Here is a 133,669-nt window from a genome sequence, read left to right as displayed (position 1 = left end):
CAAAAAGGCCAACACAGTGCTAGGCTGAATTAACAGAGGGATAGAATCAAGATCACGTGAAGTATTAATACCACTCTTCAATGCCTTGGTAAGGCCACACTTGGAATACTGCATCCAGTTTGGGTCACCACGATGTAAAAAAGATGTTGAGACTCTAGAAAGAGTACAGAGAAGAGCAACAAAGATGATTAGGGGACTGGAGGCTAAAACATATAAGGAACGGTTGCTGGAATTGGGTATGTCTAGTTTAACGAAGAGAAGGACAAGGGGGCAACATGATAGCAGTATTCAATATCTCAGGGATGCCTAAAGAAGAGGGATTAAGCTATTTTCCAAAAGCACACTGAAGCAGACAAGAAGCAACGGGTAGGAAATAATCAAGGAGAGATAGCAACTAGAACTAAGGAGAAACTTCTGACAGTAGAGACACAATTAATCAGTGGAACAGCTTGCCTCCAGAAGGCCGTAAATGCTCCAACACTTGAGGTTTTTAAGAAGAGACTGGACAGCCATTTGTCCGAAATGGTGTAGGGTTTCCTGCCCGAGCAGGGGGTTGGACTAGATGACCTCCAAGGTCCCTTCCAACTTTACTACTACTATTATTATTATTATTATTATTATTATTATTTCCCAAGAGAAAAGGAAGAATCATAGGGCTGGAGGGAACTCGGGGGGCTTCTAGTCCAACCCACTGCTCAAGCCAGGAGACCCCACTGAAATGGCAGTCCAGTCCATTCTGGAAAACCTCCAGCGACGAAGCACCCACAACTCCAGGAGGGAAAATGTTCCATTGATTAATGATTCTCATTGCCAGAATATTTCTCCATACTTCTAGGCTGGATCTCTCTTTAACAAACTTCCATCCGTCCATCCATCCCTTCTTGTCCTGCCTTCTGGTGCTTTGGAAAATAAGTCAATCCCCTCTTCCTTGTGACAATCCCTCAAGCATAGGAAGATAGCTACAAAGCCTTCCCTCTGATAGGATGGATATACCTAGTTCCTTCAACTGTTCATTATACGATTTGGCCTCCAGACCCCCATCATCTTTGTTGCTCTTCTTTGCACTCTTCCAAGACCTCAGCCTCTTTCTCGTGTCATGGTAACCAGAACTGGACTCAGTAGGCCAAGAGTGCCCTCACTGATGCTGTGTATTATTATTCTCCTGATCTTGATGCTGCCCCTTTGTCATCCCTCTGAAGCAGCCTGTTAGGTTTTGTGCTCAGTTTCCACCACCTGAAGCTGCTTGGAAGAGTAACAACACCAAATAAAGTCCCCTAGAAGGGAATCCGCACAGGGGTTGTGTAGCGTCCTGTCAAAACAGTCGCTGCGTTTCTCTGGGCAAATGCCTGATGGAAAATGTTGGGAAATGTTTTGTTTCAGAGACAGAAAGATGGATTCCAAAATGATCTGCTCTTCCTATGCAGCAGGCTGATCTGGCCCTTTGGAAGGTGCTGGTCCTGCAATGTTTTGAGAGTAAGTTCAAGTAGTTTATTTTGTGAGTTGTTAGGAGTCCTTTTCTGGTAAGTTTAGATCCAGAAAACTGCCACCAGAATGGCATGAATGGAATGCCTCAGCTGCCATTGGGCCCTCCTTCTTCAGACTGGAATGTTTTGCAATCCCAAATTTTCCCACAAAACTTAATTTTCCCTAACAGCCCCCCCCCCTCTCTTCAAGCACTTACGGCTTCTCCATACCACAAGAGACTTTAACACTGCAACATCACAGATTTCATTTCTGATTTCACTTTTGTCTTGCGCTATGAAAAGAGGCCGACTTATTTGGGGAAAATCAAAGGCTTGTGGGCCAAGTGGTTGAAACCTGTGTGCATGCAAAGAAAAGCAGTTCAGCAAAAAAACAAAACAAATGGATAGGTAGGGTAGGGTAGGGTAGAGTAGAGTAGGGTAGGGTAGGGTAGGGTAGGGTAGGGTAGGGTAGGGTAGGGTAGGGTAGGGTGGGGTGGGGTGGGGTGGGATGGGATGGGATGGGATGGGATGGGATGGGATAGGATAGGATAGGATAGGGTAGGGTAGGATAGGATAGGATAGGATAGGATAGGATAGGATAGGATAGGATAGGATAGGATAGGATAGGATAGGATAGGATAGGATAGGATAGGGCAGGGCAGGATCTGGACCTGGAATAGAAATAATAGAAATAGAACTTCTTTATTGTCCAAGTGTGATTAGACACATAAGGAATTTGTCTCCGGTGAATAAGCTCCCAGTATACAAACAAACAACAAAGTGATGTCACAGAATCATAGTTACAGTACAATCATTAATCATAAGATACAACAGTAAGTGATAAATCATAGATACCAATAGGAGAAGGTCGTAGAAAAGACAAAAAGATGAGAAGATGAAAAGGATGATACAATTCAGCCCTACTATATGGGTAAATATCTTTAGGCCTCAGACAGGGCTGTGGGAGTTAGGGATTTAAGTAGAGTGATGGTACGGAGGAAAAAACTGCCTTTGTGTCTAGTTGTTTTGCCCTACAGCAGTGTCCAGAGGGAAGAAGTTGAAACATTTCATGCCCAGGATGTGAGGGGTCTGTAAAAAATGCAACAAAACCAGACCTACCCTATTACTTCTCCTGTGGCCTCTTGCAAACTCGTCCTTAATGCTAAAATTGACACCTGGCAGTTATGGGCCATTTTTGTCTGTCTTAAGCAGGAATTTCACTTTGCAAAAAGGCACCCGTGTGCACAGAGCAGAACTATGATCCGCTCTACCAAGACAAGGGAGAAATAAATCTGTCAGAAGGAAAAGAGGCTTAACAATGTGTCTCATTAGCAGAAGGTCTGGGCACTCTCGGCCGGCCAAAGTCATATTGTGCCATGGACATTGAATTGGACCCCGGACGAGAAGGGGAAGGGAGGAGGGTGGAGAATGAAAGGAGCCTCTGTTCTATGGGGATGACAGCGAACCCAGGAAGTTGTATGTGCTTGTTTATCGCTTCCTAGCAAAATGCCAGCTTTGTGATGGGGAAGCTGGCTGGGGCCATGGAGGAGCATCGAGTGACAAGGTGCTTTGCACCCAAAGATACTTGACAATCGTCTCCTAGTTTTCCAGATGATCAAAAGGCACTGCACCTCAAGGGTGGATACTTTTAATGTAATTTAATCAGAATAGAGCTGGAAGGGACCTTGGAGGTCTTCTATTACAACAAGCCCCCTGCTCAAGCAGGAGATCCTATACCATTTTTGACAAATGGTTATCCTGTCCCTTCTTAAAAGCCCCCAGTGATGGAGCACCCACAATTTCTAAAGGCAGATTGTTCCACTGGTTAATTGTTCTCACTGTCAGGAAGTTTCTCCTTAATTCCAGGTTGCTTCTCTCCTTGATTAGTTTCCACCCGTTGCTTCTTGTCCTGCCTTCAGGTGCTTTGGAGAATAGCTTGACCCTTTCTTCTTTGTGGCAGTCCCTCAACTATTGCAACATTGCTTTCATGTCACCCCTGGTCCTTCCCAAAGGTGCTTTTTCAGGAGACAACTGAACTTTCTGAAAAAGCACCTTTGGGACAATCCTGACCTGGATGACTGAGAATCTCCATAGACCCCCGTTCCTTCTTTTCATTAGACTAGACATATCCAATTCCTGCAAACGTTCTTCATATGTTTTCGCCTTCAGCCCCCCGAACATCTTTGTCGCTCTTCTTTGCGACTCTTTGCAACTTCTTTTTTATTTTGTGGTGACCAAAGCTGGATACAACACTTCTTATGATCTTGATTCTATCCCTCTGTTAATACAGTCTAGGACAGTGGTGGTGAACCTATGGCAGATGTGCCAGAGGCGGCACTCAGAGCCCTCTCTGTGGGCACGCGTGCCATGCCCCAGAGATGGCAACTATCCCTCTTCAACCAGCCGCCCGCTAACTCGCTGAGGTCCCATGTGGCCGGATGCATCCCAGCACCCATGCGCTCTCTGGCCTCTGTGTGCAGGGGCCGATGGTGTCAGGCAGCAGACACCCCGGCCCCTGCCTTGCCTTGCCCTGCGACAATGGCACCCCCGCCCTGCCTTGCCTCACCTTGCCTCACCCCACAGGACGAGCCTCCTGCCCATCGCCCTACCTCCCAGAGACCCCCTGGATCTCCCCCAACCCTGCCTGGCTCCCACAGGCATCCCTCCCCACAAGCAACATTGAGGTGACCAAGCTCACCTTGTCCACACCCAACCAATCTGCCATGACCACCACAGCCACGCTCACCCAGTGGGCCACGCCTACCCGCACCTGGCGATATATAAGTGGGTTTGGGGTTGCAGTTTGGGCACTCAGTCTCTAAAAGGTTCGCCATCACTGGTCTAGGATTGTCTTGTCTTGGTTAATTTGACAGCTGCAGCACACTGCTGGCTCACATTTAAGCAGATTGTCCACTAGGACTCCCAGATCCTTCTCGCAGTTGCTGCTGTTGAGCCAAGTTTCCAGATTCCAGATGACCAGACCGCACTGAGCCTCAAGAGTGGACAATGCAGTGGCCTTTCCTTGTTGACATCTCCTAGACTCCTAGAAAGAAAGAGATTGACAGTCTGTGGGTTGTTAGTGCCTACTGCTTGCCTAGGTACAAATTGGAATTCAGAATTGGAAGCTACATAGTATAAAGCAATTCGATTTTAGTGTTGTTTTTTGTGCATTTTACTTTTTCAGCTGCTTTGGGTGGCTAGCAACATTGAAAACTCACGTTGTGTTGTTTAAAAGTTGGAAAATCCCATTACAAAAAAGGCTTGTCTAATTAAAAACAAGCAGAATTGCCCAGGCATTCTGTCAGAAACGAAACCCCTTGCTAAACAAGTTATGTCTCTTTTGAGTCGAGGTCAAGCCTTGGTCACTGCATCGGCACAAAATGCTGTTTCCTTGACAGCGGACATGTTGTGTTCTTTCTGGAGGTTGTTCATGTTTTTCAGTCCAGCTGACAACACTCGACTTGTCTTTGAATCTCTCCCCCACCCTCCAAATACTAACCAAATCTGTCTTATTTAGGCGAAGTTAACTAGGCATGGCCTTCTGCTGGAGGATCTACACCCATTTCCTTATCCTTAAATCCAGACTAGATTTGTTGCAACAATAAGGACATAGAGGAGGGCCTTTCCATGAAAACCTTTCAAAGTGTGTGAATTCAGCCTATCCAGTGTTGCTAGTAACAGATAGCCTATGCCAGGGGTAGGCAACCTTGGCTCTTTTATGACTGGTGGACTTCAACTCCCAGAATTCCTGAGCCAGCCATGCTGAGGGGAAAGAGAGAGGTTTCCAAGCTGAGCCATGCTGGCTCGGGAATTCTGGGAGTTGAAGTCCACGAGTCATAAAAGAGCCAAGGTGGCCTGCCCCTGCCCTAGGCCTAGGCTGCTTTATGCCTCGTGGACTTCAACTCCCAGAATTCCTGAGCCAGCCATGCTGAGGGGAAAGAGAGAGGTTTCCAAGCTGAGCCATGCTGGCTCGGGAATTCTGGGAGTTGAAGTCCACGAGTCATAAAAGAGCCAAGGTTGCTTATCTCTGGCCTATACCCAGAGATACCTGTATCCACCTGGTTAACGTTTAACAGAATAACAGAAGGGACCTTGGAGGTCTTCCGTCTAGTCCAACCCCTTGCTCAAGCAGGAGACCCTATTCCAGTGATGGCAAACCTTTTAGAGACCGAGTGCCCCAAACCCACTTATTTATTGCAAAGTGCCAGGGCCACATCAGCATTGTGGTGCCCTCGGGGGGGGGGGGCAGGGAGGCGCCTCTGAGTGCCGCCTCTGGCATGCAAAAACCCGGGGTGCAAAAATGGGCCACCATGCTGCAAGGCACAAAACCAGCCACGCTGCACCACGTAAGAACGGGGCAGGGCTAGTATCATGCAGGCACTAGCCCCGCCCCATTTGCAGTGTGTGCGTGCTCACGGCCCCGTGTGCGCACGCACGCATGTAAAAGGCTTCCTCCTCCCTTTTCTTCCAGTCCACCAACTGACAATGATTGGCGACCTCTGCTCTACCACCTCTACGTAAGCTTGCTAGTCGGCCGCTTCACCTCCTTTGTGCTGGGTGGGGTTCCTGCTCTGGGGGTGGCCTGATGGACCTGCGGCTGGTGGCAGTGGCGCCAACAGAGAGGGTTCTTTTTTTTATCATAATTTTTTATTTTTCCAAACTCTCCCCCATACATATACCGTGATATTTATCAGATGTTAACATACATTTTTTTACATTCATATATAAGATACTTTTAATAAAATGAAATAAATACATACTTTTGGTGTTGCTCACCCATTTCCCCTTTCACTGTATCCACACTCCTTCTTCTCTACCTTCTTTCTCCCTTTCTTCTCTTCCCTACTTCCCTCTTCTTCCTCTCCTCTTCTCTTTCCTTCACCACTCTCCTCCCCTTGCTCCCCACTTCTCCTCTTCTCCTCCAACCTTCCTACTTTCTTCTCCCCTCCTTTACTCTTTTCTCTCTCCTCTCCTTTCTTCCCTCTCATCCCTCAACAGAGAGGGCTCTGGGTGCCGCCTCTGGCACACGTGCCATAGGTTCCCCACCACTGCCCTATACCATTTCAGACAAATGGTTGTCCAAGCATTTCTTAAAAATCTCCAGTGATGAAGCACCTACAACTTCTGAAGGCCAGACATTCCACTGGTTAATTGTTCCCACCATCAGGAAATTTCTCCTTCTAGATTTATTTCCATGTCCTTTTTAACATGTAAAAGGAGCTCCCTCTTCTGCCTTCAGTGATTCTGCTTGTGGCAAAAGGGGGAAAAAAGAAATAATTTGTCACAAGGTATTCAGTATAATAGGATATCTATGCAGTGCCACTCCAATAAAAAATGTTAAAGTTTTCAATTAAGGCAGAACCATGTTATTGAGCACATGTTCTTTGTCCTTCAGTTCATCCCTATGAACTTAGAAGTTATATTATGAATGCAGAAATTTTCTTAGCAGCAACTGTGCATAAGAAGCCAGACAAACATATTCTTCTGTCAAATTCCCTTTCTGAAAAATATTTCCGTTGCCATTGAAAAAAAAATAGATTTTTTTTCTCTCAGCCATATAAATCTCATTAAAAAAATAGACACAGACAAGGGGAGCTGCTGGTGGATTTGGCCCCTTTTCTGTCGATGCTCGTCAGAAATTCGGGAAGCTTAAGTGGAACTGACTACAACAGTTCATTTAGTGACCATTCAAAGTTACAACGTCATTGAAAAAAGTGACTTATGACCATTCTTCACGCTTATGACCGTTGTAGCATCCCCAGGGCCATGTGATCAACGGACTCATATCTATGACCTTTGCTGTGTCCCAGAGTCACGTGATCCCCTTTTGCGACCTTCTGACAAGCAAAGACAATGGGAAGCCAGATCCGCTTAACGACCGTGTTGCTGATTTCACAAATGCAGTGATTCACTGAACAACTGTGGCAAAAAGTTTGTACAATGGAGCAAAACTCACTTAAGATATGTCTCTCTTAGCAATAGAAATGTTGGGTTCAATTGAGTTCGTAAGTCGAGGACCCCCTGGATACAGAGAGAGGCTCTCCCAGACATACCTGCCCAGAACAACTCCGGTTTCTCTGGACGCAGCGCCTGGAGGCGGCTAGAGCTGGCCTGTGGAATCAGTTAGGAAGCATCCGTGTAGGGATGTCCATTGGGTATGGTCAAAAAAGCCAACATGGCCGGAGAAACGGTCAAAGTGCCACCTGATTGAATGGGAGCTCCGGTGCCACCATCATGGCCACTATCTTGACCAGTTTGACCATTTCTTTCAGACAACTAGAAGAGAGAACCATAGGATTGGAAGGGGAGGAGGAGGAGGAGGAGGAGGAGAAGAAGAAGAAGAGAAGGGGGAGAAAGAGAAAGAGAAGGAGAAGGAAGTGGAGAAGGAGAAGGAGGGGGAGGAGGAGAAGGAGAAAGAGAAAGAGAAAGAGAAAGAGAAGAAGGCGGAGAAGGAGACATAAGCATTAACTGTTGCAGCTCAAAGCAAAGTGGAGTTTGCACCCTTTATAATAAAACATTTATGGATGCAGAATTGTCTGGGAAAAGTCCAAAACCCTGGGAATTTAGAGGGGAGATCTGTCAAACTGGTTGGTAAACAAAATATGGGCTGCATTTCTGTCACACCTGCCTCACCAGGGCCCCATCAACTGGCAATGGAACTTTTCTGGACCTCTTTTCCACCTTGTCCTAGGCGGGGGAGCATTGAAGCCCCCCAGGGAGAATAAACCTCTTCTGAATTTCTTGGCCTTTGGGGCAAGATGAAAACTGTTTGTCTGCGGTTATCAATTTCGGAAGTGAGTTTTTATTGTTAACTGTGGGAAGTCAGATCAATATATGGTCAAGGTTTACTTTGTACTTTAGGAATGGAGCCTTGGGTTTCATTATACCTCTTCCGTTTTTTTTCTTCTTTTCCTTTTTTTCTGCTCCTTTTGTTTGCTAACATCCTATATTAGAGATATATTAGAAAGACAGATAGATAGATAGACAGACAGACAGATGTAGAGAGAGAAATACAGAGAGGTAGATAGCATAGATATATTGCCATTGATAGGGAAAAAAATGACATATTTCAACGTCCTTGGAATAAACTGTGATGTTGCCAGACATCCCCTGCTTCTCCCCCCCCCAGTTTTCCTCCCCCCCATTTTCTCCCTTCATCCCAAGTTTCCCCCCAGTTCTTTTCACTCTCCATCTTCCTTCTCATCTCCTATATAGAAGCGTAGTATATACTAGTATGCACCTCATCTCTTTTTCTCCTTTTTGACCTGGCAGGGTTTCTGAGGATCAAAACAATATTTCTGGCACTAAATTTGGAATGAATGCCAGAGATCTCTCTCTGAACTGTGAGCTGCTGCACACAAGCAACGTTGTTGACTGCAAAAAAAATTTGCCCATCTTCTCTAGTTCTGCATTTCCACTGCAATTAAAATGTCAAATATGTAAGGAATTGAGTTCACCCGCCCAAGAAAAAAAACATGCTGGCTGTAGCAAGAGACAAGAGACAAATGTGCTGTGCTGGAGAATCGCACTGCTAGGCATGTGTGTGTTTTGTGTGCATGTGTGTGTGTGTGCGTGCAAGCTCGCTCATTTAGCTCTGCAAATTCAAGGAATCACACACTTGTCATCCCACAACCCACATGCATATTTTCCCTGCACGTTAAAAATAGCGACGTGGGGCCCGGCTGTTTCTGCTGAGATGAAAACACACGTCTCTGTTCCTACAGACAGACGTGAAGGTTGGGTATTTCTCAACCAGCTCCCCTGCCTGACGGAACAGCCCAAGGCCTTACACCATCCTTCACCTTCTGACTCTGAGATTGGTTCCCCAAAACGTAATGACCACGAGAGTCAGCAACAGGTGTAATTCAGCTTTCCCCAAGTGCCATTTTGGCCGGGAAACAGGAGTTGGACTCAAATGTCTCTAGAGGGCAATGGGATGGACGTACATTACATCTATGCCCCTCCATGGAACTACGTTCATGTGGAGGGAAGCACAAAGTGGGGCACTCCAGGTTTGGGCCCAGTGCTCTTCAACATCTTCATAAATGGTCTACAAGGGGAACTCATGAAATTTGCGGACAAAATCCAATTGAGGGAATTGCCAACGTTTTCAACTCAGGATTCAGAAGGATCTTCATAGGCCTGAATGCTTGGCCGTATCCAATAACCTCCATCCAACCTCTCCAGGAGAAAACTGTTATCCCAGAGCTGGCCAAACAATTACAACCAGCTCCAATACTACCATTGCATCAGCTCTCGGTCAGACCTCCTACTCATTCCCACAACTTCTGAGAACCCTAAACACCTCCAACACCATCAGTCTCCTGTATCTTGCCTCATTACCCAGTTTCCCTGATGCTGTTTGGGCAGGAGGAGCAGGAGGAAAAGGAGGGGGGAGGGAGAAGGAGAGGGAGAGGGAGGGAGGAAGGAGGGGGAGAAGGAGAAGGAGAGAGAGAAGGAGAGGGAGGGAGGAAGGAGGAGGGGAGGAGAAGGAGAGAGAGAAGGAGAGGGAGGGAGGAAGGAGGAGGGGAGGAGAAGGAGAGAGAGAAGGAGAGGGAGGGAGGAAGGAGGAGGGGAGGAGAAGGAGAGAGAGAAGGAGAGGGAGGGAGGAAGGAGGGGGAGAAGGAGAGAGAGAAGGAGAGGGAGGGAGGAAGGAGGAGGGGAGGAGAAGGAGAGAGAGAAGGAGAGGGAGGGAGGAAGGAGGGGGAGAAGGAGAGAGAGAAGGAGAGGGAGGGAGGAAGGAGGAAGGGAGAAAGAGAAGGAAAAGGAGGGGAGAGGGAGGGGGAGGAGAATGAGAAGAAGACAGAAAAGGAGGAGAGAGAGGGAAGGAGAACGAGAAGGAGAAGGAGGGGAGGAAGAGGGGAGGAAAAGGAAAAGGAGGAGGAGGGGAGGAGGAAGAGTGGGAGAAGGAGAGGGGGAGAGAGAGAATGGGGAGGGGAAAGGGGAGGAGGGAAGGAGGGAGGAGGAGGAGAAGAAAGAGAGGGAGGAGGAGAAGGAGGAGAAAGAGAAAGAGAAATGCCCCATATCTCTGCAGGAGACAGCTTTGTTCCCCACTGGGAAATATAACAATCGGCAGGCAGCCATTCATCAGATGCACCACCTGCCAGTTCCAACCGTTGCGGAAGGAGCCCGCTGGGGGAGGCAGGGAGTGGGCGGCATCCGGCGTCTCATGCTCAGTCAGTCAGCTTTACTCAATTTCACAGTATTGATGAGAAACGGCCAAGGTTGATTCTCCCTGCCTGCATTATAAAGAGCCGGCATCTTCTTCTTCAACATCCAGAAGTGAAATTAATACAACCACAATGTACTCAGAAGCACACAGAAGATGGGACGGCCCCTCCCTCCCCTGCCCCCCCCAAGCAAGCAGTGGGGGGAAAGGTTTTAACGGAAAACGGCGCCGAGAGGACCAATTGCAATATTTGTGCCACACTGGTGGGCACAGCAGTTGGTGCCTGACTGGCAGAAGATCCGAGAGGACCTCTACCCCCAGTTCAACTCATCAAAGGGATATTCGTGAAAGTTTGGGCTTGTTTGTGCCCTCCGAAAGGACAGGTATTATGGGCGACAATCTCTCATGACCCCCCCCCCATTGTTGAAGTTTGCCTTGCACCTGGATTTGACCAGCCCCATGCAAGATGGACAACATTGAACCAAATTTGCACAGGCCCTGGGAGATGCACAGACGCCCTCCGTAAGTGGGGTAAAATACCATCACCAAATTGTGACTGCAGGGCTAAAGAACAAACTATCCAACTTATATGGGATAGTGCCAAAACAGAGCCTATACAGGTAGTCCTCGACTTACAACAGTTCACTTAGTGGCCATTCGAAATTACAACAGCACTGAAAAAAGGGACTTATGACCATTTTTATACTTATGACTGTTGCAGTATACCTAGTCCAGGGCTAGGCAACCTTGGCTCTTTTATGACTCATGGACTTCAACTCCCAGAATTCCTGAGCCAGGATGGCTCAGCTTGGAAACCTCTCCCTTTCCCCTCAGCACGGCTGGCTCAGGAATTCTGGGAGTTGAAGTCCATGAGTCATAAAAGAGCCAAGGTTGCCTACCCCTGCCCTAGGGTCATGTGATTTAAATTCAGACGCTTGGAAACTGGCTTGTACTTATGACAGTTGCAGCGTCCTGGGGTCACGTGATCCCCTTTTGCGACCTTCTGCCAAGCATAGTCAGTGGGGAAGCCTGACTCACTTAACAACCGCGTTACTAACTTAACAACTGCAGGGATTCCGTTAACAACGGTGGCCAGAAAATTCATAAAATGGGGCAAAAGTCACTTAACAAATTTCTCACTTAGCAACAAAAATGTTGGGCCCAGTTGTAATCGTACGTTGAGGACTACCTGTAATGCAGATTTTAATGGTTTCCTGACTGTGACAAAGGAAGCAAAAAATTACATCTGTAATCTGGACATGTATTTATAATACTTTAGATTTTAGATGTCATATTTTGTATTTTATATCCTTTCTTGGTCATGAAATGGGGTATGAATGTGCCATTCAACAATCTTGAGGGGTGCTGAGGAAGGGGCTGTATTGGGACCAGGGAGACCCAAATTCAGCCTGCACTGACCAAAGATGACATTAGCCAGTCTTGCTGAGCCCGTCGGATGCCATAGGGCAAGGCTTTTCAACCAGTGGTACGGGTACCACCTGTGGTACATTGGCACCTGACAGGTGGTACACGACCATCCTAGAAAAGTGGTAGCGGGGGAGGGGAATGAGCTGAACCGGTGGCAGCACCGCACAAGCCTGAGCGAGAGATGGCTGGAGTTGCAGGGCTGTCAGGGCTCAGTGGAAGCACCAGGATCAGCGCCAGGCTCCAGCTGGAGCTCGGCACTGATCCTGGTGCTTCTGCTGAGCCCTGAAGAAGCACCAATCAGCTGGAAAGCAGCACTGATCCTGGCGCTTCTGCTGAGCCCAGAAGAAGCGCCGATCAGCTGGAATGTTGCAGCATCTCCAGGGTCTTGTGATTTACATTCAGATGCTTGGCAACTGATTCATATTTATGACGGTCACAGTGTCCCAGGGTCATGTGAAGGGACCAAAACCTGCTGCAACCACTCAGCAGACGGGGGGGAATAAAAACCAAACACGACTACCCCGCTGCCAATCCTCAACAGAAATGCTCACAACAATGAAAATCTCAGACAGGAGGAAGACCGCCGCTGGGCGGGCAGGCAGGTGTCTTGTTCAGCTGTGGCTTGGGGGGCACTTTTTTCAGTGCCATTGTAACTTCGAACAATCACTAAGCAAACTGTTGTAAGTCGAGGACTACCTGTACTTCATCAGTTTTTTTTTTGTTTTTTTTTTTTGGTCATTAAGTTTTTGACACCTTGCTAGGTGACGTGGTACTCAGATGTTGCCATATCCTAAAAGTGGTACAATGGGTGAAAAGGTTGAAAAGCCCTGCCATAGGGATAAAATTAGCAGAGGCTCCCATGAATGACATCCTGCAGGGGGCAGCACTGGCCCAACTTTGACCTTCCAAGGTGAACAATCTGTAGTAAACTTGCCAGCAGGGGTCTCCACGGAGGGCGGGGGGAGAGGGGGCAGAAGCCCACTGAAAGGAGTCAGGCTTTGAACACACAGCCACAAAAGCCATCTTGACTTTTTCAACTCCCTCTGTTGACATCCATGACCCCGGAAGAGACCATGGCAGTCCTCTTCTGCAGTGGTGCCATTATAGCAAATAGCTATAATACAGTCTGGTTGCAGACTTCTCTAATGTGATCCCCTGGCCACAAACACCTCTTGTGCTACCACCCAGCTGCTTCTCCCAGGTGAGTATTTTTACATCTTAAAAAATAAAATAAAATGAGAATCTACCTTATTTCAGAGCAAGGCTTCATGGGGGTTTTAAAATCAAAAAGAAACTGGCCCACATATTTCAAACTGGGTAGGAAAAGAAGAGTATAAAAAGCATTCGTCAAACTAAGAATTCTGCAAATTGTAGGAAAACTGTGTTAGTCTATGATAGCCAAAAATCAGAGGGTATTTGGTACCAACTTTTCTGATAAACACATTTTAGAATTTGTTCATTGGAAAACTCTAGATTTCAAGGACATTGTGCTAAGCCAAAAGATTTTCCGTTTGCTTTGGGCTTACTCTATAATGCAGGCTACCAGGGTTGTTAAATTGAGGATTATGTTTTAGCATTATGTGCAACTCCACCATGGAGGCCTATCCAGCAAACCATATTAAAACAAACTGTGGCTGATGCAATGTATAAAATCAGAGCAAAATAAAATGTGCATCCTTTTGACCACAGGATGGCGGGGTTGAGATGCAGTCTGAAAACAAAACCTGGAAATAACCATCTTCCTGCTCAGAACAAAGGCTAGTTGCTTTGATGCTGGCCTCTGCCAAACGCTGTTGATACTTTTGCCCTCCAGGTATCCACAAAGACCTCTACATCATTATGAAGTGGCCAGATGAAAAAATAAGCATTAAAGTTGCCCTACTGGCCACAGGGGGTAAAATGTCTTGCAAAAGAAACTCCCAAATCCTTGAGTCAGCATTTGAGATACAGATTATCCTGTATGTGTAGTCTCTGACTTACAACAGTTCATAAAACATATAAGGAACAGTTGCTGGAACTGGGCATGTCTAGTCTAATGAAGAGAAGGACGAGGGGGGACATGATAGCAGTGTTCCAGTATCTCAGGGGCTGCCACAAAGAAGAGGGAAGCTATTCTCCAAAGCGCCTGAGGGCAGGACAAGAAGCAACGGATGGAAACTAATCAAGGAGAGAAGCAACCTGGAACTAAGGAGAAACTTCCTGACAATTAGAACAATTAACCAGTGGAACAACCTGCCTCCAAAAGCGGTGAATGCTCCAACACTGGAAGTTTTTAAGAAGAGGCTGGACAGCCATTTGTCTGAAATGGTATAGGGTTTCCTGCCTGAGCAGGGGGTTGGACTCAATGACCTCCAGGGTCCCTTCCAACTTCTTCTTCTTCATCATCATCATCATCATTATTTTTATTATTATTATTATTATTATTATTATTATTATTATTATTATTATTATTATTATTATATGCTGATACGAGTGCTGGAGTCTTTTTCTCTTCGGGGCTGGTTGACTGTCTCTTTTGCATAGTCTGTAAAGGTTGTTATGGTCTACGTGTCTCTTAATGGCTGATTTGTCAAAGTGCCAGCTTCTAGAAATTCCCTGGCATTTTTGGATTTGGCCTGGTCTAGGATTGTCACATTTCCCCAATTGAAACTATGTTTACATCCGTCTATGTGTTGTGAAATTAAAGAATTTTCGTCATGCCTTTTGACTGCCAGTTGGTGTTCATGGATATGTTCTGCCAGATTGAAACCTTAGCTAAAATGGGATTAAGATACAGCCCAGCTGTAAAAGCTGCCTGGCTAATTAACCTACTTAGTGGAAGCATGGCTGGTACTTTTGTGACTTTAGCACAGTGGTTCTTAACCTGTGGGTCGAACGGCCACTTCACGGGGGTCGCCAAACAAGGCTGTCTGCCATTTTTTTCTCCCTTTTCTTTGGCCACGCCCCTGGCACCCGGTGATGTATAAGTGGTTGGGGGTCACCACAACATGGGAAACTGTATTATGGGGTCGCGGCATTAGAAAGGTTGAGAACCACTGCTTTAGCATAACATGCAATGTGGGCTCCTGGGAGAGTGAACATCTCTGAAACTTGAAAAGTACTGTAATTCCACATTAGATGTCATCTGAACACCAATGAAGGCCTGTTAATAGGTGGAGATTCTGCTTAAAGCAACAACCCAGATTTATTTTTGTTATTTTGATTGTTGCGGCTGGCTGTTGTCTCCATTTTCTTGTTTTTTTCCTCTGTGCTTTAGAACTTTTCTAGCTTAGCTTCATCTTCTCCATTACATTATCATTAATTACTGCAGTTAGCTATTTTTTTTTCTTCTGTTGAAAAAAAATTAAAGCAATACTATACACACTGGATAAGCATTCTCATTATTCTGTGTGTGGTTTGCATTCACATAAGTTGTGGGGGAAAACACAGTGACCAAATCACAGGAGAGTGAACCCCCATGATCTCCATATGATAAAGAACAGAGGTATACATAGACAGGGATTCAGTGCTGGGATTCAAATATGTGTACAATCGGTTCTCTGTGTGGATGCCGCTTCCGGAAATCCATTCTGGGCCTGGACAACAACCAATTAGCTACCGGTTCTGCCAAAGTGGTGCGAACTGGCTGAATCCCACCACTGGACAGGGGCTAAAAAAAGTCAAAAAAGTGACTGTGATCAAAGCCCTTTTCCTATTTTGGAGGTGTTGCATGCGCTACCCAGGCAAAGAAAAGGCCCTTGTCTTGCTGAAAAATTTGAGCATCATGGTCTTAGTTGAAACACAACCCCCCAAAAAAGACACTGGATAGGGGATTCTGGGACTTGAAGCCCATACATCTTAAAGTTTCCAAGGTTGAAAAACAATGCTGCAGTAGTTCTTACTGTTCTTACTTCCTCTGTATGAGGGTAAATTCACAACACTAATCTCTTGTCAATCATTTTCCGGACCATCCTTGCAGTCACATATCTACCTAAGAGCCCTGGTGCTGCAGTGGTGAGAATGCAGAATTGCAGGCTAACTCTGCCCACTGCCAACAGTTCGATCCTGACCGGCTCAAGGTTGATCTCAGCCTTCCATCCTTCTGAGGTTGGTAAAATGAGGACCCAGATTGTTGGGGTCATAAAATCACTTAACATCTCACCCAGCAACATAAATCTTTGGCTCAATTGTGGTTGTAAGTCGAGGACTACCTGTACTGCTTGATCCAGGTGCCAAACTGAACGTGCTTTACACAGAACGTCTTTTCCTTAGCTCTAAACCTGGAAGAGCTTCCTTATTGGCAAATCCCAGTGACTTTTGGTGTTTTTGAAAAAAAACCCCAAGACTTGAACTGGTGACCTCCAGGAGAGGTGGTCAAATAATCAGACATGGACAGGAGACCACCAGGAAATGTCAAAGTTGTAGCCTAGACAGGGAAATTGGAGAAAGGTAATAACCAATCACATCTATATGCTGCCAAAGAATGGCATGGATCTGTTCACCTAAACCAGGGATAGGTAACCTTGGCTCTTTTATGACTTGTGGACTTCAGCTCCCAGAATTCCTGAGTCAGCATGGCTGGATCAGGAATTCTGGGTATTGAAGTCCACAAGTCATAAAAGAGCCAAGGTTGTCTAGCCCTGATTCCTAGGAATTCAGCTCAGTGTGAGACTTTGCTTTGAAGTAGCATAGATCCCTTGCATAATCCACTCTGAGCCTTAGCTTGCATGAGACCTCTGTGGGGGAACACATGTACCCAAGTCTGCATTGTGCATGTGCACACACACACATATACACACCATCAATTCTGGATAAAATGGACCTATGTAGTCACTAAGAGTTGATACCCGCTTGGTTGGCACGTAAATCAATCAATCCAAACAAACTTGCATTGATGTGCTGATCCATCGGCCTTTCTTGTGCATGTTTGCTTATCATGTGTAAGAAGATCAGCCTGTTATGATTCCGTGCCAGCCTGTGCTCCCAACAGCTGAGTCTGAGGAATCTGAGGAGGAGGTGGAGGAGGCATTTGAAGGGCCATCAGGGGCAGAGGGAGGCTCTGATGAATTACAGGACTCACGGTTTGATGCAGAGCCTGGGCCCTCCAGTCGTGTTCCGGATGAAACTCAGCTGTGTGAGGAGAATGAGTCAGACTCGGAGGACTCACACCTGATAGACTTGCTAATTGATGCTCGCACACGTCGTCAATTAGCGAGCGTAAATCAGCAACAGTCAATACGGCAACTCCAGGGTAAAAGGAGAAGGCACTGAGAGGCAACGCCTTGGGACCGCTGTATAAAAAGAGGAGGTGTGGGCGGTGCTGATTGCTGAAGGCAACCGTTTGCAAAGTGCTTCTTGGAATCCTGGTCTGTTTGTCTTGCTTATGACTTCTCTTCTGTTTGCATCGTGTTTCCTGTGGACTATTTCCTTCCTTTGGACTTGAGTTTTGCTGTTTGTGTTTTGGACTATTTGACAGGTTTGTCACCCATATTAAAAGGGGTTTGTTTTGTTTTAAAGTCTCCAGCCTATTGTATCAGCAGGGGTTTAGTCCTTGTGCCTTTAACAAGGACGGCAATAGGCTGGGATAGAACACAGCCGTCTCGGATGAATTTGGGTGGGAATTCCCAGATTCCAAAGCCTTGTTTATGATGCTTAGCAGAGGTATCCCCAGACCATGGTCAAAAAAGTCAAAATGGTGGCTGCAATGGGAGTCCTGCTTGTTTTCTATGTACTGTGGAATTTTGGTGGACATTTGTAGTTGCTATCGTAATGTTTGTTTGTTCTGGCTGCTGTGAGCCTGTATCTCATTAAATTGTATTTGTTATTAATGCTTTCTAAAAATATACCTAATATGAAAAGTCGTGGTTGCCTTTCATATTTAAATTGGAAAATTTAATTTTCTGCACTTTATGCCTTTGTTTTTTTTTTATGTCTCCACCGCATGTGATAAAACATTCCTTGTGTTTCACATCGTTTCAGGCATATGTTACTACACGGTTTGTGTCTCTTTGATATTACTGATGGGTTGTATAACATTGTTAAAACACTTTGTAACCATTTCCTTTAGTCCTCAATTTCCAACTGTTTGGCATTAAGACCTAGGTCAGGGGTAGGCACTCAGGAATTCTGGGAGTTGAAGTCCACGAGTCATAAAAGAGCCAAGGTTGCCTACCCCTGACCTAGCTGAAAAAGGGAACTTATGACCTGGATCTGAAGTTCTGATGGTAGCCCCCGACCCCCCAATTAGGGCACTCGGCAACTTGACCACATCCACAGTATCCCGCAGTTACATGCCTGCACTTTATGATGGTTTTGCCAAAAACTGGCACCTCTGTTTGCAGCAAAACCAGGCCGTAACAAACCATGGGTTCGTTTAACAACCACAGCTTTTGCTTAACAACTGTAGTGTTTCCACTTACGACATAGTAAAATTGGTCTTGCAAACGTTACAACTTATGACCATAATGGGCAAGCAGAGTCGTAACTTGAGGACTACCTGCAACTGAGTATAATTTTGGTAGATTTAGTCCATAATTCTTCCCATTGAACCACTGTACTACAAGAGGTCTCTCAAAGTCCAGATTTAACCTGTGCAACCCGGCACTCTTGGGATATCTTTCAGCCACAATCTCAGAGTTCTTGAATCCGATGAGTCAAAAACACCACAACGGTGTAAAAGAACCAACAGGTACATTTCTCTGAAATTTTGCATCCATTTTATATCATTTTCTGCTGGTTGTGTCTGGATCACATGACTGGGATGTTTTTGACCCACCTGAGGTTGTGGTCCTCAGTCCAAACACCCCTAAAAAGTGCCAGGTTGTAAAGGCTAAATCCGGCTTTGAAAGACACCTTGAAATATAGTGGTTCTCACCTATGGAGATTCTCAGTCATCCAGGTCCTGGTTATCCCAAAGGTGCTTTTTCAGGAGGCAACTGGACTTTTCTTCTGTTTTTCTTTGAAGACGTTTCGTTTCTCATCCAAGAAGCTTCTTCAGCTCTGACTGGATGGTGGGGAATGGAAGGGTTTATCCTCCTTGCAGACAAGTTGGTAATTTGCATTCTTTTATTCTCTTCCATTCCCAACCATAACAACAACAACAACAACAATAACAACAACAATAATAATAAAGTTGGAAGGGACCTTGGAGGTCATCAAGTCCAACCCTCTGCTCAGGCAGGAAACCCTATACCATTTCAGACAAATGGCTGTCCAGTCTCTTCTAAAAACTTCCAGTGTTGGAGCATTCACACCTCTGGAGGCAGGTTGTTCCACTGGTTAATTGTTCTGTCAGGAAGTTTCTCCTTAGTTCTAGGTTGCTTCTCTCCTTGGTTAGTTTCCATCCGTTGCTTCTTGTCCTGCCTTCAGGCGCCTTGGAGAATAGCTTGGCTCCCTCTTCTTTGGGGCAGCCCCTGAGATACTGGAACGCTGCTATCATGTCCCCCTCATCCTTCTCTTCATTAAACTAGACACACCCAATTCCAGCAGCCGTTCCTTATATGCTTTAGCCTCCAGTCCCCTAATCATCTTTGTTGCTCTTCTCTGTACTCTTTCTAGAGTCTCAACATCTTTTTTACATCGTGGTGACCAAAACTGGATGCAGTATTCCAAATGTGGCCTTGCCAAGGCATTGTAAAGTGGTATTAATACTTCACATGATCTTGATTCTATCTCTGTTAATGCAGCCTAGCACTGTGTTGGCCTTTTTAGCAGCTGCAGCACACGGCTGGCTCATATTTAAGTGATTGTCCACCAGGACTCCAAGGTCCTTCTCACAGTGCTGAAGAAGCTTCTTGGATGAGAAGCGAAATATCTTCAAAGAAAAAAAAGGAAGTCCAGTTGCCTCCTGGAAAAGCATCTTTGGGGTAACAGTGGTTCTTCCGTCAAACCCATATTGGCATCAACCCAATCAACCCTCATCCTGCAAACAGCTGCTCAGCCCGGAACAGCTTTGAGTCAAGCTTTCCTCACGGAAACGTCCAGGCTGTGATCTTGGCTGAGGCACAAAACCCCTTTTTCCTGGATGAAACAGCTTCTTTCGATTCCCGGTTTAGCCTATTGTCATTGCACTTCCTGTAGCTAGACTCCTCTTTGAGGACCAACCAGGACTTGGCCTTGTTTAGGTCTGAGCTGGCGCAACAAAAAAAGCGGATTTGGGTGTGTCACATCTTGTGTATTTGCTCGCTTAGGAATGTTTGTGTTGGTTTAAGTCACGGAGAAACAATTCCAGCGACTTCGCGGCCTCTGGACTCCAATTCCCAGAATTCCTCATAGCTGGCTGGGGAATTCTGGGAATTGAAATCCACAAGTCTGAGACTGAGTTAAGTTGAAACCATGCCAAGGAAGGGTGTGGGAGTTGGGCTTCAAACACTGAAGCACGTGGAGAAGCAGCCAGAACCAGATGGAGAGTAAGTGAACCATACGAAGAATCCCAAGGATGCTTTTTCAGGCGGCAACTGGACTTTCTTGTTTTTCTTTGAAGACGTTTCGCTTCTTCACCTTCTGGGATGAGAAGCAAAATGTCTTTAAAAAAAAAAAAGAAGAAGAAAGTCCAGCTGCCTCGTGAAAAAGCATCTTTGGGATAACTATGACCTGGATGACTGAGAATCTCCATAGACATATGAAGAATCTTTGCCTTCTTTCATAAGGTGACTAAATTAGGAGATTAGGGAACTACAAAAGGTCCTTATCTTACAATGAAATTGGGACCGGAACTTCCACTACTAAGCAATACAGTTAAGTAACTCGTGCCTGCTTTACAACATTTGGTCGTGGTTGTTAAACAAATCCAGCTTTCTCCATTGACTTGGCTTGTCCGAAGCTGGTTAGAAAGCTGGTTGCAGATGGTGATTGCATAATCCCAGCATATTGCAACTGTCATAAATATATACTGGTTGCCAAGTGCCTAAATTGCAATCCCATGACCACAGGGAGACTGTGATGGTCAGAAGTGTTTTTGGAGCGATTGGTTTAATATCCAGGTTGAAGACTTATAAGGGAAATTAAAATGAATTGTTAGATTATAGTTTTGATTGTCAGATGGAAATACATTTGTGATAATGGAAGATATTTTGCTAGTAAATGAAATAGAGTATATTTATGAACAAAGTAAGAAGGTAAATTTTGGAACAACATGTCTATTCTAGTTATGTTAACTATTTTATAATGAAATGAGGGAAATTAAGGTTATCCGAAACTTAAATATTGGTTTTAAAAGGCAAAATTGGAACATGGCAATTGGAATTAAGTAAACTTAAAAACAGGACTTGGATATGTATAAGTAAAATGCCATTGATAAATGTACTGATTGATTGAGCTTTAGTTAGAAATGTATTAATATTTAAGGGAACTAGAGAGGGAATCTTTATTGATGTAACCTGAGATACACATGAATGATTTTGTTATTGGACTATTGATTACCCTATCACCATGCTGCTTCCTAAGCACTTGGATGTAAAAATTTGAAAAATTTATAAAACTTGTTTTTTTTTTAAAAAAAAAGAAGCATGAAGACTAGTTGTCAGATTTTTCAGCATCATCGTAACTTCAAACAGTCATTAAATACATGAGCAAAAGTTGACTACCTGTACGCTATAACAACTGGGGGCAGATGTCATATTAATATTAATCCTGCAAGGTCATCATCCTCTTCCTTGAAAGCAGATGTCACACAATCCCCAAAGCCAAATCAAAAGACTCCATCATGGCTTTGCATGCATTGTAAACACAGCCAACAGGAGCTTACAGCTTAGAATAGAATAGAATATGGAATGGAATAGAATAGAATGCAGAATAGAATAGAATAGAATAGAATATGGAATGGAATAGAATAGAATGCAGAATAGAATAGAATAGAATAGAATAGAATGCAGAATAGAATAGAATAGAATAGAATGGAATAGAATAGAATATAATAGAATGCAGAATAGAATAGAATAGAATAGAATAGAATAGAATAGAATGGAATAGAATAGAATTCTTTATTGGCCAAGTGTGGTTGGACACACAAGGAATTTGTCTTCGGTGCAGAAGCGCTCAGTGTACATACAAGCAACAGATGATAAAGCATGATCATAATCATAAAATACAATCATCATAAATCATAAGCTACAACACTCACTGATAGTCATAGAATACCAAATAAGCAAACAATCATACTAGGATACTAAATAAAACAATATAAATTGTAAGATACAAGCAACCAAGTTATAGTCCTAAGAAGATAAGGAGATCGACAATAAGGAAGATGAGGAGAGTAACAGTAATACAGCTCTACTAGGGAGTTTGACAGTGTTGTGGGAATTAATTGTTTAGCAGAGTGATGGCATGGGGGGAAAACTACCCTTGTGTCAATTTCTGCTGATAAGCAAGGTAGTTGCGAATCCCTGCAGTTGTTAAGTTAGTAACACAGTTGTTAAGTGAAGCCGGCTTCCCCACTGACTTTGCTTGTCAGAAGATCACAAAAGGGGATCACGTGATCCCAGGATGTTGCAACCGTCATAAATAGGAACCAGTTGCAAGTGTCCAAATTTTGATCACATGACAATGGGGATGCTGCAACAGTTGTGTGAAAAATGTTCATAAGTCACTTTTTCAGCGCCATTGTAAATTTGAATGGTTACTCAATGAATGGCTGTAACTACCTGCATTCAACAATGGCTGAAATCAAGTATGAACAGATTCCACTGGATTTGGTTATGTCCCAAAGATCAATTCTGAAAAACAGCTTGACCTTCTGCTTGCCATCCATTGAGCCCTAGTGCCCTAGTGCCTATCGACTAGCGTCTATCTGAGCATGCTCCAACCACAGCAGGTATTGCTAGGCTCCACCCTTACCCTAAGGCTCCACCTCTGCTGGGACAATCCCAGCTGTTTGCACCTCTCCAAACCTATGGTTTTTTTTTTTTTAAAAAAAATGACATTTGATTATTCCAGATCTTCCCAACCCCATATATTCAGATTCCAATCATATTTTCAGCCATAGCAATGCTTGCTGGAGAAGCTTTCTCTTCCTTGCTCAAAAATATAGGGAGGGAGGGAAGGGGAAGGAAGAAAGGAAGATTGAAAGGGAAAGGAAGGAGATGGAGAAGGAAGGAGATTGAAGGGGGAAGGAAGGAAGGAAGGAAGGAAGGAAGGAAGGAAGGAAGGAGAGATTGAAGGGGAAGGGAAGGAGATGGAAAGAAGGAAGGAGATTGAAGGGGGAAGGAAGGAAGGAAGGAAGGAAGGAAGGAAGGAAGGAAGGAAGGAAGGAAGGAAGGAAGGAAGGAAGGAGAGATTGAAGGGGAAGGGAAGGAGATGGAAAGAAGGAAGGAAAGGAAGGATGGATTTGTGGAGAGTCATGTTTTCCCAGATGCTGATGAACTGCAACTCCCAGCATTCCCCACTCTTCCACGGTGCTTTTTAGAGCTGCTGGGGATGGTAGTCCAATAAGGTCTGGAGACACACATACACACACGCGCGCGCGCGCCCTAGCAGGGAAAATGGGCTGGGTAATTGCTGCACCTTTTACTTGGAGGCATTCTGCAGCTCCTGAAAATCAATTTAACCCATTTTCCCTGGTTGAGCAACGACTAATAAAACAAGCAACAGGCACCGGTAACAGAACAGCCCCAACTGTCCTCCTTTCCAGCGCAGATGACAGGAAGCGGGGCAAGGAAATCGCGTCTGCCTCTTCGACCCACGGAGGAGAAGCGGCAGAAAAGCGCGGCGTTTCGGCCTTGGCACACGCTCTTTCCCGCAGGGGCTGCCAAGGACGCACAAGCGGCTCCCCACAATCGTCCGGGGAGGGGAGGAAAGAGGCGCAGAGAGCCGCACGCCGGCCGGCCAGAAGCGGCTCCTCCGGTTCGCAGGACCGAGGCCTGGCGGAGAGCCAAGCGGCGGGCACCGCCGGAGCCTCCAACGCGGCGCGGAGCAGACGCGCCTCGGAGCCGCGGGCTGCCCTCTCGCGCCCACCAACCTGGAGCCCGCCATCCTCCTCCCGGCACGGAAACAAAGCGAGCCTCGGCTTCGCGGACACGCGTGTCCCTCCCTCCCTCCCCCCTCTCTCTCCGCTCCACGGTCCACTCGCGGGTCCTCTCGTGCACCCGCGTTGCTGACCTTGGAGTCGGTTTCCCGAATAAAAAGCGAAGCCAGGGTGCATTTGGGTGATTTGAATGGCTCCGGGTCATTCTACAGTCTAAACGGGGGGGGGGGAGAGAAAGTTAACCGTGGCCACGGAAGGGGAAGGGGCAGAGGAAGGGGGGACTCACCGTACACGCGTGGGGGCGTCCCCTTCCCTTCCCACCCGTTGGGGACCCCACGGGGACCCCACCCCCACCCCGCGCGTCTTGCAAGGAGAGCCCGCCGCCCCCCCGGCCGACCAGGGAAGGGGTCTCCCCCCCGCGTCCACGGAGCCCACGGGCGCCTCTCACCCTCTTCCAGCTGCCCCCCCCCCGGACCTGCCCGCCCCTCTCCAGCCTCCTCCCGAGCGCCATCGCAGCGGCGGGGTCGCGGGAGCTCCTTTCCCCGCCGCGCAGCCTTTCGCCCCCCTCCCGACCCTCCCCCGCCTCGTCGCAGGCGAGAGGGGCGCGGCCGGAGCCCCAGCGCCCGCTCGGTAGGCGCCGCTTCCCCTCCTCGCGGGCCGGCCGGCCGGCTGGCCTCCGACGCACGTGCGGGCATCGCCGCCGCCGCCCCGCCCTCTTCCCCGCCGCCTGGCCGCTTCCCAGGCCCGGAGCCCGGCGCGCCGGGAAGGAGCCGCTCCTGCCCGCCAGCCCCAGGGCCGCGCCGGGCGCCAGAGGGCCGAGGCGGCCTCCGGCGGCGAGGGAGGCGGGCCGGGCGGCGCGGGGGAGGCTCCGGCGCGGCGCGGAGGGCGGGCGGGCGGGGGCGGAGCGCGGCCGGGCAGCCGGGAGGCGTGGGGACCGGCTCGGCCGCCGCAGCTCAGCTCAGCCAGCAGCCCAGCGGCAGCGCCAGCAGCGGCCCAGACCCGGCTCGGCTCGGCTCGGCTCGGCCCAGCCGCCCGCGCAGCTGAGCCGGCCCCGGGCGGCGTCGGGGGCGCGCGCGATGGCGCTGCGGCGGCAGGAGCAGGCGCTGTCGGAGGAGAAGGGCGCCCTGGAGGCGGAGGAGCCGGCGGAGGAGGAGGAGGAGGAGGAGGGCGGCCGGGCAGGGTCGGGGGCCCGCGGGAGGCGGCCGGGGCCCGCGGCGGCCCCCGACTTCACGCCCCCCGACGGCGGCTTCGGCTGGGTGGTGGTGCTGGCCGCCACCTGGTGCCACGGCTCCATCTTCGGCATCCACAACTCCTTCGGGATGCTCTACGTCCTGCTGCAGGACGAGGTCGGCGGCACCGAGAAGGATCCCACGCTGGAGTTCCGCGCAGGTGAGGCTCTCGCCGCCGCCCCGTCGGGCTGGACCCTCCCGCCCCTTCGCGGCCCCGGGACAGCAGCAGGCGCGCCCCGCGCGGAGGAGAGCCGGGTCGGGTGCTCCGGTCGCGCAGCCCCTTCCCGGCTCCTTCCGACGGGCAGCGGCCGGGCGCGGCGTCGCTGATTTCCTGCCCGGTTGGCGCCCCGTCCCGTTCGGGCGGAAGGGCGCCCCGCCGCCCGGCTGCCGCGCCGGGCTGAACCCGACCGTGTCCTGGCCCTGAAAGGACCTCTCGAGTCTCTCCCGGGCCAGGCGCCCCAACGTCGGGCCAGGCAAGCCAAGGGGGACGGCGGGTCGAAGTCTGCGAAGCAGCCTGGAGGAAAAGCCGCCTTGCTCCGGCCGGGCCGGGCTGCTGCCTAAACCCACCCCACGCGGTTGCTCTAGGACTCCAGAGGTCCATCCTTTCCCCACCAGTGGGGGACTTCAGAAAGTCGGGGTGCATACGGGTCACCCCACATTGCTTGGGCTACACTGGGCTCCGTTCAAAGGGTGGGGGAGATCCCGTGGGAAGGGAACGTCGAGAAAGAATAAGTCCCCCCCTGAGTCTCCCTCTCCAATCTGGTCCCTGCTAAATTTCTTGGACCACAATTCCCATCATCCTATGAGGTGGCGTTGACTTGGGGTGGTGGACGTGGGTGGTTGTGGCTGTCTAGAGAAGAGGTCAGGTTGGGTCTGGCTGTCTCCAGGATTCCCTCTTGGCTTTTGACAGGGCCCAAAACTATACTGAATGGTTTTGGTTGATGATTTTGAAATGGGCCCTCTTGGAAATATAATTTCTGCTTAGAACTGTCTGCTTCCTTTTCACTCTGACTTGTTAGCCGAAGGCCGCTGCAACGTGGAGGGAGAACCTGGCTTAAAAATAGATAACAGAAAACCTCTTTTAATTGTGCTTTAGATTGTAGAAACTGGTTCAGCCTCTAGCCTACGCAGGGAATTATGAGGAGTCCTTGAGCATGGTGGTTTTCTTGCAGATGTTTCATTATCCAAACTTGGTAACATCATGAGTGCCAGTTGATTAACACTGATGATGTTACCTAGTTTGGGTAATGAAATGTCTGGAAGAAAACAACCAAGTTGAGAGCGTGTCAAGGACTCCTCATTTCAACCCTGAGCTACAAAGATTCTCCTTTACTAGTGAATTATGAATTAGAAGCCAACTGTGTTGGCCTTAAATTGCTGTGGTTTCTTGTGAGTTTAGTCCGTGGACTGAATCGGAATCTGTTGGTCAGTTGATGTGTCAGAAAGAGCATCAGGATCAGAGTAGTTGCCTTTGTACACAACTTCTTGTGAAAACATCAAAATAATTAGCTTGTTTGAGCCAAGCCAGTTCAGGCTAACCTGACCACAGGTGAGAGCAAACTCTGCATCTAGGCCTGGAGGTTGTCTCAGAATTTAATGGGGTTATGAAATCATATGCAACCTTGACTTGAAAGAAAATATTCAGAAAGTTGTGCTGTACAGTGTTATAGAATGACCGGAATCGGTGTACAATTCAAGCTACAGGGGAAAAAAAAATAAAGTTTGTAGCTACTATTGTTATACTAAACACATCCGCCCAAAGCATAGCACTGATATAAAATGGGTGATATACATTTATAGCAAATATAACAAAATTATTAATGTGATTGTTCTGAGATATTTTTTTAAAAATGGAGTTCAGAGGATATTGCAGTAAATAGTTGTGTCTTATTTTCAAGGTTGTGTTTGCCTTGTAGTGCGTTAAAATGGATTGCCTCGGACTTGGAGTTTTTGAACTATTTGCAGCTAATGGGAATTGTAGCCTAGCTGATTGGAGTCAAACCTGGAAGCTGGAGAAGCCAAAGTATTTTAGATTCTTTTCCTCCTTTAAAGGGAAATTACCTATGTGCAAACAAAAGATTTGGAACTGTGCCAACATTTCAAAACTGATCAAAATGGGACCAGATTACCTGGGCTTGGAGTGAATTGCTCCATGTTATGGGAAGATTTCTTCCTGTAAAATCACTCAAAATAATCTTAGGAGCACCAGTTGCTTCTTGCATAGGCCATAAATTAGTCAGGCAGCATTATTGTTTATATACAAAACACATTTCATTTTACTCTATTTTTTTCCCCTCTTGACAGGGGAATTCCCCCGCACAGATTGAGTTAGTTTCTATAAACTTCCAAGTCAAGGGAATCCCCTGTGCTGGGTTTAAAATTTTCAAACAATGCCTCAAAATACCTTCTTCCACTTGGAAGCTATTGCTTCCTTTCCGATATGCTGATCTTTGATTTAGTAACTTAAAACGGCTTCAAAGGGAAAGACAAACAACCACAGGTACTTCTCAACTTACAGCCATTCATGTTCAGAGTTACAGTGATGCTGAACAAAGTGACTTATGATCAGTCCTCGCAGTTATGACTGTCACAGGGTCTATGCAGTCACACGGTTGCCGTGTCCTGGGTCATGTGATGGCCATTTGTGATTTTTCCCAGTCGGCTTCTGACGAGCAAAGCCAGTGGGGGCCAGTGAGTGACCACTTGTGGCTCCTGCGTCTAGCAGGATCTCTGATCTTTTCTAAATCCTGCAGACTGAGAGCAGGAGAGTGGAAGCAGTGGGGCTGGGCCCTTCCCCATCTTCTCCCCCCCACCTTTCCTTTAAAAGGGAGGATGGATGACCTCTCAGGTCAAGTACAAGAGAGAAGGCAGGTGATGCTCTTTCAGCTGCCCTTTGGTGCCCTTGCTGAGCTTAGCCCAATCAAAACTCAGATTCTGTGTCCGGCTATCTTGTTCTTGTTTCCCCAACAATACATGTTTTGCATTTGTTTGCCATCTTGGGGGCTGGGGGGGGGAGGCTGCCTGCAAAGGGAGCAGTGGAACTCTTGAGTTCATATCAACAAGTTTGCTCCAACACACCTATCTTTGGCCTTAGTGCGGAGGTCCCCAACCCCCCCCCCCCGGCCTGTGCACCTGCACTGGGTCACAGCATGCCAGGAACCGGGCCGCTCAAACAGGTGAAGCTGCCTCCGTGGGATGCAGGCAGCACGCGAAACCAGGCCCCCTCTGGTCCACAGGAAAACTATCCACGGAACTGGTACCTGGTGCCCAAAAGATTGGGGGGGGGTTGCTATGTTAGAGATAGGGCTGGAAGCCAAAACATAGGAAGAACAGTTGCAGGAATTGGAAGTTGCAGTTGCGGTGAAAAGGAAAAACAGGGGAGACGTGATAGCAGTGTTCCAATATTTGAGAGGCTGTCACAAAGAAGAGTGGGGCAAATTATTCTCCAAAGCACCTGAAGGCAGGACAAGAAGCAACGGATGGAAACTAATCAAGGAGAGAAGTAAGCTAGAACAGGGGTCCCCAACCTCCGGTCTGTGGACCTCTACCGGGCCGCGACATGGCAGCATCTGGTCCATATAAACAAGCAAAGCCCCATCTGTGGGATGCAGGCAGCACACAAAACCACGCACTCTCTGGTCCACGGAAAAACTTCTCTCCACGGAACCGGTCCCTGGTGCCCAAAAGGTTGGGGACCTCTGAGCTAGAACGAAGGAGAAATTTCCTGGCAGTTAAAACGGTTAATCAGTGGAATGGCTTGCCTCCAGAAGTTGTGTGTTTCATCACTGGAGGTTTTCAAGAAGAGACTCGACAGCCATTTGTCTGAAATCGTATAGGCCGTGGTGGCGAACCTATGGCATGCGTGCCACAGGTGGCACTCAGAGCCCTCTCTGTGGGCACGCGTGCCGTCGCCCCAGTCCTAGGCCTTCAGCTGGGATTTATAAAACCTTCTTGCTTTAGGCCTCTGCCGCCGTGTGCAAAAAAAAAAAAAAAAGTTTCAATCAATCAGTCAATTTCAACTTCTCTGTGGGAAAAAAAAAAAGATCTTGCAAAGTTGGAATTGATTGATTGAACTTTTTAGTCCCACCCAGTCTGCCGTTACCACCGAAGCCACACCCACCCAATGGGCCATGCCCACCAGGCACCTGACTATACATAAGTGGGACTCCAACTTGGAAACAGCTGTAGAAATTGGTCGCCACTGTTGGGATGGGCCTAATAATCTTGCTTTTCCTTCACTTTTAGGATTAGGGGAAGTAAGGGTGAAGTCAGCCCTGCGTAGTTCTGAGCCCAACAAAGTTTGTCTGTAATTATATTTTGGTTCCTTGGCTACATTTTAAACAAAGCCAACCAGCTACTTGCAACAAAAGAGAGAAACTGAAGCAATTTTATCAAGAATACATACATGGGAAAAAGGGGCAGAGCTTTGATTATCAATTGTCAATCATGATCTTTTTGACCCCATCCTCACCTGCAGAAGTCTCTGGCACAGGTCTCCGTATCTAGCAGCTCTACTGAGTAGACCAGACCAAGAAATGTACTTCTCAGGGAGGCTAAAACTACTTTGATTGAGAGTGGCTACAATCACAGAATCTTGCAAAGCCGATTGTGCTGTACCTCCTCCCCCTTCTTATAAATTAGGAAAGTGTTTGTCTGAGTTGCTTCCAAATATTCTTTGTCTATCATGGATTTTTCACCAATGTTGTTCTGGTGATAGATCCTGCATTTCTCCATTACAGTAAGTTAATCTTTTCTTACTTTCTCTTATCCCCCCCCCCCAAAATAAAAAATATTTCCAAATATCAGCCCTTCAGGTAGGCAGGTAAGACACAGATGTGATTCCAGGAAAGCTGTCTCTTGTTGCAGAGTAGAATAACACAATCTTGAAAGCTTTCTAAATTTCTCTCTGCCTCATCTTATGCCAATAAAATCAAAGATTGTTATTTTGAGTTTCTTTTTCATGCTTCCTTCCGTCTCTGACTGTGTAAAACCTTCTCTAATTTTTTCTTTCTCCAAGGACAGCCCTAAATTCCTTTGCATTATCTCATCTTTGATTGTTTCCATAGGTGAGATTATGTTTAAGGGGTTATAATTTCTGTTAAATCCCATTTAAACTGATCTGCTAAATCACCTTTTCATTAAAAAAATAATAATCACCAATCACTGGGATATTTTTTAAGAATTCCCTTTTTTTGCATTGATGGGGATATAGATTTGGTAGGAGCTGTTACATTCTCACATTGGATTTTTGGCAAAGATGTTTCGGGATAACTTCTTGTATACTCAGCTGCAATTGCCACTGTGGCTTTTGAGATATGTTGAGACCAGAATTGTCAGCTGGCTAGGTGTATTGTGACGTTTGTTTGTTTTAACCATTCAGTCATGTCCGACTCTTGGTGAGTTTATAGCCACATGCTCTCCATGCTACTGTATCATGCACAGCTTTTTCCGGTTGTTGGATGTTCATCTTTGTATCAGCTTTGATGGTATGGAGCCAGCCAGCTCTTTGCCTGCCCCTACTTCTTGATCCAGTAACCATTCCTAGTGTCATTGCCTTCTCCAATGAATTTGCACACATGACATTGGCAAAGTAAATCAGATGTAGTCTTGTTATTTTGGCTTCTAGTGATGTGTCTGGTTTTGTATTGGTTTTATTGTGATGTATTAGTTGCACAATAATGTAGCACCTGAAAGCTCTGGCTATTCATTGAAGCTATCAATGAACTGAAGGACCTTAGAGATCTTCCAGTCCAACCCCCTGCTCAGGCAGGCAACCCTATGCCATTTCAGACAAATGGTTGTCCAATCTCTTCTTGAAAACTTCCAGATTTAGAGCAGCCATAACCTCTGGTGGTAGTTGTGAGGGCAGAATTGAGGATGCAAACTACTTCAAGCAATTCACTCTGAAAAACTGTCTGCCCTAAAACAGTTCAAAGAGATCCTACAGTTTAAATTATGTAAAATCTCCACGATACAAGGGAATGTACAGAGCAGCTGGAATGAAGAGGCAGTTGTTTGTTATCAAGGAAAGGTCCATGTAAGGCAGTGAAGGCTTTCAGGGCTAGATTGTAACCCATCAGGGAACAAATGCCATGGTTTAGGTAGGACCCTTCTATTGAGAAAGTCTTCTTAGGTTACAGCAAAGTGCATCCTTAGCGTGTGAAGATCTGCAGAGTCCTTGGGACTCTCTCTGAGCTTGGTTGTTTGCTTTCAGACATTTCATTAAGCTAGGTAATCTCATCACTGCCAATGGGTGTGAGGTTTGCTGTCTATTTGTACACACTAACTTGCCCTGTCAGTGTTCGTAGGATGCGGTTTTCTCCTTAGCAGTTCTTTGATTAGGATATTGTTTTCTGCTTGATTGTTTGTGGGAACTGATAATTTCCTTGACTGGGGTGCTGATCTCTTCCAGTGGCATTTGCCAATGGAAAAGAAATGGTTCAGGGTATGCAGTTGCTTGCCATTAGTTATATTTTATTAGGAGTATAAGCAAGCAATGAATAAATTGCAACGTAGTGGGTGGGGTGTGTTTGTGCAGAATCAGAAGTAAAAAATCAGGCTGTGCTTCGATTGAACCATGGTAGCCACCATCTTGACGTTTTTGACCACGCTGTGCAGACCCACACTTCCCTAACCTTTTCACTTGAGATGAAACAGGATGAGAAGCCAGAATTTGAAACAGGAGTTCAAAAATGGGCCGCAGAGATTTTACTCCATGAGTTGGGGGTGCTCCATCATTGCAAGGTTTCAAAAATAGACAGTTTGTCTGGGATGGTATAATATCTCCTGCCTGGGCAGGGGGCTGGACTAGAAGACCTCTGAAGTCCCTTTCTATTATTCTGTTATTCCATTCTATTCTGTTCTATTCAGTTTAACTTGAATGCCAGTTGTAGGGAAGTGACAGCCGGAAGGGGCTTTAGTCAGTCTCCTGCTTCTGGTCTCTCAGCCCCCCCCCCAACCAGGAACAAAATGCTGGATGTGCCTTTGTGGTGTTCTTATGTGCACCCACACTTTTTCCTAAAGTGCTCTGCCCGAAGCAACAGCAGTTCAAAGCCAACGAAGCAGAAAGAGCAAAAGAGCCGTAAGAGCTTTTGCTAACACTTCAGGTCCTCTGGTTGTCTGCCTGATTTTGTTTTTGTTTTTATGAAAATTTTAGTTTGTTCCAAGAAGATTAAAATACAAACCATCGAACTTTTTTTAAAAGAAAAAAAAAAAAAACACACACAACAAAAAAGACATTAACCCAAAAAAAGTGTCTTAAAAAAAGAAAAAGAAGCTTACACCTAACATCCTCTCTAGTTGAATGCTGATTAGTATAATATAGCAATGTTGATTTCCCTTGTGAAACAGACCAGAAGAATTTTAAATTGTTAAGCTACTAAATCTTCTTACAAATGGCTAGCCTGTCATCTAGAAGCTATGTTAATAACCAAGGGGTTAACAGAAAAAACCAGTAATATGAAATATTATGTAAAAATGCAGACACAATAAAAATTGTGAACAGTAATAAGAGAAAGACAAGACTGAAATTCCCAAAGACTCTGTTAACAAACTGTTATTGTAATCAGCTTGTGGAAAAGTAACCATGGCTTCCATCCCCAATCATCCCAAATAGTAACCCTAATCCAGGTTTATTTCTTTATAGCATCTCTTATCAATTGCTGATAGATTTGAGTACAGTGAGCCCAGTCTCCAAAGCCAATCAATCTCCCCCCCCCCCAAAAAAAACAGACAAAATTGTTCCTTAATTAGATGTATTAAATCTGTGTCCCACTTTCCATTGAACCCCTTAAAAAAAACATTGTGGACCCAGAAAGTTCTGTGTGTGATTTTGAAAGTGGAAAGAGGTTGCCTGAGATTTTTGCTGTTTGCTTGACTCTTGACTGACACACAGAGACATAGGCGTCTGCTCGCCCACATACTCATATTGCTATGGGTGTGCTTTTTAGAGCAGAAAGCCGGTCTCCAAGAAAAACTGGGTGTTCAGAGAGAGGGTGATAAAAGCATGTAGAGCTCAGTTTGGTCTTTCTAGATTTTTCCACTGATTGGGGGTGCAGAAAAGGCCCCCTCCCCAAGAGTTGATGGTGGAAGGAGTAGGGCAGTGGGAGGGGGCTAAGGCCAGCCAACCCGGGGGCTGGAGTTTGTACAGTTGGAACGTGGTAAAGTGAGGATGGCCGGGAGAGATGGGATGATTAGGAGACCGGAGTTTTTCCAAAATGATCTCAGTGGGTTTTTTTTGCACTTGCTTCACTGAACGAAAATGTCATTTTAATTGGGTTTGTCTATTCATGTGCATTGATTTATTCTAGCTCTCACGTATTTTTAATGGATGTCTTTTTCAGCTAGCCAGAGGTTTTTCACTTTGTAAGAAGAGGGAGGGAAAAAAATATGAGTTTTTAAGCTCTCAATTGGGTGAGAATTGCTAAGCCAATCTGGGCTGCTAAGGCTCCATGCTTAGCCCCCTCCTGGCTCACAAATACACACACATGCAAACACACAGAAATGTAAGCACAGGGCATCTGTGCTGAATAAATTACAATTGGCTGAGTTCACACAACCTACTGAGCCATTACTCAGGGCTTTAATGCCACAATAATATGCATGTGATTGCTTTTTTCCAAGCTGACATTGGGGAATGTGGGTGCAGTCACAAAATGGCTGCCATTGTTTACTTACAAAACCTATTTATCAGAAGGTGAGCCAGCCACCTGAGACGCTTTAGGGCGGCCATCATAATGGGATTTGGGGAGAAATTAAAAACTTTGCTATAAATAAATAAGAGCTCTGGGTGCCAGTGAATTGGTTCATAGCAAGTCAGTTTCCCGTTTATGTTTTTAATGAAAAGAATTCTTAAGGAAAGGTCAGGGGTGCAATGTGGAATCTCTCAGGCTCCAGAGGCAAATTTGCATCGGCATCACTTTGCTCTAAGATTAATACAGTTTTGTAACAGGGTTTCAGCAAGCCACCACCAATTGCCACCAGGAGCAAGTGGACTGTTGTTTAGAATTGTAGGTGCCTCACGTGATCCTGGCAAGATTTCTGTTTGCTTGCAGGAGGACAGATGAGATTCCAAAGAAGAATGTGCAAGGTGGTTGTCATCCCAGTCCTTTCTAAATCTTTGTTTTGGCATCACACCATCCCAGAAAGGTGATGCGTTGGCATTTAGAAAGGTTGTTGACCTGCGGATTGAAACGAGTGACAACAAAGACTAGGGAGGCCTAGCAAACAAACTTAGTCACTTAGCTGTGAAGCTCATTAGAGAGCTTCCTTCGTGAGGCTGGGGATCAGAAAGTGATGACTCAGAAAGTCATCTGTTCTGCCCTGAGCTCCTGAGAGGAAAATGGAGATTAAAATGTCAGATATCTACATTCATGATGTGGGAAGTGATATTGTAGGACGCTTGTATGTTTGAAGTCAATTGGTGGGTATGTTTTCGTTTGTACAGTTCATCCTCGACTTATGACAACACTTGAGCACAAAATTGTTAAGTGAGGCAGTTGTTAAATAAATTTTGGGACCTTTCTTGCCACAGTTGTTAAGTGAATCTCTGCAGTTGTTAAATTAGTAACATGGTTGTTACGTGAATCTGGCTCCCCCCTCCCATTGACTTTGCTTATCAGAAGGTTGCAGAAGGGGATCACGTGACCCCAGGATGCTGTAACCGTCGTAAATATGAGTCAGTTGTCAGTTTTGATCACGTGACCATGGGGATGCTGCAACGGTCGTAAGTCTGAAAAACGGTCCTAAGTCACTTTTTCCAGTGCCGTTGTAACTTCTGAATGGTCACTAAATTAACTGTTGTAAGCTAGAACTACTTCAAGTGTTTCCCTTCTTGGGTAACCCTAAAGGGGAGGTAGAGAGAGGCTGAACGTGGATTGGCTCCCATCAATGAAGTGTGACGGTTAAATGGGTGAGAACATCATTGGGTAGCAAGTGGATTGATGCTTATTCCTCGGAGGTCAAAAATGGGCAAACCACATTTTTGGGAAGGTAGGATAGATACCCCAGAGCATGAATTCGGAGTCTTACACATTCCATCTTGGTTCCTGGTGCCTCTTGGACACACGACCAACAGGCTGGGCAAGTAGGGTGTTCCTCTCTCAGGCCATCAGATGGCACCAGAAAGCTTCCATTATGGGATACTAGAGGTCCAGATCCTATTCTTTTTTACCCTTCCTGATTGGGCGAATCATCTCAGAGGTCTTTGGCCTGCTAATCCAGTTGTCCAGCTTTTTCATCCTTCCAAGGTTTTCACTTATTCAAATGTCCTAAAATCATGGTTAGTCCTTAACTTGCAATAGTTTGTTTAGTGAACGTTTGAAGTTACAACAGCACTGAAAAAAATGACGACTGTTTTTCACGTTTATGACCATTGCAGCATCGCCATAGTCACGTGAATAAAATTCAAAGGCTTGGCAACTGACTCGTATTTATGATGGTTTCAGTGTCCTGGGGGGGGGGTCACGGGATCCCCTCTTACAACCTTCTAGCAAGCAAAGTTAATGGGGAAGCTGGATTCACTTAACGACCGTGTTACTGACTTAATAACTGCAGTGATTCACTTAACAACTGTGGCACCAAAGGTAAATAACACAGGGCAAAACTCACAACTGTCTCGCTTACCAACATAAGTTTTGGGCTCAACTGCAGTCATGGGACTATCGTAGCAATCGTCTACACTTCATCCTTATCCCTTTCATAGATTCCCAGTCTCAATAGTCTTCTTCGCTCACTTAGCAACAGAAATTTTAGGCTCAACGGTGGTTGGAAGTCGATGACTCCCTGTAACGCCAGAGTAAAACAGGACCACTTGAGGTTCACGTAGGAAGGCCTGGAGGCTTGGATTATTTCAACATTTCCATGTTCGCTTAGGCGGTTCCTGCGATAAGAATCCAGAGAATCCTGTCCTGTCTGGGGCCTCTCCAGTTCAGCCAGTTTCCATCCCCCAATCCTTATTGCCCTAGGAGCAGCTGCCTTCCTTGCTGCTACAGATGGAAACACCAGGATTTATTTCCGACTTTATTTACGCTCGCTTTCTCACACCGGATATCCTTCAAGGCCGGTGAGGGGTGATGGGAGTTGTAGTCCAACCCCTCTGGGAAGGCCCAGGCTGGCAAAAGCAGGATTATGCATTGCTTTTGGAAGCCCTCTGGAGCAGGGGTGGGCGACTGTGGCCCTTTTACTAACCTGTGGACCTCAACTCCCAGAATTCCTGAGCCAGCCATAATGCAAGATGCTCCTTTCACCATTATATACAGCAGTGGTTCTCAACCTGTGGGTCGGGACCCCATTTGGGGTCGAACGACCATTTCACGGGGGTCGCCAAACAACGCAGTCTGCCATTTTCCCCCCCTTTTCCTTAGCTGTGCTACTCCCTTTTATTCTATTGGCTTTTGAAAGCCAATAGAATAGACTCTCTTGAATAGAGTCTAATTCTATTGCTTTCAAAAGCCAATAGGAATTGTCCAGGCTGTCTCTGCCCTGCTGAGCCCACCAAAAGTCCCATTCTGCAAACGGTGCTGCACCAGTTGAGTAGTCCTCGACTTACGACTGGTTGAGTAGTCCTCGATTTACGACCGGTTGGGGGGTCGTGGCATTAAAAAGGTTGAGAACCACTGATATACAGGTACTCTTACCGTTCAAAGTTACAATGGACATTCACCCCCCCCCCCAAGCTACATTCAACCCAGTTCCAAAGTTACAAGGTAGGACCCTCCCCACGGTCAGGGGTCTGCATCATGAGGGGTCAGCAACCGCCCTGATTTTATATCTGCTTGCCGCATCTTACAGTCATGTGATGGTGTTTATGGAAATTGGCGTTTACTTCCAGTTTCTGGAAAATAGTAAAATAGTAAATAGTAAAACGATGGATTTACTTAATGATCATAGCATTCATGTAACTAGCACCACCACCACCACCACAATAAAAGACATAAAATCAGGTCTAGTCACATCATGACTCGTGATACGACCATTGCAACTTACAATCATAATTAATAAAGTCAATTACAGTCATAAGTCAAAGCGGACCTGATAATATGATCCCTATCTATACCTGCATATAAAACTGCCCTAAACATTTGGAGAAAGCAAAAGACTCAGATCTGTACATTGGGGAAACCAAACAACCACTTCACAAACACCTGGCACAGCATAAGAGAACAAACCCATCAGGATAAGATCCAGCATTTAAAAGATAAAGGCCGCTCTTTCGAAACAGCAAAGTCCACACTTTGGACAAAGCGGACCGCTGGTTTGAAAGGGGTCCAAGAGGCCGTCTGTGTCAAAACTGAACCGCCCTCCCTCAACAGAGGGGGAGGGATACGACATCATCTATCTCCAGTCTACAACAGAGTCCTTTCAGCAGTTCCAAGAAGGCTCCCCACCCATTTGCACCACTCAGGTGACCCTGAGGACACAGACAAACTTCCAGATGGCCTCAAGGACTCTCTTAAAAGAATGCAAATGACCAGCTGCTGCAAAGAGTTGTAGTCTCCTTTGGAAGGACAACAAATCCTTCCATTCCCCATCATCCACTCAGAGCTGAAGAAGCTTCTTGGATGGGAAGCAAAACGTCTTCAAAGAAAAACAAAGTCCAGTTGCCTCGTGAAAAAGCATCTTTGGGCTATGACCTGGATGACTGAGAATCTCCATAGACAAGAGGCTCAGAGCAGGAATGCCAGGATACAAGCCCAGATGTTCTGCATGCCAGAAAGCCCTTACTTGGCTGTTACACAGCCTTTGGGATTACATCAGAGGCCATGGAGTTGTGCTGTGCAACGTCTCTGCTAAGCCCCGGGTACCATATTTGTAGGCACCTGCTTTGACACGAAAAGCACTGTCTCTTCTGCTTCCTGTCTCCATTCTCAGTTTATGTCCTTTTGCTTTAAAAAACCACCATGATAAGGAAGCTTTTATAGCAAAAGAAAGATACAGCTGTTACAGAATACAGAATAACAGATGTGGGAGGGATCTTGGAGGTCTTTTCAAGCAGGAGATCCTGTTCAATTCCAGACAAATGGCTGTCCAGTCTCTTCTTAAAAAGCTCCAGTGATGGGGCACCCACAACTTTAGGAGACAAACTCTTCCATTGATTAATTGTTCTCATTGTCAGGAAATTTCTTAGTTCTAGATTGGTAAGTTTCCATCTGTTAATTCTTCTCCTGCCTTCTGGTGCTTTGGAGAATAGGTTGACCCCCGCCTCTTTGTGACAGGCTGTCAAATATTGGAAGACTGCTATCATGTCACCCCTAGTCCTTCTTATCCTTAGATTAGTTAGAATTCTTGTAAAAAACAAAAGGACTCTTGCGAATTCCAGAGGGTTTCTAGCAGAGAGATTTATTGCGCAGGTTCAAAAGATATAGCAACAAGCAATTCTGAACCCCGACTTCAGTTTTATACTTTCTTTTCCTCAGGAACAAAGCAATACACATTGTAATACACTAGGTTCGTTTCTCACGGGTATACAATGGAGAGTTTGCTACGTACATTGTATCCAAGTACAATGCACATTAGGTTAGTCACATACTACTAACACAGCACTGTTCCAGGAATTATGCAGACACATCATTATTCTAGTGATTGTTCATCATTCCACATTCCGCATTCCTGCAACCATTCTTTATATGCTTTAACTTCCAGTCCCCTAATTGTTGCTTTTCTCTGCACTCTTTCTAGAATCTCAAAGGATATAGTCTATATAGTCTATCTTTTTTATATCATGGTGACCAAAACGGGAGATGTTCCTTTTCTTTGGGCCAAAAAGTTACAAGTTTTGTTGTCTTCCCATCTGGGAATTCTGGGAGTTGAAGTCCATCCCTCTTAAAGTTGCCAAAGTTGAGAAGCACTTTTCCAGGTTGATGCACAGTAGTAGTCTAGACCAGGGGTCTTCAAACTTGGCTCTTTTATGACTCGTGGACTTCAGCTCCCAGAATTCCTGAGCCAGCCATGCTGAGGGGAAAAGGAAAGGTTTCCAAGCTGAGCCATGCTGGCTCAGGAATTCTGGGAGTTGAAGTCCACGAGTCCTAAAAGAGCCAAGGTTTGCCTACCCCTGGCCTAGGCCACTTTCTGACTCGTGGACTTCAACTTCCAGAATTCCTGAGCCAGCATGGCTCAGCTTGGAAACCTCTCCCTTTCCCCTCAGCATGGCTGGCTCAGGAATTCTAGGAGTTGAAGTCCACAAGTCATAAAAGAGCCAAGGTGGCCTACCCCTGGTCTAGCCTCTCATTAATTAAAAAAAAAAGTTTGAACTAAATGAACAAAATCAAGTGAGGCTGAGACATGCCGCTAAGGTAGGACACTGTAGTACTGTATGCAGCGTTTTGAGCAGCACATTTTTTTCAGGATCAAAATGAGCTGACATCTAATTCTTTTTAGGCAGGGTGTCTCAAAAACCAGTCTTGTGCTTCCGAAACCTGGCTATATCACCCCAAATTGGGTAAAAGTGTTTTTTTGTTTGAGTAACGACACACAAGCTCATTACTCAATCAGAACAGGGATGTTTAAAGAAGGACATTCTAATAAGCAGTTTTGGATAAAGAAGGAAAAAAGGATAGGAAGCTCTTGAGTTGAGTGAAATATCTTTAGAGACTTCACATTTGACAGGCCAAGCATGGAAAAAGTTGTCAAAATGAGGCACTGTGATTTAGTCTTTGAATGCAGTTCATACGGTATATACTGGCTTTCTAGAGGTCAACTAAAATGCAGCCTTGGGATGTTTCTGTGTGAGATCCTTTGGCTCTGTGGTCAACACGGAGAAAACCCTAATGATACGGTGGGAAGGGAGGATGGCCATTTTGAAAGCCTAGATGAATAAAGGCCCACGGATCTCACCACCCAGATCGACCACAATTTCTTTCTGGGAAAATTGCGCTGCAGAAACGGTCTCTCTGAGAAACGTTCTTGCAGAGATCGGAAGAAGCTGTTCATCACTTTTCCCAGGCAAAATGTCCACAATTTGTTTTAATTTCAGCAATAACTTTAATCAGAACCCCTAATCTCCTGGTTGTTAAGTTTTATTCCATAAAGATTACGGGTAACCTTTAACTTATGATCACAATTGAGCCCCAAATTTCTGTCGATAAGTGAGACAGTTGTTAAGTGAGTTTTGCCCCATTTTAATATCTTTCTTGTCGCAGCTGTTAAGTGAATCACTGCAGTTGTTAAGTTAGTAACATGGTTGTTAAGTGAATCTGGCTTCCCCATTGACTTTGCTTGTCAGAAGGTCGCAAAAGGGAATCACATGTCCTCAGGACATTGTCATAAATATGAGTCAGTTGCCAAGCATCTGAATTTTGATCACATAATCATGGAGATGCCGGAACAGTGGTGTGGAAAATGGCCATAAATCACTTTTTTCAGTGCCGTTGTAACTTTGAATAGTCACTAAAAGAACTGTTGTAAGTTGAGGACTACCTGTACTTACGGAATAAGAGAGGGAAAAAAAATCTGGTCCCATGAAAGTTCACGGGGGGGGGGAGGTTGGAGGGACAAGCAAGGCTCAATTCATCTGCAACAAAATTATTTATAATCTTATTTCCTTCTACTTTGAAAAACAGGGTTTGCCTAGGTCAAGGGTAGGCAACCTTGGCTCTTTTATGACTCATGGACTTCAACTCCCAGAATTCCTGAGCCAGCTTGGCTCAGCTTGGAAACCTCTCCCTTTCCCCTCAGCGTGGCTGGCTCAGGAATTCTGGGAGTTGAAGTCCACGAGTCATAAAAGAGCCAAGGTTGCCTACCCCTGGCCTAGTGCATCCATAAAACCTTTTGGCTGATCAGACACTAGGCTGATCAGATAATTTGGCTTCAAGTCCTATCAGTCGCAAGTTCAGAGAATTATGGGCATTACGGTGCCAGTTTGTAGGAGCTCCTTTCTCGTCTGTTTCCTGAAGCTGGCACAGTAGTTATAGCAATGAACCAAATAAAACTGCAGGCCACTGGAATATACGAATCCACGTGAAGCTAACTTTGACCCCTCACTCCAGCAGAGTTATTGAAGAACTGTGATTTGGCCAGAACTGAGCCACAGTCTTTTTGGTTCAAAGTCTGAAAGGTCATGCCAAGTTATGAGATGGAGGTAGCATAGTTGTTGAGTCACTGAGTCAGGTCTGATTCTTCACAACCTCATGGACCACAGCAGATCACTCCCCCCGATCTCCACTGTCTAACTGAGCTTGCCCAAATTCATATTCATTGCATCAATGACTCTATCTAACCATCTCCTCCTTTGCTGTCCACTTAGCCTTTTGCCTTCCATCTTTCCCAACATCAGGGTCTCTTCTAATGAGTCTTCCCTTCTCATTAGGTGGCCAAAGTATTTGAGCTTGAACTTCGGTATCTGTCCTTCTCAAGAACAGACATGGTTGAGTTCCTTTAGGAATGCATGGCACAACATAGGAGAACAAACCCATCAGGACCAGATTCAGCCATCCATCTGCATTTAAAAGACAAAGGCCACTCTTTCGAAGACAGCAAAATCCACATTTTGGACAGAGAGGACCACTGGTTTGAAAGAGGAGTCAAAGAGGCCATCTGTATCAAAACTGAACTGCCCTCCCTCAACAGAGGGGGAGGGATACGACATCATCTATGTCCAGTCTACAACAGAATCCTTTCAGCAGTTCCAAGGAGGCTCCACACCCATTTGCACCACTCAGGTGACCCTGAGGACACAGACAAACCTCCAGGTGGCCTCAAGGACTCTCTTAAAAGGAGGCAAATGACCAGCTGTCTGCAAGGGGTATAAATCCTTCCATTCCCCACCATCCAATCAGAGCTGAAGAAGCTCCTTGGATGAGAAGTGAAACACCTTCAAAGAGAAAAAAAAGAAAGCCCAGTTGCCTTGTGAAAAACCACCTGGATGACTGAGAATCTCCATAGATATTTAGGAGGAGGTAGCATAGACAGAATAGCAAATCTTTCGCTCTCCAGCAATCTTAAGTAGTGCCCCTCTGGATCATCCAGGCCATCAAAGCTAAGAGCCATTGATCCAGTGATTAACATAAATGGTCCAACCCTTTGTGTAGCCAGCACCACATTTGGGGGTAATCTTTGATTAGTTGAGTTTATTTTGGGGGAGATGGTCAACCTCAGATCGGTTGGGGTATACAAGTTGTTGTTAGTTGTGAAGTCGTGTCTGATCCATCGCGACCCCACGGACAACGTTCTCCAGGCCGTCCTGTCCTCTGCCATCTTCTGGAGTCCATTGAAGCTCACGCCTCCTGCTTCAGTGACTCCATCCAGCCATCTCATTCTCTGTCGTTCCCTTCTTCTGTTGCCCTCAATCTTTCCCAACATTAGGCTCTTCTCCGTGAGTCCTTCCTTCTCATTAGGTGGCCAAAGTATTTGAGTTTCAACTTCAGGATCTGGCCTTCTAAAGAGCAGTCGGAGTTGATCTCTTCTAGGACTGACCGGTTTGAACGCCTTGCAGTCCAGGGGACTCGCAGGAGTCTTCTCCAGCACCATAGTTCAAAGGCCTCCATTCTTTTGCGGTCAGCCGTAAATATGAGGACCAGTCATCTCTTTTCAGTGCTGCTATAATTTTAAACGGTCACTAAACAAATTGTTATAAGCTGAGAACTACTTCAAGTAGTCCTCAGCTTATAACCATTTGTTTAGTGACCGTTTAAAGTTATAGCAGCTGTGAAAAGAGTGACTTATGACCGGTCCTCACATTTACAATCATTGTAGCATCCCCACAGTCACTTGATCAAAATTTGGGTGCTTGACCACCAGCATGTATTTATGGCCATTGTGGTGTCCCAGTGTCGTGTCATCTCCATTTGCAACCTTCCCAGACACCTTCTGACAAGCCAAGTCAATGGGAGAAATCAGATTCATTTAACGACCTCCTGATTCTTTTAACAACTGCAGAGATTTGCTTAACAACCATTGCCAAAACGGTTGTAAAATCGGGCCTTAACCACCACCTTCCTTAGTAACAAACTCTGGTCCAAATTTATCTGTGGAGATTCTCAGTCAGGGTTGTCACAAAGGTGCTTTTTTCTTCAAAAGGCAACTGGACTTTCTTTGTATGTGTGTGTGAGTGTTGTGTGTGGCCCAAATTGTGGCCATAAATTGATGACAACCGGTATCTGTGGAAAATAGCTAGCCTGTCTTGTAGACCATCCAGGGATGTGGAAGCATGTTGGAAGTTCCTGTGTTGAAGAGCTTCAGTCTGTGACCCTCAGAACACCTAAAGCCGTGGTTCTCAACCTGTGGGTCGGAACCCCATTTGGGGTCGAACGACCATTTCACGGGGGTCGCCAAACAACACAGTCCGCCATTTTTTCCCCCTTTTCCTTAGCTGGGCTATTCCCTTTTATTCTATTAGCTTTTGAAAGCCAATAGAATAGACTCTCTTGAATAGAGTCTAATTCTATTGGCTTTCAAAAGCCAATAGGAATTGTCCAGGCTGTCTCTGCTCTGCTGAGCCCGCCAAAAGTCCCATTCTGCAAACGGTGCTGCACCAGTTGAGTAGTCCTCGACTTACGACCGGTTGAGTGATCCTCGACTTACGACCGGTAGGGGGTCACGGCATTAAAAAGGTTGAGAACCACTGACCTAAAGAATGCAGGTGGCTGCCCTTTTCTTAAGGCTGTAGCATTCATTGGCAAGAGATTAATTAATTGCCCAATATTTAAGACCTCCTCACAGAGAAGAGGGGGATCAACCCATTCTCCAAAGCACCTGTGGGCAGGACAAGAAGTAACAGGTGGAAGGTGATTGAAGAGAGATCCAACCTAGAAGTAAGGAGACATTTCCTGACAGCGAGAACAATTAATCAGGAAGAGGTGGCCTCCTGGGGTTGTGGGTGCCCCCTCAATGGAGGTTTTCAAGAAAAGATTGGACAGCCATTTGTCTGTAATGGTCTGGGCTAGGGTCTCCTGCTTGAGCAGGGGGTTGGACTAGAGGACCTCCGAAGTCCCTTCCAACTCTTGTTATTCTGTTACTTCTGTAACTGTCTTCATTTACGTCCGTGTGTTTTAAATCATCGCCCAAAATCGTTTGCTTAAGACGAGCTTTCCAACCACAGACTCCACTTGAAATACCAAAGGATGTTTCGATTCTTCAAATGCCAACAGTTGCCAGACATTGTCCATCTTTTTCTTTTTTTTTCAAGCCCACCCAGAGTTGCCTTCCCATGAAATTATAGCTAAAGAATGAGAAAAATGCCACTGGAGTTTGGACGGGAAGAAAAAGGCGTAAGCAAACTGGGGTGGGTGGGTGGGGGGACTGAGATACACCCTTTGAGGTCAGGGTGAGCAGTTCCAGGTGGGGGCACATCCAAGAACAATATTAGCCTCTTTTGGAGAACTGGGATCGTGAAGCTTGCTCCCAACATTTTTGTATTAATGTTGATTTATTTACCGTCTTCATAGAGCTGCCCATCTCATTTCAATATCTTTATTTGCTTTTTCATCCAAGGCAGCTAACCAGAATGAAATGCAGAATAACTGAAGGATCAAAACAAATCCACTCAAAATGCAGGCATTTTAAATAAAGCCCAGATCAGCAAATGGTTTAGAAGTCCCAAACCTTTCGGCATCAACATATATATTTGATTATAACAGAAAGGGAAAGAGGTAGATTGCCAGAGGTTTGGGAGAAAACTCCAGGAGGTTCTCTCCCTTGCCTTCCCCAAACATTTCTCTCTCTCTCTCCCTCTGTCTCTCTCCCTCTCTCTCCAAGAAAAGAAGAGAAAACCTCTTCCAGGATGTTAAAAACTTGGGCATATATGGAAGATGATGCTATTTTATGTAACCAAGTTGTGTAGAGCTTTAGATATCTTCTTGGAATTTCCAGGAAGCAGAACAACAACTAGTAAAGTGTGCAATGTGCATTCTTGTAATAGTATGTGAGAACGACCTTGGGAAACGAGGCAAAGAGACGCTGTCAAGGCACCGGTCAGAGAAGAGTCACCCTTAGCCTGCAGCTGGATAGTGAAGATAGGGCCCTTGCAATCACGTGAACAAAATTTGGGCAGATTTGCCCTATGGCCAACCACAGGGAAGCTGTAGCACCCTCCTGCCTGTCTCCCTCCCTCCTGCCCTGCTGGGTTCTGGGCCCCTGCCTTGGGGCCACCCCACTGTGAGGTGCCCTGTGCTCTCCTAATGGCCCCCGCAATTGCTTAACAACCACATTGGGGAGAGCAGGGGTGGGAGTTATTAAGTAAGGCGGGCTTCATTACAATCGTAAGTTGAGGACTACCTATATTCCTTAGGAGAAGTCCTGGCTGCATTTTGGAAAGAAAGTCAAGATGGTTGCTGCAATCAAGGATTAAAGCATGCTCTCTTTTTACATATGTATATATAAAAAGGAGTAGGGTTTAAGCCTTGATTTTTTTTCCTAAACTGCCCCTGCTTATTTTGCTTAAACAAATTAACTACAAGAATAAATTGTTGCTCATTTTGAACAACTTACAACTCATTAACATCATATATTGACCTGTGCAGGATTTGCAGATCATTGCTATCTCTTAGAATTCTGGCTGGCACTAATATATAGTCCCCATTGAGGGAAATAGGTGGAAAGAAAGAAAGAAAGAGACAGAGACAGAGAAAAGAAAAAAGAAAAGAAAAGAAAAGAAAGAAGGAAAGAAAGAAAGAAAGAAGGAAGGAAGGAAGGAAAGAAAGAAAGAAAGAAAGAAAGAAAGAAAGAAAGAAAGAAACCCACTGACAACAACCCATTGGCTCATGCATCCCATAAAGTCATGCTATGTTTTTAACAAGCAAGGACAGCCAGGTTCACAGATAACAGAATGCCAAAACCTGTGGCTTACAAAACAGAACAGCTGGGTTTTTTATATGTTGTGTGGAGCCAGAAAGAAATTGCATTTTTACTTAAGGCAAAGCGTGAAGCAGCTGTTATATAAGCTAATGAAATACTGCTAAGAAGAAGGTAGCAGAGCTCTTAGTTCAACAGCAGTTAATTAATGCTGAACACCAAGACAGTGACATGATGTTGGGACAAACCTTTCATTAAATGCACTATAGAAATTTATGGTCTAGCTCAGCTGTCTCCTAGCAACTCTGCCTGATATAAACTAAGTTAAGTGTTTCTTGCCTCTTGGGTGTGCTGGAGCGTTGGCAGCAAAGTCAGGAACTTATATATATCAATATACTGTATGTATGTGTGTATATATATGTATATATACAGCATGTGTATATGTATGGGTATATATATACTTTTGAGAGCAGGCAACAGAATTTCATTTTTAATGTGCGCCAGTGTGTTCACAGCAGAAAAATGACAAAAGTTATCTATCTTAATATTTTATGATATTATAATATTTTATGATTTTTCCTTGCCACATTTGTTAGGTGTATCACTGAAGTTGTAAGTGAATCATACAGGCATTAACCGAATCCAGCTTTCCCCATTGACAACCATGTTACTAATTTAAGAACTGCCGTGATTCATTTAACCAATGCGGTGAGAAAAGTCGTAAAATGGGGCAAAACTCACTTAACAAATGTCTCAGTTTGCAACATAAATTCTAGGGTCAATTGTGGTCATAAGGCGAGGACTACCTGCAGCTTATTCTATCCTTTCCTCCTTAACAGCTCTTTCATACTAAGAGTAGTATGAAATGTTCCTGTCATTTATTGGCATCTTGTCCTCTATTCCTTGAGATGAGAAGGAGCTGGTGGGGCTCTTTCCTTTTGGGGTGGGTGGGCAATAACCCGCTGCTGAAACTGTTCCCTTTCTCAGCGTTGTGGTTTGCCTCCATCCGTGGAACAACAGACCAACATCTGGTCACAGCCGTGCCAACAGCGAGACCTTCTATGCTCACCCACCAAGTTTCCAGAGACAGAAAACAGCTCAAAGAGAGCAGAGATCCGGGTGTCTGGAAAGTGTGGGAGGATGGATAGGGACTCCAGTTGCATACCCCTTACCTTGAGTCAGCAAAGTCCTCCAGCCCTTGAACAGCAAACCGAACTCCTGTGGAAATTGTTGCATAATAATGTATAACATGAACTCCCGCCTGCCTTTTTTTGGCAAATGATGAAAGACTGAACCCGTTGCGATGTTCCTCGCTTTCAGCCAGCAATTATTCTCTGTCTTTTAGCAGAAAAAAAGAGAGAATCTATCTTATTTATCCAAGCCGAAAAGACTGTGATCCTCATGGCAAAAGATCAGTCAAGCAGAATGGAGCTGGAAGGGAACTTGGAGGTCTTCTAGTCCACAACCCCCTGCTCAAGTAGGAGACCCTAGACCCGTGGTGGCGAATCTATGCCATGCGTGCCACAGGTGGCACACAGAGCCCTCTCTGTAGGCACACGCATTGTCACCCCAGTCCTAGGCCTTCAGCCTGGTTTTATAAAACCTTTTCACTTTAGGCCTCCACTGCCGTGTGCAAAAAAAAAAAAAAAAAAAAAGGTTCAATCAATCAATCAATTTCAACTTCTCGCAGGAAAAGAAAGATCTAGCAAAGTTGGAATTGATTGATTGAATTTTTTAATTCCCACCCAGTTTGCCATTACCACCGCAGCCATGCCCACCCAATGGGCCACACCCACCCGGCACCCGACGATACATAAGTGGGTTTTGGGTTGCAGTTTGGGCACTCGGTCTCTAAAAGGTTCTCCATCACTGCCCTAGCCCATTTCAGACAAGTGACTGTCCAGTCTCTTCTTAAAATGCTCCAGTGATGAAGTACCCACAACCTCTGAAGGCAAAGTTGTTCCACTGGTTGATTGTCCTCACTGTTAGGAAGTTTCTCCTTAATTCCAAGTTGCTTCTCTCCTTGATCAGTTTCCATCCATTGTTTTTTTGTCTTGCCTTCTGGTGCTTTGAAAAATAAGTTGACCTCCTCTTCTTTATGACAGCCTCTCAAATATTGGAGCCCTGCTGAAAGGTTAAAGATAATGATCTAGATTTAGAAGTAAGACAATTATAACTATATATATGTGTAATGTTTAATTAATTAAGAGATATTTGTGTATAATAATACAATTTGATATGATAATAGTGTCTTTTTTTTAACTAAATTAGCTTATTGGAAGAAGAAATAAATAAGATTGGTGATAAAAAAGGGATGAGAGAGATTAAGAACTTGAATTTATTTGCAAGAGATATTTGAAGGGGTAATATGTTGATGTAAAACATTATTTGATTATGGTAATTGAAATTGATAAAGTTTTAATAAACAGATTTAGTAGTAATTGAAATTTAGGATAGAAATGAAATATATTAAATTTATTATGTTACTTGAGGGAAATAGAGAGATGATAGCAAATGTATTAAGTTGAGCTGTTATTCTATGATTTTATGTTGGGAATCTTTGTTTACCCAAACACCACGGTGTGTCTCAAACACTTCTTGTTAAAACTATAAAACCAATAAAATATATTTAAAACAAAAAATATTGGAGCACTGCTATCATGTCCCCCCTAGTCCTTCATTTCTCTAGACTGGCCATACCCATTTCCTGCAACCGTTCTTCATATGTTTTAGTCTCCAGGCCTTTAAATCATCTTAGTTGCTCTTCTTTGCACTTTTTCCAAACTCTCAACCTCTTTTTTTGTAATTGTGGTGACCAAAACTGGGTGCAGCATTTCAGGTGTGGCCCTACTAAGGCTTTATAAAGTAGTACTAATACTTCCTGTGATTTTGATTCTGTGCCTCTGTTTATACAATCAAGGACTGCATGAGCTTTTTTGGCTGGAAGGTGGAAGAAGGGTTGTAGCCCAGGACTCGGTTGGCCAACCGTGGAGAGCACAACCAAAGTGGAAATGAGGGCGGTCTGAGCAAACAAGAGCTGGCTATGTTCTCAGTGGAGCGTTTTGAAACTGGGTCCAGAAAGTCTGTGCTCTCTGCTTGCCTCGGCTTTAAGAAAACAACATCTGATCTTCAGCTGCGGCAGAGAAAGAGGTGAACTTCAGCCAGGTGTTCGGAAGATCGGTTTTCCTTTCAAGGATGAAGGCTTGGACAGGCAAGGTAGAAACAAAGGACTGGGTACAGATACTCCTCGATCTATGACTTCAACTGAGTCCAAAGTTGTAGTCTGTTGCTAAACAAGACAGTAGTTAAATTATTTTTGTCCCATTGTACAACCTTTCTTGCCACAGTTGATAAGGGTGAATTACTGCAGTTGTTAAGTTAGTAACAAGTGAACCCGGCTTCCCCCATGGCAGGGGTAGGCCACCTTGGCTCTCTCCCTAATGAGCCGAGGTGGCACAGCAGTTAGAGTGCAGTACTGCAGGCCACTTTAGCTGATTGTGTTCAGCAGGTCAGCGGTTCAAATCTCACCGGCTCAAGGTTGACTCAGCCTTCCATCCTTCCGGGGTAGGTAAAATGAGGACCCAGCTTGTTGGGGGCAATGTAAAATATATATATACATTGCTTACTGGTGTACACCGCTTAGAGAGTGCTTGCACTTAAAGCGGTATATAAGTCACATAAATAAATAAATAAATAAATAAATAAATAAATGACTTGTGGACTTCAACTCCCAGAATTCCTGAGCCAGCCATGCCGAGGGGAAAGGGAGAGGTTTCCAAGCTGAGTCAGGCTGGCTCAGGAATTCTGGGAGTTGAAGCCCACGAGTCATGAAGGGGGCCATAGTTCCCCCATGCTGGCTGAGGAATTCTGGGAGTTGAAGTCCACCAGTCATAAAAGAGCCAAGATTGCCTACCCCTGCCCCATGGACATCGCTTGTCAGAAGGTCGCAAAAGGGGATCATGTGACCCCGGGAACACCGTGACCGTCATCAATGTGAGCCAGTTACTGAGCGCCTGAATTATCATTACATCCCTATGGAGGTACTGCAACGGTCGTAAGGGTGAAAGAGGTCACGAGTCCCTTTTTTCAGTGGCGTGTCATTCAGACTATCATTAAGTGAACTGTCGTATGCCGAGGACTGGCTGAATTAGCCCTGTCCCACTTGCTCCAAAAGTGGCTCAACCAGGCCGAGGCAGATCTTTCCTCCCCTGTGACTGTCTCATCTCTCTAAGTCCTTCGTTGTACCAATATTAAAATAGCGTTTATCCTCTTGAGCTGGTAACATCCAAGAACAGCTGCAGGGTCCGCAGACTCTGCTTTGCCACCTGTTGCGTCTGAAGCAGGGTCCGTGACCAGGGGTCAGGCTGATGCTGGTAATCTTTCCTTCTGGCTGAAGGTCGGCTTCATCTCCTGGGGTCTTCCCAAAGAACTGGACGTGCCAAGACCCGGGCTGATCCTTCAGATTGGCTGTGAGTTTTAGCCCAGGGCTTTCATTGGCATTCCCTTGCCAGGTCTGCGATGGTTCAGTACAAGCACACATAGAACGCAGAATCACAGAGTTGGAAGGGGCTTTGGAGGTCATCTAGTCCAACCCCCTGCTCGAGCTGGAGAGTCTGTTCCATTTCAGACAAATGGGTGCAGTCTCTTCTTGAAAGCCTCCGCAACATCTATTTTATAAAGCCAGTTTGGAGTAGAGATTAATGCAGTGATGGCGAACCTTTTAGAGACCGAGTGCCCAAACTGCAACCCAAAACCCACTTATGTATTGTCGGGTGCCAGATGGGCATGGCCCATTGGGTGGGTGTGGCCCATTGGGTGGGTGTGGCCCATTGGGTGGGCGTGGCTGCGGTGGTACCGGCAGACTGGGTGGGACTAAAAAGTTCAATCAATCAATTCCAACTTTGCAAGATCTTTTTTTTTCCCCGTGAGAAGTTGAAATTGACGGATTGAACCTTTTTTTTTTTTCACACGGCTGCGGAGGCCTAAAGCGAAAAGGTTTTATAAAACCCAGCTGAAGGCCTAGGACTGGGGCGACGGCGCGCGTGCCCACAGAGAGGGCTCTGAGTGCCGCCTCTGACACCCGTGCCATAGGTTCGCCACCACTGGATTAATGCAAGAAGCTGGATAACCTGAGTTCTAGTCCTGCATTTGTGCACGAAGCCAGCTGGGTGGCCTTGGGCCAGTCACTCCCTCTCAGCCCTAGGAAGGAGGCAAGGGCAAACCCCTTCGGAAGACTTGCCAAGAAAATTGCAGGCAGTTGCCAGGAGTCAACACTGACTCACAGATGCTTCACACACACACACACACACACAAACACACACACACACACACACACACACACAAGACACACCAATGTCCCATTTTAGACCTTCCACAGAATGAAGAGTGGCTGGTAAATTTTAACTGTGGCCTATCAGAACTGTGGAGTAGCATAGACTACTTAGCCAGCAGTGCAAGGTGCCGCAAAATGTTTCTCAGCTTTGGAAACCTTCAGATATTATCTGGACTTCAACTCCCAGGATGCTCCAGCCAGAATTCTGCTAGCTGGGGCATTCTGGGAGTTGAAGTTCAGACATCTTAAAGTTGCTAAGGTTGAGAAATTTCTCTTTAGTTCCAGGTTGGTGGGATAACAGGACGGCGCACCTTTCTCACGGCCTCTTGGATAGAGCAGAGAGGAATCTGAAGGCTAAGAGGTGCTGCCTTTACAAAAAGAAAAAGGAAGGGAAGGGAAATCCTAAAAGTCCTGCTTCTGATGCTGATCTTTTGTTTTATTAAGATTTATTCAATTTCGTATGAAAGAATGGGTTAGGAGAAGGAGCATGAGAAGGATGCTTGTTCTCATTTGCAAGAATTTGCAGGAATTGGGTATGTCTGAAGGAAAGGAGGAAGGACTAGGGGTGACAAAGTAGCAGTCTTCAAATATTTGAGGGGCTGCCCCAAAGAAGAGAGAGTCAAGCTATTCTCCAAAGCACCTGAAGGCAGAACAAAAAGCGACGGATGGAAACTAATCAAGGAGAGAAGCAACCTGGAACTAAGGAGAAACTTCCTGACAGTGAGAACAATTCATCAGTGGAACAACTTGCCTTCAAAAGTTGTAGATGGTCCATCACTGGAGGATTTTTAGAAGAGACTGCACAGCCATTTGACTGAAGTGATATAGGATCTCCTGCTTGGACTATAAGGTCCCTTCCAACTCAGTTATTCTGTTAAAGACCCTCAAGATGACAAATAAAAGATGTTGAGACTTTGGGAAAAAATGCATAGAAGAGCAACTAAGATGATTAAAGGCCTGGAGACTAAAACATATGAAGAATGGTTGCAGGATTTGGGAATGGCTAGTCTAGAGAAAAGAAGGACTATTCTAGTATTTGAGAGGCTGCCACCAAGAAGAGGGGGTCAGATAATTCTCCAAAGCACCAAAGGGCGAGACAAGAAACAATGGTTGGAAACTGACCAAAGAAAAGTAACTTGAAATTAAGTAGAAACTTCCTAACAGTGAGGACAACGGACCAGTGGAATGGCTTGCCTTCAGAAATTGTGGTGGCCCACCACTGGAGGTTTTTAAGAAGAGACTGGACAACCACATGTCTGAAATGGTATAGAGCAGGGTCTCCAACCTTGGGAACTTTAAGACTTGTGGACTTCGACTCCCAGAATTCTGGGATGCTGGCTGGAGAATTCTGGGAGTTGAAGTCCACAAGTCTTAAAAAAGTTCCCAAGGTTGGAGACCCCTGGTATAGAGGTTGGACTAGAAGACCTCCAAGGTCCCTTCCAGCTCTGAATTTAACTGACTCCTGCAACAGACCCTTCCTCAATCCTACTCCCACACTGTGATTGGCCGATAAAGGGAAGCAAAGTTGAAGTGTGCGGGATGCGCATAAAGGTACTCATTGACTTACGACCACAATTAAACCTGGAATTTCAGTTGTCAAGTGTTATAGTTGTTAAGTGGGCCACCACATGACCTGACTTGATTTTACTATTTTGATGATGGTTATAAAGCCAGCCACCACGGTTGCTAAGCAAAGCAGGAGATTATTAATTGAATCAAGCATATCCAATAGGCGATTTTTGCCATTTTCTGCCAGAAAACAATAAAAAACATTGCAAATCACAGGGACACTCAACCAGTGGCAACTGTCAGCAGCTGTCACTTGATGCATGGATTGTAAGTAGCTTTTTTTGAAGTCCATTCTAATTTGGAATACAGTGGTCCTCGACTTATGAGCACAATTGAGCCCAACATTTATGTTGCTAAGTAAGAAATTTATTAAGGGAATTTTGCCCCATTTTACGACCTTTCTTGCCACAGTTATTAAGTGAATCAGTTATTAATCTGGTTGTTAAGCGAACCTGCCTTCTCCATTGACCTAGCCAGTCAGAAGGTCACAAAAGGGGATCCCGTGATTCCTCTGGACACTGCGACCCGTCATAAATACGAGTCAGTTGCCAAATATCTGAATTTTGATCATGTGACCATAGGGATGCTGCAAGGGTCGTAAATACGAGAAACGGTCATAAGTGTCACTTTTTTCAGTGACATCGTAACTTTGAACAGTCACTAAACAAACCGTTGTAAGTCGAGGACAACCTTTAGGCTCCATTGTGGTCGTAAATCAAGAACTATTTGATGCTTTCTTGTATCTTGGATTTTTTTTTTTCACCCTTGGGGTAGTGGGGGGTCTTGTTGTTTGGCTTCTTTTCCTCTTTGATGTGAAGTAGCAGTTGATTTTTTCCCCTACTTCCATTTAGCTGACCTGTTTGGGTTTTTGCAGGCGTGGAGCGAGTCACATGGTGGGCAAGATCCTCATCCTGTTGGGTGACATTTCCAGCCCTGCTCCTGTTGACCCCCCCCCTTTCTGTTTACTCTGACCCACCTCCCCTCCTTCCTGTCCAGGAGATGGAAAAGTCCCCTTTGCTCATCACCCCCTTTGTTTACAAATCAGGCTAGACAGGAGCTTTGATGTGTCAAGGGCAGATGGCCCGGAGGGAACACTGATCTGCACACAATGCACGTAGGACGCACCTGGACGACTGCCTGGCTGAGGGAAAATCCCTGGGAGCCTCCTAGATATGGCATAGATAGAGACAGAGATCAGTCAGTCAGAATAGAGCTGGAAGGGACCTTGGAGGTCTTCTAGTCCAACCCCCTGCTCTAGCAGAAGACCCTATACCAGTGATGGCGAACCTCTTAGAGACCAAGTGCCCAAACTGCAACCCAAAACCTACTTATTTATTGCAAAGTGCCTGGGCTGCATCAGCATTGTGGTGCCCTCGTGGGAGGGGTGTGGAGGGTGTGGCCCACTGGGTGGACGTGGCTGCAGTGGTCACAGCAGACGGGGTGAGCGTGGCCGGGGCCAGTCCCTTGCCATCTCCGGAGCATCCCTGAGAGGCCACCGCTGCTTGCTTGCTCACTTCCTGCCCTTCGCTTCCAAACGCCATGTGCCCGCTACTCTGGTGAACTCTACTGGGGCAACGGCATGCGTGCCCACAAGAGGGCTCTGAGTGCCGCCTTTGGCACGGGTGCCATAGGTTCGCCACCACTGCCCTATACAATTCTGGACAGATGGCTATCCAGTCTCTTCTTAAAAGCATCCAGTGATGGAGCACCCAACTTCTGAAGGCAAGTCGTTCCATTGGTTGATTGCTAGGAAATTTCTCTTTAGTTCCAGGTTGCTCCTCTCCTTGATTAGTTTCCATTCATCGTTTCTTGTCCTGTCCTCTTGTCTTCCGGTGCTTTGGAGAATAGGTTGACCCCCCTCTTCTTTGTGGCAACCCTTCAGATACCGGAATACTGCTATCATGTCCCCCCTAGTCCTTCTTTTCTCTAGACTGGCCATTCCCATTTCCTGCAACCGTTCTTCATATGTTTTAGTCTCCAGGCCTTTAATCATGTTACTTACTCCTCTTCACATTTTTTCTAGATGAATTTGTAGACCATACCCCAAAATCCAGGGCAATGATACTCTTGCTTTCTGTTGTGGGGAAGAAGGCAGTGGGCAGCCGTTCAGTGTGGTAACTGGATTCACACAATACAGGTAGTCCTTGACTTAACAGTTCATTTAGCGACCGTTCAAAGTTACAACAGCACTGAAAAATGCGACTTATGACCGTTTTTCACAGTTACAACCTTTGCTGCATCCCCATGGTCGCGTGATCAAAATTCAGAGGCTTGGCAACTGGTTCATACTTATGACCGTTGCTGCCTCCCAGGATCACGTGATCCCCTTTGGCGACCTTCTGACAAACAAAGTCAATGCGGAAGCCAGATTCACTAACTTATTACTAGCTGATCAACTGCAGTGACTCACTTAACAACTGTTGGCAAGAAAAGTCGTAAAATGGGGTAAAACTCACTTATCAAATGTCTCACTTAACCATGGACATTTTGGGCTCAACTGTGGTCTTAAGTTAAGGACTGCCTGTACACCGTCACAGATAGAAGCACCTCCTTGAGTCTCATCTGGCACACAGTTGAACATATCCAGATCCTTCTTTGCGTGGGAAAACCCTAACCCTAAATCAATCTGCTTCTTAGCAGAATCCTGGCGCTCAGGGGTCCCCAACCCCCAGTCCGTGGACTAGTACCTGGCTGCAGCATTGCCGGTAACTGGTCGGCACAAACAAGCAAAACCCCAACTGCGGGATGCAGGCAGCACACAAAGCCACACATTCTCCAATCCGCAGAAAAACTTTCTTCCATGGAACCGGTCCCCAGCGCCCAAAATGTTGGGGACCTCTGCTATAGCTGCACTGGGCCAGGAGCTGCAGGCCTGTCGATGCTCCGGCCTTGAGCAGAATCCTTGTGGCTGGCACATCCATTGACTGCAACCCAACTGGCAGAAGTCTCTGCTGCCTTTGCTCTGAGTTTGCTTCCCAGACATGAAAAAAAAGCTGTTCATTTGCTCTCCAGAGTGCTCAGAGAGTTGACTTTGACTTGCCACGGAGTCTTCTCTTCGGCCCAGCTGGTGGCAGCAGGTTGCAGGCAATCTCAGCAAGTTATTTAGGGTTAGGTCTGGATAATAGCTGGGCTGGAGACCCACAGGTGATCCCAAGTCTGCAGAAAGCAAGGCTGGAATGTAAGAAAAAAAACTCTTGGAAGAAGGGAATAGCAAACCATTTCCTCCTATCATGTAGAACACTGCATGGATGTGTCCATGAAATCTCTCTCTCCCCCTCCCTCCCTCTCCCTCTCATCCCCCTGTCTGTCTCATTAATTTGTGCAAAATGTTGATTTCTCTACAAGAGCCCAGGCTGCATCTTCTTTGATTGTGTTGGGGTTGTTTAAACTGTCCCAAAGAAACCTAGGATTCAGCATGGGATTGTCTGCCACGTAAGGTAAAAAGGTCAATGAATTTTAAAAAAATGGCGCTTGAAGACTAGTTGTATTCTGCCCATTCTCTATGCTTGGAGGGCTTTTTCCCATGGGTCGCCCTTGCCCTTGCCCTAAAGCAGGTGTAAATCTGGACGAGGATCAAGGCAGAAGCTTTGGCTGCCTTAAAAAAGAAGCACGCACATCTGCAGAGAGGTCAAAGAAGGCAAGATGGTGCTCATAAGTCACAATCATGGACACCATCTCTTTTTTTTTTTTAATCCTCCAAGGTGACGTCTTTGCATTGGGGTACTTGAATTCACTTAGCAAAATTTTGCACATTTCTCCTGTAAATAATGTTTCTGTGATCCTTGGAGATCAGAAAGGAAAGTTCCAAATGAAAAGAGTTTTATACCAGCCAGCCTGTTTGTTTTTCTGTACATTCCTTAGAAATGGCATCAAAGGTAAAAAACAACAACATAAAACTTGTTTGGATTGCCAAGGTTCCTCATTAGAACAGACTTGCTACCCCGACTAAGCAATTTTTAAATTGAGGAATATTTTTAAAGCAAGGTGATGTGGTTTGCACATTTCAGCCTTCAAAAATGAGGGTTACTGCCGAATAAATACATATGGGACTGCATTTGTGGGAGAAAACAATAACATCTTTTAACTTGTGGGTAAAGTCAATTTATATTGGATCCCCTCGTCAAATTTTTGTTGGCTTTTCTCCAGAATTGGAGAAAATCTAAGGGGCTGCCACATGGGGGGGGGGGCAGGACAAGAAGCAATGGATAGAAACTAACCAAGGAGAGAAGCAACTTAGAACTAAGGAGAAACTTCCTGACAGTGAGAACCATCAGTGAAACAACCTGCCTCCAGAAGTTGTGAATGCTCCAACACTGGAGGTTTTTAAGAAGGGATTGGACCACCATTTGTCTGAAATGGTATAGGGCTTCCTGGCTGAGCAGGGGGTTGGACTAGAAGACCTCCAAGGTCCCTTCTCTGTTACTCTGTTATTAACCCTTTTCAGGAACTTGTTTTTTTGCATTTTCCTAAATCTCTATTCCTGCCTTCCTAAATTGCACCTCCTGTTTTTCCCTCTTTTTAATCATTAGCATCAGACCTAATCAGCTTTAACGCACCAAGCAGATTAGAGGGGCCAGTTTTCCACTCCTGCCCCCAAATTTAATATTCCAGAATTCCTGCCTGCTGCTGTCGCAAATAAGGAGGGTCCAGTTGTTGGCTTACACCAGTGTTTCCCAAACTTGACAATTTTAAGGCATGTGGACTTCAAGTCCTCATGCCTTAAAATTGTCAAGTTTGGGAAACACTGGCTTACACTTTAACGGTGGTTCGAGAGCCTTCATTGAACTGCTCAGGAGAGAAGCTGGCATGCAAAGAGCCGGGAGAGATTGAGTTTCCTGTTGAATAACGAGGTCTAAACCTGCCTGAGGCGAATGTTCCCACCAAAGACAAAAGAGTTTGTTTTATACAAGTGGGGCATTTGGACGGGGGGGGGGGGGGGGCTGGGTGGATTGCAAAGGAAGACCAGCTTGATATTTCTACTGCAGTTTATTTCCCTTGCGTGTTTTCTCTGCCCGTCAGTAGAATTCCTGGGCTGTGTTTCCCGTCTCAGAAGCTAAATATCTCCTTTCTGCTGCCTGGAAGGTTGAAAGAAATGGGGAAGAATCTATGCAGCTAAGCCAAAACGCCAGCAAAAAAAAAAATAAAAATCCAATTTTTTAAAAGCAAGGAATATTGAGGAAGAAAATGTAGCATAGGTAGTCCTTGACTTATGAGCATAACTGAGGCAGAAGTTCATTACTAGGCAATGTGAGTCAGGCTCAATTCTCTAGTGTTTTTGCCACCGTTGTAAAGCAAAGCACTACAATTGTTAGTCCATAGTTGTTAAGAAATCTGTTTCCCCCCCCCCCGGGATTTTGCTTGCTGGAAGCTGGCAGAGAAATTCGCAAATGTAGTTCCCCGTGATGCTGTTATGCTGCAACCATCATAAATATATGCCGGCTGCCAAGTGCCCAGATGTTGATCGACACAGATGTTGACCTGTGGAGATGGGCTGATGGTCGTCTGAGGATCAGTCCCATTTTTCACCAGAATGGGACAACTCGCGGCCACCAACTCATCACTCTCCGTGGCGCGCTGTGGACAAATCGCCATGGCCACTCACCCTGGGACAATTCCACAATTCAATTTAATTAAAATAATTAGAAAAATACATTAATTTTTGTCATTCACATTTCATTTTGTCCCTCCTTTGGCATCCTCTCTTTAATGATTCTATTCCACCATTTTTTCAATATTAACTCTGAACCTAGAATTAAGGAGAAATTTCCTGACAGTGAGGACAATTAACCAGTGGAACAGCTTGCCACCAGGAATCGTGGGCACTCCATCACTGGAGGTTTTTAAGAAGAGACTGGACAGTCCCTTGTCTGAGATGGTACTATAGGTTCTCCTGCTTGAGCGGGGGGCTGGACTAGAAGACCTCCAAGGTCCCTTCCAGCTCTATTTTATTATTATTCTATTCTTATCCCACGGCAAGTTGTCCTAGAGTCCTAGACCCTTTTTCAGCACCATTGTAACTTTGAATAGTCACTGAACAAATGATTGTAAATCAAGGACTATTTGTAATCAGCAGTTTTATCCTATATATCTTTGGTGTTATCCAGCTGGAAATTGCCAGCATATTTTTAGTTGAGGACAGGGCTTTTTTTCTCATAGAACGCCCAGAACGGAGTTCCGGCACCTTTTTGGGATGGAACTTTGTAGGGTAGGCAAGGCGGGTTGTATGATGTGTGTGAGTTCCGGCACCTTTTTTTTTTTTTTTTTTTAGAAAAAAAAAGCACTGGTTGAGATTAACAGTGTTATATAGAGTAAGCGGAAATTGTCTTGGGTGTATTGTAAGGTTGCATGTAAACATAGGGTAAGGATCGAGAGTGGTGGGTTTCAAGAAATAGTTATCCAAGCAGTGATTCGTAGAAGGAAAGATTTTTTTTTCATCAATTTTGCTTCTAAGATTTGCAAGGTTTCAATGTTCTCATTCCAGATCTCATACGAATTCAACTGAATATCCTGAAATCTTGGAAAGTTTAGCAATCTAATCAAATGTCCATTTAGTTTTTGAAAAAAAAAGTATTTAATTTTTATTCAGGTTTAAAATTCCATGGACCTCATGCCAAACCCTGATGTACCACGTGAAATTAACCAAATGAACAATGTCCCTCCCACATTAGGGCCATTTAAAATTCACAAACAGCCACGGCATGATTTTCAGATGCGGAGTTGTTTGATTTTGTCCTTGTAGGATGCTCCTGTTGGGGATTTGGCAACATCAGAAGGTCTCCTCATTGACCACTCATGATTGAAGATGTTCCCCTAGTACCATGATGGCAAAACTTTGGCAAGCGTGGCACAGGTGGCACTCAGAGCCCTCTCTATGGGCACACGCACCGTTGCCCCAGTCCTAGGCCTTCAGCTGGGTTTTATAAAACCTTTTCGCTTTAGGCCTCCACCGCCGTGTGCAAAAAAAAAAGTTCAATCAATCAATCAATTTCAACTCGTAGGAAAAAAAAGATCTCGCAAAGTTGGAATTGATTGATTGAACTTTTTAGTTCCACCCAGTCTACCGTTACCACCGCAGCCATGCCCACTCAACGGGCCACACCCAGCCAATGGGCCACGCCCACTCAGCACCCGATGATACATAAGTGGGTTTTGGGTTGCTGTTTGGGCACTCGGTCTCTAAAAGGTTCTCCATCACTGCCCTAGTAGATGTTGTAGGCTGGATGTCTGTGGAGCTTCTCAATCATCCAAGTCATAGTTGTCTCAAAGATGCGTTCTTCTTCAAAAGGCAACTGGATTGTTTTTCTCTGAGGAGGAGGAAGAAAACATTTTGCTTCTCACCCAAGAAGCTTCATCAGTTCTGATGGTGGGAGGATGGAAGGACAGTTACTGACAGGAGATTGGATGGGGGGGGGGGAATGGAAGGATTGTATTTCTTTGCACTCATCTGGTCTGTAAAACGCAGGGATTGAGTATGTCTAGTCTAGAGAAAAGAAGGACTAGGGGTGACATGATAGCCGTGTTCCAATATTTGAGGGGCTGCCAGAAAGAAGAGGGGGGTCAACCTATTTTCCAAAGCACCAGAAGGCCAGACAGGAAACAATGGATGGAAACTAATCAAGGAGAGAAGCAACCTGGAATTAGGCAGAAACTTCCTAACAGAGCCATCAACGAGTGGAACGGCTTGCTTTCAGAAATTGTGGCTGCTCCATCACTGGAGGTTTTCAAAAAGAGACTGGACTGCCACCTGTCTGAAATGGTACAGGGTTTCCTGCTTGCGGAAGAGGTTGGACTAGGAGACCCCCTGGTCCCTTCCAGCTCTATTCTGATTGATTAAAAAGCAAAGGGTGTGTGAAAAAATTCCAGGCTGCATCCATAGAGAGTGATCTGTTTGCACATTAAGATGACCTTGTAAATGGGCTGAGGGTGGTGCAGAAAAACAATCTCTGCCCACAAGAGATTCAATAGCCAGCTGTTCCTAAACAATGGTAACAGAAGTGAGTTCATGCTTCTTTAGCTACGATTACATTCCATTGCTTAGCAAGACTTCCATTAATCATAGGATCATCTGGCTGTGTGCAACCATAGACCATGCTGGATTTCTGAGAGCTGCTTTTCCCCCTCCTAAAAAAAATGCAAGGAGGTGGGCTTAGAGGAGGCTGCCTTATTGAATTGGGATGAAACTGGTGGTCCCCGTGATCACATTTGGTTGCTTGGCAACTGGCCTGCATACACAGCTGTTTGCAGCATCCTGCAGTCACGTGACTGAGATTCAGGACATTTTTGGGAGGAAACCAGTGTTTACTTCTGGTTTCCAGCAAAAAAACATCCATTGTGGACATTGTGTTTGCTTAACGGTAATTTGCTTAACCACCGCCACAAAAATGTCATAAAATCGGGCCAGTCATGTGATAACTCACTTAACAGGCAGCACAACTTACAACCCATAATTTCAGGCACAATTATAGCTGTAAGTCGAGGGCCTACCTGTCCTTGGGTTGCTATCTTCCAGTCAAGTGTTTCTCCATAGGTGCTCAAGTCGACATTTTGAGGATAAGAATAGCTCTGCTAGATTTTCAGCCCTGATTTCATATCTTGACAATGAAAACTTCTAATTGTTGGTTTTAAGGATTTCAAAGTTGGGTGTCACCATGTGGATTGGGCGAAATAGATAGGAAAGAGCTAAAATAAATAAAAGTCTGAAAATTCACATGCAGCGTGAAAGGGCTTTATTAAGGAATTTTATTCCAAGGTTGCTGGTTGAAAAGGTCTTGGTTGAGGATGGGTTAGATCGGAGACTTTTGCAACATCCCTTGATGAGCTTGAAGTTATCTGTTAACACATATTTATTTAGCGTATGGCTTATCATAAATGGACTAGCAATATAAATTAACATTTATACCAGATTAGTAGAACCCAATTAAATATAAATGTGAAAAAGATCTATGTTCAAATGCCAATAGGGCAGGGGTAGGCAACCTTGGCTCTTTTATGACTCATGGACTTCAACTCCCAGAATTCCTGAGTCAGTCCCAGAATTCCTGAGTCAGCATAGTTGAAGTCCATGAGTCATAAAAGAGCCGAGGTTGCCTACCCCTGCACTAAGGGGAGGATGCTATGCCCCATTTATACAGAAAGTCCTGGCAGATGCCATGTGAGGTGCGAATCCTATTCAGCAACTGCTGGCAGCCAGATTGTTCTGTAGACTTTGCTGGCTTTCAATATACCTGACAACGAAAACAGAAACAAAAAAAGAAACGGTCCTTTTCAGGCCCAAAGGACAAAAGAGATCTACAGGGGGTCCTTGACATGATCACAATTGAGCCCAAATTTTCTGTTGCTAAGTGAGATATTTGTTAAGGGGGTTCTGCCCTATTTTACGACCTTCCTTGCCACAGTTGTGAAGTGAATCACTGCAGCTGTTAAACTAGTAACACAGTCGCTAAGTGAATCTGGCTTCCCCATTGACTTTGCTTGTCAGAAGGTCACAAAAGGGGATCAAAAAAGCTTCTTTCAACATGTAAAAAACAAGAAAAAAGTGAAGGAAATGATTGGTCCATTAGTGGGTGGAAGTGGCAAGAAGGTGACAAGCAACAGGGAGAAAGCAGAACTATTTAACTCATTTTTTGCATCTGTCTTTACACAAAGGGAAAAAACAGACCAACCTATCAAAAATAGTGCCATAAAAAACAAAATAGAAACACAAGTTAAGATAGGCAAGAAAATGGTTAGTGAGCACCTGTCCAGCCTAGATGAGTTCAAATCGCCAGGACCAGATGGATTACACCCCAGAGTTCTCAAGGAACTGGCAGATGTGATATCGGAGCCACTGAACTATATTTTTCAAAGATCCTGGAACACAGGGGAACTACCAGAGGACTGGAAAAGAGCTGATGTAGTTCCCATCCTCAAAAAAGGGAAAAAAAATGGATCCAGGAAATTACAGACCTATCAGCCTGACCTCAATACCTGGGAAGATCCTGGAAAAGATAATCAAACAACGAATCAACGAACACCTAGAGGCAAACAAAGTCATTACTAAAAGCCAACATGGGTTTGTCAAAAATAGATCATGCCAGACAAATCTTATTGCATTCTTTGACCAAGTGACAAAATTAGTGGATCAGAGGAATGCTGTGGACATAATTTACTTGGACTTCAGTAAGGCATTTGATAAAGTAGATCACAACCTACTACTTGACAAGATAGAAAAATGTGGGGTAGACAGAACCACCACCAGATGGATCCGTAGCTGGCTGACCGGCCGTACTCAGCGAGTGGTCCTCAATGGAACTGCATCTATATGGAGGGAAGTGTGTAGTGGGGTGCCCCAGGGCTCTGTTCTGGGCCCAGTACTCTTCAACATCTTCATCAACGATTTGGATGAAGGGATAGATGGGGAACTCATCAAATTTGCAGATGACACCAAGCTGGCAGGAATAGCCAACACTCCAGAAGACAGGCTTCAGATACAGAAGGATCTGGACAGACTTGAACATTGGGCACTAACTAACAAAATGAAATTCAATGGTGAAAAAAGCAAGGTTCTACATTTAGGCAAGAAAAACCAAATGCACAAGTACAGCATAGGTGGCACCATGCTCAATAGTAGTAACTGTGAGAGGGACCTCGGAGTCCTAGTAGACAATCACCTAAATATGAGCCAGCAGTGTGCTGCAGCTGCCAAAAAGGCCAACACAGTGCTAGGCTGCATTAACAGAGGGATAGAATCAAGATCACGTGAAGTATTAATACCACTCTTCAATGCCTTGGTAAGGCCACACTTGGAATACTGCATCCAGTTTTGGTCACCACGATGTAAAAAAGATGTTGAGACTCTAAAAAGAGTACAGAGAAGAGCAACAAAGATGATTAGGGGACTGGAGGCTAAAACATATAAGGAATGGTTGCTAGAATTGGGTATGTCTAGTTTAACGAAGGAAGGACAAGGGGGGACATGATAGCAGTATTCCAATATCTCAGGGGCTGCCATAAAGAAGAGGGAATTAAGCTATTTTCCAAAGCACCTGAAGGCAGGACAAGAAGCAACGGGTGGAAACTAATCAAGGAGAGAAGCAACCTAGAACTAAGGAGAAACTTCCTGACAGTGAGAACAATTAATCATGGAACAGCTGCCTCCAGAAGCAGTAAATGCTCCAACACTGGAAGTTTTTAAGAAGAGACTGGACAGCCACTTGTCCGAAATGGTGTAGGGTTTCCTGCCCGAGCAGGGGGTTGGACTAGATGACCTCCAAGGTCCCTTCCAACTTTACTACTACTACTATTATTATTATTATTATAAACATGTGCCAGTTGCCAAGCGTTCAAATTTTGATCAGGTGACCCTGGGGAATGTTGCAATGGTTGTAAATGTGAAAAACAGTCATAAGTCTGAAACGGTATTGGTTTCCTGCTTGAGCAGGGGGCTGGACTAGAAGATCTCCAAGGTCCCTTCCGGATTCTATTCTATTCTATTTGATTTGATTCTATATTCCATTCCATTCTAAAAGTTGCTTTTTTTCAGTACCATTCCAACTTTGGATGGTCACAAAATGAACTGTTGCATGTCGAGGACTGCCTGTGTTAACACAAAATGTGCGTGTTTGATTTATCAATCTGAGAAAATGAAATTCTTCACTCTTCTGCCTGCATTCTCAGTGACAGGATGTGGGGGACGCCGCTGTTCCCTCTTTTGCCCTTCAACAGTGGCTTCCAGGATTTTTGCACATCCTCATTTTGGGTCTTCCCTTTTTTTCTTCCACTGCCAGCTCCCTGGAAAAATGTTCTCCCGATTCATCAGTGGCGCCTGACTCCTTGCGCCAATCCATGAGAGATGGTGCCAAAGGCCCGAACATGTTTGGCTTGGATGTTTGCAGACTTCGTGTTACTTCATTGCAAAATACATAGTTTTGGTTCTTCGGGCCCAGCCACAGTAGGAAGTGTTCCTTTTTCTGAATTATAGAACCTGCTGAAATGCAGTTTTGCAAAAGCCCATCGTAAGGAGCCTGCATTGAAACCTTCCATTTCATGGAAATCTCAAAGGCGCTTTTAAAAGGCAGTGGGACTGTTTTTTCTTTGAGGAAGAAGACATTTTGCTTCTCATCCAAGAAACTTCATCGGTTCTGGCAGGTTGGTGGGTTCCTGCCTGAACCAATGAAGCTTCTTGGATGAGAAGCAAAATGTCTCCTCCTCCCCCTCCTGGAAAAAAAACAGTTCAGTTGCCTTTTGAAAAAGTGCCTTTGAGATAACTATGACCTGGGAATCCCCCCAGACAGTTTTTTGGATTATGACATAAAACTTGACTGGATCTGGTGTTCCTGTCCTTTCCACAGCCAGGCGCAGAGATAATAAAAGGGGGAGATTTTATGAAAATATTATGAAATAGAAGTTGAAGAGGTAAAATCTAAAAGGTGCAGTGGAGAAGTTACAGTCACCCTACACTCACCCTACCTCTGCCTGTTCTGTCCAAGAATGGCCCCTGGATTTGAAATGCTGGATAACCATTTGACCAAACCTGACTTTTTTTTTACCATTTTGACTTTTTTTGACCTCTCCCCGGGCACCACGAGCACCCAAATCTCTTGTTTTAAACAGGTGCATGCCTCTCTATTTATGGAACTCCTGGAAGGCTGTTGTTATTATGTACATTGCTGGCAGCCAGTGAAATTACTCTTGTCTGCTTCTCCTTGGGAGTGATGTCTGGGCTGTTTCTCTCTCCAACAATTTTCCACCCATTATTTCTCCTCCTCCTTCTCCTTCTCCTTCTCCTTCTCCTCCTTCTCCTTCTCCTTCTCCTTCTCCTCCTCCTCCTTCTCCTTCTCCTTCTCCTTCTTCTCCTCCTCCTCCTCCTCCTCCTCCTCCTCCTCCTCCTCCTCCTCCTTCTCCTTCTTCTTCCTCCTCCTCCTCGTTTTCGTCCAACCCTCCATTGCTGAGTCCCCAAGAAGAGATCTTCAAACTTTCCAGTCTTTGGATCGAGCTCCGTAGTTTGGGAGGCAACGTGACCAACAGTTGCAAGAATAAAAAAAAAAGAACTTGCATGGTTTTTATTAATTCTTTTTTTCTTCTTCATTCCATTTTTCTTTCTTTTTTTCCTTGTTTTTTTCATTCTTTTTTCTTTTTCTCTTTGTCAGCGCATGACCTTGATTTTTCTTTAATATGGAAATAAAGGGGAGAAAGGATAACCTCTGTAAACATAGACCGGAATCAACTTTGCCTTAAGCCATTGTTTGCTTAATCAGAATCTAATTGGCACAATAAATATGGTTTACAAACCACAGTGAGTAGTTTCTAATGCAAAAACAGGAAACTTGTTCCAACCGATGTCAGTGAATATCAGATAATGGGGAGCGAGCAATAAGTAAGGGGGGGGGGGTTACTAATCATTATTGAGAAATATCAAATGCTAAGATGAAGCACTTAACAAAAATAATAAAGAGGAGGCTACACAAACTGATGCCATCAAGACCAGAATTGAAAAACAGTTAAAAGATTTAAGGTGCGGATTGTGCAAAGAAGCAGAAGAAACAGTAGTTTGTGTACTCAGTTTGTGCAACAAGATCACACTATCACTGATTATAAACAATGACAGCACAGTGGCCAACAGGATTCACCGGAATACTGTAAAAATTATCAAAGCTCCTGCATGTATGCCTCGGACAGCAAAGGTGACTAACAAGTAAGTACTGGAACGCCTAACACCGGATATGTCAGTGGAAGGAATAACCACAAAACTGTGTCTCACTTATTTTGGCTGTGTTACGCAGGGGAATTCACTGGAGAAATCAGTTGTGTTGGGAAGAGTTAGCAATAAAAGAAACCAGGCCACCAAAGAGCATGGTGTTGGATACCAGGCAAGACAAGAAGCAATGGATGGAAACTTACCAAGGAGAGAAGCAGCAATTTCCTGACAGTGAGAACAATTAACTGGTGGAACGGCTTGCCACCAGAAGCTGTGGGTGCTCCAACACTGGAGGCTTTTAAGAAGGGACTGGACAACCATTTATGTAAAATGGTATAGGGTCTCCTGCTTGAGCAGGGGATTGGACTAGATGACCTCCAAGGACCCTTCCAACTCTATTCTGATTGAAAGCTTGATGCCAGAGCCTAGAACAACTCAAAGAAGTAATGCAAGGTCAGAAGACCTGGAGAAACCTGGCCCATAGAATCGCCAAGAGTCGGACATAATTGAATTGATAACATCATTGTATGTCAGTAATGAAAACTTGGCAGGAACGTAGAGTTGAACAAATAGTTGAAAATGAGCAGGCCAAATCAAATCAACCTTTATTATAGTCAAAGACTACCATAAAGAGAATGAGGAACAAGAAATTTAAAAATAAAAAAAGACATCTACATATACACATAGTATACATACATATGCATATATACTGTATATATTAAATCATTGCAAAATATATCTAATACAAATAATACAATAAATCTAATACAAAACACTCTATACTAATGGTGTGGGTTAAAATACTGTGGGATTTCCAAATGCAGACAGATAAAAATTTTGGCTCTCAACAGACCAGATATAGCTGTGGTTGAAAAGAAGAACGTGTGGATAATTGATGTGGCAATACAGGGAATAGTAGAATAGAAGACAAAGAATTGGAGATGATCCAGCTTAGAAATAAATAAACATTTCCTGGCAGTGAAAACAATCAGTCAGTGGAATGACTTGCCTGCAGAAGTTGTGGGTGCTCCATCACTGGAGGTTTTTAAGAAGAGACTGGACAGCCATTTGCCTGGAATGGTATAGGATAAGGGTGTCCAACCTTGGGCACTTTGTGGACTTCAACTCCCAAAGTTCTGCACAGCTGGCTGAGGAATTCTGGGAGTTGAAGTCCACAAGTCTTACGGTTCCCAAGATTGGACACCCCTGGTGTAGTGTCTCCTGCTTGAGCAGGTGGTTGGACTAGAAGACCTCCAAGGTCCCTCCCAACCCTATTATTCTATGTTCTAAGGCAGTGGTTCTCAACCTTTTTAATGCCGCGACCCCCAACCGGTCGTAAGTTGAGGGCTAAATCAGTTGTAAGTCAAGGACTAAACCAGTCGTAAGTCGAGGACTACCCAACTGGTTGTAAGTCAAGGACTTTCCCTGCCCAGGAGCGCCACGCATGCGTGGTGCCGCCCCCTGCGCCGGCCGAGGCGTAGCTGGAAAGCAGCAGAGACGGAGCAGGCTGACCACCGGCTGGGCCACCAGCTGGCCCAGCTCAAGGGAGGTAAGGCACCCACCAGAAAAGGGGAAAAAAATGGGTGACAGTCTTGCTTGGCGACCCCTGTGAAATGGTCGATCGACCCCAAATGGGGTCGCGACCCATAGGTTGAGAACCGCTGTTCTAAGGCCATAAAGTATCAAGATCAGAAAATCAAAATCGAAAGATTGTGGTCTAAATTTCCACCTGTCAGTTGCAAAAGCTGCATAGCTTGGATCCACACATATACTGTGCCGTTTACAATGCATCCGAAGACCAACACAGCTAAACAACGGCCAGCTGTGATTTTGCATTTTTGTGTATATAATCATAAGGCAAGTGGCACAATTTCTGCAATGACGTGTCTAGCAGCTGCTGCCACGGTTACTTTCTTGTAAATGGGTAAGTGGCTGGTTCTCATTTTATGATGCATAATGCTCCTCAAAGAATGGCCTAGGGACCTCAGGGGTCCCCCAAAACCTTTCATGGGGTCTGCAAAACCAACAAAATAGATACCTTAACATTTCTCAGTTGTTATTTCTAACACAGTAAATGTTGATAAATATTCACTGTAGATCTGATAGCTAGATAGCTAGATGGATGATAGATAGATAGATAGATAGATAGATAGATAGATAGATAGATAGATAGATAGATAGATAGATAGATAGATAGATAGATAGATAGATAGATAGATAGATAGATAGATCTGGGATTCTTAATTATGTTTAAGAATGTAAAAGGGTCCTGAGACCTAAACATTTCAGAACCTTTGCTTTAAAGGCTTGTTACCCTTTTCTACACAATTTATCGTGTTTTCTTGCAGACTTGAGGCTGCTCTTATTTCAGAAAGGTTAGCGTGCAAAGCTCTGGATGCTCCCAAGAGTAGTTCCTTTGTTTTAAAAGTAGATTTGACCATAATTTTTCTAAATACAAAAATGCAGTGGGGGTTTGACCTCAGATTTGGCAAACGTTCGCAGTCCTCCCCTCCCCATCCAGCTTAGATTTAAGCAGGTTTAAAATGCGAAATTGCACATGCTCAGAATACCATCTCCTTTAGGTATTTGAAATCAGTCTTGGCAGGCATTCTCCTCTCCTGGAGCTACGTGTGAGTTAAAATACAAAATGGGGCTCACTTGGAATATCGTGTTCTTTTTTATTTGCTATTAATTTAAGTGCCTTAATTTCAAGCAACTTTGAAAGGCAGAACTGTGCATGTTCACAGTTATTAATCAGGTTTGGCGAGCGGGTCTTGCTTTAAGAAGGTGAAAAGCGTTGAAAAGACTGGAATGGACCCTGTCAAAGAAATGCAAAATATTAATGGTAATTTCTTAATGAAGGAAGAGGAATACTGCCCCCTCCCACAAGTCAAGAGGAGTCTAAAGTGGGAAGGGGCCCTTGAGGCCATCAACTCCGACCCCCAGCTGGATGCAAGCATCCAAATGAAAGCATCTCTTCAAGGCAGGTATCTACTCTCTTCTTGAATGTGTCTGATGAAGGAAGCCACCATCTTTCGAGGTCCTTCAGGGGCTGCCCCAAAGAAGAGGTAGTCAAGCTATTCTCCAAAGTGCCTGAGGGCAGGACAAGAAGCAACGGATGGAAACTAATCAAGGAGAGAAGCAACCTAGAACTAAGGAGAAACTTCCTGACAGTTAGAACAATTAACCGGTGGAACAGCTTGCCTCCAGAAGCGGTGAATGCTCCAACACTGGAAGTTTTTAAGAAGAGACTGGACAGCCATTTGTCCGAAATAGTGTAGAGTTTTCTGCCTGAGCAGGGGGTTGGATTAGATGACCTCCAAGGTACCTTCCAACTTTATTATTATTATATTATTACTTGAACAGTTGCATCACAGAAGAGAGGGGCTAATGCAGAATGCATAGAACATAGAATAATAAGAATTGGAAGATACCTCGGAGGTGTTAAATAAATTTTGGGGTCAGTTATGGTCCTAAATCACGGACTACCTATATTTCTTCCAAAGGTGCCGGCAGAAATACATGGAAAAACTGACTTCCTCAAAGTTTCTCTTTCAGGATCCATGTTTCTCCCCACTCCCATTTATATAAGGAAAACCCCGTTGACTGGAGAGGAGGAACCAAATAAACAGATGACTAAAATCAAAATGTAAAATAACTGTTGGAAACAAGTAGAGCAAAAAAATTAAGAGAGAACCTCAAATATTGTTCCTGACTTCTGAGTTTGTTCAGTGGTTTCAGGATTGCTAACCATGAAATGTGGCATAGCAGTCCTTTTCACAGAGAGAGAAATAAATAGAACATAGAATAATAAGAGTTGGAAGGGACCTTGGAGGTCTTCTAGTCCCATTCCCTGCTTGAGCAAGAGACCCTATACCATTCCAGATAAATGGCCGTCTAGTCCAGGGGTAGGCAGCCTTGTCTCTTTTATGACTCGTGGACTTCAACTCCCAGAATTCCTGAGCCAGCTATGCTGAGGGTAAAGGGAGAGGTTTCCAAGCTGAGCCATGCTGACTCAGGAATTCTGGGAGTTGAAGTCCACGAGTCGTGAAAGAGCCAAGGTTGCCTAGCCCTGGACTAGTCTCTTCTTTGAACCCTCCAGTGATGGAGTACCCACAACTTCTGGAAGCAGGCTGTTCCACTGATTAATTGTTCTCACTGTCAAGAAAATTCTCCTTAGTTCTAGGTTGCTTCTCTCCTTGGTTAGCTTCCAACCATGGTTTCTTTTCTAAGGAGTTCAGGGGTTACCCTCCCAAATTTCCTGCTCTGTACTCACCTCCTATCCACATCTACTCCTCCTTTTTTCGTAGGACATCTTTCCCCCTGAACAAAGCTCCTCTTTGGGGTCTTTGCATCCTTCCTTTCCATCACAGAAGTGTGACTTTTACAAAAAAAAAAACAAAAACAAAAAACTGAAACGGTTTCTATATTCAGAATCCCGGTTTTCAGATAGTCTGTTCACCTAATGCAGTGGTTCTCAACCTTTTTAATGCTGCGACCCCCAACCGGTCGTAAGTCGAGGACTACTCAACCGGTTGTAAGTCAAGGACTACTCCACTGGTGCAGCACCGTTTGCAGACTGGGGCTTTTGGCGGGCTCAGCAGGGCAGAGACAGCCTGGACACTTCCTATTGGCTTTTGAAAGCCAATAGAATTAGACTCTATTCAAGAGAGTCTATTCTATTGGCTTTCAAAAGCCAATAGAATAAAAGGGAGTAGCACAGCTAAGGAAAAGGGGGGAAAAATGGTGGACTGTGTTGTTTGGCGACCCCCGTGAAATGGTCGTTTGACCCCAAATGGGGTCCCGACCCACAGGTTGAGAACCACTGACCTAATGCCATTTGTGGTGCCTGGAATTTTCCTTTTAAAGGCATACATCGGGTTTCTGTTTATATAAATACTCAGAGGCCTCAACACATCTGCTTGACAAGGGAACTATGGTCCTACAGATGTTGCTGTACTCCATTTCCCATCGTGCTGCTTGAGAAACATTCAGGGATCTCTGGAGGGCTACGGAACTCTTTCCTCCTGAATAAACTGCTTATTCTTTACTTTTGAAAGTGCAACTCCCTTCCCTTCTTTCTGAAACCTTGAGAATCCACTCTGGCCTTGAGTGCTAAAAATTCACAGCACCGCTGCTGTCCCTTTGGGGTGGGAAGCACACAAAAATAGCAGAGTGAGGACGGGAAAGTCAAACTGATATTAACGACGTAATGAATTAACTTGGTTACCAGCCAGAGTTAGAAATCTGATTCTGACTTTGGCCATCCCAAGGATCAAGAGCAGGTATTGTAAGCAAGCATTAGTTATAATTCGATTGGCAAATAGTGACTGTCCAGTTGTAGGAGTCAAGAGTTGTTAGTGCAACTGTTTACACAAGACACTCAGCATTCAGTTCAAAGCAAATATCTTACATGTTTACCTCTCTCTGGAACAGCATTTAGAGCTGGGGTGTCAAACTCAATTTCACTGAGGGCCGCATCAGCATTGCGGTTGTCCTTGGGGGGCTGGGTGGGTGTGGCCTACTGGGTGTGGCCTATTGGGTGGGCATGGCCATCTCTACATTGTTTGCGTCGTGTGCCTGTGGGAGCCTGGGCAGGAGTGGGACAGATCTGAGGGTCTCTGGCAGAAGGGGGTGGGACTGGGGCAAGTGCCAAGGCTATGGTCCACTGGAGGAGCCTCACTGCCTGCTGAAACCCCTCTGCCAGAGCCCATCAAGCTGGATATGTGAAGTAGGCAAGGGCCATTTGCTGGCCACTTCTAGGCGATGGTGCATTTCTTCATTCCTCACAATGGGTGACACCTCCCCAGCATGCACCCAGGGGGCGGGGCAGTAGTGGCGAACCTATGGCACGCATGCCAGAGGCGGCACTCAGAGCCCTCTCTGTGGGCACACGTGCCATGCCCCAGAGATGGCAACCGTCCCTCTTCAACCAGCTCTCTGCTAACTCACCGAGGTCCCACATGGCCGGATGCATCCCAGCACCCATGCGCTCGCTGGCCTCTGTGTGCAGGGGCTGATGGTGTCAGGCAGCAGCTGCCCGGCCCACCTCACCTGCCCTGTGACAATGGCACCCCCACCCCGCCTTGCCTCGCCTTGCCTCGCTTCACCTCACAGGACGAGCCTCCTGCCCACCACCCCACCTGCCAGAGACCCCCTGGATCTCCTACCCTGCCCGGCCCCCACTGGCGTCCCCCCCCTGAGCAACATTGAGGTGATCACATCCACCTTGGCCACACCCATCCAGTCTGCCATGACCACCACAGTCACATCCACCAAGGGGACCACGTCCACCTGGCATCCAGCGATAAATAAGTGGGTTTTGGGTTGCAGTTTGGGCGCTCGGTCTCTAAAAGGTTTGCCATCACTGCTGCAGGGGCTGGTTCCTCACTGTTTCTAGATGGCCTTGTGGAGCTAAGATTGAATGCATTTCAGCATAGATGGCCACCACAAAATTGTACATTGGTTCCCAGCCAGCTTGGGCCAGTTTCTCATTATTTCCAGGATGGCTTCGCGGGCCACATGAAACCACTTCACGGGCCGCATCCGGCCCCCGGGCCTTGTGTTTGATATATCTGATTTAGAGAACTGATGATTAAGATGAACAGAACAGAACCGAATGACAGAGTTGGAAGGGACCTTGGAGGTCTTCTAGTCCAATCTCCTGCTCAGGCAGAAAATCCTATACTATTCCAGACCAATGGCTCTCCAATCTCTTCTTGAAGTGATGAAGCACTCACAACTTCTGGAGGAAAACTCTTCCACTGATTCATTGTTCTGTCAGGAAATTTCTCCTTAGTTCTGCGTTGCTTCTCTCCTTGATTAGTTTCCATCCATTGCTTCTTGTCCTGCCTTCAGGCACTTTGGAGGATAGCTTGACTCCCTCTTCTTTGGGGCTCCTTAGATATTGGAACACTGGTATCATGTCATCCCTAGTCCTTCTCATTAAACTAGACCTACCCAATTCCAGCATCTGTTCTTTATATGCTTTAGCCTCCAGTCCCTTAATCATCTTTGTTGCTCTTCTCCACACTCTTTCTAGAGTCTCGACATCAGCTAGCTCAGTGTTTCTCAATGTCGGCATTTTAAAGAAATGGTGGACTTCAATTCCCAGAATTCTGGGGGATGGCTGGGCTGGGGAATTTGGGGAATTGAAGTCCAGACATCTTTAAGTTATTAAGCTTGAGAAAGTGAGCTAGATCCTTTGAATGCATGATGACAGGAGAGGGCAAGAAGCAGCATCAAAGAAATAGGGGGTCAACCTATTTCCCAAAGCACCAGCAGCAAGACAAGAAACAATGGATGGAAACTAATCAAGGGGAGAACCAGCCTAGAACTAAGGAGAAATTTCCTGACAGCGAGAGCAATTAATCAGTGGAACGATTTGGGTTCAGAAGTTGTGGATGCTCCATCACTGGAGGCTTTTAAGAAGAGACTGGACAGCTACTTGTCAGGTATAGAGTCTCCTGCTTGTGCAGGGGGTTGGACTAGAAGACTTCCAAGGTCCTTTCCAACTCATTTTGTTATTCTTTTACATACACCTCCGAGTAGCAATGGAGAAGGCAGATGTAATGCTCTCATGAAACACTGTAGCTGTTACTCCCACGGCACCAGTCTTCCGTGAGAGGTGCTAAGCAACTAAGCACACATTGACCCACTTTCTTTAGGGGTTGTCAAGTGCTGTCATTCTCCAGGGAGTAGAGTCATTCCTGGTGAGAAGAACGCGTGATGTTGTGTGTACAAGCCAGGTGGAAAGTATTGATGTCATTATCTAGCTCAGGGATGGGGAACCTTGCCTCTTTTATGACTCGTGGACTTCAACTCCCAGAATTCCTGAGCCAGCCATGCTGAAGGGAAAGGGAGAGGTTGCCATGCTGAGCCATGCTGGCTCAGGAATTCTGGAAGTTGAAGTCCACAATTCATAAAAGAGCCAAGGTTGCCTATCCCTGGTCTAGCTGGTTTTGAACAGAAGGATACCATACTACCCTTCTGATCTGTTAAGAAAGAGACGATGATGAGGGGAATATACCAAAACTATGGCCTTGTTTTACAGGTAGTCTTCATTTAACCATCACATTTGGCACTTGGTTGTTAAGGGGAGCAGTCGCTAATGGAAACTGGGACTGTGGCTATAACCTTACTTCAGTTTTCTTTCGTTTTACAGACCTGCAAAGGTCGTAAGTGTGAGGATTGACCATAAAATTACTTTCATCATTGTCATAACAGAACGATGACATGTATTTTGTGTCTCCATTCCTTATGCTTCCTCCCACCATTCCTGAAAGAATCCAGTGGCAGTTTATAGCATGATCTTATTTATTTATGAGACTTATATACCGCTTTAAGTGCAAGCACTCTCTAAGCGGTGTACACCAGTAAGCAATGTATGTATCTTTTACATTGCCCCCAACAATCTGGGTCCTCATTTTACCTACCTCAGAAGGATGGAAGGCTGAGTCAACCTTGGAGGGCTAGACTGAGAGAGAACATCCTAAGAAAAAAGTGATTTAAAGCCATCAACTCAGGATTACTCTTGACAACCACATAGATATTCTCCATGATGATCTGTCTCTAACATTTCACGTTTTCAGGCAGTGCCTCCATCAATGCTGTAACCAAGTCCATCCACCTTGCTTTTGGACATCCTTTTCTTCTCTTTCTCCCCACCTTTCCCAGGGTTAGAACCTTATCCAGGGAGCTGGGTCTTCACCTTGTCCAAACTGTCCATAATTTGAGCCTGGTCATTCATGCCTCAAGTGAAGAATCTGGGTTGATTCGTTCGATGATCCATTTGCTTGTTTTCTTGGCTGCCCTTGGTTTTCTCAAGAGTCTTCTCCAATACCAGAAGTCAAAAGTGTTGATACTTTCCCAATCCTACTTCTTCAAAGTCCAACTTTAGCAATAGCAGCAGCACTTAGATTTATATACCGCTTTGTAGTGCTTTGCAGCCCTCTCTAAGTAGTTTGCAGAGTCAGCATATTGCCCCCAATATGGGTCCTCATTTTATTGACCTCAGAAAGATGGAAGGCTGAGTCAACCTTGAACTGGTCAGGATTGAACTGCTGGCAGTCGGCAGAGTTAGCCTGCAATACTGCATTCCAACCACTAAAAAGAGGGAGGGTGGGAGGGAGGAAAGAAGGATGGAAAGAAGGAAATGGGGAAGACAGGGAAGGTAGCAATAGCAACAGACTTATATACCGCTTCATAGTGCTTTACAGCCCTCTCTAAGCAGTTTACAGAGTCAGCCTATTGTCCCCAATAATCTAGGTCCTGATTTTACCGACCTTGGAAGGTTGAACCTGTCAGAATCAAACTCCTGGCAGTGGGCAGAGTTAGCCTGCAATACTGCATTCTAGCCACTGTGCCACTATGGCTCTTATATATAGCAATAGCAGTAGCACTTAGACTTATATACCGTTTCACAGTGCTTTACAGCCCTCTCTAAGCAGTTGACAGAGTCAGCCTATTGCCCCCAACAATCTGGATCCTCATTTTACGAACCTCAGAAGGATGAAAGGCTAAGTCAACCTTGAACCAGATCGAACTTCTGGCAGTCAGCAGAGTTAGCCTGCATTCTAACCACTGTGCCACCATGGCTCTTTAACTTCCATAGAGGGTCAGAGGCAACCTCTATTATTCTGATATTTATAAATATGGACATGTCACAGCTTCTGAATAAGTTCATGGCTATTCTACTAAGTGCCAGTCTGCTGCTTATTTCTCCACAGTTTGATCCTTCATTGTTTGAGGGCTGGTGTTGGACTGTTGGACTGAACCTGTCACTGTATTAATTAGAGTCATATTACTTCCCATCCATGTAGTACTTTCTCTCTTTCATCACCATAAAAATTAAGATTCAGGGGTAAAGTTTGGAGCAGGCCCAGAGTACAAACCTGTGATGCTTTTCAGACACGTTACGATTCTGATATCCAAAATTCCCTGCTCGCTTGGCATTATCCCACTGGGATAATGAAGAAGGGAAAAGTAAGATTTGCCTCCATTTTTTAAATGAGCGTAGATTACCATCAACTGTTTAAAAATAACATTGGTGGCAGAGGTAGGCAGAATTTTTTTTTTAATAGGGGAGTGATTCGTTTAGTTGTTTGAGCCAGCGACATGCTGGCACAAAGCAACTGGAGACCTGAAGTTTAAGGGAGGTTTAGCGTAAGAGGAGATTGTTCTGCTCTGGAGCTCTGTCAGCATGACGGAGCAAGCCCAGCCTGAAAGATTTGCAAAAGCTGGTCAGCAGATCCCACCGTGCAGACCCAGCCCTTAGGTGTCTTCTCTGGCCACCAGCTGCAGCTCAACCTGCACAGTCCCCAGAAATGATGTTTTGAGCTGTGCAACTGGGGTAATTTGGGGACAGAGACATCACATTGCCAATGACTTGGACCGAAGTTCACTGGCTTCCTGTAATGATGACAATGATTTAACTGTGCTGTGAAGGACCCCGGAGTAAAGGGCAGCGTAACTAATAAGGATCATCCTGCCCTATCCACCCCCCCCCCCAAAATTAAAAAAAATGCTGATGCCTTTGAAGAGGTTTTCATTAATAGTTTTGGTCTTGAAAACAAGCTTTTCTCCATTTGTTATTCAGAAGGCTGGTTAATGGTGCCCACTCAAGTCATTATGATAGATCGGTGTCTTGCAGCCTTGGCAAGATTAAGAGGTGTGGACTTCAACTCCCAGAATTCCCCAGCCAGCTATGCTGGCTGGGGAATTCTGGAGTTGAAGTCCACATCTCTTAACCTTGCCAAGGTTGAGAAATAACTCTGAACGATACTCTGATTGTATATATGGTGACGGCAGCAAAACTGCTCTGTGCACAAAAATGGAAGGATGTTTCGATTCCCATCATGGACGAACGGCTACAAAAGCTGATGATGGAATTAGCAGAGATGGCTAAACTGACTGTTTTGATAAAAGAAAAGACTATAAGTACTTTTGTTTCTACTTGGAATCCACTTCTGGACTTTGTGCTTGAGGCAGAAAAAAATGATACTAAGATTTTGGGTTTTACTATTAAATTGATTTGTTGAAGTAGAAATGGCTAGTTCATACTACTATAGCAATGTAAAAAGTTGAGATTCGATCTGAATGCCTTATTTTACTGCAACAGAGGGAGTCGGAAGTCAATGCCTTTTGTTTCCCCCCCCCTTTGCACACTTCTCTCTTTCCCCTTTCCCTATCGTTGTTCCTTGCTATTTGCTTTTGTATTTCCATATTTTATGTTATAAATGAATACAATTATAAAAAAAACTCTGAAAGATAAACCATTCCTGCTTTTGTCCTGATGTTCTCAACTCCAGCTGTCAACAGGAGGTTCTGTTTCCCATCTCTCCGCCTTTGTGCCTTTATTTGCCACACCCAGAGTGTCTATCGCAGTGGTTCTCAACCTGTGGGTCGGGACCCCATTTGGGGTCGAACAACCATTTCACGGGGGTCGCCAAACAAGGCTGTCCGCCATTTTTCCCCCTTTTCTTTGGCCACGACCCTGGCACCCGGTGATGTATAAGTGGTTGGGGGTCACCACAACATGGGGAACTGTATTATGGGGTCGCGGCATTAGAAAGGTTGAGAACCACTGGTCTATCGGGTGTGATCAAAAAAGACCAAAATGGCGGCCACAATAGCGTGATCAAAACCTTTCTTGAGAGCATACTGTACCCCGAGGGATAGCCACGATAGGATTAATGTTCCCACAGTTTCAAGGTTGGTGCAAAGAGAGCTGAGCATCCTGTTCCTGTCTCTAAAACCCACATGGGAAAAGACGGGGATGCTTCACTATGGCAACCCAATCGACAGGTACAAGCAAAACAGAAAGATGAAAGGCGTTATGTCATAGGTAAACACTAATGAAGCATTACTAGGCTGTGGAAAAGAACAGTCTTTGGAGTGGGCTGTTGGCAACCAGGAGTCATTGCTTGTGGCTGCAGATCGAGAGATTGAGAATTGGGAACCAGCAACCAGCTAAATGATTTTCCAGAGGTTTCCTCTGAAGCGCAAAAGATTTGGCCAATGGACTTTCAGAGCTCTGCATGCTGCATCATTCATCAGCCAGCCACAGAAGAATGGGTAGAAAAGCATGGGTGGATTGCTAAATCTTGCATTATTGTCCCAGTTGTTTTATTTTAATCTGTGGGGTCTTTGGTACTCTCTGAGCTCAGTTGTTTTCTTGCAGATGTTTCATTACCCAACTAGGTAACATCATCTGTGCTGGAAGGGAGTGGAGAGAGGAGGAGTAGGAGTAGGAGTATGGGGTCCTTGGTGCTCTCTGAGTTCGGCTCTTTTCTTCCAAACGTTTCATTACCCAACTAGGTAACATCATCTGTACTGGAACGTAGTGGGGTTTGTAGAGAGGAGGAGGAGGACAACAACAACGAATGTGGGATCTTTAGTGCTCTCTGAGCTTGGCGGTTTTCTTGCAGACATTTCATTACCCAAATAGATAACATTGTCAGTGCTAGAAGGCAGTGGGGTTTTGCAGAGTGGATGAGAAAAGAAGGGGGAGGGGGAGGAGGAGGAGGAGGACGAGGACTGTGGGGTCCTTGGTGCTCTCTGAACCTGGTGGTTTTATTGTAGACATTTCATAACCCAACTGGGTAATATCATCAGTGCAAGAAGAGAATGGGTTTTATTTTTATCCGGTTACCTGTTGCCATTCACAAAATCATGTCTAATGCCTCAACAGACTTACCAACTGTTGATCTGCAGAGTCCAGGCAAGAATAACCCCCCTTGGCTGGCACATTTCCTTGGTTGAGGGAAAAAGAAAACAACCCCCGGGGGGGGGGGTCAGAAGATTCCCCCCTCCCCACCTGTCCAGGATGTCTTCCTCTGATCTCGAGACGCTTTCTCCCTCAGCTTCACACGGGCAGAAAGCCAGGGTTTCCTTTTCCTCCTCAACCATCTTCAAGAAGGTCCTCTCTGCCATTTGCTGCCTGGCCTTTCCTGCTGTTGTCCTTCAGGGACTTTATCTGGTCACCCTCCTTGTTCTGGAACCTGCAGCCCAGTTTGTGGGGAGGGGAGACGCACAGCCCTCCCCGTTTCCAGCATCCTCAGGGTCTTCCCAGCACTGCATCCCGCAAGTGGCTCCTGGTGAGGTCACCACATCCGTCACGCTCTCCACATCAAGCCTGGTGCCCTGAAGAGGGGAAGGTGCCCCGTGGTTTTCTATCCTGCCCGAGACAATACGCAAGGGGGAGGTCGGCATCCTGACCCAAAGCCTCTTCTGAAAACAGGAAGGAGCGCCTGGTATTGGAGGGAGCGGATATTTGCGAGGGGGTGGGACTCTGCTCGGGCCCTGCCCCCACCGCACCAAAGTTCAATGCCATTTTGGGGGCAAACACAGCAAATGCCCCCCTCCCCCTGCAGCTCCTTGACCTACAAAAGGGGCAAAGTCTCCGTGAAATGCGAACAGCGTCTTTTTCTTGGGATAAGAAGAGCTAATTTTGCCGTAAAATCTTTTGCATCATGTTTGAAAAGCACTTGGTGGAGTCACAGATATAAGATGATGCCACTTTTGTACTTTGGCAAGGCCAAATTTTAGTTCCAGCTGAAACGAGTTGCTTGCATCGGTATCATTTAGATTAGAATGCCTAGTTTGTTAGTGCTAGGGATGTTTTGAGACACGGCTAATCTGCATGAAATTTGCACCATAAAACTAGACATTAAACATGTGTCATCTTTTCTGGGTAACAATTGACCTTCCTTTCTTCCTTCCTTTCTTCCTTCCTTCCTTCCTTCCTTCCTTCCTTCCTTCCTTCCTCCCTCCCTCCCTTCCCTTCTTTCCTTCCTTCCTTCCTTCCTCCCTTCCTTCTTCCTTTCTCCCCCTTCCTTCTTTCCTTCCTTCTCTCCCTCATTCCCTCCCTTCTTCTCTTCCCTATTCCTTCCTTCCTTTTTTCTTTTCCTTCCTTCCTTCCTCCCTCCTTCCCTCCCTTCCTTCCTTCCTCCCTTCCTTCCTCCCTTCCTGCAGAAAGTATTTATTTGATCCACCTGTTCCAGATCAGATTTTGTTGCAGATTTTTAAATTTGGAATGAAAAATAAGATAAAAGATTTAAACTGCATTAGCAATTGTGATGAATAGACATAGAGTCCCCCCCCCCCCCGGGCACATGCAGCATATGCATTTCTAATCAAGACCTTGTTCCACAGAGATTGAGAACCAAAAATAAATACAATTGTAATGAAGGGACAATAAAGACAACTGCGGTTTATTTCATGGATGTGCCCATGTAGCATTTTCGATTGGCTACGGCCTTTGTTTTGGTTTGGCTGTTTTTCTTCTTTCCGATCTTAACAACATCACTGAGATTTCCTTTAGTTTGCTGTTTCCCATTTAACAAAATTTCAACTGATTTATAATTTTTTTTAAAAAAATCAGCCCAAGTAGAGTAGGGACTGCCAGTGAGCTGGGTAAAAATTAAAAGCTTCACAAGGACGAGTTGGAAGGTACATTTGGGTTTTGTTCCTGCACAAACCACATTAGCAGATGTAATTAAAGGTCGACAACCGAGGGGACAACGTTTCCCCTACTCCTTCATGCTCTTGGCCCCAAATGTTGTCTAATTCTTTTCTTTGATGAAGCTTCTCAGTTCAACAAGGGGGACCCAGAATTGCGTGAAAATCCATCACACAGAGCATAGAATAACAGGGTGGGAAGGGACCTTACAGCAGGGGTCCCCGACCCTGGCAACTTTAAGGGCAATTCTGGGAGTTGAAATCCAAGGTCTTAAAGTTGCCAAGGTTGGGGACCCCTGCCTTTGAGGTCTTCTGGGCCAATGCCCTGCTCAGGCAGGCAGACCTCACACAATTCCAGACACATGCTTGTCCAATCCCTTCCTGAAAACCAGTGATGGAGCACCCACAGCTTCTGGAGTGAAGCCGTTCCGTTAATTTAATTCTTCAGCACCTGCAAAACTAATTTCAACAGGAGACGATCAGATCCAAACAGTCTCCTTTGAAGAGGCTGGGACTCTGCTTCATCCTAAGCCAGTCAACATGGCCCTTTGGCCAAATTGGCTCCAGTTTGATCCGGGCTGAACAGTGAACCTTTTAGCGAAGATCCAGAGATCAAAATTTGGAGGCCTTGAACTTTCAGCCAGTACCGAACGGGGACCGAGAGAGGCAAATAATACGTGATTCTTCCTGGTCGCTGACAAAGTTTGCCCATCAGTAGGTAGCCGGTTAATCATACCCCAAGGGCCCTCTCTGCTCGGGTCCCTGCTTTTTAAGGGCTGGACCTGGGAGGAAGTTGGGAGACTCTTTCTGGAATGTGCTGCAGACAGCAAGTATTTTTGCAGAGGGATAGTCGAGAGAGTTAATGATTAGGTGCTCGGCCAACTCTTGGCCCCGCCTGCCTTTGGCGATGCTTAGAGAGGAATGTGGACTGTTGATCCAGCGCGATGGAACTCCTGAGTGCAATTTGTCCGCTCCAAAGCCATTAAAATATCAAATGATCCTTGTGATTGTTCATCTTTCCCAGGAGGAAGAAAACATTAATTTAACATCATTGCTTTTAGCTTATTTGGCAAGGCGAGGCAGAACATAATTTATTGAAAAGAGTTCTCTCGTTCTCTCTCTCATTCTCTCGCTCTCACCCTCCTTCTTTCTCTCTCTCTGTCTCACACACACATACACTCATTCTAACAGTTTCCCACCATCTATGTATGTATGTATGTATTAAATTATTTTCCGCCCATCTCGTATCGAAACGACTCTGTGTATGTTGAGATATTTCCAGCTAACTCCCTAGACAAGGGCACCCGTCAGATTCCCATCCCACTTTTACCCCCATTTTTATAAAAATAAATAACGGGTAAGATTCTGGAAACCTGATAGGCAGTTGCGTCTTCTGAGTGCTTCTGTTGGAAGTGTGACAGTTGCAGGAATTGGATATGTCTAGTCTAATGACAAGAAGGACTAGCTGTGACGTGATAGCATTTTCCAATATTTGAGGGGCTCCTACAAAAATGAGGGAGGGGTCAACCTATTTTCCAAAGCACCAAAAGGCAAGACAAGAAACAATGGTTGGAAACTAACCAGGGAGAGAAGCAACCTAAAACTAAGGATAAAATTTCCTAACAGTGAGAGCAATCAACCAATAGAACAAGTTGCCTTCAGAAGTTGTGGGTGCTCCATCACTGGAGGTTTCTTAAGAAGAGACTGGACAATCATTTATCTGAAATGGTATAGGGTCTCTGGCTCGAGCAGGGGGGTTGGACTAGAAGATCTCCGAGGCCCCTTCCAATTCTGTTATTCTGTTCTGAAGGAGGGAAGCTGCCCACTGGAGTTTCAGAATGCAACAGGATAGAGCTGGAAGGGACCTTGGATGTCTTCTAGTCCAGCCCCCTGATGGAGCAGGGGGAACCTTCTCCCCTTCAAGAATGTCCGAGCAGTAGCTCTCCTACGTGTCTAGGTGGCCTGCAGGTGACCGCAGCAAGTTGGCCTTCTGTGAGCCTGGATGTGAACCAGGGTTTGGCCTGGTTCATCCTTTGATGGGAGGCTACCATGAGGTCTGAGGTTTGCCAGCTAGACAGGGAAACTAGGGGAAAAAAAAAAACCTCAGAAGACAACAGCAAGCCATCTGTTGTCCTGTTATTGTGAATTCACCAAGATTTGGGGTCAACTTCAAGAAGGCTTCCGAAATTGGTACTTCTGAATTGCAGAATTGCCCCTTGGCTTTGGGTTCTTCTAGGTCACCTTGCTCCCTGGTTGCTGGTTGTTTTTATCTATTTTTCATCATTCTGCCCTGCCCTGCGTTATCCTTGAATTGTACAGCCTTGGAAACCCAATAAATAAATAAAGAAGTGCGTGCCGAGAAGTTGGGCAAGAGGGCTTTTTTTTCAGCTTAGCCTCAGTGGAGGACGGCGGTGACCTACTTTTCTTGGCTCATTATAAGAACTCAAACAAGGTAGGATTGTCTTGGATTTTTGGAAGCCCCGACTCTGTGGAACAAACCCGAGCAGGGCCAAGCAGAAGGTGGAGAGCTCAAGACAGCCCCCTGAGAACTGAGCAATATGCACGGTTTCATTTACAGTATTGATTAGACCCAGTTAGGGCAAATGGGGGGGGGGAGGAAGAGATAATAAAATAACAGAGTTGGAAGAGATCTTGGAGGTCTTCTAATCCAGTGATGGCGAACCTTTTAGAGACCGAGTGCCCAAACTGCAACCCAAAACCCACTTATGCATCGTCGAGTGCCGGGTGGGTGTGGCCCATTGGCTGGGTGTGGCCCATTGGCTGGGCGTGGCCCATTGGCTGGGCGTGGCTGCACTGGTAACGGCAGACTGGGTGGGACTAAAAAGTTCAATCAATCAATTCCAACTTTGCGAGATCTTTTTTTTTTCCTCGCGAGAAGCTGAAATTGATTGATTGATTGAACCTCTTTTTTTTCCACACAGTGGCGGAGGCCTAAAGTGAAAAGATTTTATAAAACCCAGCTGAAGGCCTAGGACTGGGGCGATGGCGCGCGTGCCCACCGAGAGGGCTCTGAGTGCCGCCTCTGGGACCCGTGCCATAGGTTCGCCCCCACTGTTCTAGTCCAACCCTCTGCTCAAGCAGACTCCCTATACCATTCCGGACAAGTGGCTGCCCAGTTTTGTCTTAAAAACCTCCAGTGATGGAACAGCCAGAATGTCTGGAGGCAAGCCTTTCCACTGGCTAATTGTCCTCACTGTTAGGAAGGGTCTGTTGCAGGGGTCAATTAAATTCAGAATAGAGCTGGAAGGGACCGTGGAGGTCTTCTAGTCCAACCTCTATACCAGGGGTCTCCAACCTTGGGAACTTTAAGACTTGTGGACTTCAACTCCCAGAATTCTCCAGCCAGCATCCCACAATTCTGGGAGTTGAAGTCCACAAGTCTTAAAGTTCCCAAGGTTGGAGACCCCTGCTCTATACCATTTCAGACATGTGGTTGTCCAGTCTCTTCTTAAAAACCTCCAGTGGTGGAACAGCCAGAATGTCTGGAGGCAAGCCGTTCCACTGGTCCATTGTCCTCACTGTTAGGAAGTTTCTTCTTAGTTCTAGATTGCTTCTCTCATGTCCTCCCTTCAGGTGCTTTTGGAGAATAGGTTGGCCCCCTCCCCCTCTTCTTTGTGGCAGCCCCTCAAATATTGGAAGACTGCTCTCACATCTCCCCTAGTCCTTCTTTTCATTAAACTAGATCTGTCCGATTCCAGCAACAGTTCTTGGTATGTTTTACCTCCAGTCCCCTGATCATCTTTGTTGCTCTTCTCTACAGATTTCCTGCAGGTTCTTCTCTAGTTCTCGTTCCCTTTGCTGAAAAAGGTTTTAATGTAGAAATTCTGTCCAAAGAGAAGGGAACTTTAGAGAAATGCTCTTAGAAGCAATGTGCTTTCTGATAAGATGGCCAACAGCCTTGTGGGAATGTCAGGATTTCCATTATCCCACCCTCTGTCCAGGAGTCCGCAGTTATCCTGGTTTCTCATTCAGTCACAAGGAAAGGGACTGTTGGGCCCTTGGAGACTGTCCAAATGTTGTGCTCCGATGGAGACCTTGGTGTTCTCTGAGCTTGGCTGTTTTCTTGCAGATGTCTCATTACCTAACTAGGTAACATTATCAGTGTAGAAGGGAGTGGGGTCTGTCGACAGGAGGAGGAGGAGGCGAGGAGGTCTGTGAGGATCCTTGGTGCTCTCTGAGCTGGGCTGTTCTCTTGCAGACGTTTCATTACCCAACTAGGTAACATCATCAGTGCTAGTAAGGAATGGGCTTTGCTCTCTGTTGGAATACAAGTGGCTTGCCCTGCCAGCGTTGATCGGAGAGTTCTCGGTGGTTCCTTGATTAGGTTGTTGCTTACTTAGCATGTTTGTTCTTCAGGCAACACTGTTGGGGCAAACCTCTAGTACCTAAACATAGAGCAAGCCCCACGCTCACATGAGCACTGAGGATCCTGTGACCCCCCAGGAGGCTGTAACCATACAGGCCTGCTGGCAAACATCCAAAATTGGACCCCATGTCCATGGAGATGCCAAAATGGTCATAAATGACCTTACGACCTTCCATTTGTGACTTCACAGCCAGCTTCCGACAGGCAAAGTCAATGGGGGAGGGAAGCTGGATTCATTTAATGACTGCACAATTCACTTAACAACTGCAGTGATTCGCTTAACAACCGTGGCAGAAAAGCTTGTAACACGGGGCATGACTCCCTTGCTTAGCAGTGGAAATTCTGATCCCGACAGTCGTCGTAAGTCGAGGACTACCTGTACTGTGTTTCTGATCACGCCTGTGGGAATGTGTGTAAGATCTAGACCAGGGGTAGGCAGCCTTGGCTCTTTTATGACTCGTGGACTTCAACTCCCAGAATTCCTGAGCCAGCATGGCTCAGCTTGGAAACCTCTCCCTTTCCCCTCAGCATGGCTGGCTCAGGAATTCTGGGAATGGACGTCCACCAGTCATAAAAGAGCCAAGGTTGCCTACCCCTGATCTAGATATAAGCTTGGGATTTGGGAAAGTACAGGCAGTCCTCGACGTACGACCACAATTGAGCCCAAACTTCCTGTTGCTAAGTGAGACATTTGTTCAGTGAGTTTTGCCCCGTTTTACGACCTTTCTTGTCACGGTTGTTAAGTGAGTCACTGCACCTGTTCACTTAGCAACTTAACAGAGGTTAAGTGAACCCGGCTTCCCCCACTCACTTTGCTTGACAAAAGGTCACAAAAGGGGGTCACGTGACTCCAGGATACAGTAATTGTCATAAATATGAGTCAGTTGTCAAGCATGATCACATGACCCTGGGGATGCTGCAACGGTTGTAAGTGTGAAGAACGGTCATAAGTCCCTTTTTTCAGTGTTGTTGTAACTTCAAACAGTCACTAAATGAAATTCAATGGTGAAAAAAGCAAGGTTCTACATTTAGGCAAGAAAAACCAAATGTACAGGTATAGTATAGGGGGTACCTTGCTCAATAGTAGTAACTGTGAGAGGGAACTCGGAGTCCTAGTGGACAATCACTTAAATAGGAGCCAGCCATGTGCTGCAGCTGCCCAAAAGGCCAACACAGGGCTGGGCTGCATTAACAGAGGGATAGAATCAAGATCACGTAAAGTGTTAATACCATTTTACAATGCCTTGGTAAGGCCACACTTGGAATACTGCATCCAGTTTTGGTCACCACGATGTAAAAAAGATGCTGAGACTCTAGAAAGAGTACAGAGAACAGCAGCAAAGATGATTAGGGGACTGGAGGCTAAAACATATGAAGAACGGTTGCTGGAATTGGGTATGTCTAGTTTAATGAAGAGAAGGACGAGGGGGTACATGATAGCAGTGTTCCAGTATCTCAGGGGCTGCCACAAAGAAGAGGGAGTCAAGCTATTTCCCAAAGCACCTGAAGGCAGGACAAGAAGCACCAAGGAGAGAAGCAACCTAGAACTAAGGAGAAACTTCCTGACAGAACAATTAACCAGTGGAACAACCCGCCTCCAGAAGCTGTGAATGCTCCAACACTGGAAGTTTTTAAGAAGAGACTGGACAGCTATTTGTCCGAAATGGTATAGGGTTGAGCAGGAGGTTGGACTAGATGACCTCCAAGGTCCCTTCCAACTTTACTACTACTACTACTACTACTACTATTATTATTATTATTATTATTATTATTATTATTATTATTATTATTATTATTATTATTATTATTACTATACTAAATGAACTGTTATAATTCGAGAACTGCCTGTATTTATTCCTCCTGCACTTGCAATGTATTTTTCATGGCTGAAAAAAACCAGCACGGAGCAACTGAAAGTCAAAAATTAATGCATCTTCTTTGTCCAACTGTGTTTTTGTTTTTATTGGCTGGGTCTCTTCGAAGCCATCCAGGCAGCCAATTCCGCAAAGGTTGCAGCGGGCTGCTAATGCTTTGTTCCATTCTTTCCTTGTTGTTGCCTGCAGACGATAAAAGTGGCTCACGTTATGCGAAGAAGCGTTTAATATCATGCCAAGAAAAATAATTCCCTCCCATGTTCTGTTCCCTATTTCTTCCCTTGTGGTGGTATTTCTTCACCAGTCAGTACCTTCTGAAAGCATTAGAAAGCAATTACAATTAAGAGGGAGCAATACGATTTATGGCAGTGCTTGTTAGCCAGAAGTCAGGCAACAAGCCCGCTGTGAAAATCCATTTGTTGGGTTCAATATTTAAACATTCCCCAGCCTGGGGCCATCCAGAAGTGGGAAGATCCCAGCTCCCAAAGTCAATCAGAATAGAGCTGGAAGGGACCTTGGAGGTCTTCTAGTCCAACCCCTTGCTCAAGCAGGGGACCCTATACTATTTCAGACAGGTGGCTGCCCAATCTTTCCTTAAAAATCTCCAGTGATGAAGCACCCACAACCTCGAAGGCAAGCCACTCCACTGTTAATTGTTCTCACTGTCAGGAAATTTCTCCTTAGTTCCAGGTTGCTGCTCTTCTTGATTGGTTTCCATCCGTTGCTTCTTGTCTTGCCTGCAAGTGCTTTGGAAAAATAGGTTGACCCCCCTCCTCTTTATGGCAGCCCCTCAAATACTGGAATCCTGCTATCATGTCACCCCTAGTCCTTCTTTTTCTAGACTAGCCATACCCAGTTCCTGTAACCATTCTTCATGTTTTAGGCCTTTAGTTGTCTTAGTTGTTCTTCTCTGCACTTTTCCCAGAGTCTCAACATCTTTTTTGTAAGGTCACCACCTTACAAAACTGGATGCAGTATTCCAGCTGTGGTCTTACCCAGTGCCCAGCCGCTGGGTTGAAGGGTGGCATGGATAGGAGAAGTGGTTCCAAACAGCTGGAAAGCAGAAAGTGCACAATGGCTTTGCGATTAAAGACGCTGTGCACAATCGCTAGGTGGGCAGGAGCTGAGACAAGTAACAGGAGCTCACCTTGTCACGTGGCACTTGGGTCTGGAAAAAATATGACAACCAGGGTCATCCAAGCGCCACGTGACGGGGTGAGCTCCTGTTACTTGTCTCAGCTCCCGCCCACCTAGCAATTTGAAAGCATGCAAATGCGAGTACATAAATAGGTACCACTTCAGCTTGATAGTAACAATATTCCGTGTGCCTCAGCGTGTAGTCATGCTGGCCACATGACCATGGAATTGTTTTTGAACAACGCTGGCTCCTTCGGCTAAGAAATGGAGATGAGCACTGGGGACAACCTTTACCTTTAGCTATAAAGCAGGATTGGAGAAGGCTGATCCTCAGTTTAAGGCAGGGCTTCCCAACCAGGGGTGCTCACACCCCCTGGGGGTGTGAGATGATATTCCAGGGGGTGCGAAAACTTGGGTTTTCAAAATTATAGTTTATACCGTTATTTCAAACTTTTGTAAGGGGTGGGAGAATATATCAGAAGCGTACTAGGGGCGCGGGGTATAGAAAAGGTTGGGAACCGCTGGTTTAAGGGATGTCTGTAAGGTATGGTCCACCATACCATGAGGGAACAATCCAAGCTCTGTGGGGTCCGTAAAAATGAATGGAGCTTCAATGACACCTTTTGACTTTTCCAACCACTCTGATGACTCTGATGACATTCCTGTTGAGCTTCTTCTCTTGGTTGATGGGGGAGTGAGAAATGTGTGTGTGTGTGTCTGTGTGTCATGGGAAATAGCTGTGGATAGCATAAATTTGGCCATAAGCCTTGCTGGTTTAATAAAAATCAATAAAGATTCATGGCTTTAGGTGGTCAAGGAAAAGAGTCTCTCCTTTGCTCAAAACACAGGAGGACATCAACCCAGATGATCAAGTCATCCAAGAGGTCTGGTTGAATTGTTTGAGGAGGTCCTGGTCCCTCATGTGCCTGGACACTCGCATGTATACCTAGGGGGGGGGGGAATTTACTTCAGATCGGGATGCGCAAATGAAATCTTCTCCATCCTGTTGGTTTGGTTCTTTGGCAGAGCTGCTGCTTTTGATTCACTAACCTGGTGAGAAATGAGCAGAAACGAGGACGTTGTATGAACAATGGGACCACAATTAGTCTGGGCATGTTTGAATATTCAAGCAGATTTGCAAGACTATTTTACATAGAGATTTAGGGCCAAACAAGGATAACATTCAATCATATAATTGAAACATTGTCATGTATTACGAGTCGGACTTAACCACCAAGGCGCTTGCAGGGACATCTGCAAGGGGTTGTCAAAACAATCACCCCAATCCGGTTCCACAAAGGGTGAGCTTCAGTCCCACAGATGCAGCCACTATTTTAACTTTTCTGGCCCTCCTGCAGACACAGCTGGGAACAAGCCAGCATCCAGTTGATCGCGGGGGGGGGGAGAGAGAGAGAGGGAGGGAGAGAGAGAGAGAGAGAGAAAGAGAGAGAGAGAAAGAGAAATCATTGGAAATGTCAACACTACAGCCCTGGTATCTTCTTGACAGATGAATGTTCACAGCCGTTGTCATGTTGACATTTCCAGGATTTGACATTTCCAGGATTTGGGACTTCAGCCACGTTGGTCTCCACCTGGTCCAGAAAGCTTCAGCCCCAGGAGAGTGATGTCAGTGAAAAGCAACTCTCCCACACTTCCCTGTGGGAGGAAGACAGCATCCTTTTCCGTAAGGGAAGGATGTCACAACAGGAGAGCCCCCGGGTTTGAAGTTTTCCAAGCCAGCAACAGGAGAGGGATGATTTCTTCCAATCCTGCTTGCACAACACTTGTGTGTCCAGGGAAAAGCACGCCAAGGTCTGCCAAGGAAATCGTGTCCTTTCCCTTTGGCATTTATTGTAGGTCTGCAGCTTCCATTTTATTTCTTTGCTGCCTCAAAATGGTGACCATCCACGCAACTGGAGCCTAGCCCCTGTTGATGGACATCAAGCATGTGACGGGGGGGCAAGGCTTAGATGGGACAGATGGGACTGCCATCTCAACTTTTTTTTGACAATCATCTCCTTGAAGATGCCCCTGGATTTTTCCACCATTTAACAGAATAACATAGTTGGAAGGTACCTTGGAGGTCTTCTAGTCCAAATCCCTGCTTGAGCAGCAGAGTCTATACCATTTCAGACAAATGGCTGTCCAGTCTCTTCCTAAAAGTCTCCAGTGATGGGGCACCCACAACTTCTGAAGGGAAGGCATTCCACCGGTTAATTGTTCTCACTGTTAGGAAATTTCTCCTTAGTTCTAGGTTGCTTCTCTCCTTGATCAGTGTCCAGCCATTGTTTCTTCTCTGGCCTTTTGGTGCTTTGGAGAATTGTTAATCCCCTCTTCTTTGTGGCAGCCCCTCAAATATTAGAACATTGCTATCCTGTCTCCCCTGGTCCTTCACTAGACTAGCCATGGCCAGTTCCTCTGGCTGTTCTTCATATGTTTTAACCTCCAGCCCCTTAATCATCCTTGTCGCTCTTCTCTGCGTTCTTTCCAGAGTCTCAACATCTTTTTTTATTTGACAGTGTCTGTTTTCAAATAGTGGAAGGAAGGTCTGTACAACATAATATGTGATTGATCTGGGTATATATGCTCAAGGGAACTGCCCAGCTGATGTCCAGGAAACCATGTTAGTCCATCGTAACCAAAGCCAGAAATACCTTGTTAGTCTCTTGCAGCGAAAGCAACAGAAACCATTTTAGTCTGTTGCAACCAAAAAAACCTATGATAGTCTTTTATAAGCAAACCAAGAGAAATCATGTTAGTAGGTTGCAACCAAAGCAAAAGAAATCATGTTAGTCTGTGGCAGCCAATACGAAGAAAACCATGTTAGTTTGTAGCAACTGAAGCAAGAAAAGACATATTAGTCTGTTGCAAGCAAGTAGCGCACCTCCATGATTAATAAGTTCAGTCAGGGGGCATCACAAGCTTCTATAGACTGGTCTAGATCGAGGGTTGGAAATTTACATAAAACATGTGAGTGTGTATGGTGCAGATGAATCCTGGCTGTTTGGCTAAGTAATATATGGAAAAGCAAAAGCAACGAGTGCCTGGGACAGAACAATCTGACTCTGAAATTTACTATAAACATTGAGTTGATAGGATTTTGTAAAACTGTAAAAAAAAAAAAAAAGGCCATTTAACTGCAGCCTAGTGGGGTTTGGCAATTTTGTTCAGTTGCACATGGCAATTCCAACGGCCAATTTTTTTTAAAACAAAACCAGAAACGGCAATCCAAGTCCGCTTCATTCTTAGTTTGGCTCTCTAGGGAAAGTTGAATTTCCTCCTGTTTGTCTTTTAGAGATGTGGGAAATGAAACCCAGAAAATGCTGACTTTGCCAAGCCAAATACAGTACCTGGCTTATTTGGAGCAGAGAAGCAAGAGGCCTTATTTCCCTTCCAGAGAGATGAAAAAGGGGTTCCTGTAACTGAAATCCCACCTGCCTGCTGTGGCTTCAAAATCGTTCTTGGACAGGAGGCCTCCCAAGTTGAGGTTTGCTCAAAAGGACCTCTTCTCCAAATCTTCTGCCCTCCAAAGAAGTTTGGCTACGAGTACCGGCACTCTCGGCCATAAGCGTAATGATGCATCTAATGATGTGAGTTGGAGGAAGCTGACTTGTTTTCAACTTTTAGCTCACTCTGTTTCCTTTGCTCGGACTCTAAGCTTATCCAAATATTTCTTGCTAGTCTTCCAAAGAAGAGGGCTGTAGATGGACACAGCACATTTGTCTTCGTTTCCCATTTGAACGATGCTCTCCCCATATTTGAAAAGAGGTCTTTGGGGCAGATGCTGCGTTGACTGAACATCTGAACTCAGCTAGCCAACTCATCTGAGGCACAAGAAGCTGGGACATTTGTAGAGTTTGGAAGCGTTCTTTCTGAGTTCAGCCCTGGTTTTCAACTCTCAGAATTCCCCGGCCAGAGTTGAAGTTTGCGTGTCTAAAAGTTACCAAAGTTGGGAAATTCTGCAATAGTCTTTCATATCTTTCACATTAATCCTTCACGTTCATCTGTTACCACACCCTCAAGAATGAGATATGGGGTGTAATTTTGCAAGAACTTCTTTGGACTCAAGTTGACTCGTCGCAGAGCAAGAATTTTAAAGTCATAATGCTAAAGAATAATCAAGTTTCCTGTTCATACGTTAGAGATGAGCTGTGTTACAATTGTGGCAATGCATTGCTGGCCTCTGAAACTAGAAATGCCTTCTTGTAGTGTATAGCAAGTCAACCTGCAATGAGACACAGCAGAATGTAGGGTGTGGTCAAGATGGCACCCACAAAAGTATGATTGAAGCTCTGTCCTCCTTTATGTGTATTGCTTTGATCTCACCATTGTGTCCATCCTCTTGATTTGTTTCCCCATATTCTGCAGACATCCCGGGTGGACAATTGGTATGTCCCTTTTCTGCAAGCCCATAATGACATTGCCATAAAGTAAGCAGGGTGATACCACATGGAGGGGATTAAAAAAAAAATCAAGATGGCTATAACTGTACAATCAAATTTCTATTCCTGATTATATGCCTCAGCAGAAACAGTTTATTATTGTTATTTTTCCTTCTGGCTACTTCTGGCTCCTAAGATCAGGACCATTTCAGGAGGCACTCCATAATAACTTTCCAAGATAGATACTCAGCGTTTGCTCTTTCGAGTCGAGGTTTCTTAGTCCATCAGAGGAAGATTGTTTGATTACAGGTAGTCCTTGACTTACAACATTTCATTTAGCGAGTGTTTGAAGTGTTTGCAACTGCACTGAAAAAAGTGACATCAACGTTTTTCACACTTACAGCATCCTCGTGGTCACATGATCAAAATGTAGACGCTCGGCAACTGGCATGTACTTACGACAGTTGCAGTGTTCCAGGGTCACGTGATCTCCTTTTGCGACCTTCTGACAAGCAAGCCAGATTCACTTCACAACCGTGTCACTAACTTATCCACTGCAGTGATTCACTTAACAACTCCGGCAAGAAAGGTTATTAAAAGGGGGCAAAATTCACTTAACAAACGTCTCACTTAACAACAGAAATGTTGGGCTCAATTGTGGTCGTACAACAGCTCATGTAGTGACCATTCTGTGGCCATAGGTCACACAAGCAAGCGAGAAAGGTGTGCTCTCCTATGTTGGTGTGTTGCTTTGTCTAGTTGAAGCCACCCAAGGGGAAAGGCTTATGCCATTTCCAGCCAGGGCTGAGGATGTGCGGCAGGTTGGTTGTGGAGCTATTGTGCCCCCTTCCTATACTGGGGGGGGAGGGGAAGTGGCAAATCCCTGGAGCAGACACTTTCTCACAACCACACTTGAAGTTCCCTCGCAGTCCTGTCACGAGTGGTTATTTCAAGGGGATATTTTTGTCGAGACTTCAGGAGCAGTAAACCAAAGGCCCCAGGAGATTGGGGGGGGGGCAGTGGGGAAGGATAAGCATAAAACAGAACTTCCTTTTCTCTTTCGGGAAAAACAAACCAATAAAGTTTTTTAAAAATCAGAAGTTTGGTTGTCTCGTTCAGTGGAAGCATTGCTAGCAAACCGGTTGGTTCTTCCTAGGATGGTGTTTGCATAAACCAGGAGTCTTCAAACTTGTCTCTTTTATGACTTGTGGACTTCAACTCCCAGAATTCCTCAGCCAGGCACACGTGCCTGGCCGAGGAATTCTGGGAGTTGAAGTCCACAAGTCATAAAAGGGCCAAGTTTGAAGAGCCCTGGCATAAACCTTTGAGTCCGCCCATTTTGGGGGATCTGCACAATATCCTGAGTCATAAACTATCCAAAAGTGGGTCTAGCCGGTTCACATAATCCATTCAACTACAGACATTTTAACTCAGATTACCACTTAACCTGACTTAGTGTGTGGTGTGAATATCTCTCACAGGCCTTTACCTAATCATTTGTGCACAAGACTTTGGGATGCATTGATGGCTGGACCCATACAGGTTGTCCTGGACCCGAATTCTTATGGAAAACAAAAGGACTCTTACGAATTCCAGAGGGTTTTTAGCAGAGAGATTTATTGCGCAGGTTCAGAAGCAATAGCAACAGCAGTTCTGAACCCCGAGGGCGAGTTCAGACTTCAGTTTTATACTTTCTTTTCCTCAGGAACAAAGGAATACACATTGTAATACACATTGTAATACATTAGGTTCATTTCTCATGGGCATACATTGTATCCAAGTACAATGCACATTAGGTTAGTCACATACTGCTAACACAGCACTATTCCAGTAATTATGCAGACACATCATTATTCTAGTGATTGTTAACTTTTCCACATTAATACGACCACAATTAAGACCACAGTTTCTGTGGCTAGGTAAGGCAGTTATTAAGTGAGTGGCACTTAATAACCGCCTTACTGGTTTTATGACCTCGGTTGCTAAGCAAATCGCTACAGCTGTTAAGTGGATCGCACCATTGTCAAGGAATCTGGCTGGGAAGGTCACAAATGGTGATCAGGTGACCCTGGGAATCTGCAACATCTGTAAATATATGCCCAAATTTTGATCAGGTGAATCTCTTCTTTCAGTGCTGTTACTTTGAATGCTCACTAAACAAATAGTTGTAAATTGAGGAGTACCTGTACTTTTTTTTTTTTTTTTTTTTGACAACTAAGCTGGTTTACTGTCTTCCTCTGTGCTTAAAATCAGTGTTTAAAAACCGTGTTAAAGCTAGATCAGTTTGCAGCTGGTCAGGACCTGAATGAGAGCCCCCCCTCCAAAAAAGTGTTTAATTCTGGAAGAAAATGTATTTTTTCAAAGAATAACATCCTCCCTGTCCATCCATAAGGTTACAGTGAAAAATCAGTAAGCCCAACGCTTAATTGGGAGCCCATCCAAAAGGTAAAACATGAAATCAATACATGAAGGGGAGTTGGCACTTTTTAAATTGACAGGGAAGGAAGGAAGGAAGGAAGGAAGGAAGGAAGGAAGGAAGGAAGGAAGGAAGGAAGGAAGGAAGAAGGAAGGAAGGAAGGAGAGCAAAGCAAGATAGAAAGGACAAGAGAAAAAGAAAGAGAGAAAGAAAGAAAGAAAGAAAGAAAGAAAGAGAAGAAAAGAAAAATGGCATATAACAATAATAAACCCTTTATTATCAAAGTATAACATGTATACAGTGAAATTGGCTGAGCCTCCCTCTGTGCCCCCCCTCACCACAAACTCACGGTGACTGCAAACCCCCAACTGATTTCGCCCTGTGAACTAATTGCACATCACGCACATCATAGTTATGCTTGCATATATAAACGGGCAATGAAACTTTTAGCAAATCTGAGCGTCAAGGGCACTGGGAGTGAGATTCCCCTCCCCAGCCAGTCGAGGAAGGGGCTGCAAATCAATTTTAAGTGCCTTGGCTGTCCATGTAGAGAAATGAAGGATATTTCAGGGTTCCTCATGAATATGGAAAGAAAGGGGAAAGCACAGCATCAGGCAAGGCTTGTCTCTTTTGATCCAATACTGCGTGGGCGTGAACTGAAGATCTGTGGAGATCTGGGCCAAGTTGAATCTACCAACGAGGGAATTCACCTTGCAGTGAAGAAATCCCAGAATTGCAATAAAGCAATCCAGATTTACAGCCAGTGGCTGCTTCTTTTAAAGCCAAAGCTGAGAAGCCTTTTTTTCAGGTTCAAATAAATAAGTAAATAAATAAAAAAGACTCGGACTCTTGAAGTGGCATAGCAGTGCAGGGGTTGGATTGGCAAGCAGGACTCAGGTTTGAGTCCACCCCCAGCCACGGAAAAGGCCTAGGAGAGCCTTGGGGCCACTTTCTCAATCCAGACTACCTCACAGGTCCAGCTTCCAAGGAGGGGACCCTAACAGACACCTGTTCCTTCTGCTCCCAAGTCCCAGATCCGATGTGCTTTTCTTCTCCAAGCCACCAGCCATCCTGAGATTCGCCCTTACTTCCTGACACTTTACAGAAGCTGGCCAACAATGGTGACATCCCTTTCCTTTCTTGTTTCCTCCTGCAGCCTTGGTTGGATCCATCGGCATGGGGATGGTTTTCTTTTGCTCTCCCATCGTCAGCATCTTCACCGACCGGATCGGATGCCGGACCACCGCTGCCTCAGGAGCTGCCATAGCTTTCATTGGCCTCCTCTCCAGTTCCTTCACCAAGTAAGGTTCTGAGATGGAGGGTGGAAGGGCCCAAAGGCTCACCAGCAAAGATCTGGCCTGAAGGGCTTTTCCGATCTCTGAACCCTTTGCCCTCCAACCAAAGTAAGCCCCATCCCCCCCCCAAGGGTCCTTCAGGCAGAGGCCCACAAACCTTAGACATCTTCCAGGCTTGGTGCTCGTGATGGACATCACTGCGGATAAGCAGACGAGCTCTCTAAAATGTCAGTGCAACGTCCTGATTGAACAACAACAACAACAACACCTGGAATTTCTGGAAGGGAACATTCTTTGCACCAGGACCACCTCAGCTTCAAAACTATGGCTTCTGTCTTCCCTCTTTCCTATTTTTTTGCCCTTCCTTCCTTCCTTCCTTCCTTCCTTCCTTCCTTCCTTCCTTCCTTCCTTCCTTCTTACCTTCCCTGCACTTCCCATTTCCCATATCAATTCTTCCTATCTTCCCTGCTCTTCCCATTTCCTTGTTTCCTTCCTTGCTTCCTTCCTTCTTTCCTTGCTTCCTTCCTTGGTTGCTTCCTTCCTTCTTTCCTACCTTCTTACCTTCCCTGCTCTTCCCATTTCCCATATCAATTCTTCCTTCCTACCTTCCTTCCTTCCTTCCTTCCCTGCTCTTCCCATTTCCTTCCTTCCTTCCTTCCTTCCTTCCTTCCTTCCTTCCATCCTTCCTTCCTTCTTACCTTCCCTGCACTTCTCATTTCCCATATCAATTCTTCCTTCCTACCTTCCCTGCTCTTCCCATTTCCTTCCTCCCTCCCTCCCTCCCCCCTGCCTTTTTCTTCATTTGTTTATTTCTCAGTGGCCCTGCCCTCCCTCCACACAATCTTCCTTCCTCGCTCCTGCCATACCACTACAAGGCCAGGTGCCCCCTCTGGCCTCCAGCAGGCCTGCTCTGGCTGGGGATGGGGATCAGGCGACCAAGGCTGGCCTACAGAAATCCCCCGGAGGTTCCCTTGGCTGCCCTTTCCTGGTGTCAGCCAGATCAAGAAATAGGGAACAGCCAGGATTCCTGGAAGGCTGCTCTCATTGCAGGGTAGAATAACAGAATCCTGCGTAGTTTCTCTTTGCCCCATCTGAGTCCACTCCCCCCCCCCACCCGCAGTCTCCTCGTGCCTTCCCCATCCCAGCACCAGGTCCACATTCTCTTACAAGGGTCATCTGCATTTTGTAGCCCAGCTAAGGCCGTCTTAGATGGCAGGAGCGCCAGAGGGCTATATCTGGCTCACACAGAAGGCACAGAAAGATTTTTTTTATTTCTGGCTAGAAATCTTTATCCCTTGCAAAGGATGTTTGTCGATTTGAAAACTCGGGAAATAATTGGACTACCTGCAGCACATTTGGCTCAAGCCAACTTATTCTCTTCTGAATTTCCCTGCTTGTCTGTCTCTGGCTCATTGGCCTGTCCAAAATGTTTTCCTCCAGATCTTTTAGCTTTTAAAATAAACGCTATTCCAAATCGACACCATTAATGAAATGCTTTATTTTTAAAGACAGAATAGGAGATTCGTGTTTTCTTATAAGCTGGAATGAAGACAATTCGTCTTTGTTGACTTGGTTTGGCTGTGTGCTCTAAATATCAGGATGTTAAGCAAAAGTTTTTGGAGAAGAATACATTTATCTCACATTATTTTCTCCTGTGTAGTATACGGCTCTGGTCAAAACACTGGGTTCCTCTACTGTTCATTTTTATCCCTATGAAATATCTCTAGTTTTGTCTTTGGCTATTCTTTGAACTTTCCACAGCTTTCCTCAGCTACAGTTAAAATGATTCAGACTTAAATTATAGCCCAATTACTCAACTGAAGAATTTCCTGGAATAATATGAAAATAAATATTAATAATCTTGTGCTTCTATTTTAAAAATCATGCAATGTTTGTGCAATTCTCCCTAATTGGGTTAATTTTTAGAGCCAACAACTCAGTTCAAATTGTTTGCAGTTGAGGGATTGGGTAAACATAGCAGTTGTTTGGTATTAATTTCAGACTCTATTTAAATCCCATGCACCGCAGACTTGTTCAGTGGTGATAGTTGTCGCATCAAATTTGGTGAGATTTAAGAGTGCAGGCAGTTGGCATAAGAAAAGCAGACACATTAGACTAGGCATTCCCAGTTCCTGCAACCCTTCTTTAGAATCGAATAGAGTAGAATAGAGTAATATAGAATAGGGTAGGGTAGAGCAGAGTAGGGTAGGGTAGGGTAGGGTAGGGTATGGTAGGGTGAGGTAAGGTAAGGTAGGGTAGGGTAGGGTAGGGTAGGGTTGGGTAGAATAGAGTAGGGTAGGGTAGGGTAAGGTAGGGTAGGGTTGGATAGAATCAAGTAGAGTAGAGTAGGATAAGATAGGGTAGGGTAGAATAGGGCTGGATAGAATAGAATAAGAATAGAATAGAATAGAATAGAATAGAATAGAATAGAATAGAATAGAATAGAATAGAAATATAGAAATATAGAATAGAAATGCAGAATAGAATAGAGTAGAGTAGAGTAGAGTAGAATAGAATAGAATAGAAATATAGAATAGAAATGCAGAATAGAGTAGAGTAGAGTAGAATAGAATAAGAATAGAATAGAATAGAATAGAATAGAATAGAATAGAATAGAATAGAATAGAATAGAATAGAATAGAATAGAATAGAATAGAGCTGGAAGGGACCTTGGAGGTCTTCTAGTCCAGCCCCCTGCTCAGGCAGGAAAACCTACTTCCAATCCCCGAATCATTGTTGTTGCACTCTTTCTAGAGTCTTCTGTTGCTCCAATTGTAACATTCTAAAAGGCAAAGCACTAAAGAGAGACTGTGGAATTTCTCACCCATCCCTGCCGTGCTCCTCCCTTTCCCACAGGTCCCTGGAGGTCCGCTACTTCACCTACGGAATCCTCTTTGGTTGCGGGGGCTCCTTCGCCTTCCACCCCTCCCTGGTCATCCTGGGCCACTACTTCAAGCGACGCCTCGGTTTGGCCAACGGACTGGTGACGACCGGCAGCTGCCTCTTCTCCGTGGGTCTCCCGTTCCTCCTGAAAATCGTGGGGAAGACCCTGGGCCTCGCCCGCACCTTCCAGATGCTGAGCGCCTTCATGCTGGTCCAGATCTTTTTGTCCCTGACCTTCCGCCCGATCTTGCCCTGCGCCTCGAGTCCTCGAGAGAGGGAGGTCAAACTAGACAGCCGGAGCTGGATGCAGCAATGCGTGTCCCAGATGCGGAAATATTTCAGCTTGCGAGTCTTCAGAAGGAAGACGTACCGAGTGTGGGCCTTTGGAATAGCTACCGCCATCCTGGGATACTTTGTCCCTTACCTGCATCTGGTGAGATGGAGGAGGGGAAGGGAGACAGGGGTTGCTCCTCATCAGTGGGGGAGGGGGAAGGAGACAGTGTCAGGCCTAAAAGGGAGAGCAGACTAAGAATCCAGTTGTAAGGACTTGCCCTAGCTCAGTGGCTCTCAACCTTTTTAATGCCGCGACCCCCAACCGGTCGTAAGTCGAGGACTACTCAACCGGTCGTAAGTCGAGGACTACTCAACTGGTGCAGCCCCGTTTGCAGAATGGGACTTTTGGCGGGCTCAGCAGGGCAGAGACAGCCTGGACAATTCCTACTGGCTTTGGAAAGCCAATAGAATGAGACTCCATTCAAGAGAGTCTCTTTGATTGGCTTTCAAAAGCCAATAGAATAAAAGGGAGTAGCACAGCTAAGGAAAAGGGGGAAAAAATGGCGGACTGCGTTGTTTGGCGACCCCCGTGAAATGGTCGTTCGACCCCAAATGGGGTCCCGACCCACAGGTTGAGAACCACTGACCTAGCTAGTCCTCTTAGGAAAGCACGACTCTCGACATCATGGGGTCAATCGAAAGACCTTTTGCTGAGGGTGGTGGCAGTTCTAGGTTGCTTCTCTCCTTGATTCGTTTCCATCCGTTGCTTCTTGTCCTAATGCAGTGATGGCGAACTTATGGCACGGGTGCCAGAGGCGGCACTCAGAGCCCTCTCTGTGGGCACGCATGCCGTCACCCCAGTCCTAGGCCTTCAGCTGCGTTTTATAAAACCTTTTCGCTTTAGGCCTCCGCAGCCGTGTGCAAAAAAAAACAACGGTTCAATCAATCAGTCAATTTCAACTTCTCGCGGGAAAAAAAAGTTCTTGCAAAGTTGGAATTGATTGATTGAACTTTTCAGTCCCACCCAGTCTGCCGTTACCACCGCAGCCACGCCCACCCAATGGGCCACACCCACCCCATGGGCCACACCTACCCGGCACCCGACGATGCATAAATGGGTTTTGGATTGCAGTTTGCGCACTCGGTCTTTAAAAGGTTCTCCATCACTGTTCTAATGGCTCTGATGGACCCGCGCAAAGCACCAAGCTATTCTTCCCATTTCAAAACCGGACCCCCCCTGACCAGTTCATCGGCAGCCAATGGAGTGCCGCAAGGTTGTTTTGAGAGTGCTGAGGTACAGACCTGATAACGGGTCATCCTCAGGAGCAGCGACCTTGGAACAGACTCAGGAGGCGTCTGTCCCATCTCCGCAGATGATTTTCCCCCTCCCTCGTTCCCAGTTACAGCAAAAGCATGCAGAGAATGCTCCCCCTGGAGCCCCCTCCCCTCCAACAGAATGGCAGGGCACCTGAAAGGGGTGCCACGTAGGTCAAAACTACAGGTAGTCCTCGACTTATATCAGCTCGCTTAGTGACTGTTTGAAGTTACAACAGCCCAGAAAAAAAATGACCTCTGACCATTTTTCACACGATCGTTGCAGCATCCCCAGGGTCACCCGGTTCACATTCGGATGCTTGGCGACTGACTCATATTTATGATGGTTGCAGTGTCCCGGGGTCACGAGATCCCCTTTTGTGATCTTGTGACAAATCAAATTAAAGGAGAAACCAGATTTGCTTAGCACCTTTGTTACTAATTTAATAATTGCAGTGATTCACTTAACAAATGTGGCAAGAAAAGTCGTAAAATGGGGCAAAACTCACTTAACAAGTTTCTCACTGAGCAATATCAATTTTGGGCTAAATTGTGATCGTGTCGAGGACTCCTATACTTTTATTGTAAAGGTATAGTAACAGAGACTCGCAAGTTTGAAGGTGCTTTCTCCCCCCCCCCCGTAGAGATGACAGGCTGAGCTGGAGGGAGGAGTCAAACGCCTCATCAATCATGAGTCCCTTCACGCCCACAAAGTTCTAAATCCAGCCCACCTTGCATGCCTTTCTTATCTCCTGCTCATTTCCCTTGACTGTTAGTTGGTCAGATTCTTGTAGAGAGCGAAACCTTGCCATGAAGCTTTACACTCATTGGAACTGCCTGAATCTCCTGATTTCCCCAGCGCTTGACCCCCTCCCTCGACTTACAACCACAATTTGGAGCAGAATTTCCATTGTTAAGCAAACAGTTGAGTTAGGCCCGATTATACAAACTTTTTTTTAACAAGATTGTTGAGTGCATCACTGCAGATATTAAGTGAACCGTGCGGCTATTAAGTGAATCCGGCTTCCCCTTGTGGAAAGCCAGTTGGGAGGGTCACAAATGGTGATCTCGTGATCCTAGGACACTGCACCTTGGTGAAAAACATGCCATTTGCCGAGCACCTGAATTTTGATCATATGACCGTAAGGATGCCGTGATGGTCGCAAATGCAAGGACCAGTCACAAATCATTTTTTTCAGTGCCATTGTAACTTGGAACGGTCCCAATACGAATGGTTGTAAGTCATGACTGCCTGTATCTTCAGATGAACTTGGAGTAGTTTCAAGTTAGTTTCTTGGCCTCTCTTATCTGACCCTTATCTTCTTAGCGTCTCTTCCTGTCCTTCAAGGCCATTCCCTCTCCAGAGGGAGGCTTCCAAGTGATGGGGCTGGTCTTTCATAAAGCAGCACCACAGGTGTGATCTCCCTGTGGGAGCAAGAGGTCCCTTCTGTTAAAGCCAGGCCAATGGCTGATGACCTTCTGCTTAGGAGGTCCAAGGTGGTCATCCTGAAATGTCAGTTATGAAAGTGATCCTTCTTGACTGCAGCCCTCTCTGCCCTTACGGAACGAGAGGCAGCCATTTCAAATCATCTAAGTCAGAGGTCCCAACCGTGGCAACTTTAAGACTTGTGGACTTCAACTCCCAGAATTCCTGAGCCAGCTTGGCTCAGCTCGGAAACCTCTCCCTTTCCCCTCAGCATGGCTGGCTCAGGAATTCTGGGAGTTGAAGTCCACAAGTCTTAAAGTTGCCAAGGTTGGAGAGCCCTGATCTAAGTGAGAGGCCTAAGACTTGTCTGAAGTTGTCTTCCAATGTTTACAGGTAGTCCTCACGTTACAACAGTTCATTTAGTGACCATTCGAAGATACAACGGCGCTGGAAAAAGTGACTTATAACCAGGGCTTTTTTTCTCATAGAACGCCCAGAACGGAGTTCCGGCACCTTTTTTGGATGGAATCTTGTAGGGTAGGCAAGGCAAGTTGTATGACGTGTGTGAGTTCCGGCACCTTTTTTTTTTTTTTTAGAAAAAAAGCACTGCTTATAACTAATCCTTGCGTTTGCGACCCTCACAGTATCCTCATGGTCAACTTAACAACTGTTTCACTAATTTAACAACTGCAGTGATTCACTGAACCACTGTGGCAAGCAAAGTCGTAAAATGGCATAAAACTCAACCAATGTCTCACTTAGCAACAAAATATTTGGGCTCAATTGTGGTTGTAAGTCGAGGATTACCTGTACTCAGTTTATGTGGCTACCCATCTTCAATGCAATGCTTCAAAGTGAGATGAAAACAACATAACAAAATCAGAAATAACATTTAGAGCATCTGAGGGGGGAGGAAACAACAACACAACACTTAACACAGCCCTGATATAGGCTTATCTAGACTTTCCAGAAGCAGAAACCACCCATTTTATCCATCATCTCCTCAACTACTCCCCATAAAAATCTCAGCCAGCTTTGGAAACTTTAAGGAGTACAACGCAGGCCTAGATTTCCCACTCCCTAGCCCTCCAAAAATATACAAAGGGAGACCCCAAATCATGGGTTACGGTCTCCTTTTTATGCATTTCCTGCTTTTTGTGGGATGACACCAAACTGGAGCAGTGCGCAGATGTCTCTTTTTACCAAGTCGCACACTGGGTCTCCCAATTTGGGATCGGCAACCCTGGGGCCAGTTGGAAGAAACATAAGACCAATGCCTCTTTTCCACTTTCCAGGTGAAGTTCGTAGAAGTGGAATTCCAAGAAAAGGAAAAATCCTGGATTGTGCTTGTTTGCATAGGAGCCATGTCGGGAGTCGGGCGCCTGGCCTCCGGACCCATTGGTGATCTCATCCCCGGATTGAAGAAGATTTATTTGCAGGTAGAAGATGAGTGCTTATTTCAAATTCACGTTTATTTATTTTTTTTTATTAAATTTTTTTTTATTTTCCATTTATCCAACATAGTTATACAACAAAATTCACTTTACAAAATAAAATAAATTCATAATCATAACCATAACCATAACCATAGGTGCCGCTTGCTGGTTCCCCCCAAGCTGCATCCACTCTCCCTAATACCTTCCTTACTTCCCTCCTCTTTCTCTCCTCCCCTCACTACTCTCTCCTCTCTTCACGTTTATTGATTACTTTGCACTTCCTCCAGAATGCTTTGTCGGTGTGTGAGACATTCTCCACCATCCAGACATGTTCTTGAAGAGAAATGACTTAAGATGAGGCGGCTGGAGAGAAAACATGGAAGAACGGTTGCAGAAATTAGGTGTGTTCAGTCTAATGAAAAGAAGGAGTAGGGGTGACAAGACAGACTTCCAATATCTGAGGGGCTGCCACAAAAAAGAGAGGGTCAACCTATTCTCCAGAGCACCGGAAGAAGAACAAGAAGCAATGGATGGAAAATAAACAAGGAGAGAGCCAACCTAGCACTAAGGAGAATTTTCCTGCCAGTTAGGACACTTAATCAGTGAAACGCCTTGCCCCCAGAAGTTTGAGTGCTCCATCACTGGAGGCTTTTAAGAAGAGATTGGACAGCAGGAGATCCTACAAGACCTCCAAGATCCTTCCAAGTCTGTTATTCTGTTTAAGAAGATTCCATTTTTCATGGAGCAGAACTTTACCCATGTGGCATTGTTTAAGTTCTGCCTTTGGGTTGTGCCATCCTTGGCATTCCATGCTCCAAAGATGCTTTGATGTCCACAGGAACATAAATGGAGCATCTCTGCAAGACCTCAATCCAACTGCTTCATTGCAGTTGACCAAACAAAATCTGGAGAATGACACTGGCTGGGGAATTCTGGGACTTGAAGTGCAGATATCTTAAAGTTGCCAAGTTTGAAAAACACTGGTATAGAGTATTGCTTTCAGAAGCTGTAGTGATGCAGTAGTTAGAATGCAGTATTTGCAGGCTAATTCTGCCCACTGCCAGGAGTTCGATCCTGACCAGCTCAAGGTTGACTCCGCCTTCCATCCTTCTGAGGTCAGTAAAATGAAGACCCAGATTGCTGGGGACAACATTTGTAAATTGTTCAGAGAGATCTATAAAGCACTATGAAGTGGTATATAAGTCTAAGTACTATTGGTATTGCTATTGCTTTCTCCTGTATATTTTAGTCTTGACATCTGGAAATTGTGTAGCCAATAAGTTTTCTGATGAAATACAGAGCCATAGTTATGGGTACCGTATGTCCATTTATTTGACCCAAATAATTAACAGTTTGTGTTCTTCCCAGTTCTTTTTTTAAAGGCAGAAAACCTAAGTAAACTTAAACTCGGCTCTGGAATCCTTCTGCAAGGCAAAAATTTGCTTTATTTAAGGTCATATAAGACACAGATTATATTTGCTCATGTCCTGATTGATTTATTTTTATTAAAGACCATTTTGCAAGATAAAAACGATATTTAAAAGAGAAGGAAAAGTAAAAAAAAAGTAGTGAATAAGTAGTAAAGAAATAAAAGAAAAAATACAGAAAAAGAAAAAAAGAAAGTGTAAGATATAAAGAAGTGGCTTCTAATTGCATTTGTATTTGATCCTCTCTCTTAAGCATTGATTTCTGTGGAGACTTAGCACATGCTTCCTTTTAAAGTTTGAGCAAACAACTGTGCATAACAACCATAGCCTGTTAAGTCATGTGGACATCAACTCCCAGAATACCACAGCCATTCCTGGTTGGGGTATTCTGGGAAGTCCACACATCTTAAAATGGTTAAGGTCAGGAAACACTGTCAGAACTTTATGGAAAGTTCTTTTGATTACTCCAACAATTCAGAGCAGAGCCCATTGTCTGCTGGGAAATGAAGTCTTCTCTTTTTTTTCCTCATGGGCCTCTGAACTCAAGGGAACAGAAACAAAATAAATACTCTTGGAAATATTAATGTGCCAGAAGAGAATATTGACATTATCGTCTTGCTAAAATGGCTAGCCTTCAGGATACCAAAGATATGCCTTGGATTTCCTTCACTTTCTTGTTCTTCTCTCCTAATTCCAGTTTTGTTTTTTTTTAAAAAAAAAGAAAATTCTTTTAGAATTTTTTTGCAACGAATAAGGTCAACTAAAAGACCAATTATTATAATAAATGTGTAGTAAGGCCAAAAATGTACCTACATGTTTGTCATATTCACAGATGTTCATACAGAGTGGCAGGGATGAGTGCCTAATACATGTTGCAAATAAATAAATAATAAAATAGGTGCATAAGCATACACAATCTACTGCAGTGTTTCTCAACCTTGACCATTTTAAGGCATGTGGACTTCAACTCCCAGAATTCCACAGCCAGCAATGCTGGCTGTGGAATTCTGGGAGTTGAAGTCCACATGCCTTAAAATGGTCAAGGTTGAGAAACACTGATCTCCTTGGATCTGCCAGGTTACCCAATATTGTGGTAACATTATCTGGTAGCCTGTTTTCTCACTGGCACAGAAGGCGAGAGAAGATTGACGATTGGCTGGTCCAATAGGCTAGTCTTCATGCAAAAGAGATGGCTCATTTATTCATTCTGAAGGCAATGTGGTGGAGTGATTAGGATGCTGGGCCTAGCCCTACAGTCACTGCGGACTTTATTGGGTGATTGTCTGCTCAACCCACCTCACGGGATTCTTGCAGAAGTGAAATTAGAGAGATGTTCCCTCCATCTACGTCTTCTTGAACTCAGAGAAAAGGAATTTATTTCACAAAAGCAACTGTGAAGGAGAGACCAGGCAGGGTGACCAGGCGATCTTTTTAATGCTCAGGAATACTGCATAGTTTTTGATATGCGTACATAGAAACAATACAGAGAACTTCTTCAAATTAGCTTGTTCACACAAGTTCCAATGTATACTGTCCATTGTACCATAAATAACCAAATAGATTAGCAAAGAAACTTCATTAAACTGAGCATGCAGTACTGTACAAGAGCCAGATTGCTATGGTGATTAAGGTGCCAATCCACGTGCCAGGAGTCCATGAGTTTCTAGTGCAGCCCTGGCCACAAAACCTGATGGGTGGTCTTGGGCCAGGCCTTCTCTCAGCCCTAGGAAGGAGACAAAGGTGAACCATTTTTGAAAAACCTTGACAAGAAGGCTGCAAGAGCTTGTCCAGGCAGTCTCCAGGAATCAGACATGATTAAATGGAAGGAAAAAGCCGTCTTCTGTTATCACAGAAGAGGTTAAGTTCTCCTTTCCAAAGATCTCGGCTCGGGCGCCCATCGACATTTGACACCCCAATATTTCTACAGGTCCAGCAGAAGTGATCTTATTCCAAGCCATTTGGGGTTCAGATAGTTGAATTGCTTGGCCTCAGCTCCCTAAGTCAGGTCTGACCTTGGGATATTCTGCAAGCAGTCCCTAATGGGAGTCTTTCCTGTTGGCTGGAAGAAGCAGCTTATTTTATGTAACTTGTTAAAAAAAAAAATCAGTAGAAATAAATGGTTTGTGAACATTATGAAAGTCTGAAGGGAAAAATTAGCCTTCCCAAACTCCAGCCTTGGCCTAGAGCTGACCTTCCATTCAGTGCCAAGGAGAGTATATTGCAAACTTGGAAACACGGCAGAAATTTGAGATGATTTAAATAGAGAAAAATATATTTAATAGAGGGAAACAGCTCTTTATGAATCCCTATAATGGCGTTTGCACACAAGCACTTTGCTAAGAGTGAGGGAATGGCAAAAGAGTTGCTATCACCTTCCAACTTTCTCCTCTTGGTTGTTTTCTTCACATTCTTTGAAACTTAGCCTTATCTGTGCATCTCAGATATCTAGAGCACATTGTCTTTGAATGCCTTGGGGGCCTGAGACAAACTAAAGTACTCCAGTTATGAGGTCTTAAATGTCCTCCTTAATTTGCTACTAAGGAGTGACCTTTGGGGAAAACAGAAGAGAAAATGGAAAAAAATTGGATGACCTCTGAGATATGCCTGGGTGACCTGTGAGACTTAGGAAGGAGGAGAAATGTTCAGGGGTTTAGGAATGGAAGACCTAACCGAATCAAAGTGGAAGACAATATTTATATTCTTACAAAGAAGATTAATCATCCTGGCATTGCCAGACACTTCTAGACTCAAAGTAAGTTTTCAACCTATTGATTGTCCTGCCTAATGGTGAAGCCAACCTTCATCTAGAACTGAGCATCCATGAAAAGATTTGGGGTATCCTGCCCCCCCCCCAAGATTAGAAAGCTGGAAAGTAGACCATGCTCTCTAAACATAGTCTGTGAATATCGCCTAAGGCAGTGTTTCCCAAACTTGACAATTTTAAGGCATGAGGACTTCAACTCCCAGAATTCCACAGCCAGCATTGCTGGGAGTTGAAGTCCACATGCCTTAAAATTGTCAAGTTTGGGAAACACTGGCCTAAGGTTTTCATCCTTCTTAACCAGAGATTGGGAAGGCATTCTATCTATCTATCTATCTATCTATCTATCTATCTATCTATCTATCTATCTATCTATCTATCTATCTATCCATCCATCCATCCATCCATCCATCCATCCATCCATCCATCCATCCATCCATCCATCTATCTATCTATCTATCTATCTATCTATCTATCTATCTAATCAAAGATGCAACAACCTGAAGTAGCATTTGTAGAATTTCATTCAATTTAAAAATGAATATGGAGGAAACTTGGTGAAATTTCAGTGATTCCAGGTGACGATACCAAAATGTGGTGAGATGGCTTGGTGAAAATACCCAAATCACATGTATTTCCAGGCAAGAATGATGAAGTGTTGCATTTTCACATGAGATCTCAGGGATGAGATGTCAGAAACCTTGTGAGTTTGAGTAATTTCATGAGGGAGGGAGGGAGGGAGGGAGGGAGGGAGGGAGGGAGGGAGGGAGGGAGAAAGAGAGAAGTCACTTCATCCATCACCTATAAAGTGTGCTACTCACTCATCCTCTCAGTCCTCTTGTTCAGGAAATTCCACATTTGTCCTGGTTGTCTGAACAGCTCCCTTGTTTTGACTCTTCAGGTTGCGTCCTTCATCACCTTGGGTGTCATGTGCATGATGTTGCTACAGTGCCAAGCGTTTTGGGGGGTGATCATCGTCTGCCTTTTCCTTGGACTTTGTGATGGACTCTTCATCACCATTATGGCCCCCATCGCCTTTGAGCTGGTTGGGCCCATGGAGGCTTCTCAAGCCATTGGCTATCTCCTGGGACTCATGGCCATTCCCATGTTAGCTGGCCCACCAATTGCAGGTGAGAGAATTCTCTACCTTGATGATATGTCTAATATGTCTAAAATATGTCTAAAAAGTCCTTATCCAAGTAAGGTATGAACAGTTGGTAGACAAGGGACCTCTTAGCTGGCTTTCACCTTTCATCCAGGATCTGTAGCTTCTTTGACTTGGCCAGAAGTCAGTAGCTCAACCAACTCATTATAACACGGTCCTAAATATTAAATGGACAAATATGTATTGGGTGAATAAACCATAAGTATACAGAATGGCTTATCTATTTGAGGTTTCCATTTGCCTGGATAGGATGGCTCCTGAAGGCCCAACAGTAATGGTCAATGCTTCATTTGGCTTATCGCTATGCAAACCAGTTCTCAGATGTTAATTGGATGGCTAATTATTATTCCAGCTCTCTTGTCAAATCCTAGGCGAATTTTCCTGGTGACAGTTTGGTGTGATAGCTAAACTGAGCCAGTATACAGAAATACTTCCTCCTAAATCGCCCATTCTCCAGATCTGTCAGTTTCTCTGGGATTTTTCCATATGTGGACCCATTTCGCAGGTTCTTAGTTGCAAGAAGAAGCAAGAAATGTGGTTTGGGTGCTCCTTCTTATTTTGAAATAACTATATTTGAAAAATTAGTAGGAGAGGCCGGAAGAAAACTTAATTTGATTTCATTTTCATTTGTTAAAATTAGTGGTCATCAAAGCTTTCCTTCTCTTCCATTAAACATTTCAACTGGTCAAGGTTTCAAAGAGTAGAACCCACAACATTCTGGGGTCATCTGCACCCCTAAGCGTTCCGTTTATGCATATATGATTTGGATAATGTTTGTAAATTCCTTTTGAATTCTTAAAGATCCTCATGTAATTCCTAGTATTTTATAATTGTTAGCAAAACGTCTAAAAGTGAGGTTAGAATGCACCAGCCCACTAACCAACAGAAGTACTTGTTAACTAATGATTCATCTCTGAGACTAACCCTAACCTTTGTCACATTCTTTGTGCTTCAACTTGTATAAGAAAAATCTCTAAAAAACTTGTAGTGGGGTTCATAAGTGGTAATAAGTAATGTTGTTGGCCACTGTGTAAACGCTGGCTGGATTTTGAAGTGTTTGATTTTTTTTTTTTTTAATTTGGCAACTATCAACAGGTCCAGATTGTTACACGGCTTAGAAAATAGCCAAATGTTGCTCAATAAAGTCCATTTTCCCAGATTAAAAAGATCTAAAGATTTGCACAAGAAGTGCTGCAGCTGGAAAGATCTCGGCCAGTTGCATCTCTTTTTCTGGGAATAATTTGTATTCTTTAAAAACCAGACTGCTTCTTCCCCAACCGGTCATCTGAATTTGGAATAAGTAACATTTAGTGATATTTTTATTAAAGCCCATTAAAAGCAAAATTGAAAGATTTTACACTGAATTCAAGGCTCAGAACTGCTCAATGCTATGAAGAATTTTTAAAAAATCATTTACTTCAGGATGCCTCCAATTAAAATGTGGACAGTATTTTTCAAATTGTTCAGAGTCAAGGAGTTGATGGCAAATTGTCACCATCTGTCAGATTTTATATCAGAACCAGCAGAATTTTCCTTTATTCTGAAAGCTGGCCTGTCATCAAATAGCTAACTGTAGAACAGTGGTTCTCAACCTTTCTAATGCCGCGACCCCATAATACAGTTCCCCATGTTGTGGTGACCCCCAACCACTTATATATCACCGGGTGCCAGGGGCATGGCCAAAGAAAAGGGAAAAAAATGGCGGACAGCCTTGTTTGGCGACCCCCGTGAAATAGTCGTTCGCCCCCAAATGGGGTCCCGACCCACAGGTTGAGAACCACTGCTGTAGAAGCTTGAAGGCTACAGCCCAGCTAGATAAGTCGCTTTTATTGTAAATAAGAAAGAAGTGATATCAACCTTCTGTAGAACACTGGAATTAAGCCCTCTGTGTACATGTGTGTTACGTTAAAGTTTCATTATAGGTTACCTGCTTTTCTTCTTTTTCAGGATTCCTTCATGACCATTTTGGGAATTACCAGCTTGCCTTCTACTTTGCTGGCGTTCCTCCGATAATTGGAGGCCTCATTCTCGCGTTTGTTCCCTTCATCCATCAGAGTCAGCTCAAGAAGAAACGAGTGGATTCGGGGAAAGACAAGATGTTGGGTTCAGAGATGGTCCCAAATGGAGGGCTCCTCCCAGGTGCTCCAGCCACTGAGGGAGCTGTGGTGTAAACTTGTCTCGGTTACCCATCTGTCACCAGCAGGGTTTTCTGATCCCCGCCCGAGCCGAGATCTTTGGAAAGGAGAACTTAACCTCTTCTGTGATAACAGAAGATCTCTCTGTCGGTAAACTAAAGTCAATCCTGATCAAACTCTTGGCTTTCAAGTTGAATTTGAATTTCCTTTGCCTCTTTCTTTCCTACTGAACATTTTCATTGTTCTCTCATTCATGTCCCAGCTGTGATTCTCCCCCCCCCCCGGGTAATACATTAGTGGATTATGCATAGATGATTGTGATAACATTTTAATGGATTGCGTTGGACCACTTCCTCTCTCCTTTCCCCCAAAGTAGATTCTGTAGCCATACTTAATTATTTTGCTGACAAGGGGTTTAAATTCACTGGAAACTCCATCCGGAGCGAGTGGTGAAGCTGCCAAATTCTCAGAAGTAGATTAGTCTCTACTCACGGAGACAGAAAGACAAGAGCTGAACGGGTGAATTCTGATTCTCTTCTGAAAAGTTTTCTTTTCAACTAGCAAGTTCAACCTTTTTCTCCTGTCTCCCTAAAATCTGTCCCTGAACAAGCACTTAGATATTAAGGGTTTTTTTTTTCTTTCAGTTCCATTGGGTTGTGAATTCTTTGTTTGATTTCTTTTGCATATTAAATGTATCTCAAAAGGAAGAATAATTCCTCGTTTCTGGATAGAGTTGAGGGATCTTATCAAAACGACTGAGCTGCTCTCTTGGAGACCTGAAAGATACATCTTGGATTCTCTGTTTTGTTTATTTGGGGGAAATTAATTTCAGGGCTTGCTTGATCCTCCACTGTAATTGTTTCAAGAAAAGTAGCTGGAAGACAAAAATAGTGTTCTTCTGTTTATGTAGTTCCATATATAAAGATGACGTGTACATCATTCTTTAGATATGGACGTAGCTTAGGACAATCTGTGTTCCTAGCAAGGGAGTCTTGACTCTCCTTGCCTTGAACTGGAGTGGCAGAGGGGCATTTGTCCAAGACCATCTTTGCATGAAGATGTTCCTTCATACAACAGTCTACAGCCCTTGGGTAGAATCCAAGAAGAGCCATGGGTTCAAGTTGGAAGGCTGCTCCCTTGAGACCATAGGGTAGCTGTATGTGGACATGTGTATCCATTAAGCCTGAAGCTCCATGGATCTATGGTGACTTCACCCAAGAAGAAGGGTCAGGTCTTCTTCACCTGTAGTTTTTCTGCCCAGCTTGTCCTTGCTAGCTGGGGAATTCTGGGAGTTGAAGTCCACATATCTTCAAGTTGCCAAGGTTGGGAAGCCCTGTTTTAAAGGGGCTGTTGTTAAAGCATTTCAGCTAGATATTAGGGGCCCTTTAGACAAATTTGTCTTTTGTATGATTGATCCTATCAGACAAGGAATCCACCAATACAGCCAGCTCTCTGCTTTCATATTCTTCATTTTCATCCCTTTTTCTTTTGGTTAAGGAAGGAAAGTAAAACAAGGTCCATAGTATTCTTTTACTGGTAGCATTAAATGCTATTCTGTGCTAGCCTTTCCAGTCCTGCTTAGATTTAACCCACAAAGTTTAGTAGGGCCTAACTTAGTTAAGCTTTGTCCTGGAAATATCATTAGATTTACTGCCACTGCGATTAACTTGTTTTGAGTCATCCGACAGAACGGTGTTTGCCACCATTTAAATTTTAATCCTATCCCCTGTCTCCAAAAGCAGAATTGTGGCTCAGACAGGTAGTCCTTGACACATGGCCACAACTGAGCCCAACATTTTTGTTGCTAAGCGAGACACTTGTTAAGTGAATTTTTGCCCCATTTTATGATCTTTCTTGCCACAGTCATTAAGTGAACCACTGCAGTTGTTAAGTTAGCCACACGGTGGCTAAAAGAATCTGTCTTCCCCATTGACTTTGCTTGCCAAAAGGTCACAAAAGGGGGAAATCACATGACCCCGGGACACACTGCGACTGTCATATATATGAGTTAGATGCCAAGTGTCTGAATTTTGATCATGTGACTTGCTGTATGGGGATGCTGCGATGATCGTAAGCGTGACATTTTTTTTCCAGTGCTGTTGTAACTTCAAACAGTCACTAAATGAATGATTGTAAGTCGAGGACTGCCTGCCTAAAATCCCACCATCCCATTATTCTTGTCCTCAACCCACCCAGGAGAATGCAGCCATCCAAGGCCTCCCATTGTGTCCGTCTGGACCTACTGATCTTCACTCCATGGTCCCCTCCCCCATTTTTTACCTCAGATTGTTCTGAGGTAAAAAATGACAGTGAGAACACTTAATCAGTGGAACAACCTGCCTGCAGAAGCAGTAAATGCTCCAACGCTGGAAGTTTTTAAGAAGAGGCTGGACAGCCATTTGTCCAAAATGGTGTAGAGCAGAGGGTTGGACTAGATGACCTCCAAGGTCCCTTCCAACTTTACTACTACTACTACTACTACTACTACTATTATTATTATTATTATGGATCATCGCACAATCATCCAGATGTTCAGACTGGATTTGGCATCTTGTCTACCTATCGAGTCCTTACCCAGGACCTGAGATAGCCAGATGTGGATGTTTGATGGTATTACAGGTATCGTCGCAGGATGGAAGCAGTTCCTAGTAAGGCCGCCTTTTGCAATTGACTAATAGCGAATTTGTCAATGCCAATGGTGTTCAAGTGGTGCTCCAGTTGTTTTGGGATTGCACCCAAGGAGCCTATGACTATTGGTACTACCCTTGCTTGCTTTTGCCACAGTCTTTCTATTTCTATTTGTAGGTCTTTGTATTTTGTTATCTTCTCCAGTTCTTTCTCTTCTATTCTGCTATCTCCAGGCACTGCCACGTCCACTATCCAGACTTTTTTGTCTTTCTTATCGACAATTGTTAAGTCTGGGGTGTTATGTTGCAGGTGCTTGTCTGTTTGAATTCTGAAGTCCCAGAGCAGTTTAATTTTATCATTTTCTATGACTTTCTCTATTTTATGATCCCACCAGTTTTTATTATTATTATTATTATTATTGTAAAGTTGGAATCACAGCAAAGCCCACATTCAGAACTTTAACTTTTATGGTAGCTTTCTTCTCATCCACAATGACCATTAGACCGAATCACTAGGCATCTGTTTCCTGGCCATCAGTATCCCACCTCTGAAGGGAAGAGATCGCCATTGCCAAGAACGTCTGCATCCAAATTCTAAACACTCAGGTGGTGCAAAACAATTGGATGAACCTGCCTGCTCAACACCACAGCACGCCTTAAAGAAAATGACTTGCAGAAGGTTTTTTTCCCTCTGGTCCATCAGTTGCAAATGTTTCCGGTTTCAGAGATAAACCGGGGAATAGTTTATCACATAAGATTCCAGTCCACTTGAGGGTATACTTGAAACCGCCTGGAGACTATGGAAGATGTCACCTTCGCTATTCAATAATGGTAGTTCTCAGTGTATGGCAACAATTGGAAAATTCTTCGTTAATCAGCGTGGTTGTTAAATTGAGACATGGGGGGGGGTGACTGCATCCAGTTTTACAATTTTGTTTTGCCACAGGCGTTAAAGCAAATCACCATGTTGTTAAGTGAGACATGACCAGATTCACTTAACAACCATTTACTAACTTAACCACTGCAGGGATTCACTTAACAGCTGTGGCAAGAAAGGTCATAAAATGGGGCAAAGCTCATTTAACAAAAGTTTCACTTAGCAACAGAAATTTTGGGCTCAATTGTCCTGAGTCGAGGACTACTGTACAACGTTTTTTGGTTTGGGGCACATAAAAATCTGCAATTGCAAAGAAAGGAGAAATATTAGAGCAAAATGTGGCTGGAACTAAAGGAATCAAAAGAACGTTTGTTTTGGAGGAGAATATCATAATAAATAGCATAAACAGTTTCAAACATCAGATTTTTGTTGCAGACATACGGCGACTGAAGAGGGCATCAGGAAGGGGTTAGTTGAAAAGTGAATCTTGGTAAAGCACAAAATTGTTTTCCAATCTTGCAGCGAACTTTATCTTCAGCAGATTGCTTGTTGCTGCAAGGATCAACTCTTTTTTGGCTGGATTGAGTATAAGCTGTGAACCTTTTTTCCAAGATGGTTACCATGAAAGCTCTGGGCTTGTTTTCAGAGACACTTGCAGTTTTTCTCAGGTCATTACAGCCACATTATTTCCATTCACCAAGGGTGCTGTAGAGAAGTTAAACTGGAGAAGACCATGGAAGAAGAAAGAGCAAGAAAGGCAGTCTTTGTGTAGACCCAATGGGTTCCCCTAAGAAGGTCTGCCAACCACTGCTAATTTATATTTCCACATCATGACAAATGTCCCCCACCTACCCATTATCCTTAGCTAATTGCTCTGCCACTTTGCACTCAAGGTCACCCTTTAATCGGCATATATTGAACAATCCATTTGTCACCTTGGATGGAAGATGTTAAAAATTTTGTTTCTAACAGGACCTGGAATTGGTTGTCCCTCAACAGCAAAAATGGTGTCCTTCACCCAAAGTACATCTCACTGGCTGGGAAGAGCTTACAAATGCTGGTGTGGGGGTCCCTCCCTCTCCTGAAGGAACAATTGGAATGAGAGGCTGTTGCTTGGCATAGCACCTTGTGCTAAAGCAGGGCATTGGACTAGAAGACCTCCAAGGTCCCGTCTCTTATTCATGTTCTGTGTTTTCACTCCCTACTCATGGGCTTTGGGCAAATGTTGTTGCCTTCTGTTGGAGACAGGATATGGCTTCAACGCCCCTTGAGCTAACAGCTATCCTCGGCACAATATGTAGGTTTGTATGTAGGTTTCCCAAACGGTTGAAAGATTGGCCTGCTGCACAGCAGATATACAGTCGTCCTTTCCAAAGCTACAAAAAAAGGCATACATTGGAGGGGAAAAACCAAGCGGGCATTTACACCAAGGGCTGCAGATGAGGAAATTGAGTCTGTAATCCTATTACAGAGGAAGGAGCATGTGGAAGTGTCCTGAGGTGTTTATTTGTCTCAATAAGCTGCCTTTTAATATATGTACATCATAGTTTGTCTTCAGCAGTGCTTCACCTCACTTTCATGTGGGGAAGGAAAGTTGGCTGGCTGGGGAATTCTGGGAGTCTTAAAGTTGCCAAGTTTGGAGACACCCCCCCCCCCGTCCTATAGGCACCAGTGTTTCTCAACCTTAGCAACTTTAAGAAGTGTGTGGACTTCAACTCCCACAATTCCCTGGCTGAGGAATTCTGGGAGTTGACGTCCACGCATCTTAAAGCTGCTACAGCTGATAAACACTATATGCTAAGTGTGGGTGTTCAGTCATCAGTTCAGAATGGGGTGTATTTTCATATCTCCCAAAGAACTACTGATGGACATTTCAACCATTCTTCTCTTCTGGGGATTCATCCCTAATCCATTCCTCCTGAAGCTGGAGGAAAGCAGGCAGAACTTGACTTGGGGGCTGGAGAAGGCAGTCTTCTATAGACCAAAAGGGAAGGCTTTTCTCTCTCCTCATCTGCCACAGTCCAGTTTAATTACAATAAGTGGTTAATGAGTCTGGCACTGCAGAACACCACCCCTTCTGGAGTTTGTGTAATAAAGTGAAGGGTGATCCATATTTGGGGATATTTTAATTCCTTACAGAGCAAGGCAATAAAGCAGTTTATCAGCAACTTCAAGATACATGGACTTCAGCTGTGCTGGTTGGGGAATTCTGGGCTTTGAAGTCCACACATCTTTGTTGCTGAGGTTGCGAAACCGCAGTAGAGAATAACCCAATACATGGCTGAACATTTTTGTTCTAGATCGCTCTAGAGTCTACGGCAGGGGTAGGCAATTTTGGCTCTTTTATGACTCGTGGACTTCAACTCCCAGAATTCCTGAGTTGAAGTCCACGAGTCATAAAAGAGCCAAGGTTGCCTACCCCTGGTCTACGGTGTTCTCCCACATTATCCCAGCAGTAAAGCCATGTTATTTCTACATCTCCAGTTTCCATCCCTTAACACTGATATTTTACAGCCTTCTACTTGTGCAGGTTATGAAACACACATTGAAGATCTCCACCATCTGTTGCTGCATAGCTTGCCAACAATCCGTCGATTCCAGATTTTGGTTTTCAAAACAAAACAAAACAAAACAAAATCTCTGCAGGTTTTCTATATGTCTCCTACTCAGGATTCTAAGACATAGCCATGAAACTTGGGTCTGTTGAATAAACCACATTTAGTGTCATTCAGGCATTCTTAAGTCCTAAGGTAGAAAAGGCAACCTTTTTTCTCTTTTTGTCTTTGTTGAAGGCAACAGGGGTTTTGCCAATGATGTCACAATGTCTGGGCCCGTTTTAGGAAGAGAAAGGGCAAGGTGGAAGCTCTACGGCTTATAGAAGCTCAAAGGATTTGTTTTGCCCCTTAAAACTCTCCAGACAAGAAAACGTATTTTATTTTATTTTATTTAAGAAATGTATAATGCCACCCAGCTCTACAAGAACCCTGGGTGGCATTCCACAAAAACAGTCATGCAGTGTAATTAAAATAAATCACCCAAACATCTTAAGAGACACTGCCACTGAAGACAATCACACAGGCAGGACCTACCACAAGCTCTAGGTCTGGATTTGCAAACCTCTTTCTGAACTCCGTTCAGGTGGAAGTCAGAGGTATCTTGGGCAGGATGGCATTCCAACCTATAATGAGGGTTTTAAGTCTCTGCAAAGAGGCTCTTGGAAGTTTCCCTAAGCACCCCATCAAACCCAAAAAGGTTGAACAACTCAATCTTGCCCAGTGCAGTCCTGTATTTCTGGGTGGTGAGCCAGTTGTCCTTGCTGTACACCTTGGGGTGCACCTGTTAAGCCAAGAAACCAAAAGCAGAGGCTTAGCTATGACCCTATATTTCATACACACCTGGGGTTGCAATGTTCAATCTCAACAGTTATCAGCAGGAAAAGCCCTTCTGATCCAGTTGTCTCCCAGAGGAAAAATTATCCCAGCATGATCTAAGCGTGTTCCATGAAATCTGATCGTATTCCTGCACAGCCAACTTGTGTGACATTCTTAATTTTTTTTAAAGAACACTTAAATGTTCTTCGTGACTTATTTTTTTCACAGAGAAGTGTAAAGCTTGCTCTTTCCAAAGATTTTTTCCTTTCTCCTCTGAGCAATTTCTCTGCTTCCTAGGACCATCATATGTGTCAAATGTTAAATGTATGGCCAATTGCTCTAACTCTTCTGTGTTATGATGTGTTCTGTATGTTATGATGAAATAATGGCATTTTTGTGCCCTTGGTTTTCCTGGGTAAATGAAAGGGGAGTTACCTGAGGCCTTGCACTTGGAGCTACTTTGTGAGCACAGTTGCTCAAAATTGTTCCCTCTGATTTTGTGTAATGTGTTGAAAAATTGCCATGGCAATATCACTCTTCTTTTTACATATGTTTCGTGTGTAATACATGTAAAACGGATCAGTTTTGATCATGATCATCATCTGTTCACATATCCCTGGGATGCCACTGGCAAGAAACAGTGTTGTACGTTCACAAAATATACTTCACATGGTTTCATTAAACAGAACCAAGAAACCTTCCCCGATACCCTGGTTTCTGGACTCAAATAGCGTTGGATTCCAGACTGCCAAAAAGGATGTTCTCCCTTGAGGTAGAAGTGACGTAAGAAAAAATGTTGTTTTATAGATGTGAGAGTTTTGATTTTTCAGGACAAATTACATTTCTGTGGTTAGAATTCTAGCCTCTATTTATTTTGAAATAATTCCTTGCCTCCTACTCCAACCCAACTTCTTTCCATGTTCAACAGTTGAAAAAAAAATACTTTGGCACAGAGGCACAAGCGTTTGGAAAAGGCAATAGATTACTCTTGAATAAAGCAGTGTTTCTCAACCTTGGCAACATGAAGATGTGTGGACTTCAACTCACAGGCAAGCTGGCTGGGGAATTCTGGAAGTTGAAGTCCACACATCTTCAAGCTGCCAAGGTTGAGAAACACTAAATAGAGGTCCCATTATGTTGAGAAAGCCATTTGTGCTTCTAGTAAGAAAAAATCCCAAGATTTATTTATTTATTTATTTATGAGACTTATATACCGCTTTAAGTGCAAGCACTCTCTAAGCGGTGTACACCAGTAAGCAATGTGTATATATATTTACATTGCCCCCAACAATCTGGGTCCTCATTTTACCTACCCCGGACGGATGGAAGGCTGAGTCAACCTTGAGCCGGTGAGATTTGAACCGCTGACCTGCTGAACACAGTCAGCTAAAGTGGCCTGCAGTACTGCACTCTAACTGCTGCGCCACCTTTGGTCTAAGGGATCTCAGCAGGAATTCAGGTGAAATCATGAGATTTTAACATTTGATGGGATTCTGGCCATATAATTTTTATATAATTTTGGAGCCCTGTAAATGCCGGTAGAAGAAAATGCTTATTAGTATTGGTCCCACGGATGGCATACGTAGTAGAAAAGATTTTGACTATGAGGAGTTGGCCACAAGTTAACGATGACAAGTTGACCACAAGTTGACTATGAGGAGTTGGCCACGAGTTGACTATGAGGAGTTGGCCACAAGTTAACGATGACAAGTTGACCACAAGTTGACTATGAGGAGTTGGCCACGAGTTGACTATGAGGAGTTGGCTGCAGTAAGTTGTCCCATCCCGCTCTGCAGATGCCCTGGGAAAATGAGCTTCTGCCATTATGGCATAGAATGATGCAAGTTTCCCAGAACATCAGATAAGAAAAAAAACCTGCCTGCTTCCTTGGAAAGATTGGTGACCAACTACAGTAAGCATGAGTCACTTGCCAACGCATAAAGCTCCCAACCCTCAGCTTAATATAAAAATGAGAATAGTCTGGATTTCTTCAGAGATTGTCTGAAAAATCTACGCTTCCATTCCTTGACTGCTAGGCTCAAACACATCTGTCCCAGGTGACATAAAAGGAGCTTTGCCATTCATTTTTTCAGCCATGCTGGCAACCCTGTGAGGTACTCTGATCTAGCCACCAGCCCTGTGATCAGCCATCCATAGGGAAGAGGTGGGGTGGGGCTCTAACAAAGTCAAGATGGCAGCTTTGGCCATGGGATCAAAGATCCACCCAGTCATTTTGACTTTTTCAACCCTCCTGGATGCTCCAGAATAGAAATATGGAACTGTACAAAGTAAATAGCAGACTATTCATCCATTTACAACTACTTGGGTGTTTCTTCAATTAAGTGTCTTGCAAAATGCCTGTTATCGTCTTCACAATCACATTCAACACTTGCTCAATAATTTTCAGTTGTCATACTTGCCAACAGCATTTTTGCACATATAAATCTTGGTAAGTGAACTAACCCATCTGCAATTGTAATTGTTAACGCTGGCTCAGTGCCAATGAGATGGATGATGCCAGGAGCCAGCTCCTGTGTCCTGGGTTCAGGGACAGAGGTTGGAGATGAACTGTGATGAATACTGAAAAAGCAGACTGCAAACACCACCGGTATGATGGTACCATTTTACTGCATAGCAATGCATCTGTGGACACTTTATCAATGGAGATAATGTGAGATGCAGAATAACTTGAAGCTTCTTTTTCTTCTTGTGCCATATCCGTTATCGGTCATTGGCGATCATGTTAGCGATCCTGTTTTTATCAGCAGCCGCACGAAAAACTGCTGCTGAGTTTTGTCCAAACCAGTCCCTTAGGTTTTGAGGCCACTTGAAGCTGGGGAATGCAAATTAATGTGGTAGAATTTCCTGCAATCAAGCCCACGTACAGCCCATGTACATAAGCTAAAACGTATGAAGAACGCTTTCAGGAATTGGGTATGTCTAATCTAGTGAAAAGAAGGACTGGGATGACATGATAGCAGATATTTGAGAGGCTTTCACAGAGAAGGGGAGGGGGTCAACTTATTCTCCAAAGCACCTGAAGGCAGAACAAGAAACAATGGATAGAAACCAATCAAGGAGAGAAGCAACCTTAGAACTAGGGAAATTTCCTAACAGTGAGAACAATTAGTCAGTGAAATGATTTGCCTCCAGAAGTTGTGGGTGCTCCATCACTGCAAGGCTTTTAAGAACAGACTGGACAGCCACTGCTCCGGAATGGTATAGGGACTCCTGCTTAAGCAGGGGGTTGAACTAGAAGACCTCCAAGATCCCTTCCAACTCTGTTATTCTGTTAAGGGAAGAAACTCTTTTCCAGAAGTTGGTGGTTCTCTGAACAACTAGATAAGGCAGGAAAAAGCTATCTTTAATTGAAAGTTAAATACAGTTTGCAGGACCACTTTCCATGCATCCAAATAGTTTCACCTTCGGTCACATTAATCATTACAGAGAGTTAGTGTGACGTAGTCATTAGAATCGCAAAGAGGCAGGTTCAAATCTACCACAGCAGATGATTGTGGGTCAGAAAATCTGAGCCTAGTCTACCTCACTAGGTTCTCCTTTTGGGAATAAGATGATGATGAACCTCGTGCCAGTATCTTGAGCTCCTGGAGAAAAGGCGAGATATCAAACTAACATCACCACCGCCATCATTTATGTTCAGATATTTGAGAAGGCATATCCCCAGAGATATTTAGTTATGCTCTTCTGTGATGTGCAGCTAGAGCAGGGGGGGTCTTCAAACTTGGTCCTTTTATGACTTGTGGACTTCGACTCCCAGAATTCCTCAGCCAGACACGCGTGCCTGGCTGAGGAATTCTGGGAGTCGAAGTCCACAAGTCATAAAAGGACCAAGTTTGAAGACCCCTGAGCTAGAAAAATGATTGAAGCACATGGTGGATGATGGTCTATAAATAACAGAAAAATTCCCTTTTTACGATTTTATAATCCCTTCATTTAGGGTAGAGTCAGGGAGACTGAACAGAGTTGAGCATTTACCGGCCCAAGGCCCTTTCTGAAGCCATGTGGGGGTTTGCACCCTAAGAGAGAAATATCTGCTGCTAGCTAGAATTGAACTCTCAACCTTCTGAGTGGGAGGCGAGTGTCTTCACCACTAGGCCACCACACTGTTGGTCCACTAATAACAGACTATTAAACAAACTGCAGTTTCCACACAAAAACAAATACAAAATTTAGGGAAGGGGGTGCATCTACTTTCTTAACCATTTTTTAAAAAAATAATCCAAATAGTCACATGACTCATTCAAGAAGTGCTGGAGAAGGAAATGGTCCATTTGCAAAGAAGAATCAGTCCTTGGACATCTCTTAAAAATGAGGCAAGGCCATTCCTTATCAGCCCTGTCCAGTCTGCCAGAACTTTTTTCTTCAATTTTTTTTAAAAAGTCCTTTTAAAAAGTGTCAGATTCGGAAGTGCCAGAGTGCTTTTTTTTAACATAATGGGCTCTGTTAAAGAGTATATAGTAAAATGGGCAAAAAGAAATTGGATATAATATAATGCTAGATAAATGGGAGAATATATGGATGAAGGGACTAAAATTCACATTAAATTATAGTTTGAAAGAAAACTTTTACAAAATGATATATCATTGGTACTTGACCCCACAGATAGACCAGCAAAAATGTATAAAGGGATTTCTAATAAGTGCTGGAAATGTAATCAAAATCCAGGTTCATTTTATCACACGTCTTGCAAATATTTGAAAACATACTGAATAAACGTAACAAAGACAATGCAAAAGAAAACATTTAAGATACCAATATTAATGACACCTGAAGCTTTTCTTTTCGGTATGATTGACAAGCCAATCAAAAAACAATTGGGGGCGCTAGTCCTTCACAAGGTGACGGCTGCGAGGATTGTACTTGCCAAACACTGGAAAGAAGAAGAATAATGGGGTGCAGATCCAGCATCTCGGATGCTCTGTTGCAGAAAGAAAACATTTAGTCTGCCTGTGTGCAGGGGGACACTCTAAGTCTAAAGCTAGACAGACTGAGGCTGAAAGTAACATAACATAACAAAAAGAAGAACAGACGAAAGTCTGTTGAGCTGAGCAGACAGTTATCTTTTGTACATCTTCTGCGAAAGGACATTTTTCAAACCACGCAAAGTTTTGTTTTGCAGAGACAATTGTGAGCTACCCAACACAAACAAAGCAGCTCTTGGGAAGCCGAGCGACGTCATGTCTCCAGCTGAATCCACAAGGAAATCACAACCATTACTGGTTATTATGCAACTGGTCTAACAAACGGTGAGTTCCTAAACCAAAGACTTGGATTTGTTCAGAATTACTGTTCTTAGATCAGTTGGTGCCTGATGAATGTTTAATAGCGTTCTGGGGGCGGGGAGGGGTTGATTAGCTTGTTTTTATACTCAGAGTATTTGTGCTTTCAAAAATCAGATTGTCTGCTTCAGAGCGGTGTAAAGATTGTTGACATTAAGTATACTGCGGTGTGGAATCACTCTGAAAAAATGTTTCCAAATGTTCCCTAAACTCCCTTCAGTGTTTCTCTTGTAAGGGAGAATAAAGAGAAAGCTGAGTTGTGTTTTTGTTTTTAATTAAAACACACACCGCAAAACCAGGAGATTTGCACAGCAAACTCTTGTGATTAGCCCTGTTTCATAACTTGGCACAGTGGGTGGCCGTGAGCTTTTTGAAATGAAAAGAAAAACACACCTTGAAAAGGGTTTTGTTTTTTTTATTTAAAAAAAAAAAACCTGTCACCTGCCAAAATATTAGTTTACAACTTCCAGAAGCCTCAGTAAAAGAATCCTGGAACTTGTACATCCAACACATCTGGAACGTGTCAGGTAGGAAAAGCTGGGTTAAGCTGGAGAAATAAAATAACCTTTTGTTCTTGAGTTGATGCTCTTCCTTTTCTAACAAGTTAGGCTGATGGGTCAGGTCCCCAGATGAAGCATCACCCAGGGACAGTTCAGCACAAAGTTCCTTCCAGGTGAAGCCAAGGACAAGGTTTGGTCAATTGTCCATCCCTCCAAGTCACAGTTCTGGTGGGAAGGAGCTTCAGAAACCTTCAAAAAGAGCTCCAGCCGTTCAGTTGAAGGCATTCCAAAGGCTACTTACAAGTAGGACAGTGACAGTAACAGTAACAGTATAACAACAGAGTTGGGAAGGGACCTTGCAGATCTTCTAGTCCAGTGGTTCTCCACCTGTGGGTCGGGACCCCATTTGGGGTCGAACGACCATTTCATTTACATTTACATTTACATTTACATTTACATTTCATTCACCATTTACATATATATATATATATATATATATATATATATATATATATATATATATATATGTAAATATATATATACATTTCTTACTGGTGTACACTGCTTAGAGAGTGGTTGCACTTAAAGCGGTATATAAGTCTTATAAATAAATAAAATCCTGGTCAAAGGTTGTCCAGTCTATTTTTGAAAACCTACAATGATGGAGCACCCACAGCTCCAGGAGGCAAGCCGTTCCACTGATTAGTTGTTCTCACCGTCAGAAAATTTCTCCTTACTTCGAGGTTCGATCTTTCTTTGACGAGTTTCCACCCATTACTTCTTGTCCTGGCCTCAAGTGCTTTGGAGAGTTGAAGTCAATCAATCAGAATAGATCTGGAAGGGACCTTGGAGGTCTTCTAGTCCAACCCCTGCTCATACAAGGGACCCTATAACATTTCAGACAAGTGGCTGTCCAGTATCTTCTTAAAAACCTCCATTGATGGAGCACCCACAGCTTCTGGAGGCAACTTCCGTTCCATTGGTTAATTGTCCTCATGGTCAGGAAGTTTCTCCTTAATTATGGTTGCTTCTCTCCTTGATTAGTTTCCTTTCCCTCGTATGGAAATTAATAAAAGTCCGCAGATCTATGCTAGCTGGGCAATTCTGGGAACCAAAATCCATAGAACTTTAAATTGACAAGGTTGAGAAACCTGCTCTAGGCTGATCCTTCAAAGCACCAGTTGCCAGCCTTACTTCTCCCACAGAATCCTGCCAAAAGTATGAGTCAGCTTCACTCGATCCCAAAGCCCATCACTTCCCAAGCACACGGCTCCCCTCCTCCGTCTTTCCAGTTCCTTCCCTCCGTCTTTCAGGGCTTCCGACAGTACATTCCCAAACAGAACAAAGTGTTATCAGCACGCCATCTCAACCGCAAGACAAGTTCAAACCCCGGGTTTACGTCTGATCTGCAAGATTATGTCTCTTCTGGCCGCCGCCCAAAAAGGTACATGATATACTCAGAAAGTGGAAAAGTACAATTGCAATATTCATTTTTTTTATTATTTTTGCCAATGGGGTTGCTTATAAATGTCATAAAGCTCAGTCTGGCTGGGAAAAGTCGGTTGCTGAATTGTCTCAGGGAAGAAGCTGAGCAAAGTATTAATGCCACTCTACAATGCCTTGGTAAAACCACACTTGGAATACTGCATCCAGTTTTGGTCACCACGATGTAAAAAAGATGTTGAGACTCTAGAAAGAGTACAGAAAAGAGCAACAAAGATGATTAGGGGACTGGAGGCCAAAACATATAAGCAATGGTTGCTAGAATTGGGTATGTCTAGTTTAATGAAGAGAAGGACAAGGGGGAACATGATAGCAGTGTTCCAATATCTCAGGGGCTGCCACAAAGAAGAGGGAATCAAGCTATTTTCCAAAGCACCTGAAGGCAGGACAAGAAGCAATGGTGGAAACTAATCAAGGAGAGAAGCAACCTAGAACTAAGGAGAAACTTCTGACAGTGAGAACAATTAATCAGTGGAACAACCTGCCTCCAGAAGCAGTAAATGCTCCAACACTGGAAGTTTTTAAGAAGAGACTAGACAGCGCCATTTGTCCGAAAGGTGAGGGTTTCCTGCCTGAGTAGGGGGTTGGACTAGATGACCTCCAAGGTCCCTTCCAACTTTACTACTACTACTACTACTACTACTACTACTACTACTACTACTACTACTATTATTATTATTATTATTATTATTATTATTTATGTCAGGGAGCTAAGCCTTAGACTCCCAGGGATGAAAGGGGTCCTAGAGGTCTTCTAGTCCAACTCCCTGTGCCAAAAAGAGCTGCCTTTCTAATTTTAGGTTCTTGAAACTCACGTTTAAGGACATGGTTTGCTTGCCAGTTAAGCTCAAAGTGAAGGTGAGTGAACAGCAGCGTACTTTTGAGTATGAGAATTAAGATTTTGCCTAAAGTAGCAGAATCTCTGGCCAAAAAATTGACCAACAAGAATCTTTTGGACCCAAAATGAGTTGGCTTTCCCATAGTACAAGGATTGATGGCCTCAACGACTCTCTTAAAAGAAGGCAAAGGAGCAGCTGTCTGCAAGGAGTATAAATCCTTTCATTCCCCACCATCCAGCCAGAGCTGAAGAAGCTTCTTGAATGAGAAGCGAAACGGTTTCAAAAGAAAAACAAGAAAGTCCAGTTGCCTCCTGAAAAAGCACTTTTGGGACAACCATGATCTGGATGATTGAGAGCCTCCACAGACAAGGATCGAAGAAGGTAGTGGATTACGGTTAGGAAGGTCATCTTGACAGCGCTTGTGGAAATTGTCACAAAATGGCTACCAAGCAGGAGCCTTCCTGCTCACAAAATGGCTACCCTAACTGGAGTGGACTGTTATCAAAACTCCCTTAGCAAAGGGAGGCTAGGTCATGCTATGCTTTTTAGCTTCATCCCCCAGGATCTGCCTTCCCAACAGCCTACCTCTGGATAGGCAGGCACGTTTCCAAGCAAAACTCTGGGCTGTAGCTATGCACGGGGATTTCTGGAAATTAAGCTGAAGCTGGCACCTGGATGCTTAGTTTGCCCTGTGCCAACTTCTCGTGTTTTAATTCAAATAATATTTTAGAAGTATGAAAGTCAAAAGCAGCGGGCCACCTGGCAGGAAGCAAGAGATGTACGCAGGACCTCTCTGAAGTCCAGGGAATTCAACTAGCCAATTCTCATTTACAAAGTTGCAGGGAATGGTTCTCTGAAGCTCAGGAAATTTAAGATCTGTAGACATCAACACCCAGAATTCCCCAGCCAGCATGCTGGCTGGAGAATTCTGGGAGTTGATGTCCACATGTTTTAAAGTTGCCAAGTTTACAAAGTACTGATTTAACTGGTCTTGAGGCCAGGTTGGGGAAATCCCAGAGTGTGCTAGCCTGTGGGTTGATGCCCTAGAAAAACAGCCTGACATGTTCCATAATTTGGGTTATATAACACCTCCCCCCCCACATACACACATTGTTGACAGAGTATTGACAAAGAATACAGCCAAGTTTTCACAAAGATCTTTCTGCCAAGTATTCACAAAGAATTCTTACTCATAAAGGCTCATGACAATTTTCGGAACGGTTAGGACCTGCTCTCTTTTTGACACAAGTCCAAAATGAAGCCTCACCTTTTCATTTCAGCCTAGCTACTCAGTCATCTCCTCACCTTTGTCCTGAACTCAAGGCCCACTGTGGCCTATCATAACCTTAGCTTGTTAAGGCTGGGAGAATGAAACATGGAGTGTGTTGCTTCAAGAGCAATCTCTGTTTTGCCCCAATTGACCACCTCAACATTTTCCCCCAAAATCAGCCTGTAGATCAGCATCACTCACTCCCAGAAGCATCATGATCTTGTTGATAGTGACATGATAGCCGTCTTTCAATATCTGAGGGGCTGTCATAGAAAAGAGGGGGTGAACCTGTTTTCCAAAGCACCTGAAGGCAGGACAAGAAGTAACAGATGGAAATTTATCAGAGAGAGATTCAACCTGGAAATAAGGAGAAATGTCCCAACAATAAGAACAATTAACCAATGGAATTGCTTGTGGGTTGAAGTTGTGGGTGCTCCATCACCGAAGGTTTTCAAGAAGAGACTGGGCAGCCATGTCTAGTCTAGAGAAAAGAAGAGAAGACGATAGCAGTGTTCCAATATTTGAGGGGCTGACACAAAAAAGAGGAGGCCAACCCATTTTCCAAAGCATCAAAAGGCAAGACAAGAAACAATGGATGGAAACTAATTCAGGAGATAAGCACCCTAGAACTCAGGAGAAATTTCTTGACAGTTGAGAACAATCAACCAGTGGAAGGGCTTGCCTTTAGAAATTGTAGGGGCTTCATCACTGGAGGTTTTTAAGAATAGACTGGATAGCCACTTGTCTGAAATGGTATAGGGTTTCCTGCTTGAGCAGGGGTTGAGCTAGAAGACCTCCAAGGTCCCTTCCAACTTTGCTATTCTGTAAACACCTATAATAGTAGTTTAGACAGCTTCTGCTTTCTTTTGCTCTAAAAGCTTGTCACAATGGCTTTTGAAAGCAGTAGGCTGAGAATGGAGCCGGGAAGCAGCAGAGACGATGCTTTTCGTCTCAAAGCAGGTGCCTGGTGTTTAGCAGAGACATCGCCTAACATGCCTTCACAGCCAGCAAAAGCCTCTGATGTTGCAGCACATCCTTAGGATTGAAAACCCAGTCCTTCTGATGATGGGAAAAGGAATTCCATATACCTGCACTGGATACGTATGAAGATCCCGTACATGCATATTACAGTTTTTCATTGTAATTTCCTATCACGGATGCTAAGAGAGACAGTTAGTGTATTGTCCTCCCTCACCCTCATTTGTCCTCCTTTCCAATTGTCCATGTCCTGTTTTGCCTGTACAGCAATCTGGTAACTCAGTGTGAGATTGAACTCCCCAAGGCTCAAAGGCAAGCAGCATCCCCATTGATAAATCATAAGATGTGCGAGTCAGGGAACTAACTCTTCAGGAGAAAAGAGCAGCGACTGGGAAGAACACTGTAGCATGTTATAAAAGAAGCATAATGTTGGGAAAATATTTCCTTCCTCAAGAAAATGATGCGACATTGGAAATCCATAGAAGGGTGTAGCTCAGTCTTCTGAATAGTCCCACAATCCCTAGGACAGGGGTCTCCAAACCTGGCAACTTTACAACTTGTGGACTTCAACTCCCAGAATTCCACAGCCAGCCATGATATTAAAAAGGTGTTGAGATTCTAGAAAGAGTGCAGAGAAGAGCAACAAAGATGATTAGAGGACTGGAGGCTAAAACATATGAAGAACGGTTACAGGAACCGGGCATGGCTAGTCTAGAGAAGAGAAGGACCAGGGGGGACATGATAGCAGTCTCCCAATATTTGAGGGGCTGACACAGACAAGAGAGGGTCAACCTATTCTCCAAAACACCTGAAGGCAGGACAAGGAGCAATGGATGGAAACTAATCCAGGAGAGAACCAACCCAGAACTAAGGAGAAATTTCATGGTCCTAAGTGTAGAAAAACGGTCATAAGTCAGTTTTTTCAGCACCACTGTAACTTACTGTAATGGTCACTAAACAAATGGCTATACGTTCAGGACGGTGTACCATAGAAGAAAAAAAACCAAAGGCAAAGCCACTTTGATGTCAATGAGTCCATGGCACTGATTCTCTCATTATTTATTTAGTGTATGGCATACCATACAGTATATATTAACATTTCATCTAGATTAGCAGAACCCAATAAAATATAAATGTGAAAAAGATCTATATTCAAATCCCAGTGTCTAGGCCAGGGGTAGGCAACCTTGGTTCTTTTATGACTCGTGGACTTCAACTCCCAGAATTCCTGAGCCAGCCATGCTGAGGGGAAAGGGAGAGGTTTCCGAGCTGAGCCGTGCTGGCTCAGGAATTCTGGGAGTTGAAGTCCACAAGTCTTAAAAGTTGCCAAGGTTGGGACCTCTGACTTAGATGATTTGAAATGGCTGCCTCTCATTCCGTAAGGGCAGAGAGGGTTGCAGTTAGGAAGGATCACTTTCATAACTGACATTTCAAGATGACCACCTTGGACCTCCTAAGCCAGTGGTTCTCAACCTTTCTAATGCCGCGACCCCATAATACAGTTCCCCATGTTGTGGTGACCCCCAATCACTTATACATCACCGGGTGCCAGGGGCGTGGCCAAAGAAAAGGGGGAAAAAATGGTGGACAGCCTTGTTTGGCGACCCCCGTGAAATGGTCGTTCGACCCCAAATGGGGTCCCGACCCACCGGTTGAGAACCACTGTCCTAAGCAGAAGGTCATCAGCCATTGGCTTGGCTTCAGCAGAAGGGACCTCTTGCTCCCACAGGGAGACCACACCTGTGGTGCTGCTTTATGAAAGACCAGCCCCATCACTTGGAAGCCCCCCTCTGGAGAGGGAATGGCCTTGAAGGACAGGAAGAGACACTAAGAAGATAAGGGTCAGATAAGAGAGGCCAAGAAACTAACTTGAAACTACTCCAAGTTCATCTGAAGATACAGGCAGTCATGACTTACAACCATTCGTTTAGGGACCGTTCCAAGTTACAACGGCACTGAGTTGAAGTCCACAAGTCTTCAAGTTGCCAAGGTTGGGGACCTCTGCTCTAACAGACGCTCCTCTTTCAGTTGTCAGAAGGTCTGTCAAAGCAGCCGCTCACCAAAACTGAATGGCTCGAATAAAACTGCTGAGATGCTTCTCCTGGTTTTTCTAAAGCACCTAAAATTCCCATTCCTCTCCTCCTGCAATTTCTTTCAGTTATACAAAACTCCCCTCTGCTGGTCAGCTGCAATTCTGCAGTATCAGGCACTGCTCCAACTGAATTTGATAATGGAGATTTGTTTTTAAAAAATCAGTTTGTAGCAGTCTAATGCTCCTACCTGTCTACCTGCTGGCTCTGTATATAATTCTCCACACTGCTGACCTGCTTGTTGTTGTTAGTTGTGAAGTCGTGTCCGACCCATCGCGACCCCATGGACAACGTTCCTCCAGGCCTTCCTGTCCTCTACCATCTTCTGGAGTCCATTTAAGCTCCCGCCTCCTGCTTCAGTAACTCTATCCAGCCTCCTCATTCTCTGTCGTCCCCTTCTTCTATTGCTCTCAATCTTTCCCAGCATCAGGCTCCAGTGAGTCCTTCCTTCTCATTAGGTGGCCAAAGTACTTGAGTTTCAACTTCAGGATCTGGCCTTCTAAAGAGCAGTCGGGGTTGATCTCCTCTAGGACTGACCGGTTGGATTGCCTTGCAGTCCAGGGGACTCGCAGGAGTCTTCTCCAGCACCATAGTTTAAAGGCCTCCATTCTTTGGCGCTCAGCCTTTCTTATAGTCCAACTTTTACAGCCATACATTGCAACTGGGAAAACCATGGCCTTGACTTTACGTATTTTTGTTGGCAGGGTGGAGTCTTGGGTGGCCCTGCACGGCATAGCTCATAGCTTCATTGAGTTACTCAAGCCCCTTTGCCATGACAAGGCAGTAATCCATGAAGGAGTTTCCTTGCCTAATAAGTGAAAATATGCTATTTTTTTCCACCATTATTTACCCTTCTGCATTTGCAAACTGCACTGAGTCACAAAGTAACCAACACCATTTTCCCCGACATACCTTCAAACACAGTTACTTCGTTAATTTGAGACTCATGAATCTAGAAACCCAGAAAGCTGGGTTAAGTGAACAATCATGCAATAACTTATGGGTAAATATGCCATGTGGTACCACCAAGGGGGGGAAGGGGGCTTATATCTGTACAAATTCATTAGTCTACCAATACCAAATTAATACTGCTTTATAAAACCCTAGTAAGACCACACCTGGAAGACTGCAAATAATTTTGGTCACCGTATCACAAAAAAGATGTTGAGAGTTTGGAAAAAGTTCAGAGAAGAGCAACTAAGATGATCAAAGACCCGGAGACTAAAAGATACAAAGAATGGCTGCAGGACTTGTATATGGCTAGTCTAAAAAAAAAGAAGAAATAGGGGGGACATGATAGCAGTGTTCCAGTATATGAGGGGCTGCCATAAGGCAGAGGGGGTCATGTTATTCATCAAAGCCCCAGAGGGAAGGACAAGAAACAATGGTTGGAAACTGGTCAAGGAGAGAAGCAACCTGGAATTAAGGAGAAACTTCCTGACGGTGAGGGCAATCAACCAGTGGAACAGCTTGCCTCCAGAAATCGTGGGCGCTCCATCACTGGAGGTTTTTAAGAGATGGTATAGGACGGTTCTCCTGTTTGAGCAAGAGACTGGACTAGAAGATCTCCAAGGTCCCTTCCAGTTCTATTCTATTCTATTCTATTCTATTCTATTCTATTCTATTCTATTCTATTCTATTCTATTCTATTCTATTCTATTCTATTCTATTCTATTCTGCATTCAATTCTGCATTCAATTCTGCATTCAATTCTGCTATTCTATTCTATTCTATTCTATTCTATTCTATTCTATTCTATTCTATTCTATTCTATTCTATTCTCCATTCCCAGTATCAGTGAACTTGTGAAATAGACCTAGAATTAAAAAAAATAAGCATTGCTCCTATTTTTTTTACTTAAGAAAATTGGCTTTTTACTTGCTTTATTGCCAGCGCTTCCTTTAAACAGGGCTTCCAAATTGCTAGGATCCCTCTCTCAACCACTTCAAACCCCATCAGGACACATTTACTTGGATGGAGGTTCATTTTCTGTTTTACTGCCGTTTCTGGATTTCTTCCAATCCACTATGATTTATGCCTCAATCATTTGGCAGTTTCAACAAATCTGACTCAGTTTCAGATCATATTTATGTGAGACGTTCTTGACTTCACCGAGCCTTGAGACCAAGTCCTGGCCCACCTTGGCCAAGTCCATGTTACAACATGTTCCAGAGTTTGGGATGCAGGAATCTTCTGCCTGTCCTAGAGCAGAAATGGACTCCCCTCGGACCTCCAAATGTGAGTGAACTTTATTCCCATCAGCCCCAGCCAGGATAGCCAAGGATGAAGAATGACTTCCACTCCCCACCATCCAGTCAAAGCTGAAGAAGCTTCTTAGATGAGAAGCGAAACGTCTTCAAAGAAAAACAAGAAAGTCCAGTTGCCTTGTGAAAAAGCAGCAACTTTGGGACATTTGTTTAGTGACAGTTTGAAAGTACAATGGCTGTTTAAAAAGTTACTTAGGACCATTTCCGCACGACCATTGCAGCATCCCCCATGGTTGCGAGATCAAAATTCAGACACTTGGCAACTGACATGTATTTATGACGGTTGTGGTGTCTGGAGTCATGTGATCATAGTTTAACAACTGCAGTGATTCCCTTAAGAACTGTGGCAAGAAAGGTTGTAAAATGGGGCAAAACTCCCTTGGTTAGCCACAGAAATGTGGGGTTCAGTTGTGGCTGTAAATCAAGGACTATCTGCATTGCTTTTTTCTACTCAGCCTACACTGGGAAGCTCTTAAGCCATGCTTTTCACAAACACCTTGAAACGTGGTTTACATATCTTCCTTGTTTCCTGCCAGGTCTCATCCAGATAGTTCCTCTGGCGTGAAGGCTAGCAGAGAGAGATTCAAGGCTTCAGCTGGTTGATAAGCTAGTTTATTACTGTAAACACTAAGAAAGGCAGAGCAGATACTTTCTCCAGGGGGATCAGCAGTGGTCATCTACGCCTTGTTATTGCCACTGACCCCTCTGGTCTCCTGCTTTTTGCATGTGAATCTGGATGGGTGCAG

The 133,669-nt window shown here is 44.7% G+C and overlaps 1 protein-coding gene across 1 annotated transcript; it reads left to right on the top strand.

Moving 5' to 3' along the window:
- Positions 1 to 24,949: 24,949 nt before the first annotated feature.
- On the top strand, positions 24,950 to 112,008 carry LOC120299617 (monocarboxylate transporter 8-like). The gene is made up of 6 exons (XM_039324596.1): positions 24,950 to 25,390; positions 96,343 to 96,487; positions 99,338 to 99,797; positions 103,673 to 103,816; positions 108,903 to 109,131; positions 111,114 to 112,008. Exons 1-6 carry the CDS (start codon positions 25,078 to 25,080, stop codon positions 111,335 to 111,337), a joined length of 1,515 nt encoding a protein of 504 aa, XP_039180530.1. The 5' UTR covers positions 24,950 to 25,077; the 3' UTR covers positions 111,338 to 112,008.
- The last annotated feature ends 21,661 nt before the right edge of the window (positions 112,009 to 133,669 follow it).

This window comes from Crotalus tigris, unplaced genomic scaffold, assembly GCF_016545835.1.
Source record: "Crotalus tigris isolate CLP2741 ecotype Arizona unplaced genomic scaffold, ASM1654583v1 scf7180000024303.721469, whole genome shotgun sequence".
NCBI lineage: Eukaryota > Metazoa > Chordata > Lepidosauria > Squamata > Viperidae > Crotalus > Crotalus tigris.
This window is presented reverse-complemented; position numbering and strand designations above follow the sequence as displayed.

Coding starts and splice junctions, on each gene's coding strand:
- LOC120299617 (XM_039324596.1), top strand. CDS start 25,078: ATGGCGCTGCGGCGGCAGGAGCAGGCGCTGTCGGAGGAGAAGGGCGCC. Junction 25,391..96,342: donor CACGCTGGAGTTCCGCGCAG/GTGAGGCTCTCG, acceptor TTCCTCCTGCAG/CCTTGGTTGGATCCATCGGC. Junction 109,132..111,113: donor AGCTGGCCCACCAATTGCAG/GTGAGAGAATTC, acceptor CTTCTTTTTCAG/GATTCCTTCATGACCATTTT.